Source organism: Bos javanicus, chromosome 11, assembly GCF_032452875.1.
Source record: "Bos javanicus breed banteng chromosome 11, ARS-OSU_banteng_1.0, whole genome shotgun sequence".
NCBI classification, from domain to species: domain Eukaryota; kingdom Metazoa; phylum Chordata; class Mammalia; order Artiodactyla; family Bovidae; genus Bos; species Bos javanicus.
The window spans coordinates 44,712,834-44,856,194 of record NC_083878.1 but is presented as its reverse complement, the minus strand read 5'-3'; the positions used below and the strand labels follow the sequence as shown (position 1 = coordinate 44,856,194).

At 45.3% G+C, this 143,361-nt stretch overlaps 5 protein-coding genes, 1 long non-coding RNA gene and 1 other non-coding gene across 10 annotated transcripts; 5 read left to right on the top strand and 2 right to left on the bottom strand.

The window, feature by feature from the left end:
- Positions 1-5,948: 5,948 nt before the first annotated feature.
- On the bottom strand, positions 5,949-6,055 carry LOC133257932 (U6 spliceosomal RNA). The gene has a single exon (XR_009739779.1). It is a non-coding gene; the product is annotated as a U6 spliceosomal RNA (small nuclear RNA).
- A 43,121-nt stretch (positions 6,056-49,176) lies between these two features.
- SULT1C3 (sulfotransferase family 1C member 3) lies at positions 49,177-64,488 on the top strand. Its single transcript, XM_061432545.1, has 7 exons — positions 49,177-49,289; positions 52,080-52,208; positions 53,722-53,819; positions 59,859-59,985; positions 61,760-61,854; positions 63,236-63,416; positions 63,652-64,488. The coding sequence occupies exons 1-7, from the start codon at positions 49,199-49,201 to the stop codon at positions 63,762-63,764; spliced, it is 834 nt and encodes a 277-aa protein (XP_061288529.1). The 5' UTR covers positions 49,177-49,198; the 3' UTR covers positions 63,765-64,488.
- On the bottom strand, positions 52,180-64,535 carry LOC133257068 (uncharacterized). Of its 2 annotated transcripts, none has more exons than XR_009739391.1 (3): positions 64,449-64,535; positions 55,356-55,871; positions 52,180-53,800 (listed from the first exon to the last, which is right to left on the bottom strand). It is a non-coding gene; the product is annotated as an uncharacterized LOC133257068 (long non-coding RNA). The 2 variants fall into 2 exon arrangements; XR_009739392.1 differs by lacking the exon at positions 64,449-64,535 and adding an exon at positions 59,940-60,025.
- Positions 64,536-70,255: 5,720 nt separating this feature from the next.
- LOC133257066 (sulfotransferase 1C2-like) lies at positions 70,256-88,088 on the top strand. The gene is made up of 8 exons (XM_061432544.1): positions 70,256-71,300; positions 79,959-80,132; positions 80,407-80,532; positions 81,453-81,550; positions 82,050-82,176; positions 82,617-82,711; positions 82,858-83,038; positions 85,079-88,088. The coding sequence occupies exons 1-8, from the start codon at positions 71,087-71,089 to the stop codon at positions 85,189-85,191; spliced, it is 1,128 nt and encodes a 375-aa protein (XP_061288528.1). The 5' UTR covers positions 70,256-71,086; the 3' UTR covers positions 85,192-88,088.
- A 9,443-nt stretch (positions 88,089-97,531) lies between these two features.
- LOC133257065 (sulfotransferase 1C4-like) lies at positions 97,532-106,131 on the top strand. Its single transcript, XM_061432543.1, has 7 exons — positions 97,532-97,892; positions 100,289-100,417; positions 101,374-101,471; positions 101,762-101,888; positions 102,420-102,514; positions 103,797-103,977; positions 104,876-106,131. The coding sequence occupies exons 1-7, from the start codon at positions 97,739-97,741 to the stop codon at positions 104,989-104,991; spliced, it is 900 nt and encodes a 299-aa protein (XP_061288527.1). The 5' UTR covers positions 97,532-97,738; the 3' UTR covers positions 104,992-106,131.
- A 10,862-nt stretch (positions 106,132-116,993) lies between these two features.
- On the top strand, positions 116,994-121,881 carry LOC133257064 (sulfotransferase 1C4-like). Its single transcript, XM_061432540.1, has 5 exons — positions 116,994-117,208; positions 117,499-117,625; positions 118,158-118,252; positions 119,533-119,713; positions 120,612-121,881. Exons 1-5 carry the CDS (start codon positions 117,068-117,070, stop codon positions 120,725-120,727), a joined length of 660 nt encoding a protein of 219 aa, XP_061288524.1. The 5' UTR covers positions 116,994-117,067; the 3' UTR covers positions 120,728-121,881.
- A 5,402-nt stretch (positions 121,882-127,283) lies between these two features.
- LOC133257063 (sulfotransferase 1C4-like) lies at positions 127,284-138,242 on the top strand. Of its 3 annotated transcripts, XM_061432537.1 has the most exons (7): positions 127,284-127,961; positions 133,230-133,358; positions 134,306-134,403; positions 134,693-134,819; positions 135,352-135,446; positions 136,720-136,900; positions 137,799-138,242. In XM_061432537.1, the coding sequence occupies exons 1-7, from the start codon at positions 127,808-127,810 to the stop codon at positions 137,912-137,914; spliced, it is 900 nt and encodes a 299-aa protein (XP_061288521.1). In that variant the 5' UTR covers positions 127,284-127,807; the 3' UTR covers positions 137,915-138,242. The 3 variants fall into 3 exon arrangements, with proteins under 3 accessions (XP_061288521.1, XP_061288523.1, XP_061288522.1); XM_061432539.1 differs by having other exon boundaries at positions 127,784-127,961; positions 136,720-137,892; XM_061432538.1 differs by having other exon boundaries at positions 127,885-127,961; positions 133,181-133,358; positions 136,720-137,892.
- Positions 138,243-143,361: the final 5,119 nt, after the last annotated feature.

Sequence of the window (143,361 nt, the reverse complement as noted above, 5' to 3'; positions counted from 1 at the left end):
TTTTAGTAAAATAATGGTCTAAGTTGACTAAAACAGTGATGACCAGCAAAGAAGTTGTTTGTTAAATAAGTTATTTGGCAAAAATCTCCTGAACATCTACTATCCAACTATGTGCAAGATTATGTGTTGGATAAAGATTATGACTAATTGAATAAGAAATGGTCCCCTCCCCAAAGAATTCTTAATCTCGGGAGGATACTGAAGAAACATCATTAACTACATTCCAATGTAATAATAACAACAACCAGCACATACCAAATACACATCGTATGTTGAGAGATGAAATAAATAATCTACATATATTATCTCATTTAATTTTCACACCAACCCTATAAAATATTAAATATAAAATTATTAGCTCCATGTCACATATGAGGAAACAAGACTTAGAAGGTTTTGTAATTGGCTCAGTATCAAACAGCTAATAAGGGATAATACAGAGACTCAAATCCAGGCATGACTGCAGAGCACACCTGCTGTTCTGTTACACTAAAAGAATGAGCAGCTTCTGCACAGAACACAGGCAATTTATCCCTGGAGAGAAGCTGAGGACCGTCCTACAGAAGAAGTGGTTTTTGCTCCAGACTTGAAATTTTCCTCATGCTTAAAAATGTGCAGGAATTCAAGACAAAGAATTTAGGAGAAGCAGATAGAAATAAAAATGAATGATATACAGTCATGTATGACTAGAGAACAGGATGTCAAAAGCCATTGACAGACGATGAGGCTTCAAAGGAAAGAAAAGTACTTCCTGAATTTAAAGAAGGTCCTTAAATGTCAAAGAGCCAAGAATAACACGCCTTCTATCTAGCCAGAATCTCATTAATTTTTAATGAATAAAGGCAATTCTGATGTGTACATAAAGTTGTAAAATGGCCACAAGGAAATATATCATCAGATAGTTTACATTCTTGAATTAAACATTATTAGGAATTTAAAGGTTTGAATTTACTGTCACATAAATACATACATGCTTGTCAGCTGTGTTGGATGTCATTGATCAACAGTTTTTAAATTTAATAGCATTCAAAAATAAAAACAAATATCACACATTAAGGCATATATGTGAAATCTAGAAAAACTGGCACAGATAAACTTATTTGTAAAGCAGAAATAGAGTCACAGATATAGAGAACAAGCTTTTGAATACCAAAGAATGGGGGTGGGATGAATTGGGAAACTGGAATTGAGACATATACCCTATTGACACTATATATAAAATAGACAATTAATGAGAACCTACTGTACAATGCAGGGTACTCTACAGTGCTCTGTGGTGACCTAAATGGAAAAGAAATCCAAAAAAGAGGAATCTATGTATACATATAGCTAATCCACTTTGCTGTACAGCAGAAAGTAACACAACAATGCAAAGCAACTATACTCCAATAGAAAGTAATTAAACATTTTTATATGTCTTATTAGGGTTGAATGCACCCTTTCTAGACAATGCAAACAGTTCTAACCCCTGCCGCAGCGTGGTTGGCAGGCAGCAGTGGAGAGAGAATGGTGCCCCCAGTAAGGTCACGACACAAAACTGCACAGAAGCTCTGGTTGGGAGGTGACACTGAGAGAGAGGATCTGAGTCGAGTGAAGGGTGTGAAAAAGAATCCACTGACAATGTTGCAGAGTTCAAACACCCCAACATCCACCGTCCTAGCTTCCCCGCAGTGACCATCCCTCAAGGTCCTCGTGTCCACACTCCTGGGAGCATATGCAGCCTTAAATGCAGTTACCTCCCCCAGCATGAGCAGATAAGAAGCCAAAACCCCACAGTCAAGAAATCAGAAAAGCAGTAGGGGAAAAAGTCACTCTTAGTCCCCAAACCTGCCATTTTTGTGCATTTTTACTGAATCAAAACAGTAATTAAAGTTGTCCAGATGCTGTCGGTTCAGGGGAGCACTAAAGTAGAAAACACAAAATTGCTTTGCCTTGAAGAGATTAAATTTGAACGTAGCGGGCTCTCCATTAATCTAGCCTCCATTTTGGGCAGAGAAAACACTCACTAGCTTGTGTTTCAAGAATATCGATCTGTCTGAGATGTGTGTGTATTCTTAAATAACTGTAGGCAGGCTATAAATCTACTGTCTGATTCTTATTGGTGCCTCAAGCTATCCTGTTCATCCCACAAAGACTGTCTGTTTCCCAGGTTCTGTCTTGCTAACTTAGAAGCGTCTCACCTGGGTGCAGACGCAATCACAAAGCTATAAAGGTAGACTCTCTGGGGCAGAAGTTGTTATGGCATCTCTAAAGTAAAAATAGACTAGATTGATGAGGTCTCAAAGCACTGCCTCTAATGAGCTGAAGACTCCCATCTGTGCTCTTTCCTGACGTGGAGGAAGCCAGGGAGAAGCAATCAATGAGATGCAATGACCTCTTCATCAACATTAAAGTAACAGTGGGATATGCAGAGGGGTTCCTGAAGGCACTGAGGTTTAGCCTAATAACTGAAGACAAACAAACAAAATTAAAGCGTTAATTCAAACAGGGTGTGACAAATGTAGCTGTAAGAAATGCACTCATCTGAATCTATAAACATTAACCAACCAAACAAATCCCACATCCCCAAGGAAGGTAAAGATCAGCTGGCAAGTTAACGTTTCCTTGGAAAGTAAGACACTCCATGGACACTTCCCCGTGTGAGTGGCACAAGCCTACAGTGATCCATCACTCTTCTCCAGATGCTAGCAGGCTGGCTTCTGAGGCTTCAGTCTGCTCTTGAGGGGAAAGACGAGGCTGAGAGAAAGCCAAGCATCACTGGACTCAGAAAGTGCAGCAGAAAGTGAATGTGCATAGAGAAATGTCTGTTTCCAGGTAAATCATATTTACAAAGTACACTGGAGTGAAAATCAAACACCTGTGGAATGTTACCTGTGGAAGATCTTGGGAAGATATCTTGTTGAATTAACCACAACTGTAATGCTTTGAGGCAGACACTTCATTTTGTTGACTAACATTCAGGATTTATTTATTTCACTTGAGTTCACAGAACTGGAAGGAAGATTCTCAGAAGTGGAAGGAAATGGCTTCCCTGCTTTTTCTACATTTTCTCCATTGGAAGTTCAACTAGACTAGTCTGACTTCACTCTCCAGTCCTGTCTAGTGAAATATTCCAGTGGACATTAACACCTGCTGCAAACTGATTAGGTCCTTCAGAGTAGAGTGCCCTGAAAAATAGTTCATTCAAAGGAAATGCAATTGTCAGGACAGAAACAAAAGGTTGCTTTGCCATTCTGCCTCAGGACCTGTCAACTTCAATAGCAATTGTCCCTGGGATGGAATAAATGCACAGACCAGTATGAGTGGAGGGAAGAAAATGATTTAATAAGAATTCCTACTTACGGAAAGCTTCATGCCTGCAGAGAAGGGCATGCTTCAGCACCCTTGGAGAGGAATGGTATTTAAATTCAATATGAAGTGTCATGATCAAAATATGCTTCTACTCATCACCATCAAACATGTACAAAAGTGAATTTTTACCATTGAACTACAGCAGATTAATGTTTCTTTTAATTAGCAGGAAATCACAGGTGATAAAATACTTTGAGACATCTATTTTCCAGTCATACAACATAGATGGCACTTTTTCCCTGAGAATGTAACCCTTGAATGACTTTGTCACCTCCTACTTGATAAATGGAAATGTTTTCTTCTACTCAAGGTCACAGCAAGACAAACAAACCTGTGGAAGGCAGTGAAGATGAAATGTGCCCAGTGTTTTTTTAAAAAAAATTGTTTATAGTTTTCTGGTTTAGTTCAATCAAGTAAAGCATCAGAGAAAAAGAACAATGACTACCAGTAAACAAAGAGGGTGAAAGACTGAACTCAGTGTCAGTCAAATGTCCTAACTTCATACATATTTATTATACTGTCTCCAAACATAAAGTTTTTAAAAAGCATCTGTGCTGATATATCTGGCAAGCTTTTTCTTGGGGGATTAAATCTAGTGACCTGACACTAAGAGACAGGGACACTCATTTTAAGGGAAAGAATTTCCAAAACAGTCCTAGTTTGGTCTTTTCTTTCTTCAACTACTGTAACATTTAACAGGTGGAAGGGAAATATTTGTGAAATAAATAATGCCTTTTTCTTTTTATTCCCTATCTTCCTTTCAGAGCAGCAGACTGGATGGTTATCACAGGTTCACATATAAAGAATTTCTTTAAATATTTTAAGGTACTAAGTAGAAATCTGCTATAAGTTATAGGAGGAAATACGGAGGCGCTTTAAAAAGCCCTAGTAGCTGAAGAACAGCACATTATATCAGAAACAGGGGCTCTCACAAGGTCACAACTAAGGGGTCTCATCTGGAGCTTGACTGGGAAAGGGTCTGTTTCTAAGAGCATGTGGTCCCCAACAGAACCCACTTTTTCTCCCTCCTGCTGAGAGACCCCTGTGTGTGTCCTGCCTTGCTGTGAAAGTATCAATCATGTAATGGTGTCCAACTCTTTGCAACCTCACTGACTATAGCCCACCAGGCTCCTCTGTCCATGGGATTTCCCAGAATCCTAGAGTGGGTTGCCATTTCTCCTCCAGGGGATCTTCCCAACCCAGGGATCAAACATGCAGGTATCCTGCATTTCAGGCAGATTCTTTATTATCTGAGCCACCAGGGAAGCCCTGTCTTGCTGCAACAATTAGTAACTGAACTCTTCACTGCCGGTGTGTTCCTGGCAGTCCTAGAAGCAGAGCACTGGGCTTTGTCCCTTCTCCAGTTGCTCTCCTCTTACACAGCAAGTGCATCCGCACCCTCTTTGCATCACGTGACTAAGGAGTTCTCATGTGTGGTCAGATCAGCACAGTGACAAGCAGCATCCTCACATTGTCCAGGCATGTCCCTGAGTTTACATCCTGAGAATATACTATGATTGTTCTTCCAGCTCAGAAAATGCAGAAACATCTAACCTCATACACAACAAGCATCTCAAGGCAGGGAGAGCCAGGTGATTGTTTTCCCATAATCAGAAAAGGAGAAAGGGGCGGCAGAGAATGAGATGGTTAGCTAGCATCACCAGCTCCATGGACATGAATTTGAGCAAACTCCAGGAGATAGTGGAGGTCAGAGGAGCCTGGCATGCTTCAGTCTATGATCTTTGGGATCACAAAGAGTTGGACATGACTTAGCGACTGAACAACAATCAGCCCTTTCTTTGAGGAACCATTAAAGAAAAATAAATAAAATATATCTAAAGCATATGTTTTTACATATGTATATACATAGGCACATGCATACACACAAACATGTATATATACACATAGGCAGGCACACGTGTGTATGTAAAGCTACATTTCAGAATTGGCTATGGGTCCATATAAACTCTCCTGAAACAAGCATTCATATGGAAATTGTCTAACATAAGGAAATCGAGAATCGATACTGAGTAATTTGTCTGTTATTAATTTTATTACATTAGCAGCAGCACATTCATTTCAATTATTGATCTAGCCAGCATATTTAGAGTGGGCAAAGTTTCTTGTACTGACAACCAGCCAAATAGAGTGGGGGAGACAGAGAAAGGGGAATATTCTGTACATACCCTGGCTCCTTCAGGCTTCAAACAGGAGAATTTCATTCTTTTCAACCATCAGGAGCTCCATAGTCTTTTTGGACTAAAGCTCTCAGCAGAGTTTCCCCACAGAGTGAGCAGCAACTTTTGTCCCTGTGATTCCTGTATTCAAAATATTCATAAGGAGGACATTATGGTGTCCAGGCTGTAAATGCTGATGTGCTTATTCATGTCCAACTTTTTGCAACCCCATGGACTGTAGCCCACCACACTCCTCTGTCCATGGAATTCTCCAAGCAAGAGTACTGGAGTGAGTGCATTGCCGTTCCCTTCTCCAGGGGATCTTCCTGACCCAGGGATCAAACTCAGGTCTCCTGCACTGTAGGTGGATTATTTATTGTCTGGGCCACCAGGGAAGCATTCTTCTGTTGAAGAACATTTGAAAATACAGAATGTTTCACAAATCTGCCTGTCACCCTTGTCCAGGGGCCATGTTAATCTTCTCTGTATCGTTCCAATTTTAGTATATGTGATGCCCAACCAAGCACACCATAAAGTCTTAAGAATCAAAAAAGTCTTTCTTGAACTAGAATCAGTTCAGTTCAGTCGCTCAGTCGTGTCCGACTCTTTGCAACCCCATGAACGCAGCACGCCAGGCCTCCCTGTCCATCACCAATTCCCAGAGTTCACTCAAACTCATGTCCATCAAGTCGGTGATGCCATCCAGCCATCTCATCCTCTGTCGTCCCCTTTTCCTCCTGCCCCCAATCCCTCCCAGCATCAGAGTCTTTTCCAATGGGTCAACTCTTTGCATGAGGTGGCCAAAGTATAGTATTACTTAAAGATATGATTAAGTGCACAATTTAGAGAATGAACAAAAATATGCATAAATAAAATATCCACAAATATGAATGTACAGCCACAAATCCATCTTCATACACAGCTTTCTCTGAAGAAAGACCCAGCTTAGACAGTGCATTTTCCCCACTTCTTTCTAAAGCACACTCTTTTTGGAGTCTGGGTTTCCAATAACTGATTTCACTCCCTAACGATTTTCTACATGCAAGCTGAAGTAGTGTTATGTACCAAAGTTTAATACAGAAGAGTTTAAAAGTTGATAGTTTTAATGAAATTCTTTTCAAGTGATAACCTGGAGGGTGATCAGGAAGTCAGTCTGGCACCACCATCACTGGACCCTCTCTGACCTTGCTCCAAGGAAACCAAAAGAGCAAGCTGTGATGGGTAATTTCTTTTCAAACCAAGGGATGGAGTCATCATGCAAAGATAAATCAAGAGAAGAGTCTTTTACAGTAATGTGATTAGTAGTTCCAGGGTCAGAGGCAGAGTGCCGAGAAGAGAAGCTGATGACGTAAGCTTATAAACTTGACATCCTAGCCAAGTCTGTTACTAACGTAGCTCAAAGGTTCATCATTTTTATTATACCAGCAACCAACCAGCTGGACCAAAAGGGGGAAAAACGAACACATTCAGTCTCAAAGCACCTTATTTGGTTTCCTAGCAATTGAATAACCACGTCTCTGGTGAGCTGCTAATGACATCCTCTTCTCTTAACATCTAATCAAAATTCACAGCCAGAAGCAACATGGAGTGAGTAGCCCAGTCAAGACATTAATTATTCTGGTGATAAAACTGTCTCAACAGTGGGCTTAAAGCAGACATAATTTGTGTGACCAGAAATGCTTAAAGCATGATGTTTTTTACCCTTTGATGTTTTGAACATTTCAAATTAGGCAGGAGGGAGGGCACAGAAGCTAGCCACTCCCTGGCAGGTCTTAGCAGGCAGCTTGAGAATCAGAGGAGAACACATGTCTGTTTGTAGCTCTTGTCCTTCAAATTCCAAGAAAAAATGGCACTTCATCTCTGAAAGTCATGCACACAAGAGTTATGTCAAATTAAAAAAAAAAAAAAGAGTTACGTCAAATTAAAGAGACCAATTGCTTCAGCACCATTAAGATCACATCTTGTTCTGATGCTAAAAATTCATCTGACAAGATACCAGTATTGGTTAACATTAGAACAACCTTGGGCCCCCTCATCCATTGTAATGCATTCTCTAAGTGTACAAGTGCCATCGGCAAGTCTATGAACATAAAGTACCACGGGCACCATTATCCTCAAGAAGAAAACAGTTTATCCACTGAGTGCTGGCAGAGCTCTGGACAGAGCAATCGGAAGGGAAAGCTGATGTCATCTGCCAACCACGTGGCCTGTTTTCTACTTATTTTTCTTATGGCAAAAATGCATGACCTTCATCTGTCATTCAGTAAAACACCATTTTGTAAAATGTAAGGCTAAAAAGCAATCATAAGTGATCAAAGGCTGGGTGGGAAAAGATAGTGAGAATCGACTCTGTGACAGAAGTGTCTGACAACGCTTTATACAAGAATATCATTTCAATCTCACATTGACTCTGTGATGCAGATATATTTTGTCATTGCTGTTCAGTTGCTCAGTTGTGTCTGACTCTTTGTAACCCCATGGACTTCAGCTTGCCAGCTTACTCAAACTCGTGTCCATCGAGTTGGTGATGCCATCCAACCATCTCGTCCTCTGTCACCCTCTTCTTCTCCCACCCTCAATCTTTCCCAGCATCTGGGTCTTTTCCAATGAGTCAGCTCTTCAAAACAGGTGGCCAAAATATTGGAGCTTCATCTTCAGCATCAGTTCTTTCAATGATTCTGGGTGGATTTCCTTTAGGATTGACTGATCTTCTTGCTGTCCAAGGGACTCTCAAGAATCTCTGTGCTATTTTTCTGTAAAAGAAAATTCCCCAAATCACGTGGCTTAAAGCAGTATGAATTTATGTTTGTGCATAAATCTGTGGGTCATCTACTGATTTGCACCAGATTTGGTTGACCTGAGAAGACCTTAGTCATGGACAGCTGGTGGGTTGTCTGGGAACTGGCAGGTCAAAGACAGCCTGACGCATAGGTCTGGCATTGCCTACTGAGTGATGATGGAGCCTCGTGTCTTTCATTGTGCAGCAGGTTGGTTCAGACCTATTGATATGGCTGTAGCAGGGTTCCAAGAGAGAGTAAGACTTCAAAGCCCACTGAGGTCTAGGCTTGAAACTGGCACATTGCAATCCAGCATGTTCTTTTTGCCAACTCAAATTAGAAATCTAACATAGATTCAAAGAGTAGATAAACACACTCCACTTCTGGGTGAGAGAAGATTCAAAATCTCCCTGCAAAGTTATGGTAGAGGGAGGAGCAGAGAACTGAGAGAACTGATGCAGTTTTCTCCATGCCTGTCATCCACACCCTTGCTGTGGCTTCATCGTGGGCACTTTGTCCTTTCCACTCCTTGACTTTACGTTAGTCTTCATGACTAGGTTTGGCTAAGGTGTTGGGTGGAGGACAAAGTGCCCATTCTGATCATAGGTCTTAAGAGGCTTGCTTGCCCTGTAGTCCCTACATTGCCATAAGAAACGCAAGTTCCAGAAGGAGGATGATGAACACGAGCGAGAACTGGACCTGCAGAACTTCACCATAGGGAAGACCACCCCAACACCACGGCCTGAAGACATGGCCTCCTCACTGACCTGCAGACCTGTGAGGATAAAGGGCCACAGGTTAATCCACTGAGTCTGGGGGTGACGCTGCACAGTGTTATTGGCAATATAGGCAATAGCCAAGTGATAGTCAAATGATATTGAAATACAAAAAAGAGAGGCAAGAACCTTCACTCCTGGAGCTTATAATCCAACGAGGAGAGAAACACCATAAACAAATACACAGAATGATATCAAGTATAATTAGTGCTATGAATAAAATGACTTAATAGTTTGGTAAGGGGTGTCTTTCCTTAAGGTGACTGAGAACTAGTGCTTGCATTTTTAAATACACATGGGTGGCAGCCATCTACACTCAGTGATGGTTGTCGCTTTACCACAACTTCTTAAGCTTCTCTAGTTTCTAACCTTCAGCTGTATCTCTGACAACTATCAATAGTGGAGTCTAATACTAGTGCGTGCATTAAAGTGACTAATGTTTGGTGTGCTAAGTCTCTTCAGTTGTGTCCAACTCCTTGTGACCCCATAGACTATAGCCTGCCAGGCCCTTCCGTCCATGAGATTCTCCAGGCAAGAATATGGGAGACGGTCGCCATGCCCTCCTCCAGGGGATCTTCCCAACTCAGGGATCAAATCCTTGTCTCTTACATCTCTTGCATTGGCAGGCGGGTCCTTTACCACAAGTGCCAGGCAATCCAATAAATAAAGTTTTAGATTATACAAGTTTAATCCACAGCAGTATAGTGGATTACAAGTAAACATAGTTGCTAATTTTACCTTTTAGAGTGAGCAAGGTAGCATTTATGTATGCTCAGTGTTTTACTTTTCTTGTTCTCTGACATGAAAATTAAATTTTATTCACCACTGTGCCAAGCTCAAACACAACATTAGGTTTTTCTGAAAATGGGTAATTACTACTTCTTGGCTAGAGGTACAATTCCCAAATAAAGGGACAACATCTTAGAGCACTGTTAGTTTGGTTTCCAATAATAATAAGTTCATGGGGTTCTCAAGGCAAGAATACTGAAGTGGTTTGCCATTCCCTTCTCCAGTGGACCACGCTTTGTCAGAACTCTCCACCATGACCCCTCCGTCTACCATGGTATTGGAGAAAACTCTTGAGAGTCCCTTGGACTGCAAGGAGATCAAACCAGTCAAAAGGAAATCAGTCCTGAATATTCATTGGAAGGACTGATGGTGAGGCTGAAACTCCAATACTTTGGCCATCTGATGCAAAGAACTCACTCATTTGAAAAGACCCTGATGCTGAGAAAGATTGAAGGCAAGAGGAGAAGGGTACGACAGAGGATGAGATGGTTGGATGGCATCACTGACTCAATGAAGTTTGAGTAAGCTCCAGGAGTTGATGATGGACAGGGAGGCCTGGCATGCTGCAGTCTGTGGGGTTGCAAAGAGTTGGACATGACTGAGCAACTGAACTGAATTGATTTGAATAATAAATATCACAGAATAGAGTAAAGCTTCCTCACCTGGAGTAACTCAGTTTCACCCTTTCACAGATGCATGCCCAGAAAAAGTCAGCACTTGATAAATGCAGACTGGAATGAATGGATGTGAGACAGACTTGGGACAAACAAGTTGTACCAACATAGTGCTTGACCACCACTGTTATTCTATGTAGAGCATGGCCAGTCCACACACAAATGACCCAGAAACCTGGTCATTTCCATGCTCTGCCCTCTACTAGGGGCAGGCAGACGTTCAGTCCCATCTACTTCCAGCCTCCAGACCTTGAAGTGAGTGAAAGTTGCTCAGTCATGTCCAACTCCTTACAACCCCATGGATTATGCAACCCATGGAATTCTCCAGGCCAGAATACTGGAGTGGGTAGCCTTTCCCTTCTCCAGGGGATCTTCCCAGCCCAGGGATCAAACCCAGGTCTCCCACATTGCAGGCAGATTCTTTACCAGCTGTTCAGACCTTGAACTACTTCATTAAAGCATTCCCATAAAAACAGTTCCTGAATCATCATTTTCATTATTTTATCTGCCCTCAGAGATCAACAGCTATCAGAAGCAATGATATGTTAAATATTAATTTCTGGATAAACATTTAGGAAACTATTTCATTTGCAAATAAATCTCTGGTACCAGCAACTAGACTTTCTGTTTGCTATCCCCAAGTCTTCTGAATTAAGGACATCTGCTGGAAAATAAATCCACAACTTCTTAAGACATCATTTATTGCAATTGCTATTTCATGCCAATCTTACAACCTTTCCTTCGGATCTAATCTTACAGCTATTGCACATCCTGAAACCCCACCAATATTTATTTTCACAGAAGAAGCAGCATAACTTGGCTTCGTCAAATCATTCAGAGAAACATCTGTGGCCTGGAGCTTAGGCAGTCACCCAGCAGACTCAGAGGCTGGGGGCAATAGATGAGCAATCAAATTGTTATTCTCCAATGGCTGAAAACCATATTTTATTTGCAATCTTTTTTAGGTTTGGGCTGTCACAATAATTCCTAAAGGGAGAATAGGCCTCCCCACCCAGACCTGAACAGAGCTAATGCCCGAACAGTTGTTATGTCATCCTTCTTTGATGACATGTCCCACCAAGCACACTCCAGACCAGAGCAGCATTTGTCTCTGGTGTCTGCATCTGGCTGGCTCTGATGTAGGGCAGAGGCCACAGGTCCTCTGCTGGCACTGAGTTAGAAATACCTGTTATTCTCAAGAAAATCCTAAGTACCAAAGGAAAAAGAGGAGATAAATGGAAAGCCCCCTTTAAATAACATTCGAGCTAAAGGGCCCGATTAGTGATGGTGGGCAGGTGGTGGAAGAGATGAGGAGAAGGGTGAGGGGGAAGACAGGCACCCATGGGTAGGCCTGCTGCTCTAGTTGTGAACTGTGAGCTACTCAGGGCTGCTGGTGCTCCCACCTCCAATCCCAAAGTTTGGTCAGATGGTCTATAGAGAAGGTCATAGCTATGGACCTTGTCAGCTGCTTCTCAGAGCAGCAGGACTCCTCCCTCCAGCCCATGTGGTCTCTCAGGGCCTTTCCTGCTGAAATGGGAGTAAACACCACACAGAGACAGACTTATACATCCTATCCCCTTTCGTTTTCTGCAGCTATCACTATTAACCACCCTTCCTGTTCCAAAAAAGAAATCAGACAACTTCCTAAGTATTTTCTGGGTAAAAGTTAAGTGCTTGGTGATTTGGGGCCAGGAATTAATTTGTTGTTATTTATTCCAGTTTCAGTACCTGCTCCAGGTGTTCCCCTGAAGGGAAAGGGAGTGAAGGGGAGACACATAGAAGATGTCAATGCAAATGTTTTCAGCACCACGGACAGTTCTGCCAAGAGGCCCAGGCTCCTCAGTGCTCACAGTACTGGTGAAAGAGATATTTACAAAGACTGCCACCTCACTTCCCTTATAATACTTAGGAATATTTAATAAATCTATCAGGTAACCCTAATCCCACTACTGGGCATATACTCTGAGAAAACCACAATTCTGAAAGACACATGTACCCCAATGTTCACTGAAGCAGTATTTACAATAACCAGAACATGGAAGCAATCAAGATGTTCATCAACATAGTGGATAAAGAAGTTGTGGTACATTAATACAATGGAATATTACTGAGTCATAAAAAGGAATGGATCTGAGTCAGTTGTAGTGACGTAGATGAACCTAGAGCCTCTTATACTTAAAGTGAAGTCAGAAAGATGAAAACAAGTATCATATATTAATGCATACATATGGAATCTAGAAAAATGGTGCTGATGAACCTAGTAGAAAACAGACTTGTGGACACAGCAGGGGAAGGTGATGGCAGGATGAACTGAGAAAGTAGCATTGACGTACACACTATCATGTGTAAAATAGATAGCTGATGAGAAGTTGCTAAATAACACAGAGAGCTCAGCCTGGTGCTCTATGATGACCTAGAAGGGTGCAATGCAGGGAAGGGAGGGATATAAGGGATATACTTATAATTACAACTGATTTGAGTTGTATGGCAGAAACCAGTAGAGAATTGTAAAGCAATTTTCCACCAATTAAAAAAAATATAAGACTCAAAAACAAAGAAAAAGATTTTTAATTATTTACACCTTACTACATTCAGGGATCCCCATGTATGAAGGAACCTGCACAGAACACATCTGCATAGATGCAATGTTGAGTACCCGTATAACTAATCACACTAACTTGCTTCTTCAACACTATTTGAGTGTGGTATTCTTTCTTTTCAATGTAACTGAATGATCTCTGCAACCTCATTAGCCATGTAACTTGCTTTATATAAAGAAATGTGTACATACATTGCTCAGTTTTCATAATTGCTAGAACCACAGGAACTCTGCATGCTCTGGCCACTGGCTCCCAATCTTAACTTCAAGCTAACTGTCTAAAAATAGCAATTACAGTGAGCCTTCTTGACCATTTTGGGCCAGAACTCTGAGGTGGACTCCTGGGGGGGGGGCATGCATGTTTTTAGAAGACCCACAGGAATTTCTGAAAATCACCATTCTACCCAATTACTTGTTAAGTTTCTAGTTGATGTTTTTTAAGATTTTTTTTTTTTTGATGTAGACCATTTTTAAAGCCTTTATTGAATTTTTTACAATATTGCTTCTGTTTTGGGTTTTTTGGCTAGGAGATATATGGGATCTTAGCTTCCTGATTAGGGATTGAATCCACACCCTCTGCATTGGAAGGTGAAGTCTTAAGAACTAGGCTGCCAGAGAAGTTCCCAAGTTTCTAGCTGATTTTAATTCGAAATGTGGCTATCGGTCACATATTGTTATCTATTAAGGGAATAGGAAATGGATATCAAACAGAGGACGTTGGACAGGACACAGAAGTCTTGGGTCTCAGTCTTGCAACGGGACTAAACAAACAGCAATGTGGCTTAGCAAGTCACTTAATTCCTTGGGCCTCAATCTCTTGAAATAAGGTGTTTTAGATTAAATTCCTAAGTTCCCTTCCAGCTAGAAATTGGTGTTTGTGTGTATATGTCTATTTTATAGTAGTCAAATAAATCATCTAAAAATGAATCACATTCAAGGTTCAAATGATTCCATCATCAACTGGAGCTCAGCAACATTTCAATGTCCTGTTCCAAGTTTAATGTTCAAATTTTATGTGAATTTTCATCATAAGAGTTTTCAATCCAGGTATTTCTATTTCCGACAATGAAAACTTAGTCTTGTTTAATAACTTCTGTAAATAGAAAGGGAGGAAGGAAATTTGTGTGTTCAATCTAAGGATTAAGCCTGAAAAAAAAAATAGACTTGTGGCTCAGCAGAAAAGAATTTTTGTGCAATGCAGAAGGCACAGGAGATGCAGGTTCAATCTCAACTCAGATCCCCTGGAAAAGGAAATGGCAATGTTCCAGTATTCTTTCCTGGAGAATTCCATGGACAGAGGAGACTGGTGGGCTACAATCCATGGGGTTGCAAAGAGTTGGACACGACTGAGCACAGTCGTGTTAGCACAGACACAATTAGAAATAGAATTGGCTAAAACAAAAATATCAATCATGTTTTCTCCAAAAGTGTTCATCTTACAACTCAATGCTTGGTGGTCTTGCCAGTCTTCTGACATGATTATTCTACTGTCCCCCTCATCTCCTCCCCCAAATTTCCTTGTTGGCATCAGGTCTCTGCTCTTGCCCAAAAGCTAGTGGGAAAGAGCTTGTAGGTTTGGCATCTGTTCTTCTTTTCTCAAAAAAGAATATCAAATGTATCGATAGGTAAGGTGTTCAAATATAGACGTTATGGCCCGTCTTCTTCATGAATGTCTTTACTGTTGTTGTTGTTCAGTCACTAAGTCATGTCCGACTCTTTGTGACCCCATGGGCTGCAGTATGCCAGGCTTCCCTGTCCTTCAGTATCTCCTGGACTTTGCTCAAACTCATGTCCATTGAGTCAGAGATGCCATCCAACCATTTCATCCTCTGACATCCCCTTCTAGTAAAAGTTCTGTTGAGCTATGAGTCACTTTTTAACACAAGCTCCTTCTGTGGCTTCTGCTTGCAGGTGACAATGATCTTCCCAGTGGAGGACAGAGTCAAACCTGACTGTGTGGGATCCATAGAGAGGAATCTGCAGGGGGAATGGCTAGGAAAATTGCACATAGTAAATCCTCAATAAATGGCTATTGAATTACAAACTGAAACCATAATCTTTTGTCCAAAGATACTGGTTTACAAGTTCTACTAAGAATCCCAATGAGCATTAAAAAACACCATTAGTGCAAGCTGAGGAATCTAGAATAGCATGACCATTTCTTAACAAAACTTGGGATCTTGATTCATTTTGCTACCTTTCATCCTTGTTTAAGAGTTTTATTAATGTACGGCCATAGGCTGTTCCACCAAAACTAATCATGAGCCATACTGCTATCATTTTATATCTCTTCAATTTAGGAATCACTTAAAACGGGGTAAATGGGTGTTCTTTGGAAGGAATGATGCTAAAGCTGAAACTCCAGTACTTTGGCCACCTCATGAGAAGAGTTGACTCATTGGAAAAGACTGATGCTGGAAGGGATTGGGGGCAGGAGGAAAGGGGGACGACAGAGGATGAGATGGCTGGATGGCATCACCAACTCGATGGACGTGAGTTTGAGTGAACTCTGGGAGATGGTGATGGACAGGGAGGCCTGCTGTGCTGCGATTCATGAGATGGCAAAGAGTCGGACATGACTGAGCGATTGAACTGAACTGAATATGACCCAAAAACTAAAGGATACAGCACCACACCAGAAAAATTCCAAGTGAACGTCATTCAGTCACGTCTGACTCTTTGCACCCCCATGGACTGACTATACAGTCCATGGAATTCTGCAGGCCAGAATACTGGAGTGGGTAGCCTTTCCCTTCTCCAGGGGATCTTCCCAACCCAGAAATCAAACTGGGGTCTCCTGCATTGCAGGCAGATTCTTTACCAACTGAGCTATCATTCCAAGTATTAAATAACACCATACATTTACACCAACTTTCTATTTTGAAAGGCTACTACCACTTTGGTGGGCTAATTTTTATAACCTCTTAGAACACTACTGTGATAACTATTAAGATTTTATTTTCCGGGACTTCCCTGGAGGTCTGGTGGTTAAGACTCTGCACTTCTAGTGCAGGGGGCATGGGTTCAATGCCCATGCATGCCACATCATGCAGCCAGAAAATTTTTTTAAAGGTTTTTTTTTCTTTGTTACTAAAATTGTCATAAAAAATGCCCCCATAAATATATTCTTTTTAAAGCTGAGTAATATTGCATTGTATATATGCACCACAATTTCCATATCCATTCATCTGCCAATGGACCTCTAGGCTGCCTTAACTATTGTAAAAACAAGTGCCATAACAAACACTGGGGTACATGAACCCAGTGCTCTGTGACAACTTGAAGGGGTAGGATGGGGTGGGAGATAGAAGGGAGGTTCAAGAGGGAGGGGACAAATGTACACCTGTGGCTGATTCATGCTGGTGTATAGGAGAAACCAACTCAACATTGTAAAGCAATTATTTTCTAATAATTTTTTTTAAATGTCCCTATATCAACTAGGAAGCGTCACTACAAACAAAGCTAGTGGAGGCGATGGAATCCCAGCTGAGCTATTTCAAACCCTAAAAGATGACATTGTTAAAGTGCTGCACTCACTATGCAGGCAAATTTGGAAAATTCAGCAGTGGCCACAGGACTGGAAAAGGTCAGTTTTCATTCCAATCCCAAAGAAGGGCAATGCCAAAGAATGTTCAAACTACCACACAATTGCACGCATTTCACTGGCTAGCAAGGTCATGCTCAAAATTCTTCAAGCTAGGCTTCAATAGTAAGTGAACTGAGAACTTCCAGGTGTACAAGCTAGTTTTAGAAAAGGAAGGGGAACCAGAGATCAAATTGCCAACATCCATTGGATCATAGAAGAAGCAAGAGAATTCCAGAAAAACATCTAATTCTGCTTCACTGACTACACTAAAGCCTTTGACTGTGTAGATCACAACAAACTGTGGAAAATTCTTAAAGAGATGGGAATACCAGACCACCTTATCTACCTCCTGAGAAACCTGTATGGAAATCAAGAAGGAACAGTTAGAACGGGACATGGAACAATGGACTGGTTCAAAACTGGGAAAGGAGTACGTCAAAGCTGTACACTGTCACCCTGCTTATTTAACTTATATGCAGAGTACATCATATGAAATGCTGGGCTGGATGAAGCTCAAGCTGGAAACAAGATTGATGGGAGAAATATCAATAACCTCAGATATACAGATGACACTACCCTTATGGCAGAAAGTGAAGAGGAACTAAATAGCCCCTTGATGAAAGTGAAAGAGGAGAGTGAAAAAGCTGGCTTAAAACTCAACATTCAAAAAATTAAGATCATGGCATCCGGTCCCATCACTTCATGGAATATAGATGGAGAAACAATGGAAACAGTGACAGACTTTATTTCTTGGGTTCCAAAATCACTGCAGATGGTGATGCAGACAAGAAACTCAAAGATGAAGAAAAACTATGACAAACCTAGACAGCATATTAAAAAGCAGAGACATTACTTTGCTGACAAAAATCTATCTAGTCAAAGCTATGGTTTTTCCAGTAGTCATGTATGGATGTGAGAGTTGGACCATAAAGAAGGCTTAGGGTTAAAGAATTGAGGCCTTTGAACTGTGGTGCTGGAGAAGACTCTTGGGAGTCCCTTGGACAGCAAGGAGATCAAATCTGTCAATCCTAAAGGAAATCAACACTGAATATTCATTGGAAGGACTGATGCTGAAGCTGAAGCTCCAATACTTTGGCCACCTGATGGGAAGATTCGACTCACTAGAAAAGACCCTGATGCTGGGAAAGATTGAAGACAGGAGGAGAAGGGGATGACAGAGAATGAGATGGTTGGATGGCATCACCGACTCAATGGACATGAATTTGAGCAAACTCCAGGAGATTCTGAAGGACAGGGAAGCCTGGTGTGCTGCAGTCCATGGGATCAAAAAGAGTCAGACACGACTGAGCAACTAATCAACAACAGCACAGACTAATAGACTAAGTCCTGCCGTTAAGAACACCAAACAGAACAACAGTACGTCTATGCAAAGATCCCTGTTTTATAGGATCTTTGTGCTATACATTCATTCTAATTAGCATAGTCATATTTCTTCATTAGCTTGTTTGTCCATAGGTTTCCAAATTAAATGCAATTACTTAAAAAAGAATCAATAACAGCTAAGACAGCTCAGCCCTTGGCAGGCTCTTAAAATAATTCTCCATCTTTTTTACCAGAACAATGTTTAGTCAAGTTGGAAGAATATTTTAAGAGGCCCTAAATCAGATTAAATGATGGCTTTCAGGTCTTGCTATCTTGGAATGCTGCCAGATAGCAATCTCTGTGATTGACTCAGTGTGCATTAGGAGAGCTCGTTCTGATGATGTCCAGATGACTCATGGCTTCTAATTCTCTTAAAAAGAGCCAGGAGACCTGCAATGTTAATTATATTATGGGACAGAGTGGAGGAGTATTCACTGGAGATGGATCCAAATTATGCATCACAGGCTCCCATCTGCAAAGTCATCTGGGGGTATGGTTTGTCCTCGTAAGGAAGGCATCTTGGTCTCAGGGCATCGGGTTGTTAGTTTTTCACTTTGCAAATGTATTTTTAACACATAAAATACTAGCTACCATGACCAGAGTCATTAGAAGATGTGCAATTTGTTCCTCCTCTGGCCCAGGCTGTGGTGAAAACAACTGGGCTGGATGGCAGCTCCTAGATGCTTAGATTTCATTCTGAAAGGAGCGTATTATAGGAAATAATTGTTTGTTTCCTCTGAGTGTGCGTGATAAATCTAGTGGACAGTCTGCTTCAGACAACCTTTGTTTGATGGAAGGAGATCTTGTCATGCCTTACCCAGACACTACCCACATCAATCAAGGACGGTTTGATTTCTGTGTTCTTAATGGAAAAACACAAAGGAGTTTTGTTTAGTGAGATTTATCTGGGAATACTGAGCTTTGGCCACCAGAAAATCTCTTCTACTTCTCATTGTATAAACTGGCTTTGATGGACGTGTGTCTTTGCTGACATAAAGGAATAGGATTATGTCAATCCAAGATCTATATTCCCTGTTGCTAGCAGGTTGTACGGATACTGGGCTCTCTTCCTCACTTAATAGAATTTGCTGGATCCAAAAAAATCTAAAATCCAAATATATCACTCAGTCGTGTCCAACGCTTTTTGACCCCATGGACTGTACCTTACCAGGCTCCTCTGTCTATGGGATTTCCCAGGCAAGAATACTGGAATGGGTTGCCATGCCCTTCTCCAAGGGACCTTCCCAACCCAGGGATTGAACCTGAGTCTCCCATGTTAGCAGGGGTCTATAAGACTGAGCCACTGCAGAGCTGACAATAATTAGTCCCTCCAGGACATAAATGGACCCAGGGTGGCAGCTGTGACTTTAGCTGCCTTTAGCACCTCCTAGAGGCAGGCATGGATGGAAGAGCCTGGTGGGCTCCAGTCCATGGGGTCGCTAAGAGTCGGGCACGACTGAGCGACTTCACTTTCACTTTTCATTTTCATGCACTGGAGAAGGAATGGCAACCCACTCCAGTGTTCTTTCCTGGAGAATCCAGGGACAGAAGAGCCCAGTGGGCTGCCATCTATGGGGTCACACAGAGTCGGACACGACTGAAGCGACTTAGCAGCAGCAGCAGCAGCAGAGGCAGGGATTCCCCCTGCAGACCAGCTCTTGATCCCAACCTGAAATTCTGGGAATGCTGCTGCTGGTGTGGAAGGCAGTGTCCCATCAGCTTCAGCATCACTGCTTCCCTTCTTTAATTTCCCCTAAGCTCTTGGTCTGGGTCCTGGTAGCAGAATGCTCTGGTGATAAATTGACCTTAATTAAGCCAGTGTATGGCTAAGTTAAATTAAAGCAGCATTTTGCTGCCAGCAAATCCATTTAGAGATTTTAAAATATTTACCTCTTGCTAAATATGGCAGGCTCTGCATATTTAGTCAGAATGATCTATTTTTCTCAAGGAGTTGCAATCCATTGAAGTAGTTTCCATAGTAGGAAATATAGCCTAATATTATAAAAGGAAACGGTTGTGAGGCATTTATTATTCCATCCCTTACCTTCAAAATATTTTTAAAAAAAGAATCTATTTTCCAGCTTAGACTCATCGCCCAGGTCCCAGGCTAATCCCTAAAGGAACTTGTTGACAATGTGCACCGCCCACTCTCAGCAGGTCCTCACTAGGCTGCACACTCTGGAAACTTTGATTGAAGGGCTACTGCCTTCTTATATATCTCATTTTTCATGGATAACAAGTACAAGAATTCATTTTGGGATCAAATTAGAACATTTCAATGCCAGACTCGACGTTATCATTGTCTGCGGCTGTCACAACAAAACCTGATGGGATGACAGATCATCTTGTCGAAGGTGCTTCGCTTCAGTGGCCCGGAACCTACAAGCAATTTAGTCCCTTTGGCTGCCCATTGCCGCTACTATCAGGGCATCATTCAAAATGATTCCTCCACGCTAAATAAGGCTTTCCCATATGAAGTCAAGTTCATGAGTTCATTAACTATGGACAGACACTGGGTCTCACACAAGTGAAATCGTTTTTATTGGATTGTTTTGGGGCAAAATTATCTTATGATAAAAGGATCTTATACAAGGTTTATTTTATTTTACTATTGGAAATAGATATTTGAAGTATAGAAAGGTACTTCATTATTTCATTATTGCCAATTTACTGTCATGCTAACTTAATTTAGTATTTATAGTTAAATATTCAATACGTACATTTATTACATGCCAGGTACTTTGCCAGGCCTGGGAATACAAAGATAAATGAGATTTCTTTCCTCAATGAGTTCACAGACTAGAGGAGGGAGAAAACAAACACATTAACAGTCACAATACAGTGTGACAAAGACAGTCATATTCATCTTAATTCAAACCTTTCTTCTAATTTACAGCTGTTATAATGAAGTCAAGCAAAGATTTCACAGTAAGATACTGCCTACGTGGGCCACCTTCTCTTTTCACGTACAAGTCAAACAGGAGCACCGTTCAAGCCAGACTTCCTGTGATTTGATAAAAGTGGGTATTTGTAATCACACTAAGCAGATCTGCAGGGATGTTCATTTATTCATCCCACAAATACTGACCGTGTGCCAGTTTCCCATGAGAACCATGGATGAAGTCCCATCTGACTGACCAGGGGCAGCCTCGTGCTTTAGATGACAGGGTTTCAGAATCCCTCACCCCTGTCTTCCTACCTCTCTGCCTTCAAGGAGTACTGGAGAGGCCCCACCAACCAGATATCTCATACTGTTCCATTTCCCCATCCCAGAGAGAGGAACTGATGACAGAACCTAAATCCAGTTCTATTGTTATGCATTTAAACATGATTTTATATGCGGATCTCATGGTCCTGAGAACTCGTCTTCCTCTCCCTGCCCAGCAAGTCACAGAAGACGATTCACATAATAAATAGGAAGGGACACCCCGGCAGCCAGAACCAAGGTCTCTGAGTTGGGGGCGACCCTCTGCCATGGTCAAGAGTGCCTTTTGTCAGGAGTGCTTGACTTTTGCTGGGAACTGCATTGTGTCTTCCCAAAATGCACGTGTGAGTGCCCTGACCCCCAACATGACTGCTACATGGAGATAGGATCTTCGGGAGTTAATTCAGCTGGAATGAGGTCATCGGAGTGAAAATCTGACCCACCAGTCCTATGGCCTAAGAAGAGGGAGAGCCATCTCCCTGCACCAGGAGAGGACACAGCAGGATGCTGGCTCCCAAAGCCCGGAAGAGAGCTTCACCAGGAGACACAGCCTGTTGGAGCCTCGCCCTGGACTTTCCAGCCTCTGGAACACCAAGAAGACAAATTTCTGTTGTTTGAGCCACCCAGACGATGGTATTTTGTTATCCAGCCTGAGACGACTAAGACAGCTTTCATCGGGGGTTTTGTCAATAAGAAAGATTAAAATGTATTGGGAAACTGAAGCAGCCCTGGAGGAAGCTGGAATATTGTACAAAGTGTCCCAACCTGACAAACAATATTAGCTGTTGTTTATTGAGTAATTGAAGCCAGGCACTGTGCTTTATGGGCACACTCATGCACACACTCACTCACACACTCACTCACACACACAATCACAGAGTCCTCAAAGTAACCCTATCAGATTGATAGCATTCCCCTCATCCTACTAATTGATAAAACTGAGTTTCAGGAATACTGATCAATTTGCTAAAATACACTCACCTAGAGAATCCAAGATTTAAAGCCAAATCTCCAAAGTCTAAGCTTCTGGCCATTATGTGACAGATTCTAGGCAGAGCTCCTGTCCTAGGGGTTATTTCAGGATGCCTTTTGTGCTCTGTCCCTTCAAACCAATCAGAACCCCTTGACCCCAGGTCCCTGTCAAGCCCAGAGGTGTCCATTTCAGTCAGTGTTGGGCCCTGGACACAGGAAAGTCCCTCAAATTGGGGTTTATAGGAAGCTGCAAACCCACCCTGCATACATTCTGTCTTTTTACTCATCACCAACAACAGAAACTCCTGGAGGGAATTTTCTGGGGGGCCCGTACAGAAGCATCTGAAAGGAGCTGCCAAATCACATTTTTATGACTTTTTCCTTTTTCCAGACTCTGTAATCATCACACAGACCATCACACCAGCCACACAGTTGGCACATGACCCACAGCGGCCCTTCTCTAGCCTGAAGGAAAAGCCCTCAGTGCAGAGTCCAGTGCACAGAACCAGGGAACTCAGCCCCGCTTAGCATTGCAAGAGCCAGCCCCTTGCAGGCTCTGAGCGAGGTACCATCCATTCTGTCCTGAAGCAACAGAGCAGGGCTAGAAACTTAACATCATCCAGTTAATGCAAAATATGTCCTCTGCCCCTCGCTGAGCTGCTCTGAATATGTGCCAAAATAGCTATTAGCGGTGATTAAAAGTGAGACACTGAGCTGAGATTCCCTCAGGAAAAAAAAGAGAAGCGCCTTTCCATACACCCTGGCTCATCAACACTGACGACGGCTCAGCAAGAGGCCTTAAGGTGTGGACCAACAACCTGGAAGAAGATGGTTCAAGAGCGTTTGTTCTGATTAACCCACCAGGTACACATGGCATGGAAAAATCAAGCAGAGTATTTTGTCTTGTCGCTGTTTTTGAGGAGGGGCCAGAGACAAAACAAAGCAAAATCATAAACAGTATTATTGAAAGGCAAAGATCTACAGAGTTGTTATTGTCCCTCAGTCATGTCCAACTCTTTGTGACCCCGTGGACTGCAGCACACCAGGCTCTCCTGTGTGTGCTGCATCACTACCTCCCAGAGTTTGCTCAAACTCATGTCCATTGAGTCGGTGGTGGACGAGATATCCTCTATCACTCCCTTCTCCTTTTGCCCTCAGTCTTTCTCAGCATCAGGGTCTTTTCCAATGACTCAGCTCTTTGCATCTGGAGGCTCAAGTGTTGCAGCTTCAGTTTCAACATCAGTCCTTCCAAAGGTTGATTTCCTTTTGGACTGACTGGTTTCATCTCCTTGCAGTCCAAGGGACTCTCAAGAGTCTTCTCCAGCACCACCGTTTGAAAGCATCAGTTCTTTGGCACTCAGAGAGAGTAGCCAATTATAAAATGAACAAAATGTAATGGACAGCCTGGCAGGTAGGTAAACTAGTAACAGGAAGATAATGAGGAAGAAAGGGAGGGAGAAAAATAACAAAAGAAAAGTGAGGAACTAAGAATTCTTTCTGGAAGAAAATATTCCCCAGGGGATGGGATAAAAACTTACAAACACTTTAAGCTATACAGCTTCAAAATACAAACTTAATAGAACTTAAAGAATTCCAAATCTAGAAGATCAAAGAAAAGAGTAAGGTAAAAAGAAGAAAATATCATTGAGAAGAAAGCAAGTTGACATTAAAAGGCCATTAGAGATTTGATTGTTGTATTAGAAAAAGCAAGAATATACACAGACTTGCTTCAAATCCAATTACTAGAATTCGGGAGAAGCCTAAGATAATATCAAAACCAGGGAAGGTAGGAGAAACATTGAAAGGAATCAGATAAAAGATGACAGGTACATGGGGAATCTCAGATCTGGAGAATAATGTCAGACCTTATTTTTCATTTCCCTTTCACTTACCTCCTCCCAAAATACATGGCATCAACAAGAAGGACAAATTCAGCATTTCTACAAAACTGAGAAAATGCAATCATCAAATTACCTATGTTAAAGAATCTGCCTGCCAATACAGGAGACATAAGAGATGCGGGTTCGATCCCTGGGTCAGGAAGATCCCCTGGAAGAGGAAACCCACTCCAGTATTCTTGCCTGGAGAATCCCATGGACAGAGGAGCAATTTATCTCTGTATGTTTGTCAGGAGAGGGAGGGTGCGCGCATGTACAGGGAAAGAAAGCTTTCAAACAATTATTTACACAGTGAATATAGGATTTTCAAAAGCAATAAAAATTAGGTGGTAAAAAGAAATAAGAATAATCATGGAATTCACAAGTGTCAGACGATAAGAAAAAATCATATTTTACTCAAAATTAATATGGATTTAACGTTTTTAGAATTTTTCTAATTAGCACTTACTTGCAAATTATCTGTGCTATATTTGGTGACTCTTGGATCTTCCAAGAGTAGTTATAACTAAAATTCTAGAATCCACCAGTGTTGACAACACATGAACTGGATTTGTCATAAGCCAATTATGGAACTACAGCTCTGGTATTACAAAGCATTTGTTGTTGTTTATTTGCTCAGTTGTGTCGCATTCTTTTCAACCCCATCCTGTAGCCCACCAGGCTCCCCTGTGCATGGGATTTCTCAGGCAAGAATGCTGGAGTGAGTTTCCATTCCCTTCTCCAGAGGATCTTTCCCAACCCAGGGATTGAACCCATATCTCCTGCATTGCAGGTGGATACTTTACTGCTGAGCCACCAGGGAAGCCTGCATTGTAAAGCATATAAAAAAAATTTTTTTTTCATAATTTTTATTTTTATTTTTTTAATTTTATTTTATTTTTAAACTTTACAAAATTGTATTAGTTTTGCTAAATATCGAAATGAATCCACCACAGGTATACATGTGTTCTCCATCCTGAACCCTCCTCCCTCCTCCCTCCCCATACCATCCCTCTGGGTCGTCCCAGAGCACCAGCCCCAAGCATCCAGTATCGTGCATCGAACCTGAACTGGCAACTCGTTTCATACATGATATTATACATGTTTCAATGCCATTCTCCCAAATCTCCCCACCCTCTCCCTCTCCAACAGAGTCCATAAGACTGTTCTATACATCAGTGTCTCTTTTGCTGTCTTGTACACAGGGTTATTGTTACCATCTTTCTGAATTCCATATATATGTGTTAGTATACTGTATTGGTGTTTTTCTTTCTGGCTTACTTCACTCTGTATAATAGGCTCCAGTTTCATCCACCTCATTGAACTGATTCAAATGTATTCTTTTTAATGGCTGAGTAATACTCCATTGTGTATATGTACCACAGCTTTCTTATCCATTCATCTGCTGATGGACATCTAGGTTGCTTCCATGTCCTGGCTAGTATAAACAGTGCTGCAATGAACATTGGGGTACACGTGTCTCTTTCCCTTCTGGTTTCCTCAGTGTGTATGCCCAGCAGTGTATGTGTAGATTTGACAGATTCTTTGTGGGTGAAATCTCTATCAAAGACTTGAATATTCAGAAACCATAATTACCAAGGAATACTATTTTTTGTTTTTGATGTATGAATTATTCATTTTATTCACTTGAGTGCTGCAGAATTCATATTGAAAAGTTGCACTGTAAATTCAGTGTATGGCATCCAGGTAATTTGCACAATGACAGATTCATGGATAGAGGAACAACTTCCCCTTGTGTAGTGGTTGAATAACTAGTTTCAGAAAGAAATATAAGCAACTTGAGATAAAATAACAAAACCTGAAGCAAAACAAAATGCAATACCATCTACCACTCTATTTTCAATTCCCCAGCACAGTTCATTTTATTCATCAGATATCATAACTCAAGCTAGTGAATTTCAACAGTACTTGATAAAGCCACTCTCTCAACACCAAACTTCCTTTTCTATAATGATACACATATATTCTTTAGGTTCAACTATTGTCAAATTGCAATTATGTCTTCCTGTACAGAATTGAAAAAGACTTCAGACTGCCCTTGGTAAGGTAAGGAAAAATACCTTAATTTATCAGCTGAGAGTGCTCTAAAAAATAGGACAACATTTCTGGCATGCTTTTGAATACCTTAGATGACAGGACATAATTTTCTTCCACTGCTTAGCTCTATAGTCCTAATTTTTTAATAAAAACACCAGGGGTGATGTCATCAGTATAGAGATGTAGGTCATTCTCAACTAAAGTCCCCTCACAAGCTCAGCTAGAAGCTACTCATAGATAAGACACCATTATAAACACCCCAGAACCCAAGAGTGAGCACGCCCTGGACAGCAGAGACTAAGAAGAACACAAGAGAAAAACAGGAGCCGCTACTCTTTGACCCCATAGCCCATCCTCTAGGCTAGCACAGGACCACACTGAGAAAGCCCTCCCCCCACACTCTGGGTCTATGGTTTGTCCAGAGGAAAAGCAAGGGCCCAAGGTGAGCAGCCAGTTTCCCCATTGTTGGAAGAAGTTTCCCAGGAGCGCACCCATGTCTCACCTACAGGAACCCCAGGAAATTTGCAGAGCTTGACCACTAGGGGTCAGACAGAGAGAAGGGAGTTCCGGGCTTACAGCCCCCAGGGCTCAGTTCTCAGCTGGCTGCGTTCTTGCTCGCAGGAGTGCTTGCAAAAATGGAAATCGCAGCCCCAGAAGACATAGGGAATAAGGTTCTTGACATCAACCTTGGCAGTGAGGTTTTGGATATAGTATCAGAAGCACAAGCACAAAAGAAAACATCAACAGGTGGGACTACATCAAATAAAAAAGCTTCTGTCCAATAAAAGAGGCAGTCAACAAAATGAAAAGGCAACCTACAGAATGGGAGAAAATATTTGCAAACCATATGACTGATAAGAATTATACATTAGTTAATATCCAAAATATACAAGGAACTCATAGGACTCAATAGAAATAATAAACTCATCATGATCCAAATAGAAAACAGGCAAAGGATGTAAAGAGACATATCCCCCCCACCAAAAGGAAATGTACAAATGGCCACTAAGTACATGAAAAGGTGCTCCACACCCTTAAACATCAGGGAAATGCAAATCAAAACCACAGTGAGATATCATCTCACACCTGTTAGAATGGCCGTTATCAAAAAGGCAATAGATACCAAGTGCTGGTGAGGGTCTTGTGAAATAGCAACACTTGTTCAGTGTCGATGGAAATGTAAGCCGGTGCAGCCACTATGGAAACAGCAGGGAGGTTCCTCAAGGAATTTAAAATAGAACTATCATGACCCTAAAATCTCACTTGAGGTTTATATCCAGGGTGAATTATGCTGCAGTGAATATGGGGGTGGAGATATCTCTTGAGAGTAGACAAGGAGATTCTTCAATTTTTTGTTTGTTTTTGTTTACAAAATTATTGCTGTCTATGGGCACAATCTTCTATATGAAATCTCTAGCACTTATTCATCGAGCATAACTAAATTTTACACATTGATTAAGAGTTCCCTATTTCCCCCTGACCCCAGCCCCCAAGAATCACCATTCTATTCTTTGCTTCTATGAGTCTGAGCATTTTAGAAAACTCAAAAGGTGAATTCAGAAACTGGGACATTTATACAGGGTTGGTAGGAGTACAAAAGGTGCAGTTGGTATAGAAAACAGTATGAATTTCTCAAAAAAAAAAAACAAAAATAGAACTACTATATGACCCAGGAACCCTATTTCTAGGTATCTATCCAAAATACTTGAAATCAGGATCTCAAAGAGATATCTGCGCTCCCAGATTGACAACAGCCAAGATGTGGAGACAACCTCAGTCTCCATGGACAAGTGAGTGGATAAAGAAAATGTGATCTATTCATAAAATGCACTACTATTCAGCTTTTAAAAAAGAAGGAAGCCCTATAATACACAGCAACACAAATGAACCTTGAGTTTCGTGAATGAATCTCATGTTTCATGAGATAAGTTTCACAGAACTGTTCCATCTCTTCCTCCTCCTCCTCTTCCTCGCACCTCCATGTCTAATTTTCTCTTCCTCTTTTCAGCCCTAGTCCCTTCCACACAGGGGGAGCAATTAAGACTTTTGGATGCTGAGATGTGGGCCCAAGAGCCACCCCTGTATCCACATGACCAATTCTGTTAGCACTCTCAGAGGTGGTGCAGGTGAGTGAGAGGCACAGGGCCTTGGAGTTCCGAGAATGTCCATCCCACAACTGTTCTTTGTCCCTGAGTGACTTCAGTCCTTCAAACACAAGAGATGTAGCAGGAACCTTGTGAAGGCTTCTTCCAGTTCTAACCTCTCAAAGTGCAATGCTTCTGACACCAACAGGTCTTTAAAATACAGAAGCATAACACTAGTAGAAAAGACCCTGATGCTGGGGAAAATTGAGAACAGAGAGAAGAGGGAAGCAACAGAGTATGAGATGGACATCATCAACTCAATGGACATAATTCTGAGCAAACTCAAGAAGATAGTGAAGGACAGGGAAGCCTGGCATGCTACCGTTCATAGGGTCACAAAGAGTCAGACACAACTTAGTGACTGAACAACAAGAGCTCATGGTGGAGTTCCTTGGGCCAAAGCTTAGCTTTCCGATGATAGAATCTTCCAGTGTTGTAACTACACTTATAATCACAGACCCTTGTGATTCTCTTATTATTTTCAAAACTGCACAGAGGCCACTTGAGTAAATGTTAAAGAGAAGAAAGGAATTATTAGCAGCCCCTTGGGATTTATAAATTCAGCATAAGAGATCTTAATAATTTAAGCTCTCTGTCTGTAGAACTGTCAGGTTGAGCTACCTCAAATTTATAAACCTTAATTCCCTTTCCAAAGTAAAAGAAAAAAGCATTTTTCCTCTAATCTACTGCAGCAAAAAAAAATCTCCCAATTTCCCACCCGCATTATTCATCATCCACTCTAGCTGTTGGAAGAGATACAAATGTTTGATTATTTCTGTCAGCTATACACACCTCTTGAGACGATCACATACATAATTCTCTTAAACCAATTTCTTTTTGATTACAGAGGGTGTATTTCTTGGCACTGTACAACTGTAGCCAAAGTCACCACTCAGCCTTCTCACTAATCCCTTTGGCCATCTTTATCAAAATAAACTTCCTAAATCCAATTATAGAAAATAGCCTCCAGTAAGCCTGCACCTTAACATCTGTGCACATCAGGTAACCATGTTGATATATGGTCATGGTTATGCTTCAGACAAATGGTACAGCTGCATCTTCCATAATAAACATCCAGGAATATGGAGAGAATTTTATTTCAACCAACGTTGCCTTGAAAATCACCAAAGGAGATGGATAACACACAACTTTAGACGCTTAATTATTAATGGCGTCGTGGCTAAAATAAAACATGAAATCAGGATGAAAGCCTAGAGTGAAGTTGAGTTTACAGGAAGTATTACAAAATTAAGAGAAGAAAAATACAGCATCAATAATTCAACAATCTGGTAGATTAAATGTGCAACCCAATCAGCCAGAAAAATCATACTGGGTTTCTGGCTTTCGGGGATTTAGGCAAATGATTCTTCTTATTGGAAAGGGCATCAAGAATATGTTCTCTTAATCTTTTTCCTTCTGCTCTGGAATTAGAGACAATGAGAAGAGAAAGCAGAGAATTTAAGAGGCACAGAGAAGGTCATTTTATGTGTCAAAAGGGCAGTAGCTTTGTTGAAAGTCAAAAAGATAAAATGTGTAGAAAATCTGACTTTCTACCCCCAAACAGAATCATCATTTTGTTAGGAATAACACAATTATTTTTGATCTCTAAAGAAGAGTGAGCTCTGAGGGAAAATGCAAGAGGTGGTCAGCAAGGATCCCTTTAGTGGAAACACTAGATATAAATACTGAAATATTTTTAAATTCTCCCTGGACAATCAAAGCCAAGAAATCTATGTGCCCTCTGCCCACTCTGCTTAGATGGAGGGCCAGGGCCCATGCTGCAGGGCAGCAAAGCCAACGGGGCCGCTGCCTCCCTGTGGGGGTTTCCCAGGGCCCTCCCACTCCAGGACGGTCACTTTCAGTTTCCTTCCATGGGCAGGACCTTGGGCAGCAATGGGTTACAGCCTCAGCGAAAACAGTTTTCCCCTCCTTGGTAGTGTGGGCGGACCGTGTGAATTCCTGTGCATTCATTTGACATGAGTTTTACAGGTTCCTGGACACCAGGTCTAAACCCACAGGCCCGGCATGTCCACTGCTTTCACTCTGCTCTGCATGCTTAGTCGCTCAGTCACGTCTGACTCTTTGTGACCCTTAGGACTGACTGTAGCCCACCAGATCCCTCTGTCCATGGGAATGTTCAGGCAAGAATACTGGAGTGGGTTGGTTGCCATATTCCTCCTCCAGGGGATCTTTTTGACCCAGGAATTAAGCCCACATCTGTGTCTCCTATGTTGGCAGGCAGATTCTTTACCCCTGTGCCATCTGCTCATGACACAGGGCCAATGGCATCCCACCCCCCAGACTCAGGAACTCTCCACACTCCCCTTGCTTTGTATTTGGTTAGACATGACTTCCTCTCTGTCATAGATTAACGGACCTTAAGTGTGTGGGTTTATTTCCAGGCTCCCTACTCTGTTCCCTTGTCCTCTGCCTATTTTTGTGTCTGTACCATGCTGTTTCATGACTGTAGCTTTGTAGTATAGCCTGAAGTCAGGGAATATGACACCTCAGCTTTGTTCTTTTCTCTCAAGATTGCTTTAGAAATTTCGTATCTCCCATGGTTCCATGTGAATTTTAGGATTATTTGTTCTAGTTCTGTGTAAACTATCATGGGTATTTTGACAGGAAGTCATTGAGTCTGTAGATTGCTTTGAGTGGTATGGACATTTTAACAATATTCATTCTTCCTGTGTGAAAGATATGTGACCTGTTTGATAACAAAACTTTGGAATTTATGACAACAAAAATCCTCTTCATTCAAAGCTTCCCTCTACTTTGTCAAGGGAATTCAATGCCTATTTATTCAAAACATGGCCGTCTACCTGGAGAAAACACTAATAGCTCAGAAGTAACCTCACTATTTGGGTCCTGGTGGAATTTCTCTCCAGCTTGCGTTTCTATGTAAAACGGTAGTGAGTTTTAGGCCTCCGGAGGGAGTGGCCTCCGGAGTTTCACTCCAGAGTGAGGCCACTGTAAAAACTGCCGCGTGTTAACCTGTGATGCCATGTGTGCACGTCTGGCTCTGTCCCCCGTCTATGTAGACAGCGTGGACACACAGGAGTGCGCTGGTCCACAGCTCGCCCACATTGGCTGGCTGAGTGCCCGACTCAGGGCAAGAGGGAGCCTGTTCCACCAGAGCATCTCCTATAGGGAAGCACTATTCATGCTGGAACATTCTGGTCCTCACAGAGCCTCCTCTGGGGCATCACAGTGCTGAGTTGCTCTTGTGCCTAAAGACATTTTCAGGGCTTTCAAGTGATGTCTCCAACCCAACTTTTGCTCTTGCACACATTTTAAACATCCTTAACTCCAACCCTGAGTTTCCCACTGTCCTCACTGGAGCCTTATCCACAGCCACCTTTGGTCCCAGCATCTTGTCAGGGGCAGAGGAGAAAGGAGGGCAGAGTTGACACAGAACAACACTTCCACAGGGAGATTTTCAGAACCTACCCACCGCCCCCCAAAACCAGTACTCAACATGGAAGAGGGACCATGTCGCTCCATGCAAATATATTTTCACAAATTGCATCAGCCCCTTTTGTCAATGACACTAGTAGTTCCCATGGCTGTGTCTTAAAAGAGAATTATTAGTTAATAATAACCTGCTTAGTTGTTTAGAAGGCTCTAAAACATAAAGCTGCACATATTGCACACATCTGTGTGTACATGCACAATAGCACACACACACGCACACACCACACACATGCACACACTCACACACACATTCGTTTTCCCTCCAAACAAAGCACACTTTCCATGGAATAGGATTTGAGATGACTTTGATAATTTCTCTATTTATGGTTTTCTATATTTCCCAACTTTCTATAGGATAAGAAAAAGAAAGGAGGCAATAAAGAGGGAGGGAAGAATGAGAGAGAGAAGGAGACAAAAGGAGAGGGAAGGGGAGGGATGAGGTGATGGGGGCAGGGGGAGAGAGAGATGAACTGTCTTAAAGCTGCTCCTTTCAGAAAAAGAAGTCAGTTGTGATAAAAGCCCTCCTCTCAGATGCCTTGAAGGAAGCTTCTAGGAAAACTGGATAATGTACTTCCATGGGCCAGCGTCCCCTCTCTCATGCCTGTTACTAAATCAGACATTTTCCCAGAAGGAATGCTAAAGGTCATGTTTCCTTTTCACTCACTCAGGACAAAAGCCATTTAAGATCCTTCTAATACAGGCTAGCAAAGGTCCAGCTAGAGGCTCTTTTTTGGCACCAATTTTAATGCTGATTCTCCAGGTCAACCTTCAGATGCTCAATGGTAATCACTGTGAAAACAACAACAAAATTAATAACCAGCTCTGCTTCATTTCTCCCTTCCTTCAGACACATGAGGATTGCTCTATGGCCACTGAAAAATCACTGCTTTCGAGAAGAATACTAACCCGCACTCTAGTGAGCAACACTGTTAGCAGGACAAAAAATGCTCTGAAATTCATTTCACCTACATGTGGAGCTTCCTAGGTGGCGCTAGTGATAAAGGCCCTGCCTGCCAATGCAGGAGGCATGAGAGATGAGGGTTTGATCCCTGGGTCAGGAAGATCCCCTGCAGGAGGACATAGCAACCCATTCCAGTATTCTTGCCTGGGAAATTCCATGTACAGAGGAGCCTGGCGGGCTACAGTCCACGGGGTCACAAAGAGTTGGATATGACTGAAGTGACTTAGCACACATGTATGTATCTTGGGCTTTAAAAATGCTCTTAGTGTCAGAATCCCCATCATGCACCACGTCCCGCTGTTTTGGCAAAACCAGCCATCTCCTAAGGAAAACAGGTTCACAGTCTGCGGGTCTCATCAGTCCAGACAGGACCCAGGGACTGAGCACCGGTTTACGCCGATGATACTCTTTGTCACCCAGCCCTACAGGCTGTGACCATATGAAACTTAACAATGGATGAAGCCAAGCATGACAGGCGCTTTCATTCAATGAAGCAGAGACAGAGCGGGAAGCCGACTGGTCTGTCAGAAAAAGAGAATGTTCTCCCCAGACTAATCCATCAGCTTTCACACCTCCTGAAGCTCACGTGCAGACGAAACCATGGATGGGGTTTCTCTTACATCAAAAATATACTGCTTTTTAAAAAGTCCATATAAAATCACTATTATATTAAACGCAGTTGCTTCCATATACACCCACTGATACCACGGGGAGAAAGGACCGACAGCTCCTTATAACAGGATTTAAGTATCCCAGAGCCTGCTGGCTTCACCAAGAAACATAAATTTCCTGCCACTTCTACATTAGTTTTTCATGTTGTCATATTTTCAATGAAATAGTTATGCCAAACAATAATATTTCACTCTCACACACATCTTCTTCCTTCTCTAGTGTATATATTAATATGTTCACATGCTTACAAGAGCTAATAGTCCAGTACTGCATCCAGCCTGGACTCAGGGCTATACTGAGATCTGTAATAAATCACACCAAGAGAGCAGCAGTCTTAATACTGTGACCTAAATGGGCTTCCCCGGTGGCGCTAGTAGTAAAGTACCTGTCTGCCAATGCAGAGACATAGGTTTGATCACTGGGTCAGAAAGGTCCCCTGGAGGAGGGCGTGGCAACCCACTCCAGTATTCTTGCCTGGAGAATCCCATGGATAGAGGAACATGGAGGGCTACAGTTCATGGGGTCACAAAAGAGTTGGACACAACTTAGCACACAAACATGACAATATGAATACATATCTGTCTTCTGAAAAAATTATACAATAATAAAGACGATACAGAAATAGTTGTAGATAGGTATCCGTCTGACTTAATTACGATCTAAAGATTCCTGTTTTTCTCTTGTCTGCACGTTTTCTCATACGTATTTTTTTAATATACCTCCCTTGCTTTGCAGAAATATACATAGTCAGGTTAGAAAAATGATAAACCAACATAATGAAGAGTGTTCATGCTCAGTCTTGTCTGACTCTTTGTGACCCCATGCACAGCAGTTTCTCCAGGTAAAAGAGGTAAACTAAATATGTTCTATTGTTTTGTTGTTTAGTCACTAAGTCATGTTGACTCTTTTGCAACCTCGTGGACTGTAGCCCACCAGGCTCCTCTGTCCATGGGATTCTCTAGGCAATAATACTGGTGTGGGTTGCCATTCCATCCTCCAGGGGATCTTATTGACCCAGGGATTGAACCCGTGTCTCCTGCATTGGCAGGCTGACCATCCAAGATGGTCAGTCCCAAATCCTTGACTCCTTTGTCCACCTGCCACTGTCCGTGATAACAAGAGCAGTGTTGACTTTGGAGGGAGGCACAGGTGCTCCCCCTGAGTGCAGAACAGGTGCAAAGTCAGCGTCTCTTCGTCCCAAGTCCACACTCTTGGGGAAGGACCCCGACTGGCTCAGATTCAGGAGGTTGGCCGGGGATCAGGCTCCTGATTTGTAATCACTGTTCCTCCTTCTGGGAACAGGAGGAATAGAAGCAAGACAATTCCCAGCAAGAAGCAGGATGGGAGAGGACAGCTGGAGAACTGAATCATTTGGGTTACATGGACGTTAACTTGATAGCTTCATTAACCTCAGTGACTATATTAAGAAAATCAATATGCGTGAAACACACTTTCCCAGCTATACAGAGAAACTGGAATATTCTGTGGAGACTTCCCTGGTGGTTCAGTGGCTCAGACTCCAAGCTGCCAATGCAGGGGGCTTGGGTTCGATCCCTGGTCAGGAAACTAGGTCCCACAGGCCACAACTAAAGATCCTGCGTGCAGCAAGTAAGACCCGGTGCAGCCAAATAAATATTAAGACAGAGTATATTTTGTGTTCTAATGCCAAAACCCAAGCAACCAGACTGATTCCAGAAAATGAAACAGATTCTTTATTTTTCTGTTTTCATTCATTACCCTCTTAGCCTGTGTTTCTCAAAAACCTGAGCCTTAAGTGGATAGTATGAGTCACTGTTTTATTAAAAGGATAATCCTGTCAGCTGACGTGAGGGATGAGGTGACAGGGGCACGGAGGGCGGCAGAGCCAACACAGTGAGCCGGCCCCACGCAGCCCACCCAGCTCTCCTCCTTGAATGTGACTGACAGCTTGATCCAGGGAGACACACTGGAAAAAGCCTCAGTTATAACATGTGGGAGGGGCCCTCCGACGGGGCAGAAGGAGGACAATTCATCCATGGTTTTCCCACTCCCTCTGGCTGGAGGTCTACCTCTTACAAGATCAGCTTCCCATGCTTCTGGGCTACACACCTGGGCCGGGACGCAGAGGGGTACAGCTGGGCTGCAGGTGAGGGACGGCCAGATGGGACCTGCAAGAAGGCAGAGCTGGAACCAGAGACTGGGAGGGTCCAAGGAGATCCAGCGGAATCTGATCCAAGCCACTTGCCAGGTCTAGAAAAATACATGTGGTTCCTGCAATTCTTTAAGGCAAAGTCAAGGACACCTTTAAATATCAGCACCATCTGCTAAATCTTGTCCTAGAAAATGTAACATCCAATCCGTGCAGATTTATCTCAAGTCTGGGTGGGTTTCATCTGAGCATTCTTTTTGTGTGAAAAAAAATCAAAAAACAGAAACAAAATTAAAGTCTCCCTCTAGTGTCCAAACTGCTATCTCATGATTCTGTTGGATATTAAGTGGAGAAATAAAATCAGATGGCAGAGTATTGTTTAATCTTCTAGAGAAAAAATTTCAAGTTTCTGAGGTGATAATGAGTTGTTTAATGTAAGGCAGGGACAGTGAACTTTTTCTGTGAGGGCAGAGGGTGAATATTTAGGTGTTCAGAGAACATGTAGTCTGTTATATGTTTTCCTCTGTTTTTTGTTTTTCTTTGTTTTGCTTTAACAACCCTTTAAAAACATAAAAACTACTGTCACTTCATTGACCACACAAAAGCAGATCACACCTGGTTTACTGCTTGCTGATCCCCAGTAGAGGTGCCACCTATTATTAAAAGATATAATTTTTTATTTTTATGTTTATAATAAATACTAGTTAATGCATTATATGTTTTATATACATATGCTTATAACACTGATACAGTTTGTCTTCAAAGGGAAACATTTATAATGCCAAATGTTTTACAAGTATTAATTTATAATGTTTATGCTTGTATTAGCATTCTGAAGAAGAATCATGGTATTTTGGTAGATTTCCAAGATTTACAAGAGCCTATGTTTCAGAGCAGAAATCCTTAGCAAAATTTCCCTAAAAAAATTTCCCTAGGTCTTTTGCTCTAACCAGAATGTTTCCATTAGACTTCTTTTTAAGACTTCCTGCCTTACAGCCAGATGGTGCTAATTGTTTTTGAATTACACTGTCTGTTGAAATTTATTTAAAACTTTAATCTACATGTGGCAATTCTGTTCTTTGGAGATAAAAATACTTAACACACAGCACTATTCAAAATAGCTAAGAAGTGGAAACCACCCAAATCCACTGACAAATGGATTGACAAAGTGTGTGCAGGAACTATTACTCAGCCGTGAAAAGGAGGGAAGTACAGATGAGCTCGGTCAGCATTGTGATCAGTGAGAGAACACACGCTCCCTTTGTGTGCAATGTTCAAAACAGGCAAGTCCACAGAGATATTGATAGAAGGTAGGGTCACGGTTTCTGGGATGAGGGGCTGAGTGTAGTGACTGCTGGTGTCTACAGGGTTTCTTTCTGGGATGATGAACCATCCTGTATCAGATGGTAATAGTGGTTGTACAATTCTGTGAATGCTTTAAAAATACTGAATTGTACCTTTAAAATGGTGGATTTTATGAAACATGAAGTACTGTTGATCTTTAAACAATATGATGGTTGAGGGCATCAACCACCTCCTCCCCAACATCTAGTCAAAAATTGAATATAACTTTACTGTCAGCTCTGCTTTTGCTACTGAGTCCAGGCTCATTCTGGTCAGCCCACGACAGGGCAATAAATTGAGACGAGTTGTTGGGACAAGAAATAGTGACATTATCCAGAAGACCAGTAGACCCAGGAGATGGTGGGCTTGTGCGTCAAAGAACCATCATGTCTGAGTTAGGATTCAGAGCCCGTTTATACTAAAGGGTGTTTATACTAAAGGAGTGAGGAAAGTCAGACACTTCTGGGTTCCCATCAGCCTCCAGGAGAACAGGTTAATTTCTTCCGCCTACAGACACTCACAGGTGGGCCTCATCAGGAGGATTCTTGGAGCTAAACAAAGGTGTTTTAATTTAATGCTCACCACCTGGGAGGCAAGGGTCCCCAAGATGGCCACCGTGTAGAATTTAGGCTGACAAGCAGTGTCCCTTTAGTGACTAACCTGTAATGGGTATGAAGGTTCTTCCCTGTTCACTTCCTGCCATTGCTTCCTGACAAAGTTTCACACCTACTGGTCATGTGGTGCTGCATGACTTACTATTAAACAAAATCCAGGGATAAAAGGACCATACCCCAAACCTGTGTGGTTCAAAGGTCAACTGTATATCTTAATTAACTGCTATTTAAAAATGGCTGCACACCAAAGAATTGATGCCTTCAAACTGTGGTGCTGGAGAAGACTCCTTGGACTGCAAGGAGACCAAACCAGTCAATCCTAAAGGAAATCAACCCTGAATAGTCATTGGAAAGACTGATGCTGAAGCTGAAGCTCCAATCCTTTAGACACCTGACTTGAAGAGCCAACTCATTGGAAAAGACCCTGATGCTGGGAAAGTTTGGGGGCAGGAGGAGAGGGGGGCAACAAAGGATAAAAGTTGGGTGGCATCATTGACTCAAAGGACATGAGTTTGTGCAAACGCTGGGAGACGGTGAAGGACAGGAAGCCTGATGTGCTGCAGTCCATGGGATCACAAAGAGTCAGACACAACTGAGCAACTGAACATCAAGGATTTGACAAGAAGAAAAGAAACAAAAACGCACAAATCCTAAGTGTAAGATAATGAATCTTAAGGGAATACATCCTCATCATCAGCACCCAGATCAAGAGATAGAATATTTCCACCACATCAGAAACAACCATCCTCTTCAATATTCCCCACTCTCCTGACACTGTGCATTAGGTTTTTTCCCCCTATTTGGCATTCAATTATTCTTTTGTATAGAATTACAAAAGATATACCCGTTTGTGTCTGGCTTCAGCATAATATCACCCAACATAACATACATGAGATTCATCTGTATGGTTGCATGGCCCATTCATCCTCAATGATGGATATTATTCCATTGGGTAAATATAGCCAACTTCATACATTCTACTGTTGATGGATATTTAGGTGGTTTCCTCCTTTTGGCTACTGCATAGCTACTGCATTGCTGTGATCATTCATATAAATATATGGATACTTTTGATGAATGTGTGTGCCTTTCTGTTGTTTATATTCTTAGGAATGGAAATGCTGGGATCCGAATTATGCAAATGCTGAGATTTAGTGAACTCTGCGTTTTCTGACAAGAAGTATATAGAAATTTCAGTCACTCCACTCCATCTTTGCAAATGCTTTTACATACCCATACGTGCGCACACATGCACGTGAGCCTCAGCCAGGATTTTGATCAGGACAGCACTGAATCTATAGATCAGTTCTGAGGAACTGACATCTCAATATTTCATCTTTCAAATTATGAATATAGTGTATTTCCCCGTTTGTTTAGGTCTCTTTAATTCTCTCAAAATGTCTTACAGAAATTAACATTAGTCCTGCATGTCTTTTATTAAATCTTCCCTAGGTGTTTCATGTTGCAGGTAGTAACAGTCCTGTGTATTAGGCAAGACACCCCCAAAAAGAATGAGAATACACCCTTGAATTAGGGACAAGTGGGTTGTTTTCCACATGCCTGTTCACAACAGTGGTTCCCTCCACTCACCCCAAGAGGGCATGCGCAAAGAGCAGTTATGCAGCCAAAGAGTAATGAGGGGAGGGGCTCCAAGACCCCCAAACAGATTTTGCCAGGACTAGAGCAGAGAGTGTGGTCCAGGGACCCAGCGGGCGACCTCAGTCCACGGGGAACTGCTCCTACATCCCTCCCCCCGAACCTCATCTCCATTCTCTTTGTTTCATCTGTGGAGAGTTTTAGTTTTAAACCAATGTCTCAGTTCCGCTCAGGATTTCTTCAAAACTTGCCCTTGAACTCCATCCTCACTGTGCACAGTCTCTGTCCTCCTCTTCCAGGTCTTGGTCTCACTGGGGACATTTGCCCAGAAAGTTCAACACTGCCCTCTGCTGGCCCCCATCCCAGACGTGAGCGCTGAATTTCTGAATTGTCAGTCTAACTGCCTACTTAGGTCTCTGCTTCTATATCTGACAGTTGACCCCACAGGCAAAGGAATGAAACGGGACCACTTTCTCACACGGGACAAAAATCAACTTCAAACGGATTTTAAAGACTGGAATGGAAGAGCTGGAACCATAGGACCCCTAGAAGAGAACACAGGCTGTACACTCTTTGATATCAGTTTCAGCAATGATTTTTTTGGATTTTACATCAAAAACAAAAATAAACATGTGGCGCTACATCAAACGAAACAGCTTCTTCACAGCAAAGCTGTGGTGCAAAAACCACCAACATAAGAAAAAGGCAACCTAATGGAAGGAAATATTTTCAAATCCTATATCTGATAAGGGGGTAATATCCAAAGTATATGGAGCACTCATATAACTCAATAGGAAAAAAATGAGCAATTTATGGCTCTGTCTATCAAAATTGTGAACATACCTTCCTGTAGCCTGCAATTCACAGGGCATACCAGTTTACAAAATTTTCCAAAACACTTTTCCCAAAAAAAAAAAGCCTTTATAGCAGAGGAGGCTCCTTAATTATGGTGCATCTATGCAATGAAATAGAGTCATCATCCAAAAGAATGGGTAAGAAGGAATAGATTGTGGATAGATGGATGGATAGATTGTGAAGAACAGAGAGGTGAAAAAAACAAAAAATAAAAAACAAGTTACAGAGTAGTGTGTTTAGAATGAACTCTTTGAGTAAATAAAATAAAATAGTAAGAGGATAGATGATAGATGGATGATAGGTCAATAGACAGAGAGTAGACTCACGCATAAACATGCATAACTTTTTAAAGGAAAGATACTAGAAATCTAACAACTTTTTTCCCTTAAGAAAGAGGAGCTGATAGTGGGAAACACAGGGAGAAAGACTTTATTTTCCATCCTATATGCCTCTGTGCTTTTAAATTTTTTCTTACTTTCAATTTTCAATTAATGCCAGCAAGTTCATCAAACCATTTAACAGTGTCCGTTTTTTTCCCTGTGTCCCAGAAACTTCAGTAATTCTGAAAGAATCTACCAAGTAATTTGACCCTGCTGCTGCTGCTGCTGCTGCTAAGTCGCTTCAGTCGTGTCCGACTCTGTGCGACCCCATAGACGGCAGCCCACCAGGCTCCCCCGTCCCTGGGATTCTCCAGGCAAGAACACTGGAGTGGGTTGCCATTTCCTTCTCCAACGCATGAAAGTGAAAAGTGAAAGTGAAGTCGCTCAGTCGTGTCCGACTCTTCGCGGCCCCATGGACTGCAGCCCACCAGGCTTCTCCATCCATGGGACTTTCCAGGCAAGAGTACTGGAGTGGGGTGCCATCGCCTTCTAGGGGAGTGAATTTCCGGAGGGTGGGACTCTGTGTCTCAGAACAAGTTTATTTTTCTCCCTTGGAATATTTTTTGTTCTGTTTGGTTTTCAGATATAGACTTACCCAAAATTATAGTCCTCCTTTGTGAGAGATGAATTTCACTGCATTCTTCCTCCTCACCTGACAAGGAAGGAGGAAGCTGAGGGGTGGTCCAGACAAGCCCTCTCCCCATGGCCCACACACCTGCTCTCAGGCCCCGTGTGCACTTGGCCCCCTCGAAACAGTAAACACACTCCTAATCCTTTTGTGACTGCACATGATTGAGCTTATGTCCACCAATGATGAGATTCTGTTATGTCCCCAGGGAAACTGAGCAGTGAGTCAGGCTTTCCCTGAAAAGATTTCTATTGTGGAGAGAAATGAGTGCCCGCTGCAGGGGTCCAAACGGTAAACCAATACACCCAACAGGTGTTCAGGGGGTAGAGAGCTGGCCCTGGGACTGGTTCTTTCTCCAAGGACAACACAGGTCTGTAATAATATCAACCAGGGCCCACGTTCCCACAGCCATTGCCAAAATCTACCACCCAGGACATGCGTATAAAGTGCACACCTTTTTAGCACTGTTCCAAGGCTGAATAAATCCCAGTGGGCAGTGGTTTGAGTGCAGAAGAGTTTCTGAGCTGCTCCTGCTGTTGGCATTCTGCCCCCCACAAACCACCCTCCAGCACTAGCCAGTGTGCTCTCTGCCCGTGTCAATCAGAGCCTGATGTGAACAGGAGATGTAAGCCCCCCAGAGGGGCCCTCTCAGGTTAGAACAAAACCCAAACTCACTTCCAGACCCAAAGCATCTTGACCTGATCCTCACCTACGTTTCTGACCTTGCCCCTGATCATCAAACTCAGAGGCTCAGGCTCCTATAGTTCCAAGAGCTGCTCCAGCCCCTAGTCTTAGGACCTGCAGCCCTTTCTGCCCAGAATTCCACTGCCAAGTCTCCAAGCCTACCTGGCTCCTTCGGTTCTAAACCCACTCCCTTGGATAGCGTGTTTGTGAATTGTTTCTTGGCCAGCATCCTGCTGCATCCCATCACTAACTCTCCTGATCTTCCTCATGACAGAGCACCTTCTATAACCTTGCTTCCTATTTTGTTATTATCTGTGTCACCGTACCAGAAAGCTTCATCCTACAGCACCAACTTTTCAGCAGAGCCTAGCACATGGGAGGTGCTCAGTGACTCTTCTTTGGACAATGGATAGATGAATGGATAGAAGGATGGAAGCATGCACGCATAGATGGATACGTGCAAGGATGGATGGATGGAGGAATGAATGGATGGAGGGATGAAAGGATGGATGATGGATGGAGGGATGAATGGATGGAGGGATGAATGGATGGAGGGATGAATGGATGGATGATGGATGGATAAATGGATAGAAGAGTGGAGGGATAGATGGAGGCATAGGTGGATGCATGGATGGAATTCATGCATGAACATGAACAAATAAGTACCATCTATCTACCTAGCGCATTCAGACAAAAAGCTCCATAGTGACCTAGTCCTCAACTGTCTAAGTGCTTGTACCCTGTATTTCACTCCATGGATCCACAAACCCACCACCATTTTCAAATGCAATCCAGACATGAACAGCAGTCCAGCCTTCTCTGCCCACTTCCTCCTGGGGAATTCACCATCCTTCCCATTGACTAGTCCAGCTAGAAATCCTAAGGCATTTGAACATTGGTAACAGAAGCAATATAACTATTTAACATTTTAGCTGTGATTGACAATTAAACACACATCATTCAGATAATCATGATTTAAATTCTGGGTGTGCTCTTCAAGAGGTCATGAACATTAAGTGTCACTGAAACTCCAAATTAAAATTTCAGAAATTATCATTCCTGGTAAAGAGAAATATTCTGTTTCTCGCATCTCACTCTTTTCCTCCAGAACAAACAGAAGCCAACGGACCTCATAAACTTTAGGTTTAATGCTACAGATTAGAGCAAGCATCTTTGGAAGACACTTGAAAGTGAAAGTATTGATCGCTCAGTGGTGTTCAACTCTGTGCGACCCATGGACTGTAGCCAGCCAGGCTCCTCTGTCCATGGAATTCTCCAGGCAAGAATACTGGAGTGGGTAGCCATTCCCTTCTCCAGGGGATCTTCCTGACACAGGGATCGAACCCAGGTCTCCTGCATTGCAGGCAGATTCTTTACCATCTGAGCCACCAGGGAAGCTCAAGGAGACACTTGGTGTAGTAACATACACATATGTAACTTGGTACACTTTTTAGATGACCAGTTTAACATATAATAATGTTATAGCTTATTTGGACCATTATAAATTTGCTAATCTAATTTCATAATCCAATTTATCAGTCACTCAGTCGTGTCCAACTCTTTGCGACCCCATGGACTGCTGCACCCCAGGCTTCCCTGTCCATCACCAACTCCCGGAGTTTACTCAAACTCATGTCCATTGAGTCGGTGATACCATCCAACCATCTCATCCTCTCTTGTCCCCTTCTCCTCCTGCCTTCAATCTTTCTCAGCATCAGGGTCTTCTCAAATGACTCAGCTCTTCGCATCAGGTGGCCAAAGTATTAGAGTTTCAGCTGCAACATCAGTCCTTCCCATGAACATTCAGGACTGATTTCCTTTAGGATGGACTGGTTGGATCTCCTTGCAGTCCAAGGGACTCTCAAGAGTCTTCTCCAATACCACAGTTCAAAAGCATCAGTTCTTCAGCGCTCAGCTTTCTTTATAGTCCAACTCTCACATCCAAACGTGAGTACTGGAAAAACCATAGCCTTGACTAGAGGGGCCTTTGTTGGCAAAGTAATGTCTCTGCTTTTTAATATGCTGTCTAGGTTGGTCATAATTTTTCTTCCAAGGAGTAAGCGTCTTTTTATGTCATGGCTGCAATCACCATCTGCGTTGATTTTGGAGCCCCCCAAAAATAAAGTCTAACACTGTTTCCCCATCTATTTGCCATGAAGTGACGGGACCGGATGCCATGATCTTCGTTTTCTGAATGTTGAGCTTTAAGCCAACTTTTTCACTCTCCTCTTTCACTTTCATCAAGAGGCTCTTTGTTTCTTCTTCACTTTGTGCCATAAGGGTGGTGTCATCTGCATATCTGAGGTTATTGATATTTCTCCCAGCAATCTTGATTCCAGCTTGTGCTTCACCCAGCCCAGCGTTTCTCATGATGTACTCTGCATAGAAGTTGAATAAGCAGGGTGACAATATACAGCCTTGATGTACTCCTTTTCCTATTTGGAACCAGTCTGTTGTCCCATGTCCAGTTCTAACTATTGCTTTCTGACCTGCATACAGATTTCTCAAGAGGCAGGTCAGGTGATCTGGTATTCCCATCTCTTACAGAATTTTCCACAGTTTATTGTGATCCACACAAAGGCTTTGGCATAGTCAATAAGGCAGAAATAGATGTTTTTCTGGAACTCTCTTGCCTTTTCAATGATCCAACAGCAATTTGATCTCTGGTTCCTCCAATTCATAATCTAATCTAAATTCATAATCTAAAATCATTGCTATGAAATATGGAGGATCCAGTAAATCTAACAGATCTGATTCTGTATATTCAAAGTGAGCATCTTGCAACTTACCTGCCCACACCTCATTGTGGGAAGAACAAAGTAGTGGCTATGAGGTTTTGAACCTTGACCAGCTGGATTCAAACCCCTGAGTTATTCTGGGCTCTGGTGGGTTACTCTCCAGGATTCTTATTTCTTCCCTGTAAAACAGGTAATGATGGCAGCTATCTGGCAGGACTGAGAGGAGGATTTTTAAATCATAGTGATACAAGTAAAGCACTTAAAAATAAAGAAAACAAAGAGATTTTAGCAAATGTGTAAGGGCACAGGCAGTCTGACTGCAAGGACATTTTTTAGATATTTATTTATTTATTTGGCTGTCCAGGTATTAATTGTGGAATGCAGGAATCTCATCCCCTGACCAGGGATTGAACTGAGGACCCCCTGCATTCGGTGTGCAGAGTCTTAGCCACTGGACCACCAGGGAAGTTCCTGCAGGAACATTTTATACAGCAGTTTTGTGTAAGCACCCAGGTAGTTCAATTAAACTAGCAAAAGGAAACAAAAAGCCTTGGTTAACAATAGTAAGTAGATGGAATCCTAAGCAAACAAAATAAATCCCATTGCTTTCTTAACCTTTTGACTTTTAGCCCATCGGAATTCTATGTACACTCTAGACCAGGGATGGCCACCAGGCTCTATGTTTTAGCAAACCCTTTGCAGTGTGGGGGTGATACGCTGGAAAAAGGTTGAAAGAATTCCCAATTGCATTGGGAAGGTGTCCAGGCAGTTACTGAGGTCACTCCGGGAACAGGAGAAGCCACTGCAGCTGCCACAGAGCCACTGCTCTTTGTCCTTGTGATTCCAAATGGCTTGCTGGAACCAGGAAATTGGCAGCCATGGAACCAAGGGCCAGGCTGTAGTCTGGGAAGACGGACCATAGGGGATGACCAGGGTGCCCACTGGCCGCTTCCCTCACCTCCTCGCCTCTGCCTGAACCCTGAGCGAAGCCGCATCCCCGCCCACCTTAAGCAGGTCCTATTTCAAGGGAACCAAGGGGCAGGACCAGAGAGGAGCTGCTCCCCAGCCTCCTCCACTGGCAGGTCCGGGCTTCAGGAAGCAGGTGGGAGAAGAGCCTGCAAGAGGGAGTCCTCGGGGCCAGCACACAGGAGCAGAGATCAAGGTTGGTGAGCCACCTGCCTGGGGTCCTTCCCCATCAGCTCAGCCCCCTTGCAAGAGGACAGAGCAAGCATCCAGGAGGGGGATATGCTGGCTGCTTGCTCCTGCTCATACAGAAATAACATTTTTCTCAAAGATAGGAGGCAGAAAATTACTTTCCACCCCTCATCCTAGACTTTCCTGAAGCTTCTGTCCCTGGATCCCAGGCGGCCTTCCTAGGAGTTCACCTGGGATCCCCTGAGAAAACTTCAGGTCTATCCTTCCCTGCAGCCAGGCCACCACCTCCACCCATTGAAGCAAGTCCCCGGGGAACACGGATGTGTTTCCAGTGTGGGCCCAGATCCCCCAGGAAGTTGGGCCAGGCTCTTTGTCCAGGGTCTTAGCCCAAACTCAAGTCCCTGCTGTTAGCTGGAAGTGTTTTGAAAAGAACAGACAGACAAACTGACGGCAGATTCAGGGCCCAGGAGGGCAGTCCACAGAGCCGGGTGACCAGAGGCCTTCTCAGCTTTGCTTGTGGCTTCAGGAAGGGGCCCCACACCCCAGGCCAAGAAAGCGCTGGGCAGTGGCAGACACAGAAGGTCAGGAGAGCCCTTTGTGGGGGGATGGGGAGAATGGCCAACAGGAGGGTGTCCCAGGACCCCCAAGCCTCAGCCCAAGGGGACGGATTGACCAAGGCCTCAGGAGAGAAGGAGGCTGAGGCAGTGGTTTAACAGCTGTAACCAAGTCAGACTCCCATCATGTGAGTCCTCAGACCAGCACGGGAGGCCCCAGGTGAACGGGAAGGGGCTCCTGCCATAGAAGCTCAAACTAGTTCATTTCTGGATTTCTAGATTTCCAGAGCAAGGTTTGCTCAAGTTCCGCTATTTCTGTATGCCACTGAAATTGCTTTTTGCTAAACTGAATATGTGTAGATTACCTTTTAATTTCAGAAAGAATGTGTTTTTTAGGTTAATGTTTTTCTCTTTTGACTCAGTAGAGAAGTTTACAAAGTTTAAAACATATCCAGGGAGGTCTTTTCTGCCAATTTACAGGATAAAGAAGTTTTACATTAAGCCAAAAATAAGAGCTTAAGGAACTTCCAGTTCTACTGACAAAACCAGATTACTTGAAAACCTTCCCAATAGAAACAGCAGAAATTTCTGGATGCAGATAACAAGCAGCCCTTTAAATGTGCAGCCACATGTGGTGTGGGGACAGGATGACCCCTCATGTGCTCGGTGACAGCTCTCGGTCCAGGTGTCGCCTGCATGTCACTCCATCACGAAGGCACATTGTCCATCTGTAACCTCTGGGGTGAGACTCTGAGTCTGTGAAGAGCCTGTTTCTGCCCCTAGCTTATCCAGGGGTGGTCCGCATCCACTGGTGGGTTTTTTCTATCACTCCTCCCCCGTTTGTTAGCAGGCCTTTTTCATAGAGGTCAGCTGAGAGTCTTCAGCGCAGTCACAGAGCCGGGCAGGAGCCCACTATCTGAATGAGCAAAGAGCTCCCATGCGTAAAGGGCTGCCGGTCATGAGTGCAGGATGAGAAACTACACGGCACTTGGGGAAAGCGCACATGGAGCAGAGCTGGCTGAGTCCCACCTGCAAAGTACTGAAGTCAGAAACGCCAGCAACATGCAATAGTCCACTAAGATGTGTAAGAATGAAGTCATAACCCGTGGGAAATAAGAAACAGACAAAATATCTATGAGTAAAAAATAATGACAATAATTGAAACTAAGAACAAGTTAAGTAACAGATTCAATACAATTCATACAACAGAGGCAGGCTGAAAAGAATGACATTGACTATAGCCAAAGACAGAGCGAGTAAAGGCTAGGAGATTTGAGGACAGAAACTGAAGGTCAGACACAGAGCTGGCTGGAGTTCCAAGGAAAGAACAGAGAGAAGAGGAAGAAGGGCTGAGAGTGTTCCAAATCGATGACACTCGTGATCCTGAAACCAAAAGTGCAAGTTCCAAGAAAGGTAAATAAAAACTTACACCAGCCTAGATAAACAAAGAGAAAATACTGTTTTTAAAACTAGAGAAGAAAGACATTCTACTTAAAGAACTGAGAGCAAAATTCTCAATAACAGAAAGAGGCCAGAAAACAATGGGATAATTAGGTTGACAATAAAAGGAGAGCAAAATGTATACCTGGCAACACTACCTAAGAGCCATGTGGGTCCATCAGTAAGGGGACAATATACCCATACATACTGGCTGCCCGCATGGCTCAGTGGTAAAGAACCTGCCTGCCAGTCCAAGAGATGTGAGTTCAATCCCAGGGTCAGGAAGATCCCCTGAAGAAGGGAATGGCAACCTATTCTTGCCTGGAAAAATCCCACAGACAGAGGAGACTGGCAGGCTACAGACTATGGGGTCACAAAGAGTCGGACACGACTGAGTGACTAACACTTCTCAGACTGGCTTGTTTTGCTTGGTATATTCATTGAAGCTTCCTCCATGTCCTTTCATGGCTTGACAGTTCATTTCTTTTTGGTGCTAAGTAACAGTCCATTGTGTGAATGCACCATGGCTTTTTATCCCTTCCCTATAAGGGCTTGGATTCCAGGTTTGAGCACTTGTGAATAAAGTGCCATGGATGTCTGTGTTCAGGTTCTGTATGGACACAAGCTTTCAACACATGCTCATGCGTCATCTGTATCTTTGGTGGGGTGTGGTTTAGCTCTTTTGCCCACTTTTTGATCATGTTGTTTGTTTTCTTTCTGTTGTGTTTTAGGAGTTCCCTGCATAATTTGGATAACAGAACTTTATCAGATATGCCTTCTGCAAATATTCTTCCTAAGCCTGTGGCTTGTCTTTTTTTCTCTAACAATCATTATATTTTAAGACAGAATATTCGATACTGGCTATGCCTGTTGTCCACCAAATCCAGCTGGGTGTAAATGGAAAAAATGAGCAAGATAAAAATAAAAATATTGGCAGAAAAACAAAACAACAAAATATGCTAATGGATACTGTCATTCAAAAAATAGCTTCTACTTGTAAAAAATAGACTGAAAAAATTAGGAATCCATTTGAACTCAGAAAATTGACATTATTCTTTAGCAAGTCAGATTTTTCCATGATAGACATCCCAAGGTCATGGGACACAGAGTAGGAGAAAGATAGCACGTATGGAAACAGAATCACACAATACTGTTTGATAGTCTGTTGCCTGCAACCATCTTTTGAAAATTATTTTTTAAAATTTCCTAATTTCTTCCTAATGAAGAAGATTGTCTGTTTTATATTTGGAGGAAGATGTGAAGAATCAGCTTTAAATAAAACATTCTGTTCTTTCCAATTTATACATTTTAAATAATGAAGTTATTTAAAATGCTCAAGGTCCCACAGTTTTTACTTCTCTCACTTCTTAGGTTAACATTAAACATAATAATGAATTTCCAACACATCTCTCCTAAGTTTCTCGGAGAATCTTAAATTTTAAAAAAGGAATGACTGTTCAAAGCTTTAGAAATGACATAACCACCCCTTTCTTTTATATACCAGTGAAATAGTCTCACCGACAAAGATGTCTTTGGAGGAGATGAAAGATCTCCACCTGGAGGAGAAATACCTGCAACCAGAAACCAAGGAAGTGAACGGAATTCTCATGACCAAGATGATAAGCGATAACTGGGACAAAATCTGGAATTTTCAAGCCAAGCCTGATGACCTTCTCATTGCAACCTACGCAAAAGCAGGTAGCTTGAAGAAAGTTGAGGTGGGGGGCTTCAGCAGAGCCGGGATGCCTGGAGGTTCCTCAGATTTTAAAATTGCAGGTTTTCACCAGGGTCAGACGCTGGCTTCCCAGGTGGCACTAGTGGTAAAGAACCCACCTGCCAATGCAGGAGACAAAGGAGATGTGGGTCCAATACCTGGGTCAGGAATATCCCCTGGAGGGCAGGGCAACCCACTTCAGTATTCTTGCCTGGAGAATCCCATGGACAGAAGAGCCTGGGGGGCTACAATCGAGGGGTTGCAGAGTTGGACACAACTAAAGTGACTTAGCACACAGTTCCTGAAAAAATGAAAACCACTCTTATTGATGCACTCCAAACCCCCAGAGTCCATGAGCCTCCTTTTTATTTCGGTCCCTGATAGAGGAAGAAAAGGCCAGCCTCCCACAGAATCACATGAAAGCGCAGAGTCTTAGGAACAGCAGGAAGCTCCTAGGGGAAGCCTGTCCTCCCCAGGCTCTCCTGCACATGGAGATGGAGCTGGAACTGAGCGTTTTGCCCAATGGGAAAAGCGCAAGTGGTGTTAGTCCAAACCTGCATGCATACAGAGGGAAGGAATGGGGAGTGGGGAGGCGGTGGGGGTGAGGGAGGAGGTGGGTGTGGGGTGACACTTACAGAATCCTACAAAAGGGAGAGAAGCTTGTGGGGAGAACCAGAAGGGAAGAAGCAGAGAGGCCAGGCTCTGAAGCTAGAGGAGCAGAGACCTCAGAACCCGGAGGGCTGGGTGGAGTGTGAGATGGAACCCCCTGTTATGTATGTATCGTTCAAGCAGTAGGGCCAAGGAAGGCAGAAAATTTTTCAACTGTAGCCAGCCTGGGAATGTCTCTCGGTGGCCAGTAGACGCTGCAAGAGGAGTCCGAGATGCTCAGAACCAGGAAGACTGCAGGGGGTGCCCCTGCCCCATGGTTCCTAACTGGCCATGTCACCATGCCTGTCTCTCCTCTGTAGCTCAGGATGCCTTCCCTAGCCTCACACTGCTCCTACCACACAGCACTGCCAACCAGGCCTGCTCAGAAAACTAGATGGTGGGGAGAGGGTGGGGTGGGGGGCCAGGAGTGGGGAGTGGCTCCTGCTTACTCCTATTGGAAGCTCTCAGTTTCTCAAAAATCATCTTTGTCTGGCTTGCATGTCTCTTGCTCAGATCTGAATTCAAATTGGCACTGCACCTCAGAGCAGAAATTTGCTCTTCCTTCACCTTGGAAATTATGCAGTCAACCCCCCAGACTCTCCCAGAACTCTCTCTGTAGCTGTGTTCTCCCACCTCCCCCACAGCCTCTCAATCCTCCCTACACCCACTTAACCCCATCCCCTGCTTAAGCTTTCTAGCATGTGAATATGCCCACCTTAACCCTAGCTCTGAGGTTTCCTCCCTTGGATGCCCTGGCTTATTAACACAAGTGGATGCTCTCCTCCCCCTCTGACTGTTTCTCTCCAAAAGACCAGCTCAGCTGAGCCCACCTACCCATCCAGAGTGGGCTCCACTCCTCCTCTGAACTCCCAGGGCCCTTTGTACGGTCTTCATGGCTCTTACTGGAGACCTCTCAGTTATCTGTGTATTGTCTTATGTATCAGTGAGCGCCAGGCTTAGCTAAGAGTCAGGGGCAATAAATGCCTTTGATGTGAAAAGGAAAATGGACATGTGGTGGGTAGGGCACATGGGCTAGCTCTTTGCCCACCCACACGTCTGCATCCGTTAGGATTCAGTTTGGCTATATGTATCAGGAAACTCAAAAGTAAAAGCACTCTGGAGGTTAAAAGTCCAGGGCTAAAATGGCGGCTGTGCTGATCCTTAGAAACCCTGGGTCTTTGAACTTTCTGCTCCACCATCTATAGGCTTAGCTTTTGGTTTCATAGTCCAATATGACTGCTAGAGATCCAGCCATCACATGCATGTTCCAAACAGCAACACGGAGGCAGGAAGAAGGGAATGAGGTCATGTTCCTGCCCTTTAAAGACAGCTTCCCAAAATGTAATGGCATGGCCACCTTTAGCAGTAAGAAAGATTAAGAAAATAATCTTTTTATACAGCCTTTGGCTATGTGCTTGCATGCATGCTAAGTGGTTTCAGTCATGTCCAACTCTTTGTGACCCCATGGACTATAGCCCGTCAGCTCCTCTGTCCATGGGATTTTCCAGGCAAGAATACTGGAGTGGGTTGCCATGCCCTGCACCAGGGGACCTTCCCAACCCAGGGATCAAACCCACGTCTCTTGAGTCTCCTGCATTGGAAGGCAGGTTCTTTACCACTAGGACCATCTGGGCAGTCCAGCCTTTAGCTATATGCTTTGCTAAAAATTAAGCATCTATTAACTTGAGAAAGATGGGGAGAATGGATATTAACTAGGCAAGAAGCAGTCTTCGGTGTATCGTATCTCCTCCAACACGACTGGAAGCTTGTTGGAGTATGGACAGTATCTGCCTCAACTTTGTATCTCCTGACATTCCTTTGAGTCAATATTCTTTCTCTCAGGTTACACTTTTTAGGTTCAAAACCCTATGCCAGGTATGAGGTCTGAGGGACAAAGGGACAAAAGGCCAGCCCCTACTCAGTGGAGCTCTCAGTCTCACAAGAAGGCAGGTGTGGGGGAGACCTTGGCAGTGGGGACAGGGGCTCAGAGCAGAGGCCCATCCATCGTGGGGGTCACGCAGGTGCTCAACGTAAGCAGAGGTAGGTTTTACTGAATATGGGAATAATTGACGAAGAATGGAGTTGCCCAGAGAGCAGGCAGAACTGAGGTTAAGTAACCCTTCCAGGCACCACCTGGACCCAGGAGATCGTGGACATGATCCAGAACGACGGGGATCTGCAGAAGTGCCAGCGGGCCAACACCTTTGACCGGCACCCTTTCATCGAGTGGGCGCTTCCCCCGCCCCTCAGCTCAGGTATGTGCCGCCTGGGCCTGTGGGGCTGTGGCCTCTGCTGGGAAGGAGTCTGAGGATGGTTTAGGTCAACATACCTCCGTCAGCTGTGAGAAAAGACCCCTCAGTCCCTCTGCTGAAATACAGACTGGGTGGCTTCAGACAGCACATCTCCTGCGATTTCTCAAGGACTCAAGACTAGGCAGGAACATTCCACACAGGGGAGGCAGGGTTGAGGACAGCTGGCCTCCAGTGACCAGGAACCTCACCCCTGGGTCAGGTCTGCCCACTCCGGGAGGACTGGCTTCTGCTGTGTTACAATTCTGACCTGTCTGCCAGGGATCCAAGTTAAATTATACATAGTCCCTCTGTTATTAATATCAACAAATGGTGTGCTTCACACCAAAGATACTAAGAAATGTAGGAGAGTGCACACTTGAAGAGCCGGCAACCAGTTAGGAACGGAGGGTGTGTTTTTTTAGATTTTTCTTCTAATTGGAGCATAATTGCTTTACAATATTGTGTTGGTTTCTGCCATACATCAGCCTGAATCAGCTATATGTATACATATGTCCCCTCCTTCTTGAACCTGTCTCCCAGCCCTATATCCCACCCCTCTAGGTAATCATGGAGCCTGGAGCTGAGTTCCCTGTGCTAAACAGCAGCTTCCCACTAGCTATCTGTTTCACATATGGTCATGTATACATGTCAGTGCTCTCTCACTTCGTCCCATCCTCTCCTTCCCTCGCTGTGTCCATAAGTCTGTAAGGGATTGCTTTTATAGAGTAAATAGCAGCAAAGAGTAGCTTTGCAGTAGGACCCAACCTGATGGTGAAAAGACAGAGACTTTGGACTCAAAGAGTTCTGATTTGGATTCTTATCTGGACAACCTTGAGCACATTATTAAACCTCTCAAACTCTAATCATCCCTCATTTCTAAAAATACTGCCTGTTGAAAACCCATGATTGATTGAGCCAGTTATTCCAGCACCATCAGGCAAAAAAATTATCTTTTCTCACATCGAATTGCCTTGGCCCCTTAACAAAACTTGAATTTTACCTTCTACGTATGGGCTTCCCTGGTGGCTCACGTGATAAAGTATCTACCTGCAATGCAGGAGACCTGGTATCGATCTCTGGGTTGGGAAGATCTGCTGGAGAAGGGTATGACAACCCACTCCACTATTCTTGCCCGGAGAATTTCATGGACAGAGGAGCCTGGCAGGGGTCGCAAAAGAATGAGACGACTATATGACTAACACACACACGCATATGGATGCATTCTGGATTTTCTGTTCTGCTCTTTTCCATTACGTGTCTCTCTTTGTGCCAATACCACACTGTTTGATGACTGTACTGTAGCTTTATATGAAAACATATAACTTGATGACACTGGGCGGGCCACCAGCCTAGGATGTAATTTGCAATGTGGAGTCGGGTGGAGGGTACCTGGCACGTGGTGAGTGTGGCTCCAGATGCTGGCAAAACAACGGAAATATGGATGAGAAGTGTTAGTTGAGCAGTGCCCTTGTTGCAGGTCTGGATCTCGCCAACAAGATGCCTTCTCCGAGGACTCTGAAGACGCACCTGCCTGTTCAGATGCTCCCCCCTTCCTTCTGGAAAGAGAACGCAAAGGTAAGGACAGCTACACACACACACGAACAGAAGTCGCTCAGTCGTGTCCGACTCTTTGTGACCCCATGGATTGTAGCCCACCGGGCTCCTCCGTCTATGGGATTTTCCAGGCATGAATACTGGAGTGGGTTGCCGTTTCCTTCTCCAAGGACAGCTAAGCTTGATCCAAATACTCAGACTGTCTCCATCTAAGAGGAAACAACCCTGGACCTCAAAAGATAGGTGCCCGGTGCAGGTTCCAGTTGGGCAGTGAGCTGAGACCCCTCCCTGTACCCACCACTCCAGCCTGGATCCATCTTTCTCCCAGAATATTCCTTCTGGGTACCAGTAGACTAGACTCCAAGCAGCGCCATCCTCATCAACCATCAGCTGAGCCACGTTCACAGACAGTGAGCAACGAGGCAGGGCCCCTGCTTCCTGGGGAGGCAGTCATATCAGTGTGAATCCTCCAGGAGCCAAGCCAGGGCTGAGTAAGATGTGAAGGGGGTTTATTTAGGGAAAACCTGTGAGGGAAGAGGGAGACCCCAGAGGGTGGGGGGGCCCAGGACCACATGTGGTGTCTGGAAATCATCTCCGTCATGGATAAGCTCCCAGCAAGAGCCATGCCTCTGTCCTCTATTTTTAAATTTTTGTTTTAGCAAATTGAGATCCTATAAATGCAGTGTACACTGAATGTACTAGTGTTTTGTTTTGTTTCTGATGTCAGCTTCATCAGTGAGTCTGAAAATCAGGCTTCTCCATCCATGGGATTTTCCATGCAAGAGTACTGGAGTGGGGTGCCATTGCCTTCTCTGAATGAAATACAGAATACACCCCAAATATCAGCTAAGAGATTTGCAAAGAAAAGTGTAACAAACATTTGCAGACTCAAATGCTTGTCTCGGCTGGACTGTCCATCTCTCTGTGGGCAGGCTACTTTGCAGACCCAACCACAGACCCTTCCATGCTCTGGGCTGAGCCCTTTCCAGGGGAGCTACACAGTCAAGGCTGTTTAGCCAAAACACTCTCTACTTAGCGCAAAGCTCGGAGATGCAATGTGAGTGGCTGCTTTTGAGTTTCTCTGCTCTGGTTTCCGTGGTGCTCCATCACCTCATCTCATCCATCTCCCATCAGAGGTGCCATAGGTTTCCATATATCAAATGCTATCACCTTATTTGCTGCCCTGAGATTACACCCAGATCACTATGACTTCAAAAACATCTTGATTTATTCCTACAGAGAGTTAACGTAATTTCAGTGCTCTAGAACGAATATTATTTCCAAATGATGTTTTTAGACTCAAAGTCAGAAGACACGCTAACATGTATTTTGTCATCATATTAACAGCTTCTTTTTGAAACCAGGCCTTCTAAAATGTCACAGTCTCCATGACAGCACATTCTTTTATCTGCTGAGAACTGTGGATTCTTTGAGTAGGAGAAAGTGCGGGTGAGCTTAGTCCGAGCTTTTCCCATTATGATGGGGCAGGGAGCTAAATGGAGTTCCCCAAAGACACCTGCATCCCAGCCCCTCCCAAACCCTGCAAATGCACCTCACCTGTAGAGTGCACTTGGCAGGTGTGATTAAATCGAGCATCTTGAGACCGAAGATCTTATGGTTACCTGGACAGCCCTGAGCATCGTCACAAGGATCCTGATGGGAAGGAGGTGAGAAGGTGGAAGTACAACGTGAAGGATGTGACACCTGACACAGAAGTGGGGGCGATTCCAGGGCAGAGTTCATGCCCAGGCACACAGATGGCCTCAGGTTCCAGGAACTGCAGGGAAGTTTGTCCCCTGCCCTGGAGCCAGCCCCACGGCCAGCTTGAATCCAATCCAGTGACCCTGAGCTCCAGACTGTAAGAGAGCCAACTTCTTGCTGTTTTAAGGCTCTCCACCTGTGGCAATTTGTCACAGCAGCAGCCAGAGACTCGCACAGATGGATTGCAGACTCAGAACATGTGAGTGTGTGGCCTTTGCTCCCACTTGGACATCTGACTCCAGACCGGATGCATTTCAGCAGGTCCCCATCCAGCTGGAGCTTCCCCGATTCTGATTACTCAGCTTCTATTTGCTTAAAAAAAAAACAAGTGATAACCAACATAAGCATTGAGAAATGTGTTTACTTGATCCTAAGACCTTGATGCTGGGCATCCCTTTGGGTTTTCCGAGAATGTTCATGGACACTGGAGGGCTGTTCAGTGGGAGGAAAGAGGCAAAGGGCAGGGTTCCTGCAGTGCTGGGCTCACAGGTGGAGCCAAGGCTGCAGGACCTGTGCTAATTTGATCAGATGGAAACACCTCCCCCCACCCCCTACCCAGGGGGACTGGTCTGCTGAGTATGCACAACACAGGGAACACGCTTGAGAAACCATCCATGGGCTCATCCCCCAGAGCGCCCTGCCTACTTTATGTCTCTACTTCTACATCTGACAGTTGATCCCACATGCAAAGGAATAAAATGGGACCACTCTCTCACACCAGACAAAAATGAACTCAAGATGGATCAAAGATCTGAATGGAAGACCTGGAACCACAAGATCCCTAGAAATGAATACAGGTAGTACACTGTTTGATATCAGTCTCAACAATGATTTTCTTGGATTTGACATAAAAAGTAAAAATAAACAAGTGAGACTACATTAAACTAAAAAGCTTCTGCACAGTGAAGGAAACCACCAACATAAGAAAAAGACATTGTACAGGAGACAGAGATCACCATTCAGGTATGACCTAAATCAAATCCCTTCTGATTATACAGTGGAAGTGAGAAATAGATTTAAGGGCCTAGATCTGATAGATAGAGTGCCTGATGAACTATGGAAGGAGGTTCGTGACATTGTACAGGAGACAGGGATCAAGACCATCCCCATGGAAAAGAAATGCCAAAAAGCAAAATGGCTGTCTGAGGAGGCCTTACAAATAGCTGTGAAAAGAAGAGAAGTGAAAAGCAAAGGAGAAAAGGAAATATATAAGCATCTGAATGCAGAGTTCCAAAGAATAGCAAGGAGAGATAAGAAAGCCTTCCTAAGCTACCAATGCAAAGAAATAGAAGAAAACAACAGAATGGGAAAGACTAGAGATGTCGTCAAGAAAATTAGAGATACCAAGGGAACAGTTCATGCAAAGATGGGCTCAATAAAGGACAGAAATGGTATGGACCTGACAGAAGCAGAAGATATTAAGAAGAGGTGGCAAGAATACACAGAAGAACTGTACAAAAAAAGAGCTTCATGACCCAGATAATCACAATGGTGTGATCACTCACCTAGAGCCAGACATCCTGGAATGCAAGTCAAGTGGGCCATAGAAAGCATCACTATGAACAAAGCTAGTGGAGGTGATGGAATTCCAGTTGAGCTGTTTCAAATCCTGAAAGATGATGCTGTGAAAGTGCTGCACTCAATATGCCAGCAAATTTGGAAAACTCGGCAGTGGCCACAGGACTGGAAAAGGTCAGTTTTCATTCCAATCCCAAAGAAAGGCAATGCCAAAGAATGCTCAAACTACTGCACAATTGCACTCATCTCACACGCTAGTAAAGTAATGCTCAAAATTCTACAAGCCAGGCTTCAGCAGTACATGAACTGTGAACTTCCAAATGTGCAAGCTGGTTTTAGAAAAGGCAGAGGAACCAGAGATCAAATTGCCAACATCCGCTGGATCATGGAAAAAGCAAGAGAGTTCCAGAAAAACATCTATTTCTGCTTTATTGACTATGCCAAAGCCCTTGACTGTGTGGATCACAATAAACTATGGCAAATTCTGAAAGAGATGGGAATACCAGACCACCTGACCTGCCTACTGATAAACCTGTATGCAGGTCAGGAAGCAACAGTTAGAACTGGACATGGAACAACAGACTGGTTCCAAATAGGAAAAGGAGTCCATCAAGGCTGTATATTGTCACCCTGTTTATTTAACTTATATGCAGAGTATATCATGAGAAACGCTGGGCTGGAAGAAGCACAAGCTAGAATCAAGATTGCCAAGAGAAATATCAATAACCTCAGATATGCAGATGACACCACCCTTATGGCACAAAGTGAAGAGGAACTAAAAAGCCTCTTGATGAAAGTGAAAGTGGAGAGTGAAAAAGTTGGCTTAAAGCTCAACATTCAGAAAACGAAGATCATGGCATCTGGTCCCATCACTTCATGGCAGATAGATGGGGAAACAGTGGAAGCAGTGTCAGACTTTATTTTTCTGGGCTCCAAAATCACTGCAGATGGTGATTGCAGCCATGAAATTAAAAGACGCTTACTCCTTGGAAGGAAAGTTATGACCAACCTGTACAGCATATTCAAAAGCAGAGATATTACTTTGCCAACAAAAGTCCGTCTAGTCAAGGCTATGGTTTTTCCTGTGGTTATGTATGGACGTGAGAGTTGGACTGTGAAGAAAGCTGAGCGCTGAAGAATTGATGCTTTTGAACTGTGGTGTTGGAAAAGACTCTTGAGAGTCCCGTGGACTGCAAGGAGATCCAACCAGTCCATCCTAAAGGAGATCAGTCCTGGGTGTTCATTGGAAGGACTGATGGTGAAGCTGAAACTCCAATACTTTGGCCAGCTCATGCGAAGAGTTGACTCATTGGAAAAGACCCTGATGCTGGGAGGGATTGGGGGCAGGAGGAGAAGGGGACGACAGAGGATGAGATGGCTGGATGGCGTCACTGACTCAATGGACATGAGTTTGAGTGAATTCCGGGAGTTGGTGATGAGCAGGGAGGCCTGGAGTGCTGCGATTCATGGGGTCGAAAAGAGTCGGACACGACTGAGCGACTGAACTGAACTGAACTGAGTGGGAGGAAATACTTGAAAATCCTATGTCTGATAAAAGGGTAATATACAAAGTATATGGAGAACGCACTCAACACAGAAGGAAAAAAGAAAAAAGCAAGCAATCTGTGGCTCTATCAAAATTGTAAACATATCTATCTGCGTCCTGCAATTCACAGTGCAGACTTGGTCACAAAATTTTCCAAAATACCTTTCTGGAAAAAAAAGACCTTTACAGCACAGGGCAGCCGGGGTGGGGGGTGGGAGGAAGGGGAGTGGGACAAGCCCAGAAGCAGCTCTGCCTCTCCCAGGAAGGGAGAGGTCACCAGCAGCTCCATTGGTAGATGTAGCACTGCACTGGGATCCGCAATCTTATCAGGGATGATGGTCATTGTGAGGAGGCAATTCCTCGGGTGCTCAGAAGGCAGAGGCAGCCCTGCCCTACAAGTAGGGTAGACACCCTGCTCAGTGACAGCCAACGGGACCTTCCTCTCCTCACCTGAGTAACACCTCGGGGCCTCCCCTGTCCCAGAAATAGCAGAGGTAGCATGACTGCAGCACTTGTCACGCTAAGCAGGACTCCTGAGAGAAAGCGTGTGTTGTCCCTGACTCTGCTAAGACCACAGCTGTAATCAGAACTGTGCCAGGCAAACTGGAGACAGTCACAGAAAGCACAGGTCTAGTCACTCAGACAGGATGGTCCAAGACAGCAGTCCCTAGCCTTTCTGGAACCAGGGACCAATTTCGTGGAAGACAATTTTTCCACGGACCAGGGCGGGGAGCGGGGACGATGGTTTGGGGATGATTCAAGCGCATTACATTTTGTGCACCTTATTTCTGATCTAATGCTACTGATCCGACAGGAGGTACCAGTCTGAAGACCTGAGGTTGAGGAAAGTGAAAGTGTTAGTCGCTCAGTGTCTAGCTCTTTGCAACTCTATGGACTGTAGCCCCCAGGCTCTTCTGTCCATGGGAGTCTCCAGGCAAGAATACTGGAGTGGGTATTCATTCCCTTCTCCAGAGGCTGTTTCTGACCCAGGGACTGAACCTGAGTCTCCCACATTTCAGGCAGATTCTTTACCATCTGAGCCACCAGAGAAGCCCCCAAGAATACTGGAATGGGTAGCCATTCCCTTTTCCAAGGGATCTTCCCAACCCAGGTCCATCTAACAACACAGGCTAAGGTCTACGGTCTAAGTCCTTCAAACAACACGGGCTCTTCCTGAACAGTGACCTTTCCTGTATTATTTCCTCTGTGTCCATCCCTTTCTTGGCTGACTGCAGATCATCTACGTGGCCAGGAATGCCAAGGACTGCCTGGTATCCTATTACCATTTCTCAAGAATGAATAAGATGGTGCCAGACCCTGGCTCCTGGGAGGAGTATGTTGAGACCTTCAAAGCTGGGAAAGGTGAGCGAAAGGAAACTGAGGTCCACGCCTCCGTTTTTACCCTCCCACATATCAGAGAGGCATGGTTTCTGCTGAGCGACTGGGCTGCTCGAGGTTCTGGGAGGACACAGGTGTCGCCCAGACAGGGTTACTGTTCAGGGGTCACTGTCCCGAGGTCACAGTATGATGCTACTTAGAACACTGTGGGTGGAGGGTCACAAACTCACAGGTGATGATGCAGGATCCAGGGGCGTGGCCAGGTGCTGAGGCAGTTCCTAGGGAGACAGTCAGCCACAGGGAGCTGCAGGGAAAGAATCACCCTGCACACCCCCCTGGCCCTGGGTGGGACACAGAAGACAGAGGATCCAGTGACACTGACCACAGGGTCAACCTCGCAGGGGGAGGAGGGTGGGGGTGGCTCGGGGGCCAGGGGAGGACACTGTGCACCCCCTCCCCCCATTCTCCATCACAGAGACTAAAGGGGCCCAAACATCTGGTCACTGGGATTCTTCAGAATGGATTCACAGCTTCTCTTCACAGTCAGCCTGTGTTGTTCAGTTGCTCAGTCGTGTCTGACTCTTTGCGATCCCATGGACTGCAGCATACCAGGCTTCCCTATCCTTCACCATCCCACAGAGTTTGTTCAAATTCATGTCCATTCAGCTGGTGATGCCATCCAACCATCTTATCCTCTGTCACCATCTTCTCCTTCTGCCCTAAATCTATCCCAGAGTCAGGGTCTTTTCCAGTGCGTCAGCTCTTTGCATCATGTGGCCAAAGTATTGGACCTTCCAATGAATATTCAGAATTGATTTCATTTAGAATTGACAGGTTTGATCCCTTTGCAGTCCAATGGACTCTCAACAGTCTTCTCCAACACCACAGTTAGAAAGCATCAATTCTTTCGCCCTCAGCCTTCCTTATGGTCCAACTCTCACATCTGTACATGACTACTGGAAAAACCATAGCTTTGACTATACGGGCCTTTGTTCCCTTAATCAGTATGTTGGGGAACAGTATTTATCTCAAAACGCTGGTCTGGCCCCACGCGGTGATGTAAGGGGAGCACAGACCTGCCCCCTGCCCTGGGGACAGTTTCTCATAGGGGAATAAGTTCAAGGGTGGGAACAGAAGCCACAGAATCCAGGGTACTTTTTATCAACTCCCTAAATATATCAGATCAGATCAGATCAGATCAGTCGCTCCGTCGTGTCCGACTCTTTGCGACCCCATGAATCACAGCACGCCAGGCCTCCCTGTCCATGACCAACTCCCGGAGTTCACTCAGACTCACGTCCATTGAGTCAGTGATGCCATCCAGCCATCTCATCCTCTGTCGTCCCCTTCTCCTCTTGCCCCCAATCCCTCCCAGCATCAGAGTCTTTTCCAATGAGTCAAATCTTCGCATGAGGTGGCCAAAGTACTGGAGTTTCAGCTTTAGCATCATTCCTTCCAAAGAAATCCCAGGGCTGATCTCCTTCAGAATGCACTGCTTGGATCTCCTTGCAGTCCAAGGGACTCTCAAGAGTCTTCTCCAACACCGCAGTTCAAAAGCATCAATTCTTTGGCGCTCAGCCTTCTTCACAGTCCAACTCTGAAATCCATACATGACCACAGGAAAAACCATAGCCTTGACTACACGAAATATATATATACATATAAAAAAAAATCCCTGTCTCTGCAAATAAGAATTCTAGTTGTGTTTTTCAAATGTCCTCTTTTATTTGAGATGCCAGTGCTTATTTCAGAAGCTTCAGGTTAATACTGACACCCACTTCTGTCTCCCTCCCGTCAGTGCTGTGGGGCTCCTGGTATGACCACGTGAAGGGCTGGTGGCACGCCAAGGACCAACATTGCATCCTCTACCTCTTCTACGAGGACATGAAGGAGGTGAGGGCCATGCGACCACCGCCGCTTCCAGCCGTGTCCTTGAGGGGATCAAACTATAGTCACACCTACTGACCACACCAGGCCTCTCTCCCTGGTGCCCTGTCCAACTCAGCTTTATCCTCAAATGATGCAACTACTTTTTCTTTTTTTCTCTCTGTTTTCTTTTTTCTTTCTCCAATCTTTATTTTTTCCTTAATATATTTATTTTATTGAAGTAGAGTTGACACTGTTCCAAGTGCACAGCAAGGTGATTCAGTTATACATATACACATATATTATTTTCAGATTATCTGCCATTATAGGTTATGACAAGATATTGACTACAGTTCCCTGTGCTATCCCTCTGTTGCTCATTGCATCTCTGTTTTTTACTTAGAAATCTAGCATTCTATTCATACTAAGTCATATAATACTATTCATACTAAGTCATATTCATACTAATAAGTGAAATCAAAATGTCATACATTTTTTCCTAAAAAATCTTCCAACTTTGTTTCTGATCACAATTTTCAGATGATCCTCCACTTAGGAAGTCTCACGCACTTTTACAATTTGATTAATCCTGCCACTTACGAACCATGTTTCTTCACCTACAAAATGCAAATCAGCTCTTTTTGTGCCTCAGGATATTACCGGGAAGATTTAGAAGATGACTTGTAAAGCTCCTGGCATCCACACTCCAAACCCACTCCACACACTGAAGTTCAGTCCACACACATGCTGGCAGGCCTGGTCCCATGTGGTTCCACTCATCGAGTGTCAAGGGCATCACCCGGTCACTCTCGCACCCAGGGATCAGTGCCCTAGAATTACAAAACCACCCCTGGGCCCTTGCTGAGAGGTTCTCTGGAAGCTAGTCAGACTCCAAAGGTCCTTCCTCTGCATGTCTGTGATTAGAAAGAACAGGCCACAAGGGCTTTCATTCCTGGGTCAGTGTGAGGTCCCCTAATTCAGCCTCTGACAGACCTTGTGTTTAACTTGCAGACGCTGTGCCATCTCTGGTCCTAGAGTCACTCCCCTCTTTCTGTCCCTCTGTGTTTCTTCCTCCAGGGGACACACTCCCTGCCCTGAAGCCCGTGCTCACCCTGCATGTGTGCACGCGGGCAGGACGTTTCCGGATGGGTGTCACAGGGCTGTGCTCATGTTTCTCTCCCCTCCTTCTCGGTCAGCCTCCCTGGGGCTAGGAGAGCCCTCATGTCTATGTCCTTCCTTCCCAAGACTGTCCAGCGCCATCCACAGTCATTCCCCCAAGGAAGACACATCGACTATAATTGAGCTGCTCCCTTAAGTCGTCCCTCCCCAAACAGTTTGCCTAACAGAACATCACCCCTTCGTGGAAAACCCCCAACTACTTGACTTTTTGTGACTGTTCCACATACAGGATCCAAGGCGGGAAATTCGGAAGATCCTGAAGTTTCTGGAGAAAGAGGTGTCAGAGGAAGTTCTGGACAAAATCATCCATCACACGTCCTTTGAGGTCATGAAGGAGAACCCGATGGCCAACTATACCACGCTGCCCACCAGCATCATGGACCACTCCATCTCCCCCTTCATGAGGCGAGGTACACAAGGGAGGGATGGAGAGAGGGAGCGAGGGAGGCCACACGCTCAGAGGTTGGACAGGACTCCAGCCCCTTTCTGTTTCCCAGTCATGCTTCCGGCTCCCGCACTTGTGCTGTTGGCAACACTCCCAACAGTGTCTGAGGAGCAGACCCCATAATCCGCCCTGTGCCAGCCCCTGGGTGCATCCTCACCCAACCCCCTCCCCAGACTCACTGAGGTTTCGCCTCCTTGCAGGAATGCCTGGGGACTGGAAGAACTACTTCACGGTGGCTCAGAATGAGGATTTTGACAAGGACTACGAGAGGAAGATGGCTGGGAGCACCCTGACCTTCCGCACGGCCCTCTGAGTTTCAGGACCCAGCGAGGCCTCCTCACTGACTTTAGACATGTGAGCCTCACCATCAGGATGCTGAAAACAATGACTCCCTCCCTTTCGTCCTGACCTTTGCATGCTGTCTGCAGATCCCATGTCCCAAGATACACAAAATGCAATCAAACGCTGAGTAGAAAGAAGTTTTAAGTTAAATTGCTCGGTGGTTCACAGAGGCTCAGCCATGTAAGGAGCTGGAGCAAAGTAAATGTACGACTTAATCCCAACATTAAATCACAGCACCTGGTGAGCCTCCCAGGGTCAAGGCTGGAGGAAAGAGAAAAAAGGGCCAGCCCAGAGCTTCAACACAAGAGAGATGCAAAGAGATGAGGAGTGGGCCCTGGAGAACATGAGAGGGATCAGGTCTTATCCCCTGAGGTCCAGAGTGAGAGCCTGACAGGGCCTCACTCACAGAGACTCCAGGCCTCGAGGCTCAGGGCCTAGAGGGGTGCGAGGAGTGGGGTCTGAGGCTCAGACTGAGACACAGATGGTCCCAAGTCCAGGGACCAAACCATAAGGATCTCAGAGCAAATATAGGCCAGAAAACCAGGGAGGCTTTATTGATAAATTCCAGGTAGACTTCTTGGAGAGAGGAAAGAAGCCCTGAATTAGCCCAAGAGAAATGAAATAGAAGAGAACAGCCAGCACCATGGGCACCTACCTCCAGGACAAGGTGACTGTCCTGTCTCTGGAGGAATCAGCACCATGTTATTCCTTGTAGACAGATGCTCTTAGAATTTTCAGGAAGTCTGAGTCTTTTAGTTTCATATGTCCTGATTCTCCTTGTTAAAGCCTGCTCAAGGAAGCGTCCACCCTCATTCACACAGGTTGTACTATGGTCAGTGCTTTGTTTTAAAAGAGAGTCAGGAAATAGATAACTAATGAGAACCTCCTCTACAGCTCAGGGAGCTCTACTCAATACTCTGTGATAGCCTATATGGGAATATAATCTAAAAAGAGTGGATATATTCCCTTTGTTGTGTACCTGAAACTAACCCAACATTGCAAATCAACTAGACCTTAATAAAAAAAATTTTTTAAATAGATGTGTCAAAAAAACAAGTAAAGAAAAGAAAGAAAGTTGGGAGGTTTCCCTCTGTAGGCGTGCCGCTTTCACGTCAGGTGCCACCTCCTCCTCCAAGGACCTGAGTCAGCAGCCTGTGCTCTTTCACCTTCTAAGCAAGCTTGCAAATCATTAACCACAGGACAGATAATCCTGTGTGTGTGTGTGTGTGCCTGCTCCCCAACACATGGCCTCTCGGGTGGAACCACGGGGAACCCACTCCCCGTGGGGCAGAGGGAGGGGGCCCAGCTGGTGGGGGTCTCAGGATAGCACGTCCCCTACTCAGGGCACAAGCCCTTCTGTGGTGGGGAGGACGGGCACAGACCTGGGTTAGGTCTGAGCCGAGGGACTGAGATACAGCACCTAGAGAAGACAGAGGTGAATGCCCCCATGCCATGAGAATTCACACTGGGGTTTGCTGAGCCCCTCAACCCCCAGAAGCATGTTTAGTTTTCTGAAGATGTTCCTTTATAAACAGCTCTGGGGCATTCAGGTTGGTATGCAGTTATGTCCGTGAAAGTGTTAGTTTCTCAGTCATGTCCGACTCTTTGCAACCCCATGGACTACACTCCACCAGACTCCTCTCTCCATGGGATTTTCCAGGTAAGAATATTGGACTGGGTTTCATGCCCTCCTCCAGGGGATCTTCCCAACGCAGGGTTTGAACCCACATGTTCTGTGTCTCCTGTATTGGAGGGCAGGTTCTTTACCAATGAGCCACCTGGGAAAACAGTTTTCTCTACATGGATCTAAAATTGAAAAAACCACTTTGAAATCATGAAGCAATCTGAACAATCTTCACACAGGACGGCTGTCCACTTCCAGTGAGAGGTCTTGGACGTCAGCATTGTTTCTGGAAATCGTGACCAGTGTGTCAGCTGTCAGCAGGGAGAGCAGGTACCACCGTCAACTAGTCCCCAAGCATTTGCTTTTCTATTCTCCACAGGTGAATTCCACCAAACATTTATTTTGCTTACTTTTTTATTTTATATTGGAGTTGATTAATGGGGCTTCTCAAGTGGTGCTACTTATTTATTTAGTAAAGAACCCATCTGCCAATGCAGGAGACACAAGAGGCACAGGTTTTATCCCTGGGGGAGGGCACAGCAACCCACTCCAGTATTCTTGCCTGAAGAATCCCCTGGACAGAGGAGCTACAGTCCAAAGAGTCAGACACGACTGAGCGAGTGACCATGCATGTGGCTGCGCGGGCCCAGGAGGGCCTAGAGGAGCTGTCCCACGTTGAAGGTCAGGAAGGGCAGCGGTGAGGAGATACCCCTCGTCCAAGGTAAGGAGCAATGGCTGCGCTTTGCTGGAGCAGACGTGAATAGATACCCCACGCCCAAGGTAAGAGAAACCCAAGTAAGACGGTAGCTGTTGCAAGAGGGCATCTGAGGGCAAACACACTGAAACCATACTCACAGAAAACTAGTCAATCTAATCACACTAGGACCACAGCCTTTTCTAACTCAATGAAACTAAGCCATGCCTGTGGGGCAACTCAAGACGGGCGGGTCATGGTGGAGAGATCTGACAGAATGTGGTCCACTGGAGAAGAGAATGGCAAACCACTTCAATATTCTTGCCTTGAGAACCCCATGAACAGTATGAAAAGGCAAAATGATAGGATACTGAAAGAGAAACTCCCCAGGTCAGTAGGTGCCCAATATGCTACTGGAGATAAGTGGAGAAATAACTCCAGAAAGAATGAAGGGATGGAGCCAAAGCAAAAAGAATACCCTGCTGTGGATGTGACTGGTGATAGAAGCAAAGTCTGATGCTGTAAAGAGCAATATTGCATAGGAACCTGGAATGTCAGGTCCATGAATCAAGGCAAATTGGAAGTGGTCAAACAAGAGATGGCAAGAGTGAATGTCGACATTCTAGGAATCAGCGAACTCAAATGGACTGGAATGGGTGAATTCAACTCAGATGACTGTTATATCTACTACTGCAGGCAGGAATCCCTCAGAAGAAATGGAGTGGCCATCATGGTCAACAAAACAGTCTGAAATGCAGTACTTGGATGCAATCTCAAAAACGACAGAATGGTCTCTGTTCATTTCCAATGCAAACCACTCAATATCACAGTAATCCAAGTCTATGCCCCAACAAGTAACGCTGAAGAACCTGAAGTTGAACAGTTCTATGAAGACCTACAAGACCTTTTAGAACTAACACCCAAAAAAGATGTCCTTTTCATTATAGGGGACTGGAATGCAAAAGTAGGAAGTCAAGAAACACCTGGAGTAACAGGCAAATTTGGCCTTGGAATACGGAATGAAGCAGGGCAAAGACTGATAGAGTTTTGCCAAGAAAATGCACTGGTCATAGCAAACACCCTCTTCCAACAACACAAGAGAAGACTCTATACATGGACATCACCAGATGGTCAACACCGAAATCAGATTGATTATATTCTTTGCAGCCAAAGATGGAGAAGCTCTATACAGTCAGCAAAAACAAGACCAGGAGCTGACTGTGGCTCAGACCATGAATTCCTTATTGCAAAATTCAGACTTAAATTGAAGAAAGTAGGGAAAACCACTAGACCATTCAGGTATGACCTAAATCAAATCCCTTATGATTATACAGTGGAAGTGAGAAATAGATTTAAGGGACTAGATCTGATAGACAGAGTGCCTGATGAACTATGGAAGGATGTTCGTGACATTGTACAGGAGACAGGGATCAAGACCATCCCCATGGAAAAGAAATGCAAAAAAGCAAAATGGCTGTCTGGGGAGGCCTTACAAATAGCTGTGAAAAGAAGAGAAGTGAAAAGCAAAGGAGAAAAGGAAATATATAAGCATCTGAATGCAGAGTTCCAAAGAATAGCAAGAAGCGATAAGAAAGCCTTCCTAAGCGACCAATGCAAAGAAATAGAGGAAAACAACAAAATGGGAAAGACTAGGGATCTCTTCAAGAAAATCAGAGATACCAAAGGAACATTTCATGCAAAGATGGGCTCGATAAAGGACAGAAATGGTATGGACCTAACAGAAGCAGAAGATATTAAGAAGAGGTGGCAAGAATACACAGAAGAACTGTGCAAAAAAGATCTTCACGACCCAGATAATCACAATGGTGTGATCACTGACCTAGAGCCAGACATCCTGGAATGTGAAGTCAAGTGGGCCTTAGAAAGCATCACTACGAACAAAGCTAGTGAAGGTGATGGAATTCCAGTTGAGCTATTCCAAATCCTGAAAGATGATGCTGTGAAAGTGCTGCACTCAATATGCCAGCAAATTTGGAAAACTCAGCAGTGGCCACAGGACTGGAAATTGTCAGTTTTCATTCCAATCCCAAAGAAAGGCAATGCCAAAGAATGCTCAAATGACTGCACAATTGCACTCATCTCACACGCTAGTAAAGTAATGCTCAAAATTCTACAAGCCAGGCTTCAGCAATATGTGAACCATGAACTTCCTGATGTTCAAGCTGGTTTTGGAAAAGGCAGAGGAACCAGAGATCAAATTGCCAACATCCGCTGGATCATGGAAAAAGCAAGAGAGTTCCAGAAAAACATCTATTTCTGCTTTATTGACTACGCCAAAGCCTTTGACTGTGTGGATCACAATAAATTGTGGGAAATTCTGAAAGAGATGGGAATACCAGACCACCTGATCTGCCTCTTGAGAAATTTGTATGCAGGTCAGGAAGCACCAGTTAGAACTGGACATGGAACAACAGACTGGTTCCAAATAGGAAAAGGAGTCCATCAAGGCTGTATATTGTCACCCTGTTTATTTAACTTCTATGCAGAGTACATCATGAGAAACGCTGGGCTGGAAGAAACACAAGCTGGAATCAAGACTGCCGGGAGAAATATCAATAACCTCAGATATGCAGATGACACCATCCTTATGGCAGAAAGTGAAGAGGAACTCAAAAGCCTCTTGATGAAAGTGAAAATGGAGAGTGAAAAAGTTGGCTTAAAGCTCAACATTCAGAAAATGAAGATCATGGCATCCAGTCCCATCATTTCATGGCAAATAGATGGGGAAACAGTGGAAATAGTATCAGACTTTTTTTTTTCTGGGCTCCAAAATCACTGCAGATGGTGACTGCAGCCATGAAATTAAAAGATGCTTACTCCTTGGAAGGAAAGTTATGACCAACCTAGACAGCATATTCAAAAGCAGAGACATTACTTTGCCAACAAAGGTCCGTCTACTCAAGGCTATGGTTTTTCCTGTGGTCATGTATGGATGTGAGAGTTGGACTGTGAAGAAGGCTGAGCGCTGAAGAATTGATGCTTTTGAACTGTGGTGTTGCAGAAGACTCTTGAGAGTCCCTTGGACTGCAAGGGATCCAACCAGTCCATTCTGAAGGAGGTCAGCCCTGGGATTTCTTTGGAAGGAACGATGCTAAAGCTGAAACTCCAGTCCTTTGGCCACCTCATGCAAAGAGTTGACTCATTGGAAAAGACTCTGATGCTGGGAGGGATTGGGGGCAAAAGGAGAAGGGGACGACAGACGATGAGATGGCTGGATGGCATCACTGACTCAATGGCCGTGAGTCTGAGTGAATTCTGGGAGTTTGTGATGGACAGGGAGGCCTGGCGTGCTGCAATTCATGGGGTCGCAAAGAGTTAGACATGACTGAGTGACTGATCTGATCTGATCTGATGTTGATTAATACATTAGTATGTTGATTAATACATTTCTTTTTGAGACAATGGGCTTTTTTATAAGGAGGAGACCAAAGACTATAGGCAGCCAACCTGTCTAAGCTTCCTGTACCTGGAACCTATAGATTTGGAATTCAACGTGAATACACACTCCACTCTCTTCTGAAACTCTAAATACCACCTCTGTGGATTGCTCCCATACCCCCAACCTTCTCCAGGGCTGTTCTTTCCAGCTTCTAGGGAGACAGTCCCACTGTCTGACCTCTGGCCCCTCAGACTCGCAGACGTTTATAGCCTGAGTCCCTCCCGCCTCGTCCCCACCCCATCCTCACATACCGTCTACTGCCCCTCAGGTCTACCTCTATTCATGGAAGCATGGCTTTCCTGGGCATTTTTCTCCTTGATTTCTCATAACTTATATACTCTGATGTTCAGTTCAGTTCAGTCTCTCAGTCGTGTCCAAATCTTTGTGACCCCATGGATTGCAGCACACCAGGCTTTCCTGTCCATCACCAATTCTGGAGCTTGCTCAAACTGATGTTATAATATAAAATTAATACTTAAATAATATGATGGAAAGTCAATGCATCATATGTTACATGATAAAGGACACAGTAGGGAAGGAAATAAAGATATTTGTATGTAAACACACACATAACACAATAAGGAGGAACTCATCTGCTGACCACAGCCCTTGTCTCTGTAACTGCCTCTCCCACCACCCACTCTGATGCCACTTTGCCTCCAGCAAGGAGTTTGCTGCCATGATTCTGACCTGGGGCCTCAGGGTTCCATGCTGAAATGTCTGGGTCATAAGCTGTCCTCCTGGAAGAGGTTGCTGTTGTTTTCCATTGACCTTGAGCATGGGGTATGGTGACACTGAGACACCCCACAGGGCCTCCTGAATCCAGACTCCCTCTTCCTCACCTTCCATGTGGATGGATGGAGGGATGGATCGATGGACAGATGGCTGATAGATGAGTACATGAATGGATGGATGGATGGACAGATAGGTGGATGGGTGGATGATAGATGGGTGCAAGAATGAATGGATGGATGGTGGATGGATGGACAAATGATGGACAGATGATGGACAGATGGGTGGGTGGATGAATGATAGATGAACAGATGATTGATGGATGGATGGATGGGTGGATGGATGATAGATGGGTACATGAATGGCTGATGGATGGATGGATGATGGACTGATGGTGATGGCAGCCCCCAGTCTACTACAGAATCTCAGTACCTCTTTTTGTTCTCTCTCCTTGGTTTCTGAGGGCCCCTCATCTTTGTACAGAATCTCCAGCTTCCCCTGCCACCTCCCCAGCACTTGGCATCTTCCTAAAACCTTATGGAGATTCTAGGATCAAGTATTCAAGCTAATAGTCATCCACAGTGGCCCCTTAAGTCTCCCAAGAAATGGAGAGAAGGCTCGTCCTCTTGCTGTGGCCTGATGTCCACAAAGCTGTGCTCTCAGTCCCATCCCCCCACACTGGAGACAAGGCACCTAGTGGCCACTGGTCCCCAAAGGACAGAAGCCTGGCTCTGTACCAGGTGTGTCAGTGCTATCGAGAGTAAACGCTGAGTCAGAGCCCTGATGAGAGGAGGCCAGTCCCTGGACAAGGAAGCTGTGTCAGGCCCAGGCGGCAGCAGCGCTGAGCATGAGCCCACGTGCCTTGAGGAGAGGCCCAAGGTCACCGGACCTCCTGCTGCCCGTCCTCAGCTGAGCTCAGACGGCCTGCGGCACGCTCAAGTCTCCCTCTGCCAAACCAGGACCCAGTCCCCAGTCTGCTCACCTGGAGACGCCAACTGTGAGTAATAAAAACGCAGAGAGGATAGACTTACGAATCTTCCTTCAGTTAGTCCTTCAGATGAAATGGATTGAAACATTGAAAACAAAATGGTATTAATTTGGATGGTGGTGGGATTGTTAGCCCTTAAAAAGCAAGAACACAGTTAGATGATCTTGACTAATGAAAGATGTTTTTTTTAACTTATATTCTAGATGTGTTCATATATAATTAGTATGTTACATGGTGTAAGTTTAAGGTATAGAATGTGTCCATTTGACACAGGTACACATCACAAAATAACCCCCACCAGAGTGTCACATAATTACAATTCTTTGCGGTGAGAACGTTTATTATATACTTTCAAGTATATGACAAGTATTGTTAACTCTAGCCACCATGCTTTGCATTAAATCCCACAGTTTATGGGCTTCCCAGGTAGTACTAGTGATAAAGAACCCGCCTGTCAGTACAGGAAACATAAGAGCCGCGGGTTTGATCCCTGGGTTGGGAAGAGCCCCTAGAGGAGGGCATGGCAAACCACTCCAGTATTCTTGCCTAGGAAATCCCATGGACAGAGGAGCCTGGCAGGCTACAGTCCTGGGGTTGCCAAGAGTCGAACACAAGTGGCACGACTCAGTACACACATTCCTCTTTTAACTGGGAGTTTGTATCTTTTGACCAGCATCTCCCTATTCCTCCTGGCACCACCATTTTACACTTTGACTCTGTTGTGAGTTTGACATTGTCTAAAGATCCCACATGAAGTGATTCCATACAGCATTTGTCTTTGTGTGTCTTATCTGACTTCACACAATTCCCTCAAGATCCACCCACGTTGTACAGTGTTGTGAACATCTAGTTTATGGTGTAGAATGAGGAGCCATACATCCTGCGGAATAGTTCTGCTTACTGGAAAGGTGCTTTCCTCCGCTCCATCACGGAGCCACTGCTATCCTGGAGCATTGAACCAAAATCAAAATACAATTACGATGAAACTAATATAACATTGCATGTCAATTATACTTCAATCTTAAAAGTCCAATCATGGAATTGCAGAGTTCTCAGTTAAGGTAATAAGAATCCTGTCAATTAACTAAAAGGGAGCAGAAAAATCATGGCAACTGGCCCCCATCCCACCCAGGATTAAGGTAAAATAATCCCAACTGAAGAACAAGAGCCAGTCTCATCACACACTTGACATAAGACAGGTTGCTGTGAGCTTAGTCGTTTAGTCATATCCAACTCTTTGTAACCCCATGGACTGTAGCCTGCCAGACTCCTCTGTCCATGGAGATTCTCCAGGCAAGAATACTGGAGTGGGTTGCCATGCCCTCCTCCAGGGGATCTTCCCAAACCAGAGACAGAATCCAGGTCTCCCACACTGCAGACAGATTCTTTACCATCTAAGCTAGCGGGGAAGCCCATAAGACAGGTTAACAGGAGAAAAAACTAATTTAATTTTTACACACAGGATCCCATAGAAATATGAGACTTGAAGAAGTGACAAATTGACAGCTTTTACAGCTTTAGACAAAGAAATAAATTTGTGAATAACAAACAAATTTGTGAGTAACTGACAGAGAAAGAGTTTGGGGCATGCAGTAAATTGATGAGAAAGTATCACCATCAGGAAGAAGGAAGTAGGTTTATTTACCCAGCCTTCTTGGCCCTGAATCCAGGTCTCTGGAGGTAAGGATGCTTCTTCCTCTTATATGGGGAAGTGGAGGGCCCTTCACCCGGGGGATTTATCTTTAAGGGGGACAGAGTGAGTCAGTGTCTTTCTTATATCACCTATTTCTTAAGTAACTTTGACTAAAAAATTCTGGGGCAGCTGCTTGTGCCCCTGACAGCAAAAAGTTCCGGGTTACCACATGGGGGACACGAGCCCCCCACAAGGTCCCCACCTCCTACAAGCCCTAGGACCCCTGACTCAGGTAATTTGAGCCTTGGCAGTTGCCATCCGGGCAGCTGGCCACATCCTTGGAAAGTGTCCTCTGAGCTCCCTGACCCTTGGTCCAGCCTCTGGGCTCTGATTTTCAGCTGAGACTTGAAGGTGAGGATATGGCTTAAAAGAAATCCTTTACTTAACTCATTGGTTTACTTTTTTAATCTTTACTGTTAGTAATGTAGGTGTGGCTATGTAGACAGGACTGATTAGCTCAAGCCAGAAAGAATTTTAATGAACCTAAAAAGGTAGAGATATTTTTGGTGCTGGATTTTGAGGCTTAACCAGGTTCATGTTTGGGGCAGAACCACATCGTAGGATTCATGTCCATCACCAAGGGGTGCAGTGTCTGCTTGTCTTTCTTTCCGGGATGTCAGAAACCACGAATGTTAAATGCCTAGCTTCTTTCACCACTTTGGGCTGCAAGGCAACATTACAATTCTATGATTTATTATTCATCTATTGGCTAGAATGATTCTATGAAGAGAAACTTCTTTTATCTGCTATTAACTATTCAGCAGAACAGTCATATAGAAAAGTCAGGAAGAACCATTTACTCTTTCCCTCCATTTATGATTTAAAACTAAACAGTTGGTTTCTAAGCTTCAGCAAAGACCTTTGTCATAGTCCCCTTGGGCTGTCGTAACCACATACCACAGACTAAGCAGGTTACACAACAGAAAGGTGTTTTGTCACAGCTCTGGAGGTGGAGGGCCCGGATGTGGCCGGCCTGGTCTCTCCCGAGGTCTCTCTCCTGGGTACGCAGGCTGTTCCTCACCCAGCCATCACTCTGTGCAGCGACAGCCCTGGCTTTAATCTCCAGCTCTAACAAGAACACACTCAGGTTGGAGAAGGGCCACCCTACTGGCTTCACCTTAACTCAGTCACCCCCTTAAAGTCTTGTTTGCAAATGCAGTCACACACTGAAGCCCTGGAGATTAGATGAACCTGGTAGGGACGGCATCCGTCTATAAAGGTGACCAGTGAGTGAATGCCATTGCCACAGAGACAGAACACCACAAACTCGGCCACTTGAGAGGGCACACACTAATCATCTGATGATTTTGGAAGTGGGAACTCCAAGCAGGCATCTCAGGTCAGAACCATGGTGCCAGCAGGACCATGACCCTTCCTGCAGGTCCTAGGAGCACTGGCTTGGGACTCATGCTTTCTGTTGGCAGAATTCAGCCCCTATGACCGCGGGCCAAGGTCCACGTCCCTGCACTGTCGGCTGGGGGTCCTTCTCAGCTCCCTGGGACCGTCCCTGGGCTCCTGTCCCCTCCCGCTTCAGTCAGTGGTGTTCTGGGTGTCCCGCCAGGCTTTGAGTCCCTCTGGCCTCCTGGGCTACTGCATCCCTCAATTGGCTTTTCCATGCCTCCTGCTCTCTTCTATCCGTCCTTGGGATCATGTTAGCCCCTCTGCCCGAGATAACCAGGACAAGCCTATGGCTTTCGTATCCTTAACCCTAATTCCATCTGCAAAGTCCCTTCACCAGACAGTGGAAGGAGCAAAAATTAAGACTTGGATACCTTTGGGGCTATTATTCTACCTAACACAATATGTATTTAAAAAAAGAAATATATCAAAATAATAACAACTCATGCAATAGGTTTTTTTCCTTGTGTATCTGGGCTTATTTTAAATTTTATGTAACATATATGTTTATATTCATAATGAAAAGAGTAGTTCTTTTTTTATATTTATTTTTGGTTGCACTAGTCTTCGTTGCTGTGCACAGGCTTTCTCTAGTTGTGGTGAGCGGGAGCTACTCTTTAGTTGCTGTGTGCAGGCTTATCATGATAGTGGCTTCTTTTGTTGCAAAGCACAGGCTCTAGAGCACATGGGCTTCAGTAGCTGCAGCAAATGGGCTTAGTTGCCTCGTAGTATGTGGAATCTTCCTGGACCAGGGATTGAACTTGTGTCCCATGCATTGGCAGGTGGATTCTTAACCACTGGACCACCAGGGAAATCCTAGTAATTTTTTTTTTTATAACTGAAGTGTAATTGATTTACAATGTGCTAATTTCTGCTGCACAGCAAAGTGATTCTGATAAGCATATGTATACATACTTTTTTTTTTTTTTGCATAAAAGAGGTAATTCTTAATGAAGGAATGTGGATTACCAGGCAGGCTTTGGCTGCATTCCTGAGCAAGTATTGTTCAAGAGGCTCTGAGCAGCCTTACTTGTGTGAGGGTGTTAACACTCCTTCCTAATAAATCCTTGATTCATTTACAAATTAAAAGAGAAAAGTTTGTAGAAGACCTACCTTGAAAGGCCCATTAGAAGCTTTGTTCTCTTCCCTCCTCCCTCCTGAAACCTACCATAATCTCAGGACTTTTGTCCAAACTCTACCTTCTCTGACACTTTGCAAACACAGCTGCCCCTCAGTCTCCATTCTGAAGGGCTGGGCTTGCTCTGAGGTCAGGAACCCCTTAATGGCAGGCCTGGGTGTGGTGAGCACTAGCCTCCCACCAGCTCCCCAGAGCAGCTGCACCAGGCCCCCACTCAATTTCCAATAACCGTTTATAGGCTCATCTTCAGGAAGGAGATGGCAGGAAGAGAAGGCAGCTTCTCCTGCCTTTCATTTCTTTTAAACTTTTTATTTTGTACTGGGGTATAGTGGATTAAAAATGTGATAGTTTCAGGTGAACAGCAAAGGGACTTAGTCATACATATACATGTATCCATTCTCCCCAGACTCCCCTCCCATCCAGGCCGCCACATAACATTGAACAGAGTTCCCTGTGCTAGACAGTATGTCCTTGTTGGTCATCCATTCTAAATATGGCAGTGCATACATTTCCATTTCAAATTCCCTAACTATCCTGGAAGGACCCTTTCATTTTATTCAAGAGTCAGAATGAGTTAACAAGTACAAGGTATTCAGCCAAGCACATGTGAATCTAAGTATCCAGTGACTGTTGCTGCTGCTGCTGCTAAGTCGTGTCAGTCCTGTCCGACTCTGTGCGACCCCATAGACGTCAGCCCACTGTTAGATCCTGCTATTGCCAGTGGCCCTAGTGGCAGCAGACAACATCTCTGGAATCACAGTAGCCAGCTATCCTAGGAAATAGCAGCAGCTCCTCCTGCCTTTCTCATTTCATGCATTTAAGACTCTTTCAACAGAACAACAAAAACAAACAACGTGGTTCTAAATCGGACAGAGAATTGAAATAGACGTTCTCCAGAGGAAACATACAAATGACAAATGAGCACATTTGGGGGGAAATGAAACTCAAAAGCACAATGAGATGTCACCTCACACTCTTTAGGCTGGCTGCTATTACATTAAAAAACAAAACAAAACAACAACAGAGAATAACAAGTGTTGGTGAGGATGAAAAGAAATCAGAAACCTCATATACCGTCGGTGGGGATGTAAAAGTGCAGCCACTGTGGGCGATGGGATGGCAGGTCCTCAGAAGAGAGAATATAGTCTCATAAATGGTCCAGCAATCCCACTTTTGGATATTTACCCAAAAGGACTGAAAGCAGGGTCAGTTCAGTTCAGTTCAGTTCAGTCGCTCAGTCATGTCCAACTCTTTGCGACCCCATGAATCGCAGCACGCCAGGCCTCCCTGTCCATCATGAACTCCCGGAGTTCACTCAGACTCACATCCATCGAGTCAGTGATGCCATCCAGCCATCTCATCCTCTGTTGTCCCCTTCTCCTCCTGCCCCCAATCCCTCCCAGCATCAGGGTCTTTTCCAATGAGTCAACTCTTTGCATGAGGTGGCCAAAGGACTGGAGTTTCAGCTTTAGCATCATTCCTTCCAAAGAAATCCCAGGGCTGATCTCCTTCAGAATGCACTGGTTGGATCTCCTTGAAGTCCAAGGGACTCTCAAGAGTCTTCTCCAACACCACAGTTCAAAAGCATCAATTCTTCAGCGCTCAGCCTTCTTCACAGTCCAACTCTCACATCCATACATGACCAATGGAAAAAACATAGCCTTGACTATACGAATCTTTGTTGGCAAAGTAATGTCTCTGCTTTTGAATATGCTATCTAGGTTGGTCATAACTTTCCTTCCAAGGAGTAAGCGTCTTTTAATTTCATGGCTGCAGTCACCATCTGCAGTGATTTTGGAGCCCCCAAAAATAGAGTCTGACACTGTTTCCACTGCTTCCCCATCTATTTCCCATGAAGTGATGGGACCGGATGCCATGATCTTTGTTTTCTGAATGTTGAGCTTTAAGCCAACTTTTTCACTCTCCTCTTTCACTTTCATCAAGAGGCTTTTGAGTTCCTTTTCACTTTCTGCCATAAGGGTGGTGTCATCTGCATATCTGAGGTTATAGATATTTCTCCCGGCAATCTTGATTCCAGCTCGTGCTTCATCCAGCCCAGCATTTCTCATGATGTACTCTGCATATAAGTTAAATAAGCAGGGTGACAGTATACAGCCTTGACGTACTCCTTTTCCTATTTGGAACCAATCTGTTGTTCCGTGTCCAGTTCTAACTGTTGCCTCCTGACCTGCATAAAGGTTTCTCAAGAGGAAAGCAGGGTATTGAAGAGATATTTGTACACCCATGTTCATAGCAGCTTCATTCTCAACAATTAAAAGTTGAAAGGGTCCATGCATGAATGAATGAATAAAATTCAGTCGTAATCAGCTTGTTTGTTTACAAACAGTTCTGTTGTTATTTTTACTGGGAATGTGTTAAATCCCTGATGTTGAGATTTTCTATGCAATTGTCTTTCCACTTATGTACGTCTTTTCTTTTTTTTCCTCTGCACCTCACAGGAATGAAAAATTTCATTTATTTATATGAATAAAGATTTATAATGACTTCCCTGATAGTCCAGTGATGAAGACTTCACCTTTGATGTGGGTTCGAGTTCAATCTCTGGTCAGAAAACTAAGATTTCGCATGCCTCTCAGCCAAAAAAAAAAAAGACAAAATATAAAACAACAGCAATATTGTAACAAATTCAATAGACATCTTTAAAAATGGTCCACATAAAAAAATTTATATCTTAAAAAAAAATTTATATCTTATAGATTCTTTGTGAAACTCAATACCTGTGTTTATATACATAATTTATATGTATATATACATTTATATTTGGATTTTTCTTTTCTGTTGTTGTAAACAAGATCTTTTCTACCACCATATCTTCTAACTAGCTGTTGAGCTTGTATATGAACAATGTTCATGTTTTACATAATAAATTGGTACTCAGCCAAAAATAAATAAATAAATGAAATGCAGTGCTTTCTGAGGATGAATTCACTCTCAGAAAGGAAGGAAATTCTGACATCTGCTACAACATGGATGGATCTTGAGGACATTATGGCAGGTCCTCAATGGACAAGCATTGTCTGATTCCTCTTGTGTGAGGTCCCTGGAGGAGTCAGGTCCACAGAGACAGAGCATAGAATCATGGGGGCTGGGGACAGGAGAGGGGATGAGGAATTAGTGTTTAATGGGTGGTTTCACTTTGGGATCATGGAAAAAACAAGAGAGTTCCAGAAAAACATCTACTTCTGCTTTATTGACTATGCCAAAGCCTTTGACTGTGTGGATCACAATAAATTGTGGGAAATTCTGAAAGAGATGGGAATACCAGACCACCTGATCTGCCTCTTGAGAAATCTGTATGCAGGTCAGGAAGCAACAGTTAGAACTGGACATGGAACAACAGACTGGTTCCAAATAGGAAAAGGAGTACGTCAAGGCTGTATATTGTCACCCTGTTTATTTAACTTATATGCAGAGTACATCATGAGAAACGCTGGACTGGAAGAAACACAAGCTGGAATCAAGATTGCCGGGAGAAATATCAATAACCTCAGGTATGCAGATACACCACCCTTATGGCAGAAAGTGAAAAGGAACTAAAAAGCCTCTTGATGAAAGTGAAAGAGGAGAGTGAAAAAGTTGGCTTAAAGCTCAACATTCAGAAAACGAAGATCATGGCATCCGGTCCCATCACTTCATGGGAAATTGATAGGGAAACAGTGGAAACAGTGTCAGACTTTATTTTTGGGGGCTTCAAAATCACTGTAGATGGTGACTGCAGCCATGAAATTAAAAGACGCTTACTCCTTGGAAGGAAAGTTATGACCAACCTAGATAGCATATTCAAAAGCAGAGACATTACTTTGCCAACAAAGGTTCATCTAGTCAAGGCTATCGTTTTTCCAGTGGTCATGTATGGATGTGAGAGTTGGACTGTGAAGAAGGCTGAGTGCTGAAGAACTGATGCTTTTGAACTGTGGTGTTGGAGAAGACTCTTGAGAGTCCCTTGGACTGCAAGGAGATCCAACCAGTGCATTCTGAAGGAGATCAGCCCTGGGATTTCTTTGGAAGGAATGATGCTAAAGCTGAAACTCCAGTACTTTGGTCACCTTATGTGAAGGGTTGACTCATTGGAAAAGACCCTGATGCTGGGAGGGATTGGGGGCAGGAGGAGAAGGGGACGACAGAGGATGAGATGGCTGGATGGCATCACTGACTCGATGGACGTGAGTCTCAGTGAACTCCGGGAGTTTGTGATGGACAGGGAGGCCTGGCGTGCTGTGATTCATGGGGTCGCAAAGAGTTGGACACAAATGAGTGACTGATCTGATCACTTTGGGAAGATAAGACATTCTGGAGATGATGGTGGTGTCGGCTGCACAACAATGAGCTTGCGCTTACAAGTGGATAAAATGGTAAATGTCACGTTATGAGTACTGAACCACAATTTTTCAAAAACCTCCTCTATCTCTGCCCATAGGGACTGCCATCTCATCCCCAGACCCCATGGCCCTGACCACGGCGGGGACACAGCCCTCACTAGGGGAGGTGGCGGGGATCCCCCTGCCAGCCACCACCGTGGACAACTGGCACCAGATCCAGGGCTTCGAGGCCCAGCCGGACGACCTCCTCATCTGTACCTACCCTAAGTCAGGTAGCTGTGGGCTGAGTCAGTAGGCTCCCTCGGGGTCACGGTCCCTGGAGGGTTGCCTGTGGGGATCAGAGGGCCCTGCTCTCCTGCCCCAAGGACAGGCTCCTTGGGGAGCTTGAGCCCCTCGGTTTATGGGCTTACAGCTCTGGGGGCCCACCTGCTGGGCTGTCAGCCCTTGGGTGGGGGAGAGGTTGACTTGAACACGCATCAGTCTACCAGGGTGCAGGAGGCAGTTGTCTGACCAGTTCCTGCCTCTCATCTCTCCATCTGGCCGCAGGGACCACGTGGATCCAGGAAATTGTGGACTTGATTGAGCACAGTGGGGATGTGGACAAGTGTCAGCGGGCAGCCATCCAACACCGCCACCCATTCCTCGAGTGGGCCCGGCCGCCCCAGCCCTCCGGTGAGTGCTCCTCCCTGCTGCCTCACCCCCGGCCAGGGCCCTGGTTATGACTAGTGACACTGCATTGACCAACAGGTCATCTCCCAGAGCCCAGGGTCACCTGCCAGCTCCTCCAGGGGGTTTGGACACAGGTGCCAGGACATGTGTACTCTTGCCTAGAAAATCCCATGGACGGAGGAGCCTGGTAGGCTGCAGTCCATGAGGTTGTTAAGAGTCGGACACGACTGAGCGACTTCACTCTCACTTTTCACTTTCATGCATTGGAGAAGGAAATGCAACCCACTCCAGTGTTCTTGCCTGGAGAATCCCAGGGACGGGGGAGCCTTGTGGGCTGCCATCTATGGGGTCGCACAGAGTTGGACACGATTAAGCGACTTCGCAGCAGCAGCAGCAGCAGCAGCCAGGACATGTGTCCTCATCACAGTATCGTCCGGCTGGCTTAAGAATGCAGAGGCATTTGCATCAGCATCTGATTCCCACACAGGAGCAGCTGCTTCTAGGGAGAAGGTCACGCCTTGTTGATCTCAGGGACGCACTCTCCCCCCGCCCATAACATGTTGATCACACAAAGGCAGGTGACGGGTTTGTGTCTCCAGGAAGTGAGTAGGAGTCAGGACCCATAGGCCATCAGGGTCACGGTTCTCAGAGAGGAAGGAAACAGCCAGCACACCGGGCAGGTCGGTGGGGATGGGGGCATGTGCTCTGGGACCCCTCTCCCCTGGAACTCAGCTCCTCATCCCCAAACTGAGCTCCTGCAGCTGAGAGTGTGTGTGCCACCTGCAGGTAAAGGTCATGGTCCCCCCACAAAAGGCCCCAAGAGCAGAAAGGTAAGCAGGTGACCAACACTCTGGATAGAGCCCTGGACAGAAGTCCCCCTGTAATGCTTGTGGGACAAGATCCTCCTCTTGACCTCTTTAAAGGTGTGGAGAAGGCCAGAGCAATGCCCCAGCCCCGGGTGCTAAGGACCCACCTCCCAGCCCAGCTGCTGCCTCCATCCTTCTGGGAAAGCAACTGCAAGGTATTAACATCTCAGGATGGAGGGGGCGAATGCTCCAACCCCAAACATCCTCCGTCATGCGTGCTTCCCCACCTCCCGGGCTGAGGATCAAGGGTCACAGTTGAGATGAAACCAATGGGATGCCTGGTGGAGACAGCAGAGGTACTGAGCACAGGAACAATAGAGCCCGTGAGGCCTAGAACGTAACCACATTGTTACCATGAAGCTGACCTCCAGGGAGACCAGGATGAAGGCATCACAGCCCTTATCACAGCTTCTGTCTGTCGGGAGGTCCTGGTTTCTGGATAAATATTGTTCTAGGAGATCAACGGGGCCACAAGGAATCAGCTTGTGCCTTGTGGGGAGGAGCCAGGAAGGGAGGTGGGGGCCCCGGGGAGTGTGAGCGGCACAGGCCAGGTGAGCAGCAGGCACAGGCCCCCTGGGACAGCTCAGCGTTGGTGACCCTGTGAAAACCACCCTCTATGCCACTTCACCCCCTCTCTACACTCTTTCCTTCAAGTTCCTCTATGTTGCTCGAAATGCCAAGGACTGTCTGGTTTCCTACTACCACTTCCAGAGGATGAACCGGACACTTCCTGACCCAGGCACCTGGGACCAGTACTTTGAAACCTTCATCAGTGGAAAAGGTAGGGGGCCCCCTCCCATCTTGCCACCACCACCGCCGTGCGGCTCAGCCAGGTCCCCGACACTACGTGACCCCCCAGGACACTGAGTCCTCCCACGGCCACAGCAGACGTCCCCACCAGATCCGGAAGCTTTTATTCCTGGCCACCCGACCAGCAGGGTCTCCCATTTCCAAAAGCATCCCTGTCCCATCATAAGGGCATTATGATGACAGATAATATATGTGAAGCCATATTGGTAGGCAGGTTGGGATAAATTCCCCTGAGGCTGCCCCATTCCGCCTCACCCCCCACGTCAAACAGGTCACAACTCATGGATGTTTCTGGCTGGTAATCTGTTTCCCTCTCTCTCCTATGCACTTGAGGTCAATCACATCCCTGAGCATTGGAAGGCTTTGCAGGGCCCCGCATGGGCTCTCTGCTGTGTTCTCTGTGTCTTACAGTCGCATGGGGGTCCTGGTTCGAGCATGTGAGAGGCTGGTGGGAGCTGAGAGACAACGTCCAGATGCTCTTTCTCTTCTATGAGGACATCAAGAGGGTGAGTAGAGGCCACGTGGGTAGAGACCACGTCAGACCCAGCTCTGAGAGACCCTGGGCTGCTTCCAGGCTGCACGTTTGGCAGGGGAACAAGTGTGACCTTCTGACATGATGCGCCCTTCCACTGCCATGTTACTCTCCCCACAGGACCCAAAGCAGGAAATTCAGAAGGTGATGAAGTTCATGGAGAAGAACTTGGATGGAGCCGTGCTGGACACCATTGTCCAGGAGACGACGTTTGAGAAGATGAAGGCAAACCCCATGACCAACCGTTCCACGGCTCCCAAGACCATCCTGGACCAGTCCATCTCCCCCTTCATGAGGAAAGGTGGGTGGGCTGCACAGACTGCATAGAGATGGGTGTAAACCAAGTATTCTATCTGCCCAGTAGCATGGCACCTGCCCTGCTGATAGGAGGGCGCTGGGCTTTACCAGTCCCAGGACAGTGCATCGTGCATCATGCCTGCTGCTGGAGGCCCTCAGAGAGGAGAGCTCGCTGGTCCTTTGGGGGCCGGTCCAGACATCTTGGGGATGCCTGGCCTGAGGCCTGGGACCCCAGCAGTAGCAAGGTCTGGGTCTTTGCTCCGAGGTTCTACACAGAGAAGATGAGGGCTTTTCTCCACCAACCAGCTTCCTGCCTTACTGCCCGTTGCTTTTTCTTCCTGCTTCACAGTCTGCTCATCAGCCAGTCTCATCATGGCTGAACAGCATAACTTTCAATGGCAACTACTGCTCAGATCTACCTCCTTCCATAATACTTCTTCATTCCAAATCCTAAGAGAGGGATCCTAATTGGCCCAGCTGATGTTTTTTATGGGGGCTTCCCAGGAGGCTCAGCGGTAAAGAACCCACCTGCCAATGCAGGAGACCTGGGTTCAATCTCTGGGTCAGGAAGATCCCCTGGAGAAGGGAATGGCAACCCACTCCAGTATTCTTGCCTGGAGAATCCCCATGGACAGAGGAGCCTGGCAGGCTACAGTCCATGGGGTCACAAGAGTCGAACATGACTTAGCAATTGAACAACAGCAACACCACAATGTTTTCAAAGGGAAAAAATAAAACCCTTTATCACCATTTAATTTAAAAAGTAATATATGTGATTATAAAAACATAAATTCGCATTTTAAAAGTTCTCTTTACCAAAACCCTGCTCCACGAAGCCCCTCTGTAGCAGTTTTATCGACACAGTCTCAGCTGTGGTGACCATCGCTTTGCAACTTCTTTTCTTCTTCTTTCTTCACACACAACTGGATTTCTTTTGCTGCATTTTCCAGTCTACAACAGCTTCCCTGTTACTGAAACAAGCCAAGCAAATCCACTTCTCTCCTTGGGTAGTCTCAGGTAAGGATCTGGTGAGCGGCCCAGCTTTCCGCAGCCCCTCCCCTCAGCTCTGCAGAAATACAGGCACCACGGTGAAAGCCAACCCCACAAAATTCAGGCAGGTCCCCCACACACATTCCTCACTAGAGTCTCAAGTGCGCCACAAGGGCAGGGCACAGTGGGACCATGAAGCTCTCTGGGGGCTCATGTCCAGGTGCATTATAACTCATCAACTCTTCCCCAGGAGTCAGACTCTCAGCTCTGGCTGTTTTCAGTCCTTGTCTTTGTGAATCACACTCCAGCAAACTGCTCTGTGCCTATGTTCTCACATCCTGATATTCTTCCTTCTCTTGCATAATTTTCCAGAAGAGGCACTGTTGGGGCAGAGTATTTCCCTCTTTTGAAATTATTTTCATAGTTACTGTTGGGTGAAAAATAGTACTTCATTCATATTTTTCCCCCAAATCTTTTTCCTTTGGGCTGGAACTTACCTCCAGTGAACTGCAGCATACAATTAACAAGACTTGATAGATGAGTGCATACATGCAACCAGCACCCTAATCAAGCCTTAAACATCTTCCTCCTCACAAAGTTACTTCTCCTGCCCCTCTGCAGGCCATCTCTGCCCCCAGAGACGATCCCTGTGCTTGTCCCTATCCCCACACCCATTGTGCCTGATCCTAGGCTCCCTTGAACAAATCAGGCAGTGGACTGTCTTGTATCTGGAGTCTTTTACTCAGTGGACATTTGGAGATTCTCCCAAGTGGCTGAGTGTTAGAAGCGCATGCTTTCTCACTTCTCCATGGTTGCCCTTCATGTGAACAGACCTCGGGTGGGTCCCAGTTGCAGCTCCTTTGGGTTGATGGTCCTCTGATTTAGGGGCCCTGACCTCTGATCAGGTGCTCCGGGGCGCATCTCAGCCAAGAGCAGCAGGAGGAGGGGTACCACCAGGGATGTGGGTGAGGCAGTATGCAGGCACACATCCCTTCTTCACTTGGGTCACCAGGACTCCCAAGCAGTGATGTTCGTCTGGGCTTTCCCCTTCCAGGAATTGTGGGGGATTGGAAAAACCACTTCACGGTGGCTCAGAATGAGAGATTTGATGAAATCTACAGGCAAAAGATGAAAGGAACCTCAATCAACTTTTGCACGGAGCTCTGAGCCAAATAGCAGTAAAGAGGCAGCTATCAGGATACAGCCTTATCCTTCATCCTGACCCAAGAGCCTCGGAAAGCAGGCTGTCCACCAACTCTGCAGTCATCTCAACCATTCTTTCCAAAGTAAAAAACTAGATAGCTTTATAAACTAAGTCAAATACAAGACTTGAATACTGCAAGGACTGTTAAAATTTCCATTATTCTGGAAAGTGCATCCTAGTTCTCTAGTCTGTAACATAATTATATCTTCAGTGTCCGTGTGCAAATACTTGGCTACATCTCTATTGAGAGTATGAAACCTCTGACGTCAGGAACTCCAGTTGTGCTCGGTCCTGGGTCCCACCTGGTCACTGTGGGAAGGGACACCTTGAGGATGGGCCAGTGCGCAGTCCCGAGGGTTCACATTCTGACGTCCTTCCCTGGGACAAAGGGGAGGGGCAAAGGGGAGGGACCAGATGCTAATGCCTGACCCAAGGAGTCCTGGTGCTGAGTTGCATAGGAAACAGAAAGCTCAGGCAGTGAATTTTAATGGAAGAGGGACCTAGGAGACAGGGGAGTGGCATCAAGTGTCAGCCCAGACACGGTGGTCAGATTTGGAGGCACCAGAGTCTCACTCCAAATGCTGGGCCCTCCGGGGACCCCGTCAGCATCCGGGCCCTTCACGCTCCCACATTAGCTCTGCTGCTCTGTCCACACTCAGCAATTCACTTGTCTGTACCCACACTAGATTGTAAAGTCTTTTGTGTCTGGTCCCACATATTAGTCAACATTCACTCCAGCACTTAAGGCAGCACCTGGCCTGGAAGGTGTGTGCAGAAAGTGCTTGAGTGCCAGTGGATAGCATGAGGGTGAATGACCACAGGAAAGTAGTTACATGGCAGGTCACCAGTTTCCAGCTTTTAGTCCCAACTTCTGTCATCTAAAGCTGAAGGCAGTGGGGACATTGACCTGGGGACCCAACGGTGAGGATGCATTAAGGCAAATGAAATTCTAACTTTTCATTACCACCCTTCACTGGCAATTCTCAACAATGTCAGGGATAAAATACTCTTACGCAGCTGCGGGCATGGTGGGGGGAGGGAGGGGCAGGGTCTATTGGCCGAAGTTCTAAACAACTGTTTGTTTACTACTGAGTTTTTAATTGGAAGATAATTATGATATTGTGATGGTTTCTGACATACATCAACATGAATCAGCCAAGGTATACATATGTCCCCTCCCTCTTGAACCTTCCTCCCACAGCCCACCTTATCCGACCCCTGTAGGTTGTCACAGAGCATCAGCTTTGAGTTACCTGTGTTATCTAGCAAATTCCCACTGGCTATCTATTTTACATATGATACTGTATATGATTCAATGCTACTCTCTCAAATCATCCCACCCTTATCTTTTCTGACCACAACGCTATAAGACTAGGTATCAACTACAGGAAAAAAAAAAACTAAAAAACACAAACACATGGAGGCTAAACTACACACTTCTAAATAACCAACAAGTCACTGAAGAGTCCAGAGAAGGCGATGGCACCCCACTCCAGTACTCTTGCCTGGAAAATCCTGTGGACGGAAGAGCCTGGTGGGCTGCAGTCCATGGGGTCTCGAAGAGTCGGACACAACTGAGCAACTTCACTTTCACTTTTCACTTTCATGCATTGGAGAAGGAAATGGCAGCCCACTCCAGTGTTCTTGCCTGGAGAATCCCAGGGACGGCAGAGCCTGGTGGGCTGCCGTCTATGGGGTCGCACAGAGTCAGACAAGACTGAAGTGACGCAGCAGCAGCACTGAAGAGTCAGAAAAGAAAGTAAAAAATACCTGGAAACAGATGACAACAAAAATACAACGACCCAAAATCTATGGGATGCAGCAAAAGTAGTTCTAAGAGGGACGTTTATAGCAATACAAGTTTACCTCAAGAAAAGAGAAAAATGCAAAATAAACAATCTAAACTTACACCTAAAGCAACTAGAAAAAGAACTACGAGAAGATAAGATGGTTAGATGGCATCACCAATTCAAAGGACTTGAGTTTGAGCAATCTCCAGGAGATAAAGAAGGACACACGAGCCTGGTGTACTGCAGTCCATGGGATCACAAAGTCAGATACAACCCAACAACTGACAACAGCAACTGAGTTTTAATCATGGGTACGTAAACGTCTATGGGGTCGCACAGAGTCGGACACGACTGAAGCGACTTAGCAGCAGCAGCAGAAACTTCAAAGCAGTGGCTTTTTATTACATTAAAAAGTTGTCTCTATCCCCCACAGATTGAGATTTTAGATTATAATTTTTTTCTGTTTGGTTCCACATCTTACTCCTCTTTGTGAAGATTATTGATAACTAAGAGGACCCCCAGCCCCCAGCCAGATGAGTTTGTAACAGTTCAGAACTCTTCAAGCTCACTTCAGGTACAATCAGGGAACCTTCAATACCGAAGTGTTGCTATAACTAAACTTAGTGGTGGATTCAGAATGAATAATGATGCACAGTTGGTTTAAAGACAGAGAAGCAGAACTTATTTGTTCACCTCTGTCAATTGCATGACTCCTTGGAATTTTTGCTTGTATTCTGATTTTAAAATGGTAAAATTTAAATGGATGTGAATTCTGATGTATAAAATTTTTGTTTAGTGAGTTCAAAGTTTTGTTCACACAGAAAATAGTTTACTGATTTTGAATAACTTTAAAATTGAAATTTACTTTTCTAATAGTCAGTTATTTGTTTTAAAACTCAAGAATGAATCAAGAAAATGAAATATTACATGAGTGGTATGATTTAGTCACTGTCTGACTTGTACTTTTTCTGGACACTTTCGTTTTAGTAAAATAGACTTGTGATTTCTTTTTAACTGGAATGAGTCTATACACAAAGTGGAATAAAAATTTCATTGACTATGTTTTCCTACTGATGTTTAATTATTTGTTTCTATACATGATTAATACAGAAAATAATTATTTGTATATGGGAAGGAAGTGTTTTTTTAAAAAAATGATTTGTTCCAGAGTCAGATACAGTCCAACCCATAAACTGCATTGTGGTTTGTTTGTTAAGTTAAACTCTTTCCTATTCCTCAACAACTAGGAACCAAGCACATGGACTTCAGTCTTAGTGAATCAAAGGGTTTAAAAATCTGTTCTGGGAGATTAGATGACCTGGGTATGCATGTGTGCCATGTCACTTCATCACATCAGACTCTTTGTGACCCATGGACTATAGTCCACCGGGCTCCTCTGTCCATGGGATTCTCCAGGCAAGAATACTAGAGTGGGTTGCCATGCCTTCCTCCAGGAGATCTTCCCCACCCAGGGATCGAACTCATGTCTCTTATGTCTCCTGCATTGGTAGGCAAGTTCTTTACCACTGAGCAACCTGGGAAGCCCTTAGATGGGCTGCAGGTTGTTAAAATACCTGCAAGTCACCTCTACAGCCACCTTTCCAACAAACCCAGGGAAACCCCATGCTGACTGGAGCACATTCTAACCAACGTCCTAACAGAATGCAGACTTGCAGGTAAAAACAGAATGTCTGTAATTGGACCAGCTCTCAACAGCTCACTAGGGAGAGCTCACAGGAGCAGAGATGTAGAAATAACGCCCGTCCCAGGGTTGGGTATTTAAGCAATAACCCAAGATGAGGAGGCTGTAGCATGCTCTCTGGCTGGACGCCTGGACTTGTCAACAGCCAGAAAGGGTGATTTTAAGAAGACATTTCATCTGAGAAAGAGTTCCATCCATGCTTCATTGGTTCACGACTGGACAGCAGCTTCGTAAATGCCTATGACACAGCGGTGAGGAAGACTCCTCCCAGAGGCCGCTGGGTGGGAAGTGAGACCAAGGTCAGGAGAGTGAGGACCCTCACACGTGAGAGAGGGGTGGCCATGGTTCTCGGAGCACAGAGCTCATCAACTGCGGTTGGGTCTGAGGGTTTAGCCTCCCCAGAAGCTGCAGCAATGGCCTTGGCCAGGAAAAGAGGACAAGCCAAGGGAGGGGATGTGGGGAGAGGCTCGTGGTGGAGGTGGTGCCACGCCTGTTCCAGGACAGAGGGAAGAACCTGAGCTCAGGGGCCACAGAGGAGGTGAGAGGAAGACGGGTCTTGACCACAGTGCCCAAGATGCTCTTCATAATCCACGAGCCTTGAGAACCCCTCAAGCCTCTGAGAAAGAAGGCAACAGGTGGACCGGCATTTCAGCATGTGCTCTGTGGGTGGAGGGGTGGGAGCAGGGCGGGCCCAGGGCATTGAGGATGAGCTGCCTGTTCTCTTTGCTTGATATTCTCCTACAATAAACCCTGCACTTGCCTTCACCACAACCTGGTATCAACAGATTGGCAGACAGAACCCAGTTCTGTCAGTAATATAACCCTTAACCCAAAGGCATCCTGTGCTTGTCTTCAGGACCGAGTGGGGTGTGGGGGTGGGGGTGGGGGTGGAGTGGTGACCTGACGCACTGGACAAGCCCTGGAGCCACAGATCAGGGCTGAGCTGAGCCAGTCACTTGCCTGTGCTCACTGCCTCACTCTCTTGCCTCAGCTTCCTCATCTGGAAAATGGGGTCCATGATCATAGCTACTGTGATGTTGTAGTTTATAATAAGAAATACATATATTTGATCTTTATCTCATTCCTAGCATGGATCTCCTAAAACCCTGGGGGTTTCCTAGCAGCAAAAGAGTCTTTTGTTATATTAATGTGTTGACTTTTGGAAAGTCCACACGAGGGTGATCAGGAGTGAGAACTCTGAGCCTGGCCCTGGACCTCTGGGGAGGGGTGGGATGGCTGGAAACTGAGTTCAGGCACCGGTGGTCAGTGATATAATCAACCAGCCATGATGGAGCCTCTGTGTAGCCAGTTAGAGTCAGTCACTCAGTCATGACCAGCTCTTTGAGACATCATGGACTGTAGCCCTCCAGGCTCCTCTGTCCATGGGATTTCCCAGGCAAGAATACTGGAATGGGTTGCCATTTCCTTCTCCAAGGGGTCTTCCTGATCCAGGGGTCAAACCTGCATCTCCTGCATCGTAAGCTCACCATGTGAGCCACCAGGGAAACCTGCGTGAGCACAAAGGGATAGGTTTGGAGACCTTCTGGATTGGGGAACCCAGGAGGTCAAGGAGTTAATTTGGGCAAAGTCGAGTTTAAGGAAGGAATGAAGCAGATAGAGTTCTTAGATCTAATGACTAGGAGAAAAAGGAGACCTGAGCAAATCCCTACAGTTAGAGGACCCAGGATGCACCTGGAAGAATCAACACTTCTATTTACCGAACAAAGAAGAAAAGTCCTGAGCTTGTGCAAACCAGGAATAGGGCTTCCTGGCCCCAGGTCTCCTCGGATCTGCCAAAGGGCACTCCAGGGACCTGCTCTCACCTGCAGACTCTGGAGGGTACACCAGGGTTTTCTATCGTGCGCCCCTGGCTCACCCTCCGCTCCTCTCCCCTCCCCTGCAGACCACTCTACAGAATGACACCGGTCCCACCGGCCTGGAACATGGAGTCAGCCCTTAGAAGCTTCTGTGAACAGGGAGGGTCCCACACTCAACAGAGTCTCCTCTTCAGGGGAGGAAAGTCGGCCAGACCCATCCAGACACAAGGCCCCAGCCCTGCCCAGGGAGCCTCTGTGTACCAGCTCTTAGGCAAGTCAGTCCAGGCCCACCCACGTTTACGGGTCCTAACATGAACCCATAAAAGGGTGATGAAAGAGACAGGCAAGCCCACTAGAATCCTCTCCCTCTGCTGCGAGGACATGACCCTGCACACATGTCCACAAAACACATTCACACATTCTGCAGGCTGTGGGAACTGCACTGGCTCCTGGATCCTTGAGATTAGAAAAGCCAGCTGAACCACAATGGCCGGAAAAGTCCAAGAAAAACAGTGTCCTTCCCATCCCAGAAAAACAGTGTTCTTCCCGTCACAGAGGCAAGAATTATGCAACTGGCTCTACAGCCTCTTTGGGTCTCAGACATGATTTGCTTCTTACTTTATGAGACCAATGTAATATTACTACCTCCAAGTACCTACCACCACACAAAAGAGTTTCTACTCTACCTGTTGCTGCTCTCAGTTCAGTTCAGTTCAGTCACTCAGCTGTTGCTCTACTTGGCTCAAACCCCACTGGTTATTTGTTCAACACCCTGCAAGGTTCTGTGTGTCTTTGGTACAGACAAACATTGCCTAATATTTGCATTATCCTCCTTGGATTATAAAAATTCCTGCCCCGAAATGACTTCACTGCTTTGTTTTCTCCAATTTGAAAAATTCAGAAGCAGAGGTCATCTGCCTCTATGGTTTATACTGATCATAGCACTCACCCTTCTTGGAACCTAAAATAAACATGCAAGGACATACCCATAAGGTAGGAGAACACTTAGGTAGGGGGAGCGGATATCTTCCCAATGTAGGGGCATCCAGTGTGGAATAAGGAGGAGGAAGAATCTGTAGGAAGGAGCAAGAGGTGGCGGTGGGGAAGGTGAGCCCAGGGGGCAACCAGGGACCAAGGATAATGTGTGATGCAACCAAGGGGAGGTTCCCGCGGGGAGACACTCACCCGTGGGAACAGATACAGAACAGGTGGTGAGGGTTTGGACAGAAAGGAGGGCAGGTGGTGGAGGTACTCTGCATGTTGACCTGGGGGAGGTCACAGGACATGTGCAGGAGGGAGAATCCATCAATTTGTACACTGAAGCTCTGTGCTGCTTACTGTCTGTTAATTATGCCTTGATTTTTAAAAGTCTATCTGTAAGGACACTGCAAAACTCTTAGAGGAAAATATAGACAGGACACACTTTGATATAAATCACAACAAGATCTTTTCCCAACACCCTGCCTAGAATAATGAAATTAAAAACCAAAATAAGCAAAAGGGACCTAATTAAACTTAAATGCTTTTGCACAGCAAAAGCAACCATAAACAAAATGAAAAGACAGCCCTCAGAATGGGAGAAACTATTTGCAAACAAAGCAACGGATGAAATACACCGACAGCTCATACAACTCAATATCAAAAAACAACTCAAAAAATGGTCCAAAGACCCAAACAGACATTTCTACAAAGACATACAGATGGCCAAGAGGTGCATGAAAAGATGCTCAGTATCACTAATTATTAGAGAAATGCAAATAAAAACTACAATGAGGTATCACCTCACACCAGTCAGAATGGCCATCATCAGAAAAAATTTACAAACAATACATGATGGAGAGGGTGTAGAGACAATGGAATCTTCCTACTCTGTTGGTGGGAATGTAAATTGATACAGCCACTATGGAGAACAGTATGGATATATCTTTAAAAAAAACTAAAAACAGAAATAGAAAAACCTAATTCAAAAGGATGCATGAAAACCATAATTCAAAAGCTATATACATTGCAGCTATATACTATTTATAATAGCCAGGACATGGAAGCAACCTAAATGTCCATCAACAGAGGAATAGACAAAGAAGATGTGGAAAGGAATATACAGAGGAATATTCAGTCAGTCCAGTCACTCAGTCATATCCGACTCTTCGCGACCCCATGAATTGCAGCACTCCAGGCCTCCCTGTCCATCACCAACTCCCAGAGTTCACTCAGACTCACATCCATCAAGTCAGTGACGTCATTCAGCCATCTCATCCTCTGTCGTCCCCTTCTCCTCCTGCCCCCAATCCCTCCTAGCATCAGAGCTGCCTTGGAAAAGACAAAGAGTCAACTCTTCGCATAAGCTGGCCAAGTACTGGAGTTGCAGCTTTAGCATCATTCCTTCCAAAGAAATCCCAGGGCTGATCTCCTTCAGAATGGACTGGTTGGATCTCCTTGCAGTCCAAGGGACTCTCAAGAGTCTTCTCCAACACCACAGTTCAAAAGCATCACTTCTTCGGTGCTCAGCCTTCTTCACAGTCCAACTCTCACATCCATACATGACCACAGGAAAAACCTTAGCTTTGACTAGACGGACCTTTGTTTGCAAAGTAATGTCTCTGCTTTTGAATATGCCATCTAGGTTGGCCCTAACTTTCCTTCCAAGGAGTAAGCGTCTTTTAATTTCATGGCTGCAGTCACCATCTGCAGTGATTTAGGAGCCCAGAAAAATAAAGTCTGACACTGTTTCCACTGTTTCCCCATCTATTTCCCATGAAGTGGTGGGACCGGATGCCATGATCTTTGTTTTCTGAATGTTGAGCCTTAAGCCAACTTTTTCATTCTCCTCTTTCACCTTCATCAAGAGGCTCAAGAGTCTTCTCCAACAGCAGAAGACATTAAATAATTGTAAGCTCACACGACTCCTGAGGGACAGCGCCAATCCAACCCCAGATGCTTGGAATTCCAAAACAATGTCTGCCAGACACAGACTTGACACTGGACAATTTTATAACTAAGTGTAACATATATTTAATTCTCCTGCATTTGTGAGAAAGTATTAATGCTGCAGTCCATGGGGTCACAAGGAGTCAGACATGACTTAGCGTTAGAACAAGGGAGAACACGAAACATCTGTGCAGCCATGATAATTTTTCAAGTAAGGTGACGCCTTCAGCTTCCCTCGGTTTTGTCTCAACCCATGTTCCCAGCACACAAGGGACTAAACAAAACTGCCAGGATGTGGCTAAGCTTCCTGTTCTCTGTGCTGCTGGCGCACAGACTATGAAGAGCAGAGGAGATATGTAACCAAAAATTATAGATGATTTTTCTAAGTCTTTCCAAATGCATGCTAGGGCCAGGAATTCCACCTGGTAATCTTGATCCCAAGTGTCCCTCCATCTCCCAACAGCCGACAGGGAGGCTGAGGGGCAAGGAGGGCCCAGGAACCGCCGAGGTCACAGTCACGGGACACTACTCACAGTTAAGGTTGTTGACTGCACTCCCTCCCGGTTGCCAAGCAGTAAACACACTCTGTCACTCACAGGGTCAGGGACTGTTATGATCCCTGTTTTCACAAAGGAAAGTTGGGGTGTGAGGGCAGAGCAGTCAGCACCCTGTGTCCGGCCCTCGGCTGGGGGAGCTGGTGCAGGGCTCAGGGCAGGCGTCCACATCTGGCTGTCATCACAGAGACTGGCCAAAGCCACAGGCTCACCTGAACCTCCCCTTCTCGCCACGGCTGTGGCCCATAGACCTCACCCTCAGTTCTCCAGTTAGTTTCACTCTTTCCTTCTTCCCAGGACACACGCACCAGACACAGAGCTGCCCGCAGTGCGGACATGGCCAGTGGAGGACACGGGACTGAGTTCAAACCACAGCCCCAAAGGACAGGAAGGGGCCACCAGCAGGGACGTGGGAGACACCCAAGATCAGGGACAGGCTCTCCAGAGGGGGCACTTTGGGGAGGATATTAGAGAAGACCTGAAGGGGGCACAGGGCATTGGGCCTGCAGAGTGGGGAATGTGCATGGCCTCAGGTCCTGGGTACCACAGAGGTCCCCACCTAGAGGCCCCCATGGGATGCTGTGAAGCTCTGGGTGGGAAGGGATTGAAGCAAGAAGTGAGACTCCTGCTATAGGAACAGCATCTGGAGCCGTTGGGGGCAGGAGAGGCATCCCAGGGAAGTTCTCTGTCCATTCAACTTAATTCTGTCTTAACACTGACGACCCAGGTTTAGCACAGACCTGCAGGTCAAGGATAAAACCTTTCACAAGATTCCCCCACCACCCTTCACATGCAAGCACAAGCTTCGTGGACCATCTGTGCTGCTAATCAACCTGCTCTAAGTTGGGGCGAGGGGAGCGTCCCCATGCCCCTGTAGGTTCCATGATGATAAACAGAACTCACTGAAAGTGCTACACCTACAATTACAGTTGTGTCGGACATAGACAATACAGGTCGGGACAGGTGAATGTTACAGATACAGGGGTCAGGCTCTCGGGGTAGAAGGGGCAGAGCTGTCGTGCCCTGTCCCTCATCCTCATGGAGCCTCCAGGCAGCCCCTCCCAGAAAGCATCCACATGTTCAGCAGGTCTAATCTCCCTGACAATCCAAGTGGGGTCCACAGGGACTCAACACAAACAGCCAAAGGCTCCAACTGCTCAGGAACTTCTAAGGGTTTTTGAGACACAGCATCAGGAACCAGAAACAAAGACCAGATGTACTTGATAATAACACAAGGAGAAGCAGGAGGGCTGGGTGGGTCTGCTCTTGTTTTGCTTTTTTTTTATAAGTTTTTTTTTAAATTAATTAATTTTAATTGGAGGTTAATTTACAATATTGTGGTGGTTTTTGCCATACATTGACATGAATCAGCCACAGTGTACATGTGTCGCAACATCCCCATCCCATCCCTCTGGGTTGTCCCCGTGACCCAGCTTTGAATGCCCGATTTCATGCATCGAACTTGGACTGGTCATCTACTTCACATATGGTAATATACATGTTTCAATGCTATTCTCTCAAATCATCCGACCCTCGCCTTCTCCCACAGAGTCCAAAAGACTGTTCTTTACATCTGTGTCTCTTTTACTGTCTTCCATGTAGGGTCATTGTTACCATCTGTTAAATTCCATATATATGCATTAATATACTGTACTGGTGTTTTTCTTTCTGACTTACTACACTCTGAATAATAGGCTCCAGTTTCATTCACATCATTAGAACTGACTCAAATGCATTCTTTCAATAGCTGAGTAATATTCCATTGTGTGTATATGTACCACGGCTTTCTTCTCCATTCATCCGCCAGTGGACATTTAGGTTGCTTTCATGTCCTAGCTATTGCAAACAGTGCTTCAATGAACATTGGGGTGCACGGATCTCTTTCAATTCTGGTTTTCTCGGTGTGCATGCCCAGCAGTGGGATTGCTGGGTGGTATGGCAGTTCTATTTCCAGCTTTTTAAGGAATCTCCACACTGTTCTCCATAGTGAACAGTGGCTACACTAGTTTGCATTCCCACCAACAGTGTAAGAGGGTTCCCTTTTTCTCCACACCCTCTCCAGCATTTGTTGTTTGTAGACTTTTTGATGGCAGCCATCCTGACTGACATGAGATGGTACCTCAATGTGGTTTTGATTGCTCTTGTTTTTGAAGTGGTCAGCCAAGAAGGGTAGTGGTGGAAACAGGAGCGGGGGAAAGAAAACAAAACTGCAGGAGCCAGGAATGATTCCAAGGAAAGGAACAAGCAGCATAAACAAGCACTAGGGCTTTTAGGAAAACAAGGGGCTCTCTGGGGTTGCGGGGGAGGCGTGGCTGGAGTGGGGTGGGATCTGGCATGAGCCTGGATGGTAAACTCCAGGAAGAAAAAGTCAGAGGATGGGCGTTCTATAACTCTGTAGCTTTCGTATCCACTTGGCTTGTAAGGGACAAACATGTTTTATTGTCTGTGAACAGACCAGGGCTGATACTGACACTAAACAGCCTACAACAGGAAGAGAATCATTCCTATTGGAGCGTCCTCTATTTCAATCTTAAAAATAATACTGCTGATCCCCCACCCCCACATCTGCGCTGGGAGGTTGGGTCTAAGCTCTCACTGTTGGCAGCACAAACTTCCTTCCAGCCTTTCAAGGAAGTAAGTCTCCGCTACAACTTATAAGACCACCTGCAGATTTCCTGCAACTTTCTAATGAGCTTAAAATTCCTAGAAGAAAGAATTAAAGAGATTTGTGAATTATTTTGTGAATGCAGATCAGATCAGATCAAATCAGTCGCTTAGTCGTGTCCGACTCTTTGCGACCCCGAGAATCGCAGCACGCCAGGCCTCTCTGTCCATCACCAACTCCCGGAGTTCACCCAGACTCACATCCATCGACTCAGTGATGCCATCCAGCCATCTCATCCTCTGTCCTCCCCTTCTCCTCCTGCCCCCAATCCCTCCCAGCATCAGAGTCTTTTCCAATGAATAAACTCTTTGCATGAGCTGGCCAAAGTACTGGAGTTTCAGCTTTAGCATCATTCCTTCCAAAGAAATCCCAGGGCTGATCTCATTCAGAATGCACTGGTTGGATCTCCTTGCAGTCCAAGGGACTCTCAAGAGTCTTCTCCAACACGACAGTTCAAAAGCATCAATTCTTTGGCGCTCAGCGTTCTTCACAGTCCAACTCTCACATCCATACATGACCACAGGAAAAACCATAGCCTTGACTAGATGAACCTTTGTTGGCAAAGTAATGTCTCTGTTTTGAATATGCTATCTAGGTTGGACATAATGTTCCTTCCAAGGAGTAAGTGTCTTTTAATTTCATGGCTGCAGTCACCATCTGTAGTGATTTAGGAGCCCAGAAAAATAAAGTCTGACACTGTTTCCACTGAGGTGGCCCTGACCACCGCTAAGGGCACAGAAGAGTGGCTGAAGGCACAAGGGACACAGCCAGGGGCGGGGAGCTGCAGAGCAGCCCAGAGCTCAGGGCTAGGCAGCTACGTCACTGCCCCTCACAGAGGCGGCTACAGCTGGTTAAAAGTGCTGTGTGCAAAGTCCTAAGCCAGAGTTGCCACTCTCTGGCCAGGCCAGCTGCCCCTCTTTGGGCAACTCCTGGCAGGGCATGAGGTCTCAGCCCTGCTCTATCTGTAAGCCACCGAGCACACAGCTCTGAGCTGTCTCAGGGTAACATTTTCCCGAGCTGAAATTTCTGACCCCTGCCATTGGCCTTGAACAACATGGAGGCTTTGGAATCTGAGGGCATGAGTCGCGAGGCTATGGACTACGTGGAAGGCATCCTGCAGCCCAAGCCCACCTGTGACACCTGGGATCAGATCCGGAGCTTCCAAGCCAAGCCTGATGACCTGCTAATTTCTGCTTACCCGAAAGCAGGTAGGCGGGAGGGACAAGGGACAGGGGAGGTAGGAGGGGCAGGGACAGAAGCAAGCAAGACGCAGCACTGAGGATGTTGAGAAACCCACTGGGGTTTCAGCAGAAAACCATTCAGTGGGCAGAGGGATACGGCCAACACAAATCATGGGAGCGGGACGGGGGGAACCACACAAAAAACATTAAAATGACCTACACATCTTAAGAATTTAAAACTTCCTGTGAAGTACATGTTGTTTACTTTCCTGCAAGAGAGTAAATCAAACAGTCTGAAACAAAGGGCCCAGACTTGTTGATTTACTTGTTACCAGCTGGGCTGCAGTCCATGGGGTCGCTAAGAGTTGGGCACCACTGAGCGACTTCACTTTCACTTTTCACTTTCATGCATTGGAGAAGTAAATGGCAACCCACTGTAGTGTTCTTGCCTGGAGAATCCCAGGGACGGCGGAGCCTGGTGGGCTGCCGTCTCTGGGATCGCACAGAGTCGGACACGACCGAGCGACTTAGCAGCAGTAGCAGCAGCACAGTTAGACCAAAACACAGTACTCATATCCCAACTGCACATACATTTGCTCTTTGCAAAATCAATTACTGTCAATAATTTCTGCTACATTCACTCATGGTCACACACATATACTCCACCCACCCTTTGACTTTATCTGTGTTGATTTGATAAAAGGCTCTACAGGCAGATGGGGCCTTAGACTCATGTGTCAACTGGTTTCAAATCAGCCCTCACTTTCTGATATTACTTCTCATGAGTTTGTTCAGAATTAAAATTTTCTAAATGTGAGTTTCTGAAAGTTACCACTGGTGGGGAATCACATCTCACTGCCTTATTTCACTCACAATTCTACTCTATCACCATAATTTCAGTACAATGCTTAATCTTTCATCTTTTTCTACCTACCAAAAGTGAGCATTAAAGTTTGGTTCATTTAGAGTTTCATGGGTTAGGGGTTACAATCTAATAACAACAGAAAGAAAAGCACTTACCAGCTAATGCAGTATTTAATCAGTCATGAAAACTGCATATGCTAATAAAGGCTGTATTGATAAAAGAGAACAAGAAACAAGCTCAGATGCTGTAAAGGTTTTCACTGAGATTTTTAGCAAAATAGTAAACACTCTGTGACTGAGCAGAGATACACACGTTGTAGAATCACTAACCTCTGACCCCAAGGACCAGGTGACTTTGAACCTCCCCAATGTTAGCCCGTGCCTATAAATTCAGAGTTGTTGCTTAGTCGCTAAGTCATGTCTGAGTCTTTGAAACCCCATGGACTGTACCAGGCTCCTTTGTCCATGGAATTCTCCAGGCAAGAATACTGGAATGGGGTGCCATTTCCTACTCCAGGGGATCTTCCCAACCCAGGGATTAAACCCACATCTGCTTGGCATGGGGATTCTTTGTCACTGAGCCACCTAGGAAGCCGCCAAAATTCATAGTAAACACACAAAACTAGTACCGATGACTCCAACTTCCTTTGAGTTGATAGCTAAAGAAATATTGGTCCTTTAAACCGTAATGAAGAGTTGGTGCCAGATAATATTAGAGACCAACTCGTCTAGGAAATAAAACGCCACTGCTATTCGATCTCCTCCTGACATGGACGTGGTCAGACGTCTGGTTCAATAGGTCTTCAAGGCTGCAGAATAGGTAGCAGCCACCACGCTAGTCAGGATGGGGCCCATATAAGTGACTGAAACTGCAGACGGAAGCCCTCCTCCAGGGGTAGTGTGGCGGGTGCAGCTTCTGCATCGAGCTCCGTGCTTGACCCAGATGTGTGGAGTGGCTTCCACACACCTTGTACCCGGTGGGGCCACCCTCAGACCTCTGTCTCCTTCCTTTAACTCTCAGAAGGTAAATCAGTCTCAGGGTGTTGAGAATCTCAGTGGCAAAGGAGCCTAGGAAATGCGCTTTCTAGCCTTCAGGAAAAACAGGACAGCATGAACACGGAGACTAAGCCCTAATCACTCGCTCATTTAGCCAACACACAACAAAGCCTCCTGGGTACCAACCTCAGGCTGTGCACTTGGGAAACAGTCTGAAGATCACACAGGGACGACCCCACATCACAGCTGGGAGAGAAAGACTTCCACTCCACCTTTCTAAGGAACAATGCCACCAACTCTGTAGCATGACAACCCTAATGAATGGTTGTGACAGAGAAAAGAAGAACTGTCTATTTATGAATCTTATGTCCACTCCAAACTGGAGTGTTTGCCTAAAAATCCGTATTATGATAACACAAGATGTAAACAAACAAGGATGTTTTCTGAATTCCACTATAAATCAGGCTTCAGTGTTCACACAGCTGCTCTAACGAGTATTTGCTCACATCCTAAGAAATGTGGGAGATAATGTCTGTGCCTCCTGTTCTTACCCATGGAACAAGGAACAACGTGGATGCAGGAGATTGTGGACTTGATACAAAATGGGGGTGATGTCAAGCAAAGCCAGAGGGCACCCACACATGAGCGATTTCCCTTCATCGAGTGGATAATCCCTTCCCGAGGAGCATCTGGTGAGTACATCATGGCTGCACCTGACCCCAGGTCTAGACGTACCCAGAATTTTTACTAGCCATCGGCCCTCTCAGGCTTCCGAGTTGGTCCTGTGGAAAAGAATCGACCTGCAAATGCAGGAGACGTGGGTTCCATTTTTGGGTTGGGAAGATCCCCCAGAGAAGGAAATGGCAACCCATTGCAGTATTCTTGTCTGGAGAACTCCATAGACAGAAGAGCCTGGTGGACATGACTGAGTGACTAAGCACAGCAGCCCTTTCAGAACCCCAGGTGTTCAAACCACCATCAATGGACTTCAGGACTCTTTTTCACTGTCTGGCAATGGCTATATTTCAGACATTTTCTAATTGAGTTTCTGTTCATACAAAAGTAAGTTAAAGGAGTAAAGTTGCTGGTGGTCCAGTGAAAGGATTCCGAGCTCTCAATGCAAGGGACCTGGGTTCAATGCTGCTCAGGGAAACTAGAATGCACATGCCACAATTAAGACCTGGTGCAGCCAAATAAATATAAATAAATATTAAAATAAATATAAATATTTTAAAAGTTTTAAAATAAAAGTAAGTTTTGATTCTCCAATTAGAAATTAAACTCATTCCACAAAGACGAGCCTAGGAAAGATAATTTTATGGTGGAAGGGTTGGAATTTTTTAGGTTCTTATTTACTTGCTTCATTGTATGGTTAAAAGGTGTCCTAGAAACTTTGTTGGTGGCCAGTGGTTAAGATGATGCTCTCACTGCAGGAAGCATGACTTCAATCCTGGCTGGGGAACTAGAATCCCACAAACTATGTGGCAAAAACAAAAACTGCTCTAGCCAAAACCCCCATTCTCTCATATGAAAGCCACAGAGAGTTACAGGTGGTCTGGAGTGTTCCTAATAGAGTAAAAATGGGGCAGCAAGTTTCTGAAGCAAATGGAAAAAAATAATGGAAAGTTGTTCAAAACTAATTTCACAGGCTTGAAACAAGCGAATGCAATGGCCTCACCCCGGACGTTGAAGACACATCTCCCCTTCCACTTGCTGCCACCGTCTTTCCTGGAGAAAAACTGTAAGGTAGGGAGCCAAAGGAATGCAGATTTGGCCTCTTAGAAGGCTCTCAGAGTGGTCTTCAATTTCCTCTTAAAACACGTCACTTGTTAAAAACAGAAACAAAAACAAAAAGTCCACTGGTCACACATCATCAACACGCAGATTGACATGAATCCTTTCCACCTCCCACTAAAGCCACAGCACAGAAACACAGCCTCAGGAATACCCACCTGTGTGGAATACGCCCACCCTCACGTCATTGCCTGCTGTTCTAATCCTGGTTTTGCTTCTCCCCATACTCTCTTCACTTCTAGACGATCTACGTAGCCAGGAATCCCAAAGACAGCATGGTGTCTTATTACCACTTCCACAGGATGAATAGAAACCTTCCTGCTCCAGGCACCTGGGAAGAATACTTTGAGAGTTTTCTGGCTGGGAAAGGTGAGCCCTTGGTTTCCACCCTGTCTCAAAATCCTCAAGCATTCTACAAAAAAGGTGTCAGTTTCTGAGAACAGCAGGGGCTCTGCTGGCTTTTGGTTCAATTCAGCTGTTCAGTTGTATCCAACTCTTGCAACCCCATGGACTGCAGCATGCCAGGCCTCCCTGTCCATCACCTACTCCCAGAGTTTACTCAGTCTCATGCCCATTGAGTCAGTGATGCCATCCAACCATCTCATCCTCTGTCATCCCCTTCTCCTCCTGCCTTCAGTCTTTCCCAGCATCAGGGTCTTTTCCAATGAGTCAGCTCTTCGCATCAGTATTGGCCAATTATTGGAGTTTCAGCTTCAACATCCATCCTTCCAATGAATATTCAGGACTGATTTCCTTTAGCTGGCTTCACCATGAAGGAATCACAAGGGGTACCTCCTCCCTCCCTTCAGGATCCTCCACCTGGGGCCGCGGTGGGGATGGGGGGTGTACTTGTCGCTGGGTTTCTGTGACTCTCGGCCCTGTTCTGGTCCCGTCCTGCAGTGTGCTGGGGCTCCTGGTACGACCACGTGAAGGGCTGGTGGCAGGCCAAGGACCAGTACCGCATCCTCTACCTCTTCTACGAGGACATGAAGGAGGTGAGGACCAGGCCACCTAACAAGTCCCCATTTGACCATAAATGCTTCAGTTGCAATGTATGCACCCCATCGGGGACCCTCAGATTGCAGTCGGGCACAGGAGATGCTGTGTTTCGCTGGCTGCCCTGTCCACCCATCACAGCACACCTGGCACATCATGAGTTTCCATAGCACAGTCTCACCCGAGCTTCCTAGAACTCTGGGCTGTGGGATACCTTTCCCTTACAGGCAGAGGATGGCAAACATGAGTGAAGCTTTTTCTCCCCCCTTGTGGTGTGTATTTTAAAATTCCCATTAGAAGAAAAAAACTCTCTAGTACATTTTGGTTTCTTTCCTTAGTGCTAGAGGAATCACAGAGTTTCAAGAAACAGTTTAAGAAATTTGGTGCAGTGGGAAACACCATGGATTCTCGAACCCAAGTTGTGGCTTACTGCTTGCTGGCAATTCTTCTTTGTGAAGATGTTTGACATCTAGGAATTTTGATGTTAGAAGTCACTAGAGAGGAGATAGTAATATACACCCCAAGAGATGCTATCAGGACTGAAGGAGGTGGTGTCATGAGAGCTGATGGCAAATGGTCATCTACCCAGCACTTTTGTGACTCCACTGGGTCTGTACAGAATGACAATCTCTGTCCTTGGATTTGTAACTGAGAGCCTGATTTTGGAGGCTCTGATTTTTTGGTACATCACAGACAGAAGCAGGCAACCGGCTGCTGTGGCCAGGTCCCCAAAGCCACTGTGATGTCTGCTCTCAGCATCAGTTCAGTGCCTCCCCTGGGGGCATTTATCGAAAGGGCTGGAGCAGGACATTTGGACCTGACCCTGGACATACTGCTCCATGGAGCCTGTCCCACGCACTCCAGGTCACTGTTTCGAGCATCTTACTGACATGACCCAGTTGACATGTTAGAGCAAGAACAGTGTAAAGACTCCAGTTAATACAGAGAACCAGAGAAGGCAATGGCACCCCACTCCAGTGCTCTTGCCTGGAGATTCCCAGGAATGCAGGAGCCTGGTGGGCTGCCGTCTGTGGGGTCCCACATGACTGAAGGAACTTAGCAGCAGCAGCAGCAGCAGCAATACAGAGAACAATATGAGTCACCAGATCTAAATGAGTCATTTCTGAAAAGTTGAACATTTGTGAGATACAATTTTTAAAAATTTTAACTCATGGCTTATTACTGATGTCTATTATTAATTTGTTTCAATATTCTTTTAAGACTATTATTCATTGATTACATTATCTTATACCAAGTCTTTTCTTTTGACTCTGCTCGTAGAACCCAAAGCATGAAATTCAGAAGCTGGCAGAATTTATTGGAAAGAGCTTAGATGATAAACTTCTGGATATAATTCTTTACCACACTTCATTTAGCGTCATGAAGCAGAACCCGATGGCAAACTACACGTCGATTCCGAATGAATACATGAACCAGTTGATTTCTCCATTCATAAGAAAAGGTTTTCAATGTTTCCTTTTGGTCATAATCCTAAAGGAACTGTCCAATAATTCATAGTCTCTGGGGAGTTTCCTTTCTAGAGAAAAGAAAAATAAGATTGATAATGAAGGATTCTGGGAAAAGAACAATTTAAGAAAACACAGATGAAATTAACATTCAGCCCCAAGTGGAAAGTGAGATTTGGTGTCTAGGTCTAACCACGTATCCTCCTGTTCCCTCTGGAGTTCTGGCTGATAAGGTGAAAAGATACAGAATCGAGTCAGATGGAGCAAAGGATCCACTTTATAGAGAGTTCCAGGCTGTCAGAAAGGTCCATTCATTCAAAACTACTTTTCAAGTGGCTACTATGTGCCGGGCTCTGTTCTGGGTAATGTTCAGAGCAGTGAACAAAACACAGGAAAGCTCAGCCCTCGTGGAAACTATATTCTAGCCGTACACAAGAAAGCAAATGAAAAAACATGCAGGATAATAGATGACAGTATGGAGAAAAACCAGCCTGGGAAAGGTAAAAGGGATTGCAACTGGAGAATTGGGGGGAATCTTCCTCTCTCAAAACGGCACGTGCAGTCCCTCCCCTAGCAGGCCCTGCTTGCTCTGCGGGCAACATTATGTTGGCACAGACCTTGTTTTGATGCGCAGGAAGGACACACAGGAGTGGCCCTCAGCCCTGCTGTTCACACAACCTTGCCATCTCCCGACCCACAAACCAGACAGGTGATGCTTCCTCCCTCCTGGAGGAGGCCCTGCTGGGCCAGCCAGAGGAATGTCTCCGGGGCAGGGGGTAGAACTCCTCATACAAGAGCAGGAGAACAGAGAACCACCCCTCCCAGGTCCCCCTCCCCTACACCCCCCGACCCCACTCCCACCACAGTACTGACTCCCTACCACGACTGTTCCAGGGGTCGTCGGGGATTGGAAGAACTACTTCACCGTGGCCCAGAATGAGAGATTTGATGATGATTACAGGAAGAACATGGCTGACACCACTCTAACTCTCCACTTTCGATTCTCGTAAGGAAGAAAAAGCACCAGATTGAATTGGTATAAAGTTGATTACCCTGACCCCATGATACTGAATACAGGTGGAGGGACCAGTGCTTCTTGTGTCTGCTTTTGTTCACCCTAAAAAAAGATGGAGCTAACAGAGGCTGGGGCCAGGTGGAACGTGGAGAGTTACAACCCTGGCATCCTTGCTAATGATCATGATGCGTCAGTTTTCTACAGACCACACGCATGTGAACACGTTAAATATGCTCTGGTCATCACATAAGAATATACTCAAGTTTTCAGATTCAGTGTTGGTTTAAGCAAATTTGTAAATACAGCACTAAAATGTGTCAATAGTTACTATTTCTTGCAGGTGACTGTTTTCCCCTGAAATGTTCTCATTCACTCCAGGCTTCTTCCTTCAGTGCCTCCACCCCAGTCCCTCACCTCTGCCTCTGCATTTCCCTGGACTCCCCTCCCACTCCCTGCCAACCCCTCCCAGACTTGCACCTTGACCCACCTCCCTCTAGCCCCTCCTCAACTGTGTTCTAATCCATCAGCAACACCTGTCAGTGTGTGTTTCCAGGATGCCTTACCTCTGCAGACACCCTTCTGGTTCAGAAGCCTCTCCCTTGCCTATGAGCTACAAAACTTGTTTCTCTGTTCATCATACATCTGCCAACCTTCTTTTCCCACAACAAGACTCATTACATTTCTCCTTAGCTCAGAATCTTTCGATGATTCTGAATGTTTGCTGCCTACAAGGTACATCCCAAGCATTTTTAGCCATCGATTCAAAGGCAGCTACATGGGTGACTTACCTTATGACATGGGTGACTTACCTTCCAAACCGCCTGCCAGCTGGATTTCATGCTGCCAAACCCCCTCCTAACTCCAGCAGAGAGCCACCTCGCTGGGTCTAAGAGCGTCTTGCAGGCTCCTCCCCACCCCAACTGGTTTACTGTCATCCCACCTTCTGCAGACGTTTCCTTTCCTTTCTCCCCACCAGTTTAAAACTTAAATAGCAAGTTCACTAACCAGCACAGGCCTCCCATCTTCCTGCCAATACTGCAACCTGAAGGACCATCTGCTCTTTGGAAGTCTTTCACACATAACATAATTCTTATGTGATTAAGATTAAAGTGTGTCATTAAATCTCTTATAGGTCTGTATTGTCTCTTTTGTGCTTATTTAAATATTCATTTGCTCATTTTTTCTCCAAGACAAGGACGTTGCTAAATACTTCAATGCACACCAAACGGCAAGAACTGGGAACTAAGTAACTGAAATAATCTATCAGTCAAGGAAATCTAAAAAGCCGACTTCTTATATTCTAAGTAGTCTTATGCTGCATTATCCTTCTTGGATTATAAAAATTTCTGCCCCGAGATGACTTCACTGCTTTGTTTTCTCCAATTTCAAAAATTCAGAAGCAGAGGGTATCTGCCTCTATGGTTTATACTGTTCGTAGCACTCACCCTTCTTGGAACGTAAAATAAACATGCAAGCACATACCCATAAGGTAGGAGAACACTTAGGTAGGGGGAGCGGATATCTTCCCGATGTAGGGGCATCCAGTGTGGAATGGAGGAGCAGGAAGAGTCGCTAGGAAAGAAAAAGAGGTGGCGGTGGGGAAGGTGAGCCCAGTGGGCAACCAGGGACCGAGGATAATGTGTGATGCAACCAAGGGGAGGTTCCCGTGGGGAGACACTCACCCATCGGAACAGAAGTCGGAACAGGTGGTGAGGGTTTGGACAGAAAGGAGGGCAGGTGGTGGAGGTGCTCTGCATGTTGACCTGGGGGAGGTCACAGGACATGTGCAGGAGGGAGAATCCATCAATTTGTACACTGAAGCTCTGTGCTTCTTACTGTCTGTTAATTATGCCTTGATTTTTAAAAGTCTATCTGTAAGGATACTGCAAAACTCTTAGAGGAAAATATAGACAGGACACACTTTGATATAAATCACAACAAGATCTTTTCCCAACACCCTGCCTAGAATAATGAAACTAAAAACCAAAATAAGCAAATGGGACCTAATTAAACTTAAATGCTTTTGCACAGCAAAAGCAACCATAAACAAAATGAAAAGACGGCCCTCAGAATGGGAGAAACTATTTGCAAACAAAGCAACTGACGAAATACACCGACAGCTCATACACCTCAATATCAAAAAACAACTCAAAAAATGGTCCAAAGTCCCAAACAGACATTTCTACAAAGACATACAGATGGCCAAGAGGCCCATGAAAAGACGCTCAGTATCGCTAATTATTAGAGAAATGCAAATAAAAACTACAATGAGGTATCACCTCACACCAGTCAGAATGGCCATCATCAGAAAAAATTTACAAACAATACATGACGGAGAGGGTGTAGAGAAAATGGAATCTTCCTACACTGTTGGTGGGAATGTAAATTGATACAGCCACTATGGAGAACAGTATGGATATATCTTTAAAAAAACTAAAAATAGAAAACACTAATTCAAAAGGATGCATGAAACCGTAATTCAAAAGCTATGTTCATTGCAGCACTATTTATAATAGCCAGGACATGGAAGGAACCTAAATGTCCATCAACAGAGGAATAGACAAAGAAGATGTGGAAAGGAATATACAGAGGAATATTCAGTCAGTCCAGTCACTCAGTCGTGTCCGACTCTTTGCGACCTCATGAATTACAGCAAGCCAGGCCTCCCTGTCCATCACCAACTCCCAGAGTTCACTGAGACTCACGTCCATCAAGTCAGTGATGTCATCCAGCCATCTCATCCTCTGTCGTCCCCTTCTCCTCTTGCCCCCAATCCTTCCCAGCATCAGAGTCTTTTCCAATGAGTCAGCTCTTCGCATGAGCTGGCCAAAGTACTGGAGTTGCAGCTTTAGCATCATTCCCTCCAAAGAAATCCCAGGGCTGATCATCAGAATGGACTGGTTGGATCTCCTTGCAGTCCAAGGGACTCTCAAGAGTCTTCTGCAACTCCAAAGTTCAAAAGCATCCATTCTTCGGAGCTCATCCTTCTTCACAGTCCAACTCTCACATCCATACATGACCACAGGAAAAACCATAGCCTTGACTAGACGGACCTTTGTTTGCAAAGTAATGTCTCTGCTTTTGAATATGCCATCTAGGTTGGCCCTAACTTTCCTTCCAAGGAGTAAGCGTCTTTTAATTTCATGGCTGCAGTCACCATCTGCAGTGATTTTGGAGCCCCCAAAAATAAAGTCTGACACTGTTTCCCCTGTTTCCCCATCTATTTCCCATGAAGTGATGGGACCAGATGCCATGATCTTTGTTTTCTGAATGTTGAGCCTTAAGCTAACTTTTTCACTCTCCTCTTTCACTTTCATCAAGAGGCTCAAGAGTGTTCTCCAACACCAGAAGACATTAAATAATTGTAAGCTCACATGACTCTTGAGGGACAGGGCCAATCCAACCCCAGATGCTTGGAATTCCAAAACAATGTCTGCCAGACACAGACTTGACACTGGACAATTTTATAACTAAGTGTAACATATATTTAATTCTCCTGCATTTATGAGAAAGTATTAATGCTGCAGTCCACGGGGTCACAAGTCCGGGGAGCCGGCATATTGCATATTGAGTGCATACTGCATATTGCATATTGAGTGCAGCACTTTCCATAGCATCATCTTTGAGGATCTGGAATAGCTCAACTGGAATTCTATCACTGCCGGGAGCCAGCATGAGGAACTCCGCCCATGACAAAGGTCATGAGGAAGGAGGCTCGGCATACGCAAAGGCGGGATCGAGCCTCAGGGGTCCCCCTGGAAATTCTCGAGCATCTACCCCCAAAACCAGAGTCTGCCTACTTTCTGCTTTGTGCTTTCACCTACACCTCTGACTTTACGGGGGGCTGTCCCCCACTACCTCTCTCTGAAAAAAGAGTTAGCTTACAGCTCCAGTTAATAATTCCTGGCTGTGACAGTGTTTCAACCTACAAACTCCTTTGGAAATCCTCTAGCCTGCCTGAATAGGTTTTCCCGGCCACATGTGATTGTTCAGAGCCTCCCAACTGTGAGAAGCAGGAGATGTTCTAAACTGTTTAAACACAGATTCCTTTGAGTAGTTAAAAGAGTGATTAGAAATTGTATTGGTGAAAGGTTTTTTCACTTATTGGGCCAATGTTTACTGCTAAGTCTCCATACTCCTTACCTACTGTGTCCTTGGCAGTGTATTGATTGATATAATGGGCGTACAGAAATGAAAGTAGTAGCCTCAAGGTTTGTAACCTTGGACCCTTGAGTTAATTCTTTTCTTGATTGAGCCCACCTCACCTTTGCCCTATAGGAATGCAGCTTTGTCCAATGCTTTTTTGGAGGCTGGTGCCTGACTTTGGAATAATCACCTTTAGAGAAAGATAAGTTTCTTAAAATGTTAACAGGCCTCCTGGCCAGAAGATGATGTAATTCACCTGAACTTTTGCATATGATAAGTTTGAAAGCCTGGCTTCGATTAGGACCAGGAACTGCTGTCCTTGCATGACTCCACCCCTTCCCCCATTATCCTCTATGCACAACTTAAGGTATAAAAACTACTTTGGAAAATAAAGTGCGGGCCTTGTTCACTGAAACTTGGTCTCCCCATGTCGCTCTCTCTCTCAAATTCTGGCTGAGTCTCCATCTGGAGCACGGAACCCGCCGTGCTTGCTAATTATGCCTGGGCTTCTAAGATCCGACCGGGGAGGCCTCAGTGTCTCCTCTCCTTCAGGAGAACGGAAGGACGCCTGCGGCCTACGTAAGTGGTGCAAACTTCTTGTCTTGAAGTTTTATTGGTCTCCCGAGTAAACCAAGCTACTCAGCCTCTTTTCTCCACTGCATTTTCTTACTGAGCTATCCTCATCCTATTACTCTTTATATCTTTGATAAAATATTTAAATAAATAGGTCGCCGACGCCGTCCCCGTTTCGAATACCCTGGATCAGGCGGGGCTGGTCCTCGGCACACAAGGAGTCAGGCATGACTTAGCGTTAGAACAAAGGAGAACAGGAAACATCTGTGCAGCCATGATAATTTTTCAAGTAAGGTGACGCCTTCAGCTTCCCTCGGTTTTGTCTCAGCCCATGTTCCCAGCACACAAGGGACTAAACAAAACTGCCAGGATGTGGCTAAGCTTCCCGTTCTCTGTGCTGCTGGCGCACAGACTATGAAGACCAGAGGAGATATGTAACCAAAAATTATAGATGATTTTTCTAAGGCTTTCCAAATGCATGCTAGGGCCAGGAATTCCACCTGGTAATCTTGATCCCAAGTGTCCCTCCATCTCCCAACAGCCGACAGGGAGGCTGAGGGGCAAGGAGGGCCCAGGAACCACCGAGGTCACAGTCACGGGACACTACTCACAGTTAAGGTTGTTGACTGCACTCCCTCCCCGTTGCCAAGCAGTAAACACACTCTGTCACTCACAGGGTCGGGGGCTGTTATGATCCATGTTTTCACAAAGGAAAGTCGGGGTGTGAGGGCAGAGCAGTCACCACCCTGTGTCCGGCCCTCGGCTGGGGGAGCTGGTGCAGGGCTCGGGGCAGGCGTCCACATCTGGCTGTCATCACAGAGACTGGCCAAAGCCACAGGCTCACCTGAACCTCCCCCTCTCACCACCGTTGCGGCCCATAGACCTCACCCTCAGTTCTCCAGTTAGTTTCACTCTTTCCTTCTTCCCAGGACACACGCACCAGAGACAGAGCTGCCCGCAGTGCGGACATGGCCAGTGGAGGACACGGGACTGAGTTCAAACCACAGCCCCAAAGGACAGGAAGGGGCCAACCAGCAGGGACGTGGGAAACACCCAAGATCAGGGACAGGCTCTCCAGAGGGGGCACTTTGGGGAGGATATTAGAGAAGACCTGAAGGGGGCACAGGGCATTGGCCCTGCAGAGTGGGGAATGTGCATGGCCTCAGGTCCTGGGTACCATAGAGGTCCCCACCTAGAGGCCCCCATGGGATGCTGTGAAGCTCTGGGTGGGAAGGGATTGAAGCAAGAAGTGAGACTCCTGCTATAGGAACAGCATCTGGAGCTGCTAGGGGCAGGAAAGGCATCCCAGGGAAGTTCTCTGTCCATTCAACTCAATTCTGTCTTGACACTGATGACCCAGAGTTAGCACAGACCTGCAGGTCAAGGATAAAATCTTTCACAAGATTCCCCCAGCACCTTTCACATGCAAGCACAAGCCTCGTGGACCATCTGTGCTGCTAATCAACCTGCTCTAAGTTGGGGTGGGGGGAGCGTCCCCATGCCCCTGTAGGTTCCATGATGATAAACAGAACTCACTGAAAGTGCTACACCTACAATTACAGTTGTGTCGGACATAGACAATACAGGTCGGGACAGGTGAATGTTACAGGTGCAGGGGTCAGGCTCTTGGGGGAGAAGGGGCAGAGCTGTCCTGCCCTGTCCCTCATCCTCAAGGAGCCTCCAGGCAGCCCCTCCCAGAAAGCATCCACATGTTCAGCAGGTGTGATCTCCCTGACAACCCAGGTGGTGTCCACAGGGACTCAACACAAACAGCCAAAGGCTCCAACTGCTCAGGAACTTCTAAGGGTTTTTGAGACACAGCATCAGGAACCAGAAACAAAGACCAGATGTACTTGATAATGCCGCAAGGAGAAGCAGGAGGGCTGGATGGGACTGCTGTTGTTTTGCTTTTTTTCTTTCATGAGTTTTAAAAAATTAATTAATTTTAATTGGAGGTTAATTTACAATATTGTGGTGGTTTTTGCCATACATTGACATGAATCAGCCACAGTATACATGTGTCGCAACATCCCCATCCCATCCCTCTGGGTTGTCCCCGTGACCCAGCTTTGAATGCCCGATTTCATGCATCGAACTTGGACTGGTCATCTACTTCACATATGGTAATATACATGTTTCAATGCTATTCTCTCAAATCATCCCACCCTCGCCCTCTCCCACAGAGTCCAAAAGACTGTTCTTTACATCTGTGTCTCTTTTACTGTCTTCCATATAGGGTCATCGTTACCATGTGTTTAAATTCCATATATATGCATTAATATATCGTATTGGTGTTTTTCTTCCTGACTTACTTCACTCTGTATAATAGGCTCCAGTTTCATTCACATCCTTAGAACTGACTCAAATGCATTCTTTTTAATAGCTGAGTAATATTCCATTGTGTGTATATGTACCACGGCTTTCTTCTCCATTCATCTGCCAGTGGACATTTAGGTTGCTTTCATGTCCTAGCTATTGCAAACAGTGCTTCAACGAACATTGGGGTGCACGGATCTCTTTCAATTCTGGTTTTCTCGGTGTGCATGCCCAGCAGTGGGATTGCTGGGTTGTATGGCAGTTCTATTTCCAGCTTTTTAAGGAATCTCCACACTGTTCTCCGTAGTGAACAGTGGCTACACTAGTTTGTATTCCCACCAACAGTGTAAGAGGGTTCCCTTTTTCTCCACACCTTCTCCAGCATTTGTTGTTTGTAGACTTTTTGATGGCAGCCCTCCTGACCGACATGAGATGGTACCTCAATGTGGTTTTGATTGCTCTTGTTTTTGAAGTGGTCAGCCAAGAAGGGTGGTGGTGGAAACAGGAGCGGGGAAAAGAAAACAAAACAGCAGGAGCCAGGAATGATTCCAAGGAAAGGAACAAGCAGCATAAATAAACACTAGGGCTTTTAGGAAAACAAGGGGCTCCTGGGGGTTGCGGGGGAGGCGTTGCTGGGGTAGGGTGGGGTGGGATCCAGCATGAGCCCAGATAGTGAACTCCAGGAAGAAAAAGTCAGAGGATGTGCCTTCTGTAACTCTGTGGCTTTCATATCCATTTGGCTTCTAAGGGACAAATATGTTTTATTGTCTGTGAACAGACCAGGGCTGATACTGACACTAAACAGCCTACAACAGGGAGAGAATCTTCCTATTGGAGCCTCCTCTATTTGAGTCTTAAAAATAACACTGCTGATCCCCCACCCCCACATCTGCTCTGGGAGGCTGGGTCTAAGCTCTCACTGTTGGCAGCGCAAACTTCCTTCCAGCCTTTCAAGGAAGTGAGTCTCTGCCGCAACTTGTAAGACCACATGCAGATTTCCTGCAACTTTGTAATGAGCTTAAAATTCTCAGAAGAAAGAATTAAAGAGATCTGTGAATTATTTTGTGAATGCAGAGGAGGACTGCAAATGAGGTGGCCCTGACCATCGCTAAGGGCACAGAAGAGCGGCTGAAGGCACAAGGGACACAGCCGGGGGCGGGGAGCCGTGGAGCAGCCCAGAGCTCAGGGCTAGGCAGCTACCTCACTGCCCCTCACGGAGGTGGCTACACCTGGTTAAAAGTGCTGTGTGCTAACTCCTAAGCCAGAGTTCCTACTCCGTGGCCAGGCCAGCTGCCCCTCTTTGGGCAACTCCTGGCAGGGGCTGAGGTCTCAGCCTTGCCCTGTCTGTAAGCCGCCGAGCACGCAGCTCTGAGCTGTCTCAGGATAACATTTTCCCGAGCTGAAATTTCTGACCCCTGCCATTGGCCTTGAACAACATGGAGGCTTTGGAATCTGAGGGCATGAGTCGCGAGGCTATGGACTACGTGGAAGGCATCCTGCAGCCCAAGCCCACCTGTGACACCTGGGATCAGATCCAGAGCTTCCAAGCCAAGCCTGATGACCTGCTAATTTCTGCTTACCCGAAAGCAGGTAGGCGGGAGGGACAAGGGACAGGGGAGGTGGGAGGAGGGCCAGGGACAGAAGCAAGCAAGACGCAGCACTGAGGATGTTGAGAAACCCACTGGGGTTTCAGCAGAAAACCATTCAGTGGGCAGAGGGATACGGCCAACACAAATCATGGGAGCGGGACGGGGGGAACCACACAAAAAACATTAAAATGACCTACACATCTTAAGAATTTAAAACTTCCTGTGAAGTGCATGTTGTTTACTTTCCTGTAAGAGAGTAAATCAAACAGTCTGAAACAAAGGGCCCAGACTTGTTGATTTACTTGTTACCAGGTGGGCTGCAGTGCTTGGGATCTCTGCGAGTCAGACACGACTGAGCAGTTTCGCTTTCAATTTTCACTTTAATGCATTGGAGAAGGAAATGGCAACCCACTCGAAGGTTCTTGCCTGGAGAATCCCAGCGACAGCGGAGCCTGGTAGGCTGACATCACTGGGGTCCCACAGAGTCGGACAAGACTGAGCGACTTAGCAGCAGTAGCAGCAGCACAATTAGAGCAAAACATAATACTCAGCTCATACCCCAACTGCACATACATTTGCTCTTTGCAAAATCAATTACTGTCAATAATTTCTGCTACATTCACTCATGGGCACACACATATACTCCACCCACTCTTTGACTTTATCTGTGTTGATTTGATAAAAGGCTCTACAGGCAGATGGGGCCTTAGACTCATGTGTCAACTGGTTTCAAATCAGCCCTCACTTTCTGATATTACTTCTCATGAGTTTGTTCAGAATTAAAATTTTCTAAATGTGAGTTTCTGGAAGTAACCACTGGTGGGGAATCACATCTCACTGCCTTATTTCACTCACAATTCTACTCTATCACCATAATTTCAGTACAATGCTTAATCTTTCATCTTTTTCCACCTACCAAAAGTGAGCATTAAAGTTTGGTTCATTTAGAGTTTCATGGGTTAGGGGTTACAATCTAATAACAACAGAAAGAAAAGCACTTACCAGCTAATGCAGTATTTAATCAGTCATGAAAACTGCATATGCTAATAAAGGCTGTATTGATAAAAGGGAACAAGAAACAAGCTCAGATGCTGTAAAGGTTTTCACTGAGATTTTTAGCAAAATAGTAAACACTCTGTGACTGAGCAGAGATACACACGTTGTAGAATCACTAACCTCTGACCCCAAGGACCAGGTGACTTTGAACCTCCCCAATGTTAGCCCGTGCCTATAAATTCAGAGTTGTTGCTTAGTCGCTAAGTCATGTCTGAGTCTTTGAAACCCCATGGACTGTAGCCCACCAGGCTCCTTTGTCCATGGAATTCTCCAGGCAAGAATACTGGAATGGGGTGCCATTTCCTACTCCAGGGGATCTTCCCAACCCAGGGATTAAACCCACATCTGCTTGGCATGGGGATTCTTTGTCACTGAGCCACCTAGGAAGCCGCCAAAATTCATAGTAAACACACAAAACTAGTACCGATGACTCCAACTTCCTTTGAGTTGATAGCTAAAGAAATATTGGTCCTTTAAACCGTAATGAAGAGTTGGTGCCAGATAATATTAGAGACCAACTCGTCTAGGAAATAAAACGCCACTGCTATTCGATCTCCTCCTGACATGGACGTGGTCAGACGTCTGGTTCAATAGGTCTTCAAGGCTGCAGAATAGGTAGCAGCCACCACGCTAGTCAGGATGGGGCCCATATAAGTGACTGAAACTGCAGACGGAAGCCCTCCTCCAGGGGTAGTGTGGCGGGTGCAGCTTCTGCATCGAGCTCCGTGCTTGACCCAGATGTGTGGAGTGGCTTCCACACACCTTGTACCCGGTGGGGCCACCCTCAGACCTCTGTCTCCTTCCTTTAACTCTCAGAAGGTAAATCAGTCTCAGGGTGTTGAGAATCTCAGTGGCAAAGGAGCCTAGGAAATGCGCTTTCTAGCCTTCAGGAAAAACAGGACAGCATGAACACGGAGACTAAGCCCTAATCACTCGCTCATTTAGCCAACACACAACAAAGCCTCCTGGGTACCAACCTCAGGCTGTGCACTTGGGAAACAGTCTGAAGATCACACAGGGACGACCCCACATCACAGCTGGGAGAGAAAGACTTCCACTCCACCTTTCTAAGGAACAATGCCACCAACTCTGTAGCATGACAACCCTAATGAATGGTTGTGACAGAGAAAAGAAGAACTGTCTATTTATGAATCTTATGTCCACTCCAAACTGGAGTGTTTGCCTAAAAATCCGTATTATGATAACACAAGATGTAAACAAACAAGGATGTTTTCTGAATTCCACTATAAATCAGGCTTCAGTGTTCACACAGCTGCTCTAACGAGTATTTGCTCACATCCTAAGAAATGTGGGAGATAATGTCTGTGCCTCCTGTTCTTACCCATGGAACAAGGAACAACGTGGATGCAGGAGATTGTGGACTTGATACAAAATGGGGGTGATGTCAAGCAAAGCCAGAGGGCACCCACACATGAGCGATTTCCCTTCATCGAGTGGATAATCCCTTCCCGAGGAGCATCTGGTGAGTACATCATGGCTGCACCTGACCCCAGGTCTAGACGTACCCAGAATTTTTACTAGCCATCGGCCCTCTCAGGCTTCCGAGGTGGTCCTGTGGAAAAGAATCGACCTGCAAATGCAGGAGACGTGGGTTCCATCTTTGGGTTGGGAAGATCCCCTAGAAAAGGAAATGGCAACCCACTGCAGTATTCTTGTCTGGAGAACTCCATAGACAGAAGAGCCTGGTGGACATGACTGAGTGACTAAGCACAGCAGCCCTTTCAGAACCCCAGGTGTTCAAACCACCATCAATGGACTTCAGGACTCTTTTTCACTGTCTGGCCATGGCTATATTTCAGACATTTTCTAATTGAGTTTCTGTTCATACAAAAGTAAGTTAAAGGAGTAAAGTTGCCGGTGGTCCAGTGAAAGGATTCCGAGCTCTCAATGCAAGGGACCTGGGTTCAATGCTGCTCAGGGAAACTAGAATGCACATGCCACAATTAAGACCTGGTGCAGCCAAATAAATATAAATAAATATTAAAATAAATATAAATATTTTAAAAGTTTTAAAATAAAAGTAAGTTTTGATTCTCCAATTAGAAATTAAACTCATTCCACAAAGCCTAGGAAAGATAATTTTATGGTGGAAGGGTTGGAATTTTTTAGGTTCTTATTTACTTGCTTCATTGTAGGGTTAAAAGGTATTCTAGAAACCCTGTTGGTGGCCGGTGGTTAAGATGATGCTCACACTGCAGGAAGCATGACTTCAATCCTGGCTGGGGAACTAGAATCCCACAAACTATGTGGCAAAAACAAAAACTGCTCTAGCCAAAACCCCCATTCTCTCATATGAAAGCCACAGAGAGTTACAGGTGGTCTGGAGTGTTCCTAATAGAGTAAAAATGGGGCAGCAAGTTTCTGAAGCAAATGGAAAAAAATAATGGAAAGTTGTTCAAAACTAATTTCACAGGCTTGAAACAAGCGAATGCAATGACCTCACCCCGGACGTTGAAGACACATCTCCCCTTCCACTTGCTGCCACCGTCTTTCCTGGAGAAAAACTGTAAGGTAGGGAGCCAAAGGAATGCAGATTTGGCCTCTTAGAAGGCTCTCAGACTGGTTTTCAATTTCCTCTTAAAACACGTCACTTGTTAAAAACAGAAACAAAAACAAAAAGTCCACTGGTCACACATCATCAACACGCAGATTGACATGAATCCTTTCCACCTCCCACTAAAGCCACAGCACAGAAACACAGCCTCAGGAAAACCCACCTGTGTGGAATACGCCCACCCTCACGTCATTGCCTGCTGTTCTAATCCTGGTTTTGCTTCTCCCCTTCCTCTCTTCACTTCTAGATGATCTATGTAGCCAGGAATCCCAAGGACAGCATGGTGTCTTATTACCACTTCCACAGGATGAATAGAAACCTTCCTGCTCCAGGCACCTGGGAAGAATACTTTGAGAGTTTTCTGGCTGGGAAAGGTGAGCCCTTGGTTTCCACCCTGTCTCAAAATCCTCAAGCATTCTACAAAAAAGGTGTCAGTTTCTGAGAACAGCAGGGGCTCTGCTGGCTTTTGGTTCAATTCAGCTGTTCAGTTGTATCCAACTCTTTGCAACCCCATGGACTGCAGCATGCCAGGCCTCCCTGTCCATCAACTAGTCCCAGATTTTACTCAGTCTCATGCCCATTGAGTCAGTGATGCCATCCAACCAGCTCATCCTCTGTCATCCCCTTCTCCTCCTGCCTTCAGTCTTTCCCAGCATCAGGGTCTTTTCCAATGAGTCAGCTCTTCGCATCAGTATTGGCCAAAGTATTGGATTTCAGCTTCAACATCCATCCTTCCAATGAATATTCAGGACTGATTTCCTTTAGCTGGCTTCACCATGAAGGAATCACAAGGGGTACCTCCTCCCTCCCTTCAGGATCCTCCTCCTGGGGCCGCGGTGGGGATGGGGGGTGTACTTGTCACTGGGTTTCTGTGACTCACAGCCCTGTTCTGGTCCCATCCTGCAGTGTGCTGGGGCTCCTGGTACGACCACGTGAAGGGCTGGTGGCAGGCCAAGGACCAGTACCGCATCCTCTACCTCTTCTACGAGGACATGAAGGAGGTGAGGACCAGGCCACCTAACAAGTCCCCATTTGACCATAAATGCTTCAGTTGCAATGTGTGCACCCCATCGGGGACCCTCAGATTGCAGTCGGGCACAGGAGATGCTGTGTTTCGCTGGTTGCCCTGTCCACCCATCACAGCGCACCTGGCACATCATGAGTTTCCATAGCACAGTCTCACCCGAGCTTCCTAGAACTCTGGGCTGTGGGATACCTTTCCCTTACAGGCAGAGGATGGCAAACATGAGCGATGCTTTTTCTCCCCCCTTGCGGTGTGTATTTTAAAATTCCCATTAGAAGGAAAAAACTCTCTAGTACATTTTGGTTTCTTTCCTTAGTGCTAGAGGAATCACAGAGTTTCAAGAAACAGTTTAAGAAATTTGGTGCAGTGGGAAACACTATGGACTCTCGAACCCAAGTTCTGGCTTACTGCTTGCTGGCAATTCTTCTTTGTGAAGATGTATGACATCTAGAAATTTTGATGTTAGAAGTCACTAGAGAGGAGATAGTAATATACACCCCAAGAGATGCTATCAGGACTGAAGGAGGTGGTGTCATGAGAGCTGATGGTAAATGGTCATCTACCCAGCACTTTTGTGACTCCACTGGGTCTGTACAGAATGACAATCTCTGTCCTTGGATTTGTAACTGAGAGCGAGATTTTGGAGGCTCTGATTTTTTGGTACATCACAGACAGAAGCAGGCAATCGGCTGCTGTGGCCAGGTCCCCAAAGCCGCTGTGACGTCTGCTCTCAGCATCAGTTCAGTGCCTCCACTGGGGGCATTTATCGAAAGGGCTGGAGCAGGACATTTGGACCTGACCCTGGACATACTGCTCCGTGGAGCCTGTCCCACGCACTCCAGGTCACTGTGTTTCGAGCATCTTACTGACATGACCCAGTTCACATGTTAGAGCAAGAACAGTGTAAAGACTCCAGTTAATAGAGAACCGGAGAAGGCAACGGCACCCTACTCCAGTGTTCTTGCCTGGAGACTCCCAGGAATTCGGGAGCCTGGTGGGCTGCCGTCTGTGGGGTCACACATGACTGTAGGGACTTAGCAGCAGCAGCAGCAGCAGTACAGAAAACAGTATGAGTCACCACATCTAAATGAGTCATTCCTGAAAAGTTGAACATTTGTGAGATACAATTTTTAAAAATTTTAACTCATGGCATATTACTGATGTCTATTATTAATTCATTTCAATATTCGTTTAAGACTAATATTCATTGATATACATTATCTTATACCAAGTCTTTTCTTTTGACTCTACTTGTAGAACCCAAAGCATGAAATTCAGAAGCTGGCAGAATTTATTGGAAAGAGCTTAGATGATAAACTTCTGGATATAATTCTTTACCACACTTCATTTAGCGTCATGAAGCAGAACCCGATGGCAAACTACACGTCGATTCCGAATGAATACATGAACCAGTTGATTTCTCCATTCATGAGAAAAGGTTTTCAATGTTTCCTTTTGGCCATCATCCTAAAGGAACTGTCCAATATTTCATAGTCTCTGGGGAGTTTCCTTTCTAGAGAAAAGAAAAATAAGATTGATAATGAAGGATTCTGGGAAAAGAACAATTTAAGAAACCACAGATGAAATTAACATTCAGCCACAAGTGGAAAGTGAGATTTGGTGTCTAGGTCTAACCGCATATCCTCCTGTTCCCTCTGGAGTTCTGGCTGATAAGGTGAAAAGATACAGAATCGAGTCAGATGGAGCAAAGGATCCACTTTATAGAGAGTTCCAGGCTGTCAGAAAGGTCCATTCATTCAAAACTACTTTTCAAGTGGCTACTATGTGCCGGGCTCTGTTCTGGGTAATGTTCAGAGCAGTGAACAAAACACAGGAAAGCTCAGCCCTCGTGGAAACTATATTCTAGCCGTACACAAGAAAGCAAATGAAAAAACATGCAGGATAATAGATGACCGTATGGAGAAAAACCAGCCTGGGAAAGGAAACAGGGATTGCAACTGGAGAATTGGGGGGAATCTTCTTTTCTCAAAACAGCACGTGCAGTCCCTCCACTAGCAGGCCCTGCTTGCTCTGCGGGCAACATTATGTTGGCACAGACCTTGCTTCGATGCGCAGGAAGGACACACAGGAGTGGCCCTCAGCCCTGCTGCTCACACAACCTTGCCATCTCCCGACCCACAAACCAGACAGGTGATCCTTCCTCCCTCATCGAGGAGGCCCTGCTGGGCCAGCCAGAGGAATGTCTCTGGGGCAGGGGGTAGAACTCCTCATACAAGAGCAGGAGAACAGAGAACCACCCCTCCCAGGTCCCCCTCCCCTACACCCCCCGACCCCACTCCCACCACAGTACTGACTCCCCACCACGACTGTTCCAGGGGTCGTCGGGGATTGGAAGAACTACTTCACCGTGGCCCAGAACAAGAGATTTGATGATGATTACAGGAAGAACATGGCTGACACCACTCTAACTCTCCACTTTCGATTCTCGTAAGGAAGAAAAAGCACCAGATTGAATTGGTATAAAGTTGATTAACCTGACCCCATGATACTGAATACAGGTGGAGGGACCAGTGCTTCTTGTGTCTGCTTTTGTTCACCCTAAAAAAAGATGGAGCTAACAGAGGTTGGGGCCAGGTGGAAGGCGGAGACTTACAACCCTGGCATCCTTGCTAATGATCATGATGCGTCAGTTTTCTACAGACCACACGCATGTGAACATGATAAATATGCTCTGGTCATCACATAAGAATATACTCAAGTTTTCAGATTCAGTGTTGGTTTAAGCAAATTTGTAAAAACAGCACTAAAATGTGTCAATAGTTACTATTTCTTGCAGGTGACTGTTTTCCCCTGAAACGTTCTCATTCACTCCAGGCTTCTTCCTTCAGTGCCTCCACCCCAGTCCCTCACCTCTGCCTCTGCATTTCCCTGGACTCCCCTCCCACTCCCTGCCAACCCCTCCCAGACTTGCACCTTGACCCACCTCCCTCTAGACCCTCCTCAACTGTGTTCTAATCCATCAGCAACACCTGTCAGTGTGTGTTTCCAGGATGCCTTACCTCTGCAGACACCCTTCTGGTTCAGAAGCCTCTCCCTTGCCTATAAGCTACAAAACTTGTTTCTCTGTTCATCATACATCTGCTAACCTTCTTTTCCCACAACAAGACTCATTACATTTCTCCTTAGCTCAGAATCTTTCGATGATTCTGAATGTTTGCTGCCTACAAGGTACATCCCAAGCATTTTTAGCCATCGATTCAAAGGCAGCTACATGGGTGACTTACCTTATGACATGGATGACTTACCTTCCAAACCGCCTGCCAGCTGGATTTCATGCTGCCAAACCCCCTCCTAACTCCAGCAGAGAGCCACCTCGCTGGGTCTAAGCGCATCTTGCAGGCTCCTCCCCACCCCAACTGGTTTACTGTCATCCCACCTTCTCCAGACGTTTCCTTTCCTTTCCTTTCTCCCCACCAGTTTAAAACATAAATACCAAGTTCACTAACCAGCACGGGCCTTCCATCTTCCTGCTGATACTGCAACCTGAAGGACCATCTGCTCTTTGAAAGTCTTTCACACATAACATAATTCTTATGTGGTTAAGATTAAAGTGTATCATTAAATCTCTTATACGTCTGTATTGTCTCTTTTGTGCTTATTTAGATTTTCATTTGCTCATTTTTTCTCCAAGACAAGGACGTTGCTAAATACTTCAATGCATACCAAACGGCAAGAACTGAGAACTAAGTAACTGAAATGTTCTATCAGTCAAGGAAATCTAAAAAGCCGACTTCTTATATTCTAAGTAGTCCTATGCTGCATTATCCTCCTTGGATTATAAAATATTCCTGCCCCGAGATGACTTCACTGCTTTGTTTTCTCCAACTTCAAAAATTCAGAAGCAGGGGTCATTTGCTCTGTGGTTTATACTGTTCGTAGCGCTCACCCTTCTTGGAACCTAAAATAAACATGCAAGGACATACCCATAAGGTAGGAGAACATTTAGGTAGGGGGAGCACATATCTTTGCCATGTAGGGGCATCCAGTGTGGAATAAGGAGGAGGAAGAATCTGTAGGAAAGAGCAAGAGGTGGCGGTGGGGAAGGTGAGCCCAGGGGGCAACCAGGGACCAAGGATAATGTGTGATGCAACCAAGGGGAGGTTCCCGCGGGGAGACACTCACCCGTGGGAACAGATACAGAACAGGTGGTGAGGGTTTGGACAGAAAGGAGGGCAGGTGGTGGAGGTACTCTGCATGTTGACCTGGGGGAGGTCACAGGACATGTGCAGGAGGGAGAATCCATCAATTTGTACACTGAAGCTCTGTGCTGCTTACTGTCTGTTAATTATGCCTTGATTTTTAAAAGTCTATCTGTAAGGATACCGCAAAACTCTTAGAGGAAAATATAGACAGGACACACTTTGATATAAATCACAACAAGATCTTTTCCCAACACCCTGCCTAGAATAATGAAACTAAAAACCAAAATAAGCAAATGGGACCTAATTAAACTTAAATGCTTTTGCACAGCAAAAGCAACCATAAACAAAACGAAAAGACAGCCCTCAGAATGGGAGAAACTATTTGCAAACAAAGCAACTGACGAAATACACCAACAGCTCATACACCTCAATATCAAAAAAAAACAACTCAAAAAATGGTCCAAAGTCCCAAACAGACATTTCTACAAAGACATACAGATGGCCAAGAGGCGCATGAAAAGATGCTCAGTATCACTAATTATTAGAGAAATGCAAATAAAATCTATAATGAGGTATCACCTCACACCAGTCAGAATGGCCATCATCAGAAAAAATTTACAAACAATACATGACGGAGAGGGTGTAGAGAAAATGGAATCTTCCTACACTGTTGGTGGGAATGTAAATTGATACAGCCACTATGGAGAACAGTATGGATATATCTTTAAAAAAACTAAAAATAGAAATAGAAAACACTAATTCAAAAGGATGCATGAAACCGTAATTCAAAAGCTATGTTCATTGCAGCACTATTTATAATAGCCTGGACATGGAAGGAAACTAAATGTCCATCAACAGAGGAATAGACAAAGAAGATGTGGAAAGGAATATACAGAGGAATAATCAGTCAGTCCAGTCACTCAGTCGTGTCCGACTCTTTGCCACCCCATGAATCGCAGCAAGCCAGGCCTCCCTGTCCATCACCAACTCCCGAAGTTCACTGAGACTCACGTCCATCAAGTCAGTGATGCCATTCAGCCATCTCATCCTCTGTCGTCCCCTTCTCCTCCTGCCCCCAATCCCTCCTAGCATCAGAGTCTTTTCCAATGAGTCAAATCTTCGCATGAGCTGGCCAAAGTACTGGAGTTTCAGCTTTAGCATCATTCCTTCCAAAGAAATCCCAGGGCTGATCTCCTTCAGAATGCACTGGTTGGATCTCCTTGCAGTCCAAGGGACTCTCAAGAGTCTTCTCCAACACCACAGTTCAAAAGCATCAATTCTTCGGCGCTCAGCCTTCTTCACAGTCCACCTCTCACATCCATACATGACCACAGGAAAAACCATAGCCTTGACTAGACGGACCTTTGTTTGCAAAGTAATGTCTCTGCTTTTGAATATGCCATCTAGGTTGGCCATAACTTTCCTTCCAAGGAGTAGGCGTCTTTTAATTTCATGGCTGCAGTCACCATCTGCAGTGATTTTGGAGCCCCCAAAAATAGAGTCTGACACTGTTTCCACTGCTTCCCCATCTATTTCCCATGAAGTAATGGGACCGGATGCCATGATCTTTGTTTTCTGAATGCTGAGCCTTCAGCCGACTTTTTCACTCTCCTCTTTCACTTTCATCAAGAGGCTCAAGAGTCTTCTCCAACAGCAGAAGACATTAAATAATTGTAAGCTCACACGACTCCTGAGGGACAGGGCCAATCCAACCCCAGATGCTTGTAATTCCAAAACAATGTTTGCCAGACACAGACTTGACACTGGACAATTTTATAACTAAGTGTAACATTTATTTAATTCTCCTGCATTTGTGAGAAAGTATTAATGCTGCAGTCCATGGGGTCACAAGGAGTCAGACATGACTTAGTGTTAGAACAAAGGAGAACAGGAAACATCTGTGCAGCCATGATAATTTTTCAAGTAAGGTGACGCCTTCAGCTTCCCTCGGTTTTGTCTCAGCCCATGTTCCCAGCACACAAGGGACTAAACAAAACTGCCAGGATGTGGCTAAGCTTCCTGTTCTCTGTGCTGCTGGCGCACAGACTATGAAGAGCAGAGGAGATATGTAACCAAAAATTATAGATGATTTTTCTAAGGCTTTCCAAATGCATGCTAGGGCCAGGAATTCCACCTGGTAATCTTGATCCCAAGTGTCCCTCCATCTCCCAACAGCCAACAGGGAGGCTGAGGGGCAAGGAGGGCCCAGGAACCACCGAGGTCACAGTCACGGGACACTACTCACAGTTAAGGTTGTTGACTGCACTCCCTCCCCGTTGCCAAGCAGTAAACACACTCTGTCACTCACAGGGTCGGGGGCTGTTATGATCCCTGTTTTCACAAAGGAAAGTCGGCGTGTGAGGGCAGAACAGTCAGCACCCTGTGTCCGGCCCTCGGCTGGGGGAGCTGGTGCAGGCGTCCACATCTGGCTGTCATCACAGAGACTGGCCAAAGCCACAGGCTCACCTGAACCTCCCCCTCTCGCCACGGCTGTGGCCCATAGACCTCACCCTCAGTTCTCCAGTTAGTTTCACTCTTTCCTTCTTCCCAGGACACACGCACCAGACACAGAGCTGCCCGCAGTGTGGACATGGCCAGTGGAGGACATGAGACTGAGTTCAAACCACAGCCCCAAAGGACAGGAAGGGGCCACCAGCAGGGACGTGGGAAACACCCAAGATCAGGGACAGGCTCTCCAGAGGGGGCACTTTGGGGAGGATATTAGAGAAGACCTGAAGGGGGCACAGGGCATTGGCCCTGCAGAGTGGGGAATGTGCATGGCCTCAGGTCCTGGGTACCATAGAGGTCCCCACCTAGAGGCCCCCATGGGATGCTGTGAAGCTCTGGGTGGGAAGGGATTGAAGCAAGAAGTGAAACTCCTGCTATAGGAACAGCATCTGGAGCTGTTGGGGGCAGGAGAGGCATCCCAGGGAAGTTCTCTGTCCATTCAACTTAATTCTGTCTTAACACTGACGACCCAGGTTTAGCACAGACCTGCAGGTCAAGGATAAAATCTTTCATAAGACTCCCCCACCACCCTTCACATGCAAGCACAAGCCTCGTGGACCATCTGTGCTGCTAATCAACCTGCTCTAAGTTGGGGCGGGGGGAGCGTCCCCATGCCCCTGTAGGTTCCATGATGATAAACAGAACTCACTGAAAGTGCTACACCTACAATTACAGTTGTGTCAGACATAGACAATACAGATCGGGACAGGTGAATATTACAGGTACAGGGGTCAGGCTCTCGGGGGAGAAGGGGCAGAGCTGTCGTGCCCTGTCCCTCATCCTCAAGGAACCTCCAGGCAGCCCCTCCCAGAAAGCATCCACATGTTCAGCAGGTGTGATCTCCCTGACAACCCAGGTGGGGTCCACAGGGACTCAACACAAACAGCCAAAGGCTCCAACTGCTCAGGAACTTCCAAGGGTTTTTGAGACACAGCATCAGGAACCAGAAACAAAGACCAGATGTACTTGATAATACCGCAAGGAGAAGCAGGAGGACTGAGTGGGTCTGCTCTTGTTTTGCTTTTTTTTTTTCATGAGTTTTTTAAAAAGTTAATTAATTAATTTTAATTGGAGGTTAATTTACAATATTGTGGTGGTTTTTGCCATACATTGACATGAATCAGCCACAGTGTACATGTGTCCCAACATCCCCATCCCATCCCTCTGGGTTGTCCCCATGACCCGGCTTTGAATGCCTGGTTTCATGCATCGAACTTGGACTAGCCATCTACTTCACATATGGTAATATACATGTTTCAATGCTATTCTCTCAAATCATCCCACCGTCACCTTCTCCCGCGGAGTCCAAAAGACTGTTTTTTACATCTGTGCCTCTTTTACTGTCTTCCATATAGGGTCATCGTTACCATCTGTTTAAATTCCATATATATGCATTAGTATATCGTATTGGTGTTTTTCTTCCTGACTTACTTCACTGTGTATAATAGGCTCCAGTTTCATTCACATCCTTAGAACTGACTCAAATGCATTCTTTTAATAGCTGAGTAATATTCCATTGTGTGTATATGTACCAGGGCTTTCTTCTCCATTCATCCGCCAATGGACATTTAGGTTGCTTTCATGTCCTAGCTATTGCAAACAGTGCTTCAACGAACATTGGGGTCCACGGATCTCTTTCAATTCTGGTTTTCTCGGTGTGCATGCCCAGCAGTGGGATTGCTGGGTCGTATGGCAGTTCTATTTCCAGCTTTTTAAGGAATCTCCACACTGTTGTCTGTAATGAACAGTGGCTACACTAGTTTGCATTCCCACCAACAATGTAAGAGGGTTCCCTTTTTCTCCACACCCTCTCCAGCATTTGTTGTTTGTAGACTTTTTGATGGCAGCCATCCTGACCGACATGAGATGGTACCTCACTGTGGTTTTGATTGCTCTTGTTTTTGAAGCGGTCAGCCAAGAAGGGTTGTGGAAACAAGAAGGGGGAAAAGAAAACAAAACAGCAGGAGCCAGGAATGATTCCAAGGAAAGGCACAAGCAGCATAAACAAACACTAGGGCTTTTAGGAAAACAAGGGGCTTGTGGGGATTGTGGGGGAGGCATTGTTGGGGTGGGTGGATCCAGCATGAGCCTGGATGGTGAACACCAGGAAGAAAAAGTCAGAGGATGGGCGTTCTGTAACTCTGTGGCTTTCGTATCCACTTGGCTTCTAAGGGACAAACATGTTTTATTGTCTGTGAACAGACCAGGGCTGATACTGACACTAAACAGCATACAACAGGAAGAGAATCATTCCTATTGGAGCCTCCTCTATTTGAGTCTTAAAAATAACACTGCTGATCCCCCACCCCCACATCTGCGCTGGGAGGTTGTGTCTAAGCTCTCACTGTTGGCAGCACAAGCTTCCTTCCAGCCTTTCATGGCAGTGAGTCTCTGCTGCAACTTGTAAGACCACATGCAGATTTCCTGCAACTTTGTAATGAGCTTAAAATTCTCAGAAGAAAGAATTAAAGAGATCTGTGAATTATTATGTGAATGCAGAGTAGGACTGCAAATGAGGTGGCCCTGACCATCGCTAAGGGCACAGAAGAGTGGCTGAAGGCACAAGGAACACAGCCGGGGGCGGGGAGCCGCGGAGCAGCCCAGAGCACAGGGATAGGCAGCTACGTCACTGCCCCTCCCAGAGGCGGCTACAGCTGGTTAAAAGTGCTGTGTGCAAAGTCCTAAGCCAGAGTTGCCACCCTCTGGCCAGGCCAGCTGGCCCTCGTTGGGCAACTCCTGGCAGGACCTGAGGTCTCAGCCCTCCCCTGTCTGTAAGCCGCCGAGCACGCAGCTCTGAGCTGTCTCAGAGTAACATTTTCCCGAGCTGAAATTTCTGACCCCTGCCATTGGCCTTGAACAACATGGAGGCTTTGAAATCTGAGGGCATGAGTCGCGTGGCTGTGGACTACGTGGAAGGCATCCTGCAGCCCAAGCCCACCTGTGATACCTGGGATCAGATCCAGAGCTTCCAAGCCAGGCCTGATGACCTGCTCATTTCTAGTTACCCTAAAGCAGGTAGGTGGGAGGGACAAGGGACAGGGGAGGTGGGAGGAGGGGCAGGGACAGAAGCAAGCAAGACGCAGCACTGAGGATGTTGAGAAACCCACTGGGGTTTCAGCAGAAAAGCATTCAGTGGGCAGAGGGATATGGCCAATACAAATCACGCGGGCGGGCGGGGGGAACCACACAAAAAACATTAAAATGACCTACACATCTTAAGAATTTAATACTTCCTGTGAAGTACATGTTGTTTACTTTCCTGTAAGAGAGTAAATCAAACAGTCTGAAACAAAGGGCCCAGACTTGTTGATTTACTTGTTACCAGGTGGGCTGCGGTTTAAATATAATCAGTTTAACAAAGTTACTGTAGAAACAGGACAAACTTGAGCTCAGCCACTGTGTGATGTAATTTGGGGGTGAGCCGGGACGAGAAGTTCTCTGCAGCTATTTGTCTGCATCTACAGTAAGACCAAGAGAGAAGGCAATAACATCCCACTCCAGCACTCTTGACTGGAAAATCCCATGGATGGAGGAGCCTGGTGGGCTGCAGTCCCTGGGGTCGCTGCGAGTCAGACACAACTGAGCCGTTTCGCTTTCAGTTTTCACTTTAATGCATTGGAGAAGGAAATGGCAACCCACTCCAGTGTTCTTGCCTGGAGAATCCCAGGGACGGCAGAGCCTAGAGGGCTGCCATCTCTGGGGTCGCACAGAGTCGGACACAACTGAGCAACTTAGCAGCAGGGAAGGCCCTTACAGCAGATCCAGACTGGGCACCCCCAGCTGGTTGGGGGAGCACGCAAGCGGAGAAGGGGGTTTATGTTCTGTAAGGCTGAACTCCTAAGTCCTCCTGCTCAGGGTCCCAGACCTACTCTCTGCATCTCCACCCTCCTGGTGGTATGTTGTAAACCTGCATTCTTATTTCAATATAATCAGTTTAACAAAGTTACTGTAGAAACAGGACAAACTTGAGCTCAGCCACTGCGTCATGTAAATTTGGGGGTGAGCCAGGACGAGGAATTCTCTGCAGCTATTTGTGTGCATCTACAGTTAGACCAAGAGAGAAGGCAATAGCACCCCACTCCAGCACTTTTGCCTGTAAAATCCCATGGACGGAGGAGCCTAGTTGGCTGTCGTCTCTGGAGTCACACAGAGTCAGACACGACTGAGAGACTTAGCAGCAGCAGCAGCAGCAGCACTGTTAGACCAAAACACAGTACTCAGCTCATGCCCCAACTGCACATACATTTGCTCTTTGCAAAATCAATAACTGTCAATAATTTCTGCTACATGCACTCATGGGCACACACATATACTCCACCCACCCTTTGACTTTATCTGTGTTGATTTGATAAAAGGCTCTACAGGCAGATGGGGCCTTAGACTCATGTGTCAACTGGTTTCAAATCAGCCCTCACTTTCTGATATTACTTCTCATGAGTTTGTTCAGAATTAAAATTTTCTAAATGTGAGTTTCTGAAAGTAACCACTGGTGGGGAATCACATCTCACTGCCTTATTTCACTCACAATTCTACTCTATCACCATAATTTCAGTACAATGCTTAATCTTTCATCTTTTTCCACCTACCAAAAGTGAGTATTAAAGTTTGATTCATTTAGAGTTTTCATGGGTTAGGGGTTACAATCTAATAACAACAGAAAGAAAAGCACTTACCAGCTAATGCAGTATTTAATCAGTCATGAAAACTGCATATGCTAATAAAGGCTGTATTGATAAAAGGGAACAAGAAACAAGCTCAGATGCTGTAAAGGTTTTCACTGAGATTTTTAGCAAAATAGTAAACACTCTGTGACTGAGCAGAGATATACACATTGTAGAATCACTGACCTCTGACCCCAAGGACCAGGTGACTTTAAACCTCCCCAATGTTAGCCCGTGCCTATAAATTCAGAGTTGTTGTTTAGTCGCTAAGTCATGTCTGACTCTGAAACCCCATGGACTGTAGCCCACCTTTGTCCATGGAATTCTCCAGGCAAGAATACTGGAATGGGGTGCCATTTCCTACTCCAGGGGATCTTCCCAACCCAGGGATTAAACCCACATCTCCTGCTTGGCATGGGGATTCTTTGTCACTGAGCCACCTAGGAAGCCGCCAAAATTCATAGTAAACACACAAAACTAGTACAGGTTGGATGAATAAAGCATGCACAGCTACAGGCTTTCTACTTAACTTCTGGGTTTGCTATTAAAAATGCTGTTTACCCTCGTACCCTTCCCCTTAGCCCTTCATATTTCTTTGCCTCTATTCTAATACTGCAGAATTTTCTCACCTATTGTACAAAGAAATTGCAATGTATATTTTCATGTAATTTGATTTTGGAATTCTGTCACCTTATGTAGTGAGTTCTTCCAAAATATAATTTTTTTCCAATAATTTGTCAAGTTGTTGGCTTTTATTGTATTGAATGAAGGTTATAATAATGAGTGTCAGAGAAGTGCAGTTTAGAAAAATCTCAGGTTGATTCCTTATGCAAACAAACTTAATACTTGAAAATCACACGGCCATCAGTATATATATTGGACTCTCTATGGATTCTTATATGAATCTCAAAGCATTACAGGGCTATAAATGCTTTGCTGTTTGACATATAGATTCTGTCACTGACATAGTCCACTTGGGTTTTTCTTACTGTTTGAGCATAAATATATTTCATACTATAAGTTTTCTAAAACAGTTTTCAGGAAGTGGTAAAATAAGCATGTGCAGTGTTAAAGGCAGGCCCAGGTTTCTGTGTTTGGTATAAAGCTGGGACTGGGACAGTGTCTGGCATAGAAGGGGCAGAACTTGAGACAGTACCTGATGAGACATGGTGTTTAACTGTTGAGAATCAGTGAGAACTGGTACATCTCTGCTTTGTGGGGTTTGGAGAAATTTTTTGACAGAATGAAAGGATTCCTGCAAGTAGCCAGTCCTTTACAAACTTTGCGTGTCTTTTTTAAAGTGAAATAATTAAGGATGTAGTCAGAGTAGAGAGTGATTTTTCTAAATCTCAGCCTCTTCTTCACTCTGAAGCATTAAAAAACAAACAAAAAGCCTGTAAATGTATGATGGCTGAATGTGAAACTGTTTTGAGTCACTGCAGCCAGTTTTCTCTAAGAACTCTGCTTGTGACTTTACTTTTTTGTGTGTGTGACTTTACTTTTACAAAGACTCTGTCAGCACTGTTACCCCAAAGCACCAGTACTGCATACTTACCTGGGACTTTGAATGCCATCCCTTTTATTCTTAAATTGTCCGCGTGATGGTGGTTCGTGGCAAGATGGAGTCTGAGTTTTGCTCTCTTGTGGCTGTAATTCTCCTAGCAATCTCTTGAGTTAAAACCTGGGATTTGACTCTTCAGGGAGGAGCAAAGGACCAAGTTAACTCAGGGACAACTATTCTTAAACTCTTAAGTGCCACTTTAATGCAGTTACTTTGGTGTGATTGTGTGTTTTTTAGGGCTAGATCTTGGGGAGTTGGAGAGCCAGAAATGAGCAAACCTCTTGATGCCCTTTACCACCTGGTGCCCTGACCATGCTACATATGGAAACACAAGCCTCGAGAGATGTTTCGGCTTCCTCTGTCAGAGGTGTCATCTGTGCCTTTCCCAGTGTTCATCTGACAGTGTGAATCTAAATGGCTCTACATTTGATATTAAACCACACTCAGGTGACACTAATTCTGGTGGCTTTTGTCCCAGCAATGCCTCATCATTTGTGTGAGGTGAGTCCTCTGCTTTAGGGAAAGGATTTTTCTCCCTGACCACGTGCCAACTATCAACAACACCTGTATAGTCTTATGGATTGTAGAACTGTTGGCTGTTTCCTAAATTTACTCCAATTTCTTGTAAAGGCTTATCAATTTCAGTCTGGGCTCATAATGAGATGGACTATTTCCGTGGCTTTCTGGCCTCTTCTGGTGAGCTTAAAATCCAAATGAGGTTGGTTTCCATGTCATTACAAGGTAATATCTTTGTGAGGTTTTTCGACTAGTTCTGTGATCACTTGGGTGTCATAGTATCTTTAATGGCCTTCATTCTTGGTTGTGAAATTTTATATGCTCATTCACCCTCTACAAATCTGCCCATTTGGGATTGTCATGCCTGTGTATCTTTGCCCATCTGGTCTCCAGTTGGTGGAATTACCTTTTGTGTACTGCCACTTCTCAGCATCTTTGAAATTTGACCTAATGTTGCTTCATTCCAGTTTTTTTTTTTCCTGTAATTTGTTGATTGTATTTATATGAGAGTTCTGTTGTGATGTTTACTGTATGTAAAGCACCTGGATCATGTGATGGGTGCTCTATGAATCAATAAATGATGACTTAGAGGCTGAAAAAAAAAAAACCTAGTACAGATGACTCCAACTTCCTTTGAGTTGATAGCTAAAGAAATATTGGTCCTTTAACCTGTAATGAAGAGTTGGTGCCAGATAATATTAGAGACCAACTCGTCTAGGAAATAAAACGCCACTGCTATTCGATCTCCTCCTGACATGGATGTGGTCAGACGTCTGGTTCAATAGGTCTTCAAGGCTGCAGAATAGGTACCAGCCCCCACGCTAGTCAGGATGGGGCCCATATAAGTGACTGAAACTGCAGACGGAAGCCCTCCTCCAGGAGTAGCGTGGCGGGTGCAGCTTCTGGATCGAGCTCCGTGCTTGAACCAGATGTGTGGAGTGGCTTCCACACACCTTGTACCCGGTGGGGCCACCCTCAGACCTCTGTCTCCTTCCTTTAACTCTCAGAAGGTAAATCAGTCTCAGGGTGTTGAGAATCTCAGTGGCAAAGGAGCCTAGGAAATGCACTTTCTAGCCTTCAGGAATAACAGGACAGCGTGAACACGGAGACTAAGCCCTAATCACGCGCTCATTTAGCCAACACACAACAAAGCCTCCTGGGTACCAACCTCAGGCTGTGCACTTGGGAAACAGTCTGAAGATCACACAGGGACGACCCCACATCACAGCTGGGAGAGAAAGACTTCCACTCCACCTTTCTAAGGAACAATGCCACCAACTCTGTAGCATGACAACCCTAATGAATGGTTGTGACAGAGAAAAGAAGAACTGTCTATTTATGAATCTTATGTCCACTCCAAACTGGAGTGTTTGCCTAAAAATCCGTATTATGATAACACAAGATGTAAACAAACAAGGATGTTTTCTGAATTCCAATATACAGCAGGCTTCAATGTTCACACAGCTACTCTAACCAGCATTTGCTCACATCCTAAGAAATGCGGGAGATAATGTCTGTGCCTCCTGTTCTTACCCATGGATCAAGGAACAACGTGGATTCAGGAGATTGTGGACTTGATACAAAACGGGGGTGATGTCAAGCAAAGCCAGAGGGCACCCACACATGAGCGATTTCCCTTCATCGAGTGGACAATCCCTTCCCGAGGATTATCTGGTGAGTACATCATGGCTGCATCTGACCCCAGGTCTAGATGTACCCAGAATTTTTACTAGCCAGCAGCCCTCTCAGGCTTCCAAGGTGGTGCTGTGGTAAAGAATCCACCTGCAAATGCAGGAGACGTGGGTTCCATTTTTGGGTTGGGAAGATCCCCTAGAAAAGGAAATGGCAACCCATTGCAGTATTCTTGTCTGGAGAACTCCATAGACAGAAGAGCCTGGTGGACATGACTGAGTGACTAAGCACAGCAGCCCTTCCAGAACCCCAGGTGTTCAAACCACCATCATTGGACTTCAGGACTCTTTTTCACTGTCTGGCCATGGCTATATTTCAGACATTTTCTAATTGAGTTTCTGTTCATACAAAAGTAAGTTAAAGGAGTAAAGTTGCTGGTGGTCCAGTGGCTAAGATTCCAAGCTCTCAATGCAGGGACCTGGGTTCAATGCCTGCTCAGGGAAACTAGAAACACAGTTAAGACCTGGTGCAGCCAAATAAATATAAATAAATATTAAAATAAATATAAATATTTTAAAAGTTTTAAAATAAAAGTAAGTTTTGATTCTCCAATTAGAAATTAAACTCATTCCACAAAGACGAGCCTAGGAAAGATAATTTTATGGTGGAAGGGTTGGAATTTTTTAGGTTCTTATTTACTTGCTTCATTGTATGGTTAAAAGCTGTTCTAGAGACTTTGCTAGTGGCCAGTGTTTAAGATGATGCTCTCACTGCAGGAAGCATGACCAATCCTGGCTGGGGAACTAGAATCCCACAAACTATGTGGCAAAAACAAAAACGGCTCTAGCCAAAACCCCCATTCTCTCATACGAAAGCCACAGAGAGTTACAGGTGGTCTGGAGTGTTCCTAATAGAGTAAAAATGGGGCAGCAAGTTTCTGAAGCAAATGGAAAAAAATAATGGAAAGTTGTTCAAAACTAATTTCACAGGCTTGAAACAAGCGAATGCAATGACCTCACCCCGGATGTTGAAGACACATCTCCCCTTCCACTTGCTGCCACCATCTTTCCTGGAGAAAAACTGTAAGGTAGGGAGCCAAAGGAATGCAGATTTGGCCCCTTAGAAGGCTCTCAGAGTGGTCTTCAATTTCCTCTTAAAACACGTCACTTGTTAAAAACAAAACAAAAACAAAAAGTCCACTGGTCACACATCATCAACAGGCAGATTGACATGAATCCTTTCCACCTCCCACTAAAGCCACAGCACAGAAACACAGCCTCAGGAATACCCACCTGTGTGGAATACGCCCACCCTCACGTCATTGCCTGCTGTTCTAATCCTGGTTTTGCTTCTCCCCTTCCTCTCTCCACTTCTAGATGATCTATGTAGCCAGGAATCCCAAGGACAGCATGGTGTCTTATTACCACTTCCACAGGATGAATAGAAACCTTCCTGCTCCAGGCACCTGGGAAGAATACTTTGAGAGTTTTCAGACTGGGAAAGGTGAGCCCTTGGTTTCCACCCTGTCTCAAAATCCTCAAGCATTCTACAAAAAAGGTGTCAGTTTCTGAGAACAGCAGGGGCCCTGCTGGCTTTTGGTTCAATTCAGCTGTTCAGTTGTATCCAACTATTTGCAACCCCATGGACTGCAGCATGCCAGGCCTCCCTGTCCATCAACTAGTCCCAGATTTTACTCAGTCTCATGCCCATTGAGTCAGTGATGCCATCCAACCATCTCATCCTCTGTCATCCCCTTCTCCTCCTGCCTTCAGTCTTTCCCAGCATCAGGGTCTTTTCCAATGAGTCAGCTCTTCGCATCAGTATTGGCCAAAGTATTGGATTTCAGCTTCAACATCCATCCTTCCAATGAATATTCAGGACTGATTTCCTTTAGCTGGCTTCACCATGAAGGAATCACAAGGGGTACCTCCTCCCTCCCTTCAGGATCCTCCTCCTAGGGCTGCGGTGGGGATGGGGGGTGTACTTGTCGCTGGGTTTCTGTGACTCATGGCCCTGTTCTGGTCCCATCCTGCAGTGTGCTGGGGCTCCTGGTACGACCACGTGAAGGGCTGGTGGCAGGCCAAGGACCAGTACCGCATCCTCTACCTCTTCTACGAGGACATGAAGGAGGTGAGGACCAGGCCACCTAACAAGTCCCCATTTGACCATAAATGCTTCAGTTGCAATGTGTGCACCCCATCGGGGACCCTCAGATTGCAGTCGGGCACAGGAGATGCTGTGTTTCGCTGGCTGCCCTGTCCACCCATCACAGCACACCTGGCACATCATGAGTTTCCATAGCACAGTCTCACTCGAGCTTCCTAGAACTCTGGGCTGTGGGATACCTTTCCCTTACAGGCAGAGGATGGCAAACATGAGTGATGCTTTTTCTTCCCCCTTGCGGTGCGTATTTTAAAATTCCCATTAGAAGGAAAAAACTCTCTAGTACATTTTGGTTTCTTTCCTTAGTGCTAGAGGAATGAGAGAGTTTCAAGAAACAGTTTAAGAGATTTGGTGCAGTGGGAAACACTATGGAGTCTCGAACCCAAGTTCTGGCTTACTGCTTGCTGGCAATTCTTTGTGAAGATATTTGACATCTAGGAATTTTGATGTTAGAAGTCACTAGAGAGGAGATAGTAATATACACCCCAAGAGATGCTATCAGGACTGAAGGAGGTGGTGTCATGAGAGTTGATGGTAAATGGTCATCTACCCAGCACTTTTGACTCCACTCGGTCTGTACAGAATGACAATCTCTGTCCTTGGATTTGTAACTGAGAGCCTGATTTTGGAGGCTCTGATTTTTTGGTACATCACAGACAGAAGCAGGAAACAGGCCGCTGTGGCCAGGACCCCGAAGCCACTGTGACGTCTGCTCTCAGCATCAGTTCAGTGCCTCCCCTGGGGGCATTTATCGGACGGGATGGAGCAGGACATTTGGACCTGACCCTGGACATACTGCTCCGTGGAGCCTGTCCCACGCACTCCAGGTCACTGTGTTTCGAGCATCTTACTGACATGACCCAGTTGACATGTTAGAGCAAGAACAGTGTAAAGACTCCAGTTAATAGAGAACTGGAGAAGGCAACGGCACCCTACTCCAGTGTTCTTGCTTGGAGACTCCCAGGAATTCGGGAGCCTGGTGGGCTGCCGTCTGTGGGGTCGCACACGACTGTAGGGACTTAGTAGCAGCAGCAGCAGCAGTACAGAGAACAGTATGAGTAGCACATCTAAATGAGTCATTTCTGAAAAGCTGAACATTTGTGAGATACAATTTTTAAAAATTTTAACTCATGGCATATTACTGATGTCTATTATTAATTTGTTTCAATATTCTTTTAAGACTATTATTCATTGATTACATTATCTTATACCAAGTCTTTTCTTTTGACTCTGCTCGTAGAACCCAAAGCATGAAATTCAGAAGCTGGCAGAATTTATTGGAAAGAGCTTAGATGATAAACTTCTGGATATAATTCTTTACCACACTTCATTTAGCGTCATGAAGCAGAACCCGATGGCAAACTACACGTCGGTTGCGAATGAACACATGAACCAGTCGATTTCTCCATTCATTAGAAAAGGTTTTCAATGTTTCCTTTTGGTCATAATCCTAAAGGAACTGTCCAATATTTCATACTCTCTGAGGAGTTTCCTTTCTATACAAAAGAAAAATAGGATTGATAATGAAGGATTCTGGGAAAAGAACAATTTAAGAAACCACAGATGAAATTAACATTCAGCCACAAGTGGAAAGTGAGATTTGGTGTCTAAGTCTAACCACATATCCTCCTGTTCCCTCTGGAGTTCTGGCTGATAAGGTGAAAAGATACAGAATCGAGTCAGATGGAGCAAAGGATCCACTTTATAGAGAGTTCCAGGCTGTCAGAAAGGTCCATTCATTTAAAACTACTTTTCAAGTGGCTACTATGTACTGGGCTCTGTTCTGGGTAATGTTCAGAGCAGTGAACAAAACACAGGAAAGCTCAGCCCTCGTGGAAACTATATTCTAGCCGTACACAAGAAAGCAAATGAAAAAACATACAGGATAATAGATGACAGTATGGAGAAAAACCAGCCTGGGAAAGGAAACAGGGATTGCAACTGGAGAATTGGGGGGAATCTTCTTTTCTCAAAACGGCACGTGCAGTCCCTCCACTAGCAGGCCCTGCTTGCTCTGCGGGCAACATTATGTTGGCACAGACCTTGCTTCGATGCGCAGGAAGGACACACAGGAGTGGCCCTCAGTCCTGCTGCTCACACAACCTTGCCATCTCCCGACCCACAAACCAGACAGGTGATGCTTCCTCCCTCCTGGAGGAGGCCCTGCTGGGCCAGCCAGAGGAATGTCTCCGGGGCAGGGGGTAGAACTCCTCATACAAGAGCAGGAGAACAGAGAACCACCCCTCCCAGGATCCCCTCCCCTACACCCCCCGACCCCACTCCCACCACAGTACTGACTCCCTACCACGACTGTTCCAGGGGTCATCGGGGATTGGAAGAACTACTTCACCGTGGCCCAGAATGAGAGATTTGATGATGATTACAGGAAGAACATGGCTGACACCACTCTAACTCTCCACTTTCGATTCTCGTAAGGAAGAAAAAGCACCAGATTTAATTGGTATAAAGTTGATTACCCTGACCCCATGATATTGAATTCAGGTGGAGGGACCAGTGCTTCTTGTGTCTGCTTTTGTTCACCCTAAAAAAAGATGGAGCTAACAGAGGCTGGGGCCAGGTGGAAGGCAGAGACCTACAACCCTGGCATCCTTGCTAATGATCATGATGCGTCAGTTTTCTACAGACCACACGCGTGTGAACACGTTAAATATGCTCTGGTCATCACATAAGAATATACTCAAGTTTTCAGATTCAGTGTTGGTTTAAGCAAATTTATAAAAACAGCACTAAAATGTGTCAGTAGTTACTATTTCTTGCAGGTGACTGTTTTCCCCTGAAACGTTCTCATTCACTCCAGGCTTCTTCCTTCAGTGCCTCCACCCTCGTCCCTCACCTCTGCCTCTGCATTTCCCTGGACTCCCCTCCCACTCCCTGCCAACCCCTCCCAGACTTGCACCTTGACCCACCTCCCTCTAGCCGCTCCTCAACTGTGTTCTAATCCATCAGCAACACCTGTCAGTGTGTGTTTCCAGGATGCCTTACCTCTGCAGACACCCTTCTGGTTCAGAAGCCTCTCCCTTGCCTATGAGCTACAAAACTTGTTTCTCTGTTCATCACTCATCTGCCAACCTTCTTTCCCACAAGACTCATTACATTTCTCTTTAGCTCAGAATCTTTCGATGATTCTGAATGTTTGCTGCCTACAAGGTACATCCCAAGCATTTTTAGCCATCGATTCAAAGGCAGCTACATGGGTGACTTACCTTATGACATAGGTGACTTACCTTCCAAACAACCTGCCAGCTGGATTTCGTGCTGCCAAACCCCCTCCTAACTCCAGCAGAGAGCCACCTCGCTGGGTCCAAGCGCATCTTGCAGGCTCCTCCCCACCCCAACTGGTTTAATGTCATCCAACCTTCTCCAAAGTTTTTCTTTCCTTTCTCCCCACCAGTTTAAAACTTAAATAGCAAGTTCACTAACCAGCACAGGCCTCCCATCTTCCTGCCAATACTGCAACCTGAAGGACTTCCTGCTCTTTGGAAGTCTTTCACACATAACATAATTCTCCTGTGATTAAAATTAAAGTATATCATTAAAACTCTTATAGGTCTGTATTGTCTCCTTTGTGCTTATTTAAATTTTCATTTGCTCATTTTTTCTCCAAGACAAGGACATTGCTAAATACTTCAATGCATACCAAACGGCAAGAACTGGGAACTAAGTACCTAAAATACTCTATCAGTCAAGGAAATCTAAAAAGCCAACTTCTTATAACTGACCCAGGAATCGAACCAGGGGCTCCTGCATTGCAGGTGGATTCTTTACCAGCTGAGCTACCCAGGAAGCCCTTGGGAGAGAATGGAAATATGTTTATGTAGAGCTGAGTCCTTTCGCTGTTCACCTGAAACTATCACATCATTTGTTTGTTAATCAGCTATACCCCAATACAAAATAAAAAGTTTAAAAAAAAAGAGGAGATGGAATCTCACAGGGAATATAAAGGGAGAAAAGGCAAAGAACTCAACACTCCCAAATATGAAGATAATTAGGGGGCAGAAGGAAGCAAAAGCAAAGAAGCAACAGCAGGAGAGGCAGGCAGAAAGAGAACTAGAAGAATACAACAACTCTGTGGCCAAGGAGGAAGTTTCAAAAGGAACTGAACTGTCAACAGAACCAAAAAGGGATAGAGGGGAGAGAAATAAGGTGACAGAACAAAATCTGGATCTTAAAGAGGCTTTTAAAATCATAGCCTTCTCTCTATATTATGCCCTTCAATATTTGAGAAAAATGAGGCCCAGAAAGGTTGGATGGCTGGCTAGGTAGGTATTAACAGCTAGATGGCACAGCAAAGGGAGACAACCACATGTTTATGGAGTCTACTGAATGGGTCCAGTGGAAAGAAAGAGAACATAACAGAAGAAAAGGGGGATGATTGGATAAGTGCTACCTGGATAGATAGGAAGAGATGGGACTGAAGGCAAAAGCAAACAAAAATAAAACAACTTTTCCTCTGAAAAAAAAAATAAAAAAAATAAAAAAATAAAAAGCCGACTTCTTATATTCTAAGTAGTCCTATGCTGCATTATCCTCCTTGGATTATAAAATATTCCTGCCCCGAGACGACTTCACTGCTTTGTTTTCTCCAATTTGAAAAATTCAGAAGCAGAGGTTCTGCCTCTGTGGTTTATACTGATCATAGCACTCACCCTTCTTGGAACCTAAAATAAACATGCAAGGACATACCCATAAGGTAGGAGAACACTTAGGTAGGGGGAGCGGATATCTTCCCAATGTAGGGGCATCCAGTGTGGAATAAGGAGGAGGAAGAATCTGTAGGAAGGAGCAAGAGGTGGCGGTGGGGAAGGTGAGCCCAGGGGGCAACCAGGGACCAAGGATAATGTGTGATGCAACCAAGGGGAGGTTCCCGCGGGGAGACACTCACCCGTGGGAACAGATACAGAACAGGTGGTGAGGGTTTGGACAGAAAGGAGGGCAGGTGGTGGAGGTGCTCTGCATGTTGACCTGGGGGAGGTCACAGGACATGTACAGGAGGGAGAATCCATCAATTTGTACACTGAAGCTCTGTGCTTCTTACTGTCTGTTAATTATGCCTTGATTTTTAAAAGTCTATCTGTAAGGACACTGCAAAACTCTTAGAGGAAAATATAGACAGGACACACTTTGATATAAATCACAACAAGATCTTTTCCCAACACCCTGCCTAGAATAATGAAACTAAAAACCAAAATAAGCAAATGGGACCTAATTAAACTTAAATGCTTTTGCTGTGCAAAAGCAACCATAAACAAAATGAAAAGACAGCCCTCAGAATGGGAGAAACTATTTGCAAACAAAGCAACGGATGAAATACACCAACAGTTCATACACCTCAATATCAAAAAAACAACTGAAAAAATGGTTCAAAGACCCAAACAGACATTTCTACAAAGACATACAGATGGCCAAGAGGCACATGAAAAGACGCTCAGTATTACTAATTATTAGAGAAATGCAAATAAAAACTACAATGAGGTATCACCTCACACCAGTCAGAATGGCCATCATCAGAAAAAATTTACAAACAATACATGTTGGAGAGGGTGTAGAGACAATGGTATCTTCCTACACTGTTGGTGGTAATATAAATTGATACAGCCACTATAGAGAACAGTATGGATATATCTTTAAAAAAACTAAAAATAGAAATAGAAAACTCTAATTCAAAAGGATGCATGAAACCGTAATTCAAAAGCTATGTTCATTGCAGCACTATTTATAATAGCCAGGACATGGAAGGAACCTAAATGTCCATCAACAGAGGAATAGACAAAGAAGATGTGGAAAGGAATATACAGAGGAATATCCAGTCAGTCCAGTCACTCAGTCGTGTCCGACTCTTTGCCACCCCATCAATTGCAGCACGCCAGGCCTCCCTGTCCATCACCAACTCCCGGAGTTCACCCAGACTCACGTCCATCGAGTCAGTGATGCCATTCAGCCATCTCATCCTCTGTCGTCCCCTTCTCCTCCTGCCCCCAATCCCTCCCAGCATCAGAGTCTTTTCCAATGAGTCAACTCTTTGCATGAGGTGGCCAAAGTACTGGAGTTTCAGCTTTAGCATCATTCCTTCCAAAGAAATCCCAGGGCTGATCTCCTTCAGAATGCACTGGTTGGATCTCCTTGCAGTCCAAGGGACTCTCAAGAGTCTTCTCCAACACCACAGTTCAAAAGTATCAATTCTTTGGTGCTCAGCCTTCTTCACAGTCCACCTCTCACATCCATACATGACCACAGGAAAAACCATAGCCTTGACTAGACGGACCTTTGTTGACAAAGTAATGTCTCTGCTTTTGAATATGCTGTCTAGGTTGGTCATAACTTTCTTTCCAAGGAGTAAGCGTCTTTTGATTTCATGGCAGCAGTCACCATCTGTAGTGATTTTGGAGCCCAAAAAAATAAAGTCTGACACTGTTTCTACTGTTTCCCCATCTATTTCCCATGAAGTGATGGGACCGGATGCCATGATCTTCGTTTTCTGAATGTTGAGCCTTAAGCCAACTTTTTCATTCTCCTCTTTCACCTTCATCAAGAGGCTCAAGAGTGTTCTCCAACACCAGAAGACATTAAATAATTGTAAGCTCACACGACTCCTGAGGGACAGCGCCAATCCAACCCCAGATGCTTGGAATTCCAAAACAATGTCTGCCAGACACAGACTTGACACTGGACAATTTTATAACTAAGTGCAACATTTATTTAATTCTCCTGCATTTGTGAGAAAGTATTAATGCTGCAGTCCATGGGGTCACAAGGAGTCAGACATGACTTAGCGTTAGAACAAGGGAGAACACGAAACATCTGTGCAGCCATGATAATTTTTCAAGTAAGGTGACGCCTTCAGCTTCCCTCGGTTTTGTCTCAGCCCATGTCCCCAGCACACAAGGGACTAAACAAAACTGCCAGGATGTGGCTAAGCTTCCTGTTCTCTGTGCTGCTGGCGCACAGACTATGAAGAGCAGAGGAGATATGTAACCAAAAATTATAGATGATTTTTCTAAGGCTTTCCAAATGCATGCTAGGGCCAGGAATTCCACCTGGTAATCTTGATCCCAAGTGTCCCTCCATCTCCCAACAGCCGACAGGGAGGCTGAGGGGCAAGGAGGGCCCAGGAACCGCCGAGGTCACAGTCACGGGACACTACTCACAGATAAGGTTGTTGACTGCACTCCCTCCCGGTTGCCAAGCAGTAAACACACTCTGTCACTCACAGGGTCGGGGGCTGTTATGATCCCTGTTTTCACAAAGGAAAGTCGGGGTTTGAGGGCAGAGCAGTCAGCACCCTGTGTCCGGCCCTCGGCTGGGGGAGCTGATGCAGGGCTCGGGGCAGGCGTCCACATCTGGCTGTCATCACAGAGACTGGCCAAAGCCACAGGCTCACCTGAACCTCCCCCTCTCGCCACGGCTGTGGCCCATAGACCTCACCCTCAGTTCTCCAGTTAGTTCCACTCTTTCCTTCTTCCCAGGACACACGCACCAGACACAGAGCTGCCCGCAGTGCGGACATGGCCAGTGGAGGACACGGGACTGAGTTCAAACCACAGCCCCAAAGGACAGGAAGGGGCCACCAGCAGGGATGTGGGAGACACCCAAGATCAGGGACAGGCTCTCCAGAGGGGGCACTTTGGGGTGGATATTAGAGAAGACCTGAAGGGGGCACAGGGCATTGGGCCTGCAGAGTGGGGAATGTGCATGGCCTCAGGTCCTGGGTACCATAGAGGTCCCCACCTAGAGGCCCCCATGGGATGCTGTGAAGCTCTGGGTGGGAAGGGATTGAAGCAAGAAGTGAGACTCCTGCTATAGGAACAGCATCTGGAATGCTAGGGGCAGGGAAGGCATCCCAGGGAAGTTCTCTGTCCATTCA

Bases quoted from the DNA above. Each gene is read 5' to 3' on its own strand.
- SULT1C3 (XM_061432545.1), top strand. From the start codon at position 49,199: ATGACCAAGATGATAAGCGATAACTGGGACAAAATCTGGAATTTTCAA. The intron at 53,820-59,858 runs GTAAGGACAGCT...GGCTGACTGCAG, and splicing joins TCTGGAAAGAGAACGCAAAG to ATCATCTACGTGGCCAGGAA. The intron at 59,986-61,759 runs GTGAGCGAAAGG...CCCTCCCGTCAG, and splicing joins GACCTTCAAAGCTGGGAAAG to TGCTGTGGGGCTCCTGGTAT.
- LOC133257063 (XM_061432539.1), top strand. From the start codon at position 127,808: ATGGAGGCTTTGAAATCTGAGGGCATGAGTCGCGTGGCTGTGGACTAC. The intron at 134,404-134,692 runs GTAGGGAGCCAA...CTCCACTTCTAG, and splicing joins TCCTGGAGAAAAACTGTAAG to ATGATCTATGTAGCCAGGAA. The intron at 135,447-136,719 runs GTGAGGACCAGG...CTCTGCTCGTAG, and splicing joins TCTACGAGGACATGAAGGAG to AACCCAAAGCATGAAATTCA.
- LOC133257064 (XM_061432540.1), top strand. From the start codon at position 117,068: ATGGAAAAAAATAATGGAAAGTTGTTCAAAACTAATTTCACAGGCTTG. The intron at 117,209-117,498 runs GTAGGGAGCCAA...CTTCACTTCTAG, and splicing joins TCCTGGAGAAAAACTGTAAG to ATGATCTATGTAGCCAGGAA. The intron at 117,626-118,157 runs GTGAGCCCTTGG...CCCATCCTGCAG, and splicing joins GAGTTTTCTGGCTGGGAAAG to TGTGCTGGGGCTCCTGGTAC.
- LOC133257065 (XM_061432543.1), top strand. From the start codon at position 97,739: ATGGAGGCTTTGGAATCTGAGGGCATGAGTCGCGAGGCTATGGACTAC. The intron at 97,893-100,288 runs GTAGGCGGGAGG...CCATGGAACAAG, and splicing joins TTCTGCTTACCCGAAAGCAG to GAACAACGTGGATGCAGGAG. The intron at 103,978-104,875 runs GTTTTCAATGTT...CGACTGTTCCAG, and splicing joins TTCTCCATTCATAAGAAAAG to GGGTCGTCGGGGATTGGAAG.
- LOC133257066 (XM_061432544.1), top strand. From the start codon at position 71,087: ATGAGAGGAGGCCAGTCCCTGGACAAGGAAGCTGTGTCAGGCCCAGGC. The intron at 71,301-79,958 runs GTGAGTAATAAA...CTCTGCCCATAG, and splicing joins CTCACCTGGAGACGCCAACT to GGACTGCCATCTCATCCCCA. The intron at 80,533-81,452 runs GTGAGTGCTCCT...ACCTCTTTAAAG, and splicing joins CCGGCCGCCCCAGCCCTCCG to GTGTGGAGAAGGCCAGAGCA.